The 132,390-nt window shown below is 37.8% G+C and overlaps 1 protein-coding gene across 5 annotated transcripts; it reads right to left on the minus strand.

Annotated features, from left to right (window-relative positions):
• Positions 1 to 39,926: 39,926 nt before the first annotated feature.
• Smarca1 (SWI/SNF related, matrix associated, actin dependent regulator of chromatin, subfamily a, member 1) lies at positions 39,927 to 113,638 on the minus strand. Of its 5 annotated transcripts, XM_052738787.1 has the most exons (26): positions 113,490 to 113,638; positions 113,075 to 113,333; positions 108,392 to 108,493; positions 105,558 to 105,724; positions 105,144 to 105,244; positions 104,935 to 105,035; positions 101,706 to 101,885; positions 98,176 to 98,331; positions 96,914 to 97,045; positions 95,918 to 95,986; positions 91,172 to 91,281; positions 90,320 to 90,546; positions 89,209 to 89,330; positions 86,633 to 86,668; positions 85,606 to 85,758; positions 82,071 to 82,203; positions 81,173 to 81,321; positions 78,847 to 78,966; positions 69,338 to 69,448; positions 68,935 to 69,048; positions 60,267 to 60,389; positions 57,860 to 57,992; positions 54,776 to 54,894; positions 54,451 to 54,663; positions 41,735 to 41,845; positions 39,927 to 40,667 (listed from the first exon to the last, which is right to left on the minus strand). In XM_052738787.1, exons 2-26 carry the CDS (start codon positions 113,246 to 113,248, stop codon positions 40,596 to 40,598), a joined length of 3,228 nt encoding a protein of 1,075 aa, XP_052594747.1. In that variant the 5' UTR covers positions 113,249 to 113,333; positions 113,490 to 113,638; the 3' UTR covers positions 39,927 to 40,595. The 5 variants fall into 5 exon arrangements, with proteins under 5 accessions (XP_052594747.1, XP_052594769.1, XP_052594752.1 ...); XM_052738809.1 differs by lacking the exon at positions 113,490 to 113,638 and having other exon boundaries at positions 41,704 to 41,845; positions 113,075 to 113,421; XM_052738792.1 differs by lacking the exon at positions 113,490 to 113,638 and having other exon boundaries at positions 108,407 to 108,493; positions 113,075 to 113,420.
• Between the last annotated feature and the right edge of the window lie 18,752 nt (positions 113,639 to 132,390).

Here is a 132,390-nt window from a genome sequence, read left to right on the forward strand (position 1 = left end):
CATGCTGCAGCTGAGGGCCATGTCGGGGTCCATGGTCCTACCACAGGTGAGGTCTATGTTGATGTCCATGGCCCATGATACCACCTAAGGCCATACAGATGTCCATGGTCCAGGGTCACACCTGAAGCCATGTTGATATCTGAGGGTCATGCTGTCACTGGGGCCATGCTGACCTGTGTGGACTGTGCTACCACCTGAGGCCATGGTGGACCCATGCTGTAATTGAGGGCCATGTCTGGGTCTGTGGTCTTACCACAGCCAGGGTCTGTGTTGGTGTCTGTTACCTAGGTTATCATAAAAAAGGCACGAAGATTCCAGTGGTATGGACTGCCACCTGAGCCCATATGATGTCCAGGCCCATGCTGCTGCTGAGGACCATATCTGGATCTATGGTCCTATAGCAGCAGGGGTCTGTTTTGATGTCTGTAGCCTGTGTTACCTCCAGAGGCCATGCAGAAGACCAAGGACTGGACCACAGTCTGGACTGCCACCTGAGGCCATGTGATGTCCAAGGGCCATGCTGAGCTGGTCCTACCCTCCACTGGTCTGGGGAGAGCTGGTCCAACCCTTCACTGGCTGCAGCCACTGGAGACCTGGCCCTAGTAGTGTGAGCATAGGAGAGCTGGCCCCAGCCCTCATGAGAGAGCTGGCCACACCCTTCATGGGAGAGCAGACTGGTGACATGGGTGCAGGAGAGTTGGTCCCAAAGGCGAAGGTGAAGGAGAGCTGGCCCGAACTCTGGTGGAATGGAGAGGTTTCCCCGTGTAGGCCTGGGCTTACCAACCCAGCTACTATCTAAGCCCACATCCAGAGCTTTGATTTGATCTACCCAAACATCTACTCAATCTATGTATGACCTGCTGGAGCATGTGAGGAAACCAGTCCTGTAGAACAATAGCTGCAAGATCTCCATGACTCAGGGAAACAGCAGGATATCAAAGAGGAGTTTTGGTGAGGATCCAGTATTGATGGTGTAGCAGAAGCTAGAGGTCTTGATCCAGACCACCAACTCATTGCAATAAACATTTACAAGTAAAGTTGTTTGGGAAAAGGGCTATACTGCATGACACATGGCAGCTCCCAAGGCCACTATAACTAATGAATAAGAGATGGAGGATTGAAGTGATTTTTTTGAGGGGGAGGCTACAAGGGTAGAGGGTGAACATGGAAGAACTGTGAAATGAGTGGGATTGGGGTGCATAAAAGAATCAATAAAAATTATTTTAAAAAAGACAAAGAAAGAAATAAAACATTCCTAGAATTTAATAAAAATGAAAATACAATATAACAATCCTATGGAAAACAATGAAGACTGAGGACATTCATAGCTCTAAGAGCCGACATTAAGAAAACAAACAGGTCTCACATAAATAACCTGAACCTTAAGGCATGGGGAAAAAATAAAAACAAACCAATCCCAAAAGCAGTAAGCAAGAAGAAATAGCAAAGATCAGGGCAGAAATTAAATAGAAATAAAAACAACAATAAAAATAACAAATGAAACAAACAAAATTGGTTCTTTGAAAGGATTTTTTAATTGACAAACCCAGGGCTGGAGAGATGTCTCAGTGGTTAAGAGCACTTTTTCATGCAGAGGACCCAGGTTTAATTCCCAGCACCAACATGGTGGCTCACAGCCATCCATTACTCTAGCTGCAAGGGATCCAATGCCCCTTTTAGACCTTAGCAGGCACCAGGCATAGACATACAGATAGACAAAACACTCATATACATAAAGTAAAATAAATAAATTTTTAAAAAATTAAATGAACATAAAAGTTACCAAATTACCAAAGGAAAGAAGATACAAAATAATAAAATTAGAGATGAAAGTAGAAATATTACCACAGACACTGAGGAAATTCAGAAAACCATAAAGAAATACTTTTAAAATATATATCTCACCAAACTAGAAAATCTAAAAGAAATGGAAGAAAATCCAGATGATTATGACTACCAAAATTTAAAGTAAGCTTGATTACATAATTTAAACCAAGCTATAGCAAGCAATGAGGTAGAAGCAATAACTAAAGATCTCCAAACTAAAAACAGTCCATGTCCAGGTGGATTCAGAACAAAATTCTACCAGACCTTCAAAAGAAAACTAACTTCTCTAGTTATTCAGTAAAATAGAAAAGAAAGGAATGCTTCCAAACTCCCTTTACAAGCCATTTATTTCACTGATACTGGCTTTGGTATATTGGAAGGCTACTGATTTTGATATGTTAATTTTGTAAACTGCCACTTTGCTGGAAGTGTTTAATCAGCTCTTGGAGTTTCCTGGTGAAATCTTTGGGAGGGGGAATTTCACGTATATAATCATATCAACTGCAACCAGATAAAGACGCAACCACAAAATGAGAAATGTAGACAAATCTTCCCGATAAACAAGGTCATAAAATTTCTCAATAAAATACTTGCAAGCTGAATTCAAGAATACATCAAAAAGATCATTTGCTGTGATCCAATTAGTTTCGTTCTAGAAATTTGGGGAAGATACACTATACATAAATCAGTAAATGCGATTCATCATATAAACAGAGTCAAGGAAAGAATCTTATGATTATCTCAATATACACAGAGAATGCCTTTGACCAAATCTAACATCCCTTCTTGATGAGAGTTACCTGGAGGCTAGGGGTTGAGGGAGCATGTCTCAACATAATAAAGGCTATCTATGACAAATCTGTAGGCAATAACAAGCCAAATGGTGGGAGGGGGGACTCAAAAGCAATCCAATTAAGATCAGGAAGTATATAAGCGTGTCCACCCTCTTCACTCTTATTCAACAAAATATTTGATGTCTTAGAAAGAGCAATAAGGCAACAAAAGGAGATAAATGAGATGTAAATAGGAAAATACGTCAAATTATCTTCATTTACAGTTGATATAATTATATAAGTGAGATACCCCACACACACTAAAAAAAAAGATTCCACCAGTAAACTCCAAGAGCTGATTAAACACTTCCAGCAAAGTGGCAGGTTACAAAATTAACATACCAAAATCAGTAGCCTTCCTATATACCAAATAACAAATATTGGTGAGGATATGGAGAAAGGGGAATCTTTATTCATGATTGGTGGGAGTACAGACTGCTGCAGCCATTATGGAAATCAATGTGGTGGGTCCTCAAAAAGCTCGAAATAGATCTACCACATGACTCATCTACACCACTCTTGAGCGTATACCTAAAGGATTCTATACCCTAAGACAGCAATACCTTCGTATTTGTGTTCATTGCTGTTCTATTCATACAATACAGGAAATGGAATCAGCCTAGATATACATTGGCTAATGTATAAAAAGGAGAATGTGGTACATATACACAATAGAATTTTTTCAAGTGTAAAGAAAATTTATGAGAATTTATAGTAAATAGAAAGCACTGGAAACATTCATCCTGAATGAGGTAACCCAAAACCCAGAAAGGCAAATGCCTCTTGTTCTTTATCATGCATGGGTGGATTTCTATATTTACCCAGGAGTACCTGTAAAAGTCAAGAAACTAGAAAGGGGCTAGTGTTTGAAGGAGGAATCTTATTGGAGGAGGACTAAAAGACGGGTGTTATGAAGGAAGAAAATGGAATAATGGAATGGGGTGTGACTTAAATGTGCAGGGAGAAGAGAGGGTAAGGTAGATGAGGGGCTAATGTTTAACTAACACTAAAGATTTTGGGGGGAAAACATATAGAAAGTTATTTTATAAGCTTACTAGAAATACAAATTTTTTAAAGTTTGAATAGAAATATCCTACAAAGCAGGATAATGCTCTTCTCACTAGCCATGGGCTATAAAAAGAAAAAAGAAAAATTTCTAGCACAGCATATGGGATATGTCCTTATTAGGTGTTGGTCGGAGGGTTCACAGAGACTTCTAAAACAATATAGGCTGTTACCATTGTTCTTGGTTGCCCATCAGAACTTGATGGTAAGTCCCTATTGCTGAAGATGCCAGACACTTTGGTCAAAAGACATGTAGAAATCAACCTGATAAGGCCCTGAAATATTTTTCTTCTGGCTAGCTTTCATAATGGTGGAAGGTGCTGTGCAGATTGCTCGAGAAGTACAGTGGTTTGAATAAGAATGACCCCCATGGACTCAGATATTTGGACCTGGTCCCAGTTGGTGGCACTCATTGAGGAGGTTATGGAACTTTGGGAGATGGAGCCTTGCTCAAGAAAGGACATCACTTAGAGTGGTGTTTGAGTATTTAGAGTCTCACCACACTTCTAGTTTGCTCTCTCTGCTTCATACTTGTGTTTGAAGATGTGAGCTCTCAGCTTCTTGTTGCTGTTACCATGTGTACCACTTGCTGCCATGCCTCCACCTTGCCATGATGAACTTTTATTCTTCTGGAACTGTAGGCCAAAATGAATTATTTCTTTCTTAAGTTGCCTTTGTCATGGCATTCTATTGAAATAATAAAAGCAAACAAACACAGAAGTTGGTACCAGAGAGTAGTGCTGTTGCTGTGAAGAACTTAGCCATGCTGTCTTTTGGAGGAATGGGGAAGACTTTGGAACTTTGGACTAGAACAGCAGTTGAATGCTATAAGCATTGCTTAAAGGGGAGTTCTAATAGGAACCTATAAGACAGTAGTGCTAAGAGACTACTAGCAATAGTGGAGAGGGTGCCTGAACTGGCTTACCCCAGTAATCAGATCGGTGACTACCCTAACTGTCATCATAGAGCCTTCATCCAGTAACTGATGGAAGCAGATGCAGAGATCCACAGGCAAAACCAGGCCGAGCTCCAGGAGGCCAGTCAAAGAGAGAGAAGAGGGATTCTATGAGCAAGGGCATCAAGATCATGATGGGGAAACATAGAGACACCCAAACCAAACTAGTGGGAACTCATGAAATTTAGATCAACAGCTGTGGAGAGCCTACATAGGACTGGACTAGGTCCTCTGCATAAGTGAGACAGTTGTATAGCTTGATCTGCTTAAGAGGCCCCCTGGCAGAAGGATCAGAATCCATCCCTGGTGCATGAGTAGGCTTTTTGGAGTCCACTACCTATGATGGGACACCTCACACAGCCATGAGGCAGGGGGAGGTAATGGGACTTGCCTCTACTAAATATACCAGGCTCTGCTGATTACCCATGGAAGGCCTTACCTTCTTTTTTTTTTTTTTTTTTTTTTTTTTTGGTTTTTCGAGACAGGGTTTCTCTGTGTAGCTTTGCGCCTTTCCTGGAACTCACTTGGTAGCCCAGGCTGGCCTCGAACTCACAGAGATCCGCCTGGCTCTGCCTCCCGAGTGCTGGGATTAAAGGCGTGCGCCACCACCGCCCGGCTGGCCTTACCTTCTTATAGGAAGGAATGGGGGTGGTTTCGGGGGGAGGATGGAGGGGCAGGAGGAGGGAAGAGGGGGATCTTTGATTGGTATGTAAAATGAATAAAAATTTTAAGAAAAAAAGAAAAAAGAAAGAAATTAAAGTCCCAGACACTAGTTATGTCACTATAGGATTTGGTGTTTGCACAGCTGGGTTTTGGTTCAGCTTTGGTCCAGTATTTTCTCACTGTGTTCCCATCCCTTTTTGGAATGGCACTGGAGGTTCTGTGCCATTCCATGTTGGAAGTAAGTTATTTGTTTTATTTTTATTTTAGGTGGTTGACAAGTAACTTGAGTCTCAAAAGAGACTTTGGACTCTGGATATCTAAACAGTGTTGAGATGATAAAACATTATGGGTACTTTTGAAGGTGAACTAAATGCACTCTGAATTATGATATAGTCAAAAGTCTATTGGGAGCCCGGAGCAGATCATGGTAGTTTGAATGAGAATGTCCCCTATAGGTTCAGGTATTTGAACACCTTTTCCCCAGTTGGTAGGACTCTGGAGAGCTTGTGGAACCCTCAGGAGGTGAAGCCTTGCTGAAGAAATGCATTACTAAGGGTAGACTTCAAGTGTTTATAGTCTCACCACACTTACAGGTTGCTCTCTCTGCTTCATGCTTGTGTTTGCAGATGTGAGCTCTTAGTTTCCTGCTGCTTCCTTCCATGCTTCTACTTTGCCATGATGAACTCTTATCCCTCTGGAACTGTAAGCCAAAATAAACTTTCTTTCTTGAAGTTGCCTTTGGCCGTGGTGTTTTATCACAGAATGTAACTAAAATAGGGATAAAAGCTATCAACTGTTTTATCCAGCTGTGAATCCTGTGAGCTACAATAATGACTAGCCTGGCAAGATATGTCCATTGGTGCATTAGTGGTATGGCTCTTATGGTGGTAACTAACTGGTTCCTGATGGACTTCAGGCCCTACTGCACAGTAGGTAACTCATGCTTGGAACTGTAAACCTGTCCAAAAATCCATGACTGGGGAGGTCATAGGCCCAAGGGGGAAGGAAGCCTAGTAAAATTATTTTGCATAGCATAAAATTATTTGCAGACATAGTTCAAAATCCCCTATAAATATTTGTCTTTATACTTTTATATTTTATATTTATAATGTTTACACATTAATACAGCTCTTACCCCAATCACAGAAGCTTCTTTTGCCGTGAATGGAGCTAATACAGAGACTTACAAATGGCACAAGTGCAGAGGAATGTGACTGTGGAGTTCTCAGCCCTAAACAGGCTGTCATATCACACACACACACACACACACACACACACACACACACACACCATGAATGTCAGAAGGTGGCTAGTTGGGAAGAGAGGGTTTCAACAGGAGGAAGGAGAGTGAAACAGGGTAATTATATGCGTAGCTAGATGAAACTATCAAAGAATAAAAATAAATTTATTTTAAAAAATGTGGGAATTGGGCTGATCTTGATCTTGCTTAAGTTCAACCAAAGTACTTTGACTTCCTTTTCCTTTCCATATTAAGCTTTAAAAACAATGTTTGCATTTACTATTTGAAAATTTTATACATGTATACGATATACTTGAGTCAGTGGATTGTTCACATCCATGTGTATATGGATAGAACTAATTGGATTCAGTGGGTTATTAGGCTATAAATGAACTTCTAAATGGTCTTATTAAATAAAAAACACAGAGCCAAATATAGAGGTGAAAGCCTTAGAGAAATCAGGGAAATAGGGAAAGCCACCAGCCAACCTTATCTCACCAACTCTGTAGCTTCCAAATGCGAGTTCCTTCCTGTCTACCCACGCACATATGCCTTATTGTTCTGCCATCTGATTTGCTCTCTGTCCAGCTACATCACTTCTTCTTCCTATACAGGGTCTCTCATTGGCCTGGAACTTGATGAGTAGGCTAGATTGTGCAGCTAGTGAACCCCAGAGGTCCATTTGTCTCTCCCTCCCTCACCATGCTTATTTTTTAAAATATTTTTATTAATTCTTTGAGAATTTTTTGCAATGTATTTTCATCATACTCATGCCCCGTTCCTTTCCTTAATCCCTCCCAGATCTACCCCTACCTTCCCATGCTCTCCCAATTTCATGGGGTTTTTTTTGTTTTTAACAACTACCGTGTCCATTTTGTGTTCCCCATATACTCATGGGTTCAATGACATCCATTAGAGCATAGTCAACCTATTCATGGCTATACCTTTAAAGAAAACTGACTTTCCCTCCCCCAAACCATCAATTGTTAATGTTCTTAAGTTAGGGTTAGGGGCTCATGAGTCCCTCCCATCTCCTTGCTAGAATGTTGACTGGCTTGATAGTGTGCAGGTCTTGTGTGAGCAATCAAAGTCACTGTGAGTTCATGAGTACAGGAGTACTATCATCATGGCTGTCCTCTCTATGAGTGTTCTGAAGATCAAACTCACATCCTTGTACATGTATGGACAAGCACTTTAACAACTGAGCTGTACTCCACTGCTAACCTCTTGTTACTTTATGACTATCCCCTACACGGCTCTGCCCATCGAAATCTTTCCAAGTCAACTGTGAGACACCATCATCTTTCAAAATTCATTCTGACCCTCTGCTCCTACGCCTAATTTTGGCAAATATCCATCACTCGTAACTTAATACTTCCTCTGAAGTGCATTGCTTTTAGTGCCCTACTAAAACTATAAACTCCCCTAAAGCAGCAGTCATGTATTGACTTACCTATCCCCCAGTTCCTGAAACAGGCTTTCTGCTCAGCAAAAAAGCATAATAAAGTCTACTTAGAATACAGAGTGCCTCTTTAGCTGTTAAGGCTGCAAAACCAAGACCTACAGTCCATTATTTGTGGCATGTGTTTTGCAAAGGAGTTTTTTTTCCTTCTGTGGCATTTGCTATGGTTAGTGGTGTAGAGCAGGAAGATGTCAATATTTTAGTTGCAGGACAGCACAAAAAAAAAAAAACAAGCAAATGCCACAGAAAGCAAAGTAACATTAGACACTATGCTCAGTAATCTGGGACCTTTGTTACAAACTCTCAAACCCCAGCATGGGTCTGGCCTTGAAAATGACCATTTCACACTGAGAAGCACTCATTTTTAAAGGAGGTCATGTTTGAGGTTACAGCTAGTGAACTGTATTGCTTTAATGGGGACAATATAAAAATCATACATTTTCTAAACAAGGGCTATGGGAATGACTTTGCCTTAGCTTGCGGTACATTCCCCCGGAAAGGAAAGCAGGTAAACATGGCTGAGAGTATCATTAAGCTGTAAAAATTGATGGAGCCAATTATCACTCTCCTGAAACTCAGCCACTAGAAGAAGAAAAGAGATGGCTTGGTGGTTTGGAAACAGAGATGGGAACTGATAGAGGACTATGGTAGCATCCAGGTCGTCCCTGATGGTCAGAGCAGTTCTCAGAGGAGAAAAGATCTTTCTAGAACAAATTCAGATGAAATCCGTCATATTTCATTAAGCATTTTTGTTTTGTTAAGCCTTTATATGCTGAGCCCTGTAAGAGATGAATTCAAATGAAATCTTCCTAGTTCTCCTTTCTGAGAAACTTATACTCCAGGTGGTGGAACCAAGACAAAGACAACAACAACAACAAAAAAGACAAAGACAAGTGAAATAACAAAAGAATCTTTGGAAGTGGAAATGATCTAGCACAAGCTAAAGTAAAATGTAAATTAACTTCAAGTGTGCAGGACATAAGTAAAGACTAGCTTTTGTTGAGTATATGTGTTCAGATGTGAAGGTGTCCACCGTGTCTGCTGGAGAGGTGGTGGTGCAATAATCGAGGAAATAGAGTTTTACCCTAAGGAAGGGTGTAAGCTAAGTTTCCTTGGGAAAATGGGCATTTGCTGAACTTTATGATAACAGACACAAAATTAAATGGGGCATGTGGTAAGAAGGGGAAAATCAGGCCAGTCCACTGAGTTTTTGTAAGCAAGCCTGGGGTGGAGTTGGGCACCAAGCACTCAGAAGTTGTCAGTAGGAAATTAGAGGGAAACTAGGTGAAAGAAAGCTTCAAAGTCCATAGTTATCATCATCCCTTCCAAGAAGACTGCTCCAGTTTAGAAGAGACAAGGATGCTTACTTGAAGCACTTCTATTCAGCACTGCAACTCTACCCAAGATAATTATGCAAGAAAAAATAAACAAACAAAAAGCATGCACATTGGGAACAGTGAAACCAATTTTCATTTGCAAAGGTTTCTTAAGATATGATATGAAGAGTGACAAAATTAAAGAAATAATTTGGACCTTCATCAAAATTTAAATATGTTGTAATTTAAAAGACATGCAAAAGGTAAAAAGGAAAATAACTTCGAATATAGAAAAACACTGAAGAATTCATTAAACACCCATTAGAACTAATTAAAGAAATCCACTGTTTGCAGAATAAAATATTCATATGCAAAACTAACCTGATTTTTGTACAATCAAAATAAAAAAGCCCCAAACATTGCATCTGCAATAGCATCAGAAAAAAAAACAAAATACTTATGACTTAATTTTAAAAGAAAGGTAATTTTTTACTCTAAAACAGCAAGCATTGTTGAAACAACCTAAAATTCTAAATAAGTGGAAAAAATATCTCATGTTCATGGTTTGGAAATCGTAGGGTTTTTAAGATGTTTTGCAAACTGATGCACAGATTCAACAAAATCCCTGTCAGAATCCCAGCAGACTGCTTTGGAGAAAACTGACAAAAATGATTCCAAAATTCACATGGAATTACAAGGTTCCTCAAATGGGGGGGGGGACTTTGATAAAGAAAAGTAAAGTAATGACTGGTAAAAGTACAGAGACAACTAGCCCAAACTAGTGGAAACACATGAACTGTGAACCAGTAGCTGAGGAGCCCCCATGGTACTGGACTAGGCCCTCTGGATAAGCGAGACAGTTGTTTAGCTTGAACTGTATAGGGGGCCCCCAAGGAAGTGAGATCAGGACCTGTCCCTAGTGCATGAGCCTGGCTTTTTGGAACCTAGGGCCTATGGTGAGACACTTTGTGCAGACTTGGTGTAGGGAGGAGGGGCTTGGACCTGCCTCAAGTGAATGTACTAGGCTCTGCTGACTCCCCCATGGGAGACCTTGCCTTGGAGGAGGTGGGAATGGGGGGTGGGGTTGGGGGGAAAGGTTGGGGGTGGAAGGAGGGAGGACATGGGAATCTGTGGATAGTATGTAAAATGAATAAAAAAACTCTTAATAAAAAATGTAAAATAAAAAAAACCAAAATAAAGAGAAGTAAAATATGTGACTCATGCTTTTTTATTTCAAGTTTTACTGAAAAGCAATGACAATTGGCATAGTAGGTGAGTCAGGAGCCCAAAGATAAAGCTATGTGCCTTCAACCAACTGATTTGCAACCAGAATGCCAATGCTATTTAATGGAGAAACATGTTCTTTTGAATAAATGGTGTGGGGGACATGCAAAAGAAAATCAGTTGAACCTTTGCCTCATACAACATAGAAATGCTAATTGAAAGTGGGTCAAACTCCCAAATTTAAGAGATGAAACTATAACATTCTTAAAAGAAAATATAAAGGCAAAATGATCAAAAACTTAGATTTGGGGGAAATTTTCACAAAAAAATTCTAAAAAAATTGGGCTTCATCAAAATTTAAAACTGTTTGCTATTCAAAGGACATGTAAGTCCAGGTATAGTGGCACACACCTATAACTGCAGCACTCAGGAGGCAGATACAGGTAGATCTCTGTAAGTCTGAGGCCAGCCTCATCTATATAAACAAGTTCTGTGCTAACCAGGGCTTGTCTTTTAAAAAAAAACAGCCATGAAAGTAGAATCAATATAATGAAAGAAAATACTTGCAAAGCATGAATCTGAAGAGAGCTGTGTCCAGATTGTGTAAAGAACAGCTCAATTTAAAAAAAGCAAGAAACTCAATTAAAAGCATGTTTGAATGACCTGGAAAGACATTTCTCCAAGATGGACAAATGACCAATTGCATGGAAAAAGAGGCTCCCCACCATTAGTTATTAGTGAAATGCAATCAAATCCATGATGCAATAATACTTTATACCAACTATGATGATTATAGTAAATAAAAATAAAGAATAACAAATACTGGAATGATGTAGAGAAACTGAAACCCCTCACTCATGTCTAGTAGTAATGTAAAATAGTAGTCCCTATGAAAAATTATAAAATTATATGAAAGTTCTTCAAATGATTAAATAAGAACCTACCACAACACCCAGAAATTTCATTCCTAGTCATGCATCAAAGAGAAATAAAAATATATGTCCATATGAAAGTTTTCAGATGAATGATCATAGTAGCAGTATCCATAATAGACATCCCTGATGTGGAAAATAGCTCAAATGTCCATCAACTAATGAGTTGGCAGACAAAGTGCAGTATTGTCTCTATAGTAAAATATTATTTAGCCACACAAATTAAAAGTACTGATACAGGCTATAACATTTATTAACCTTAAAAACAATTTTCTGAGTGAAAGAGCTGTCAGAATTGATCACATACTACATGATTATATTTGTATATAACGTCCATAGCAAGCATATTTGTAGAGCATAAACTGGATTGATAGTTGCTTAGGGCTGAAGCAGGGAGGAGGGAAATTGGGAGGGAGTACTAACTGTATGGGATTTCTATCAGGAAGAATAAAAATTCTGAAATTACATTATTGTACAATACTGCAAATATACTAAAACTCACAGACGAATCTTGTCATTTTAGCAGATGAATTATTATAAGTGTTAATTACTTTTCCACAAAGCTATCAATGTGAATTGAACTATGTCTCCTCCAAAATACGTTCATTCAGAAGTAGGGTATTTAAAGCTGTACTCATGTTAAGAAAATCATTAGTTTGATCCCTACTCCAAGATGACTGCGGCCCTTACAGGAAGTAGGCAATTTGAACAATGACACTCAAGAAGAGTGCCATTTGACAAGAGAGGAAGAAAAGGGAGTGCTGCAGTGAAAATCAAGGAACACTGGAGACCAAAGAGCACTCCTAGAATCTACAAAGATTTAAGAAAAGATTGTACCCATAGTCCACAGGGAAATGTAGTCATGCTAAGACCTTGATTTTAGACTTCTAACCTCCAAAAATCATAGGCAATCTCCATTGTTTTAAGACACACAGTGCATGGTATTCTGCTATAGTACTCTTAAGAGACAGATACCACATTTTCTGTTTGTGTGGTGCTGGGGATCAAAACCAAGGACTCATATATACTAGGCTAGTACCCCACCATACTCTTAGCCCTGAAACCACATCTTAAAAAAAAAGTTAAACAACACAAGTTTAAAGTTGTATGAACTGTCAGAAAGAACACTGAGCTAAGAGTTAAGATTCTGTCCCAGTATTTCTTGCTCATATAATCCCTCCTCTCTCTTGCTGACTGGACTCCTGGAGCTACACCTGGGCCTTGGCCGTGGATCTCTGCATCTGCTTCCATCAGTCACTGGATGAGAGTTCTATCTTTTCTCAGCCTTGGTGTAGGGAGGAGGGGACTGGACCTGCCTCAACTGAATCTACCAGGCTGAGCTGAATCCCCAGGGGAGAACTTGCCTTGGGAGAGGTGGGAATGGGGGGTGGATTGGGGGGGGGAAGGCTGGGGGGTGGGAGGAGGGAGGACAGGGGAATCCATGGCTGATATGTAAAATTAAATTAATTATAAAATAAAATAATAATTTTTAAAAAAGATTCTGTCCCAACTCTGCTCTAACTCAACTCAGGACATCAGTTCTCGGAGCCTAAATTTTCCCTTTTATATAATGCATGGATGACTGCATGATCACTTACGCTCCCTTGAAGATGGTATTCTCCATCATTAACTAGACTCATTTAAAATTCTGAAACTGTAGCATGGGACCCCAAAGTGAAATAGTTCATCAGTGAGCTCCTTCCTTCTACATATTCTTTTGCTGCTCTTGAATTCTCACTGAATTAAAGTTAGTCCATTTCTTCTTAGCCCTGTAATAGCAGGATGTCATTCCCTAAGCCTTATGGGGACTCTGAGTTAAGTGTCATTGTCCTTCCATTCTACTCTGTAAATGTGTTTTTATGAAACATATAGGACAGCAACAACTAAGCTTCATTTAACCAGGGAGTGGGGAGTTTGGGGTGGAGAAAGGGCATTGTCTCAGTTCTTGCTTTTACATTCAAAGATGCTTTGTGTAGTTTGTAAACTATTGATTTTGATATAAATAAAAGAAATCCCATGCTGATCTTCTTTGTTATTAAAAATGTACAGCATGCCGCTGCATGACACAGCAAGTGTCCACAAAGTCGGCCCTTCTATGTTTTGTAAGATCTGGTACATAACACTACTTTTTTCTTTATGTTTAATTTCTTTTAAATCTTCCTTTTATTCTCTTGCAATCTTCTGTTTGCAAGAAAAGTCACTTGACCCTATTGACACTGCACTGTAGCTCAGGAAATGGAGTATACATCAGTTCTGCAGATGTTGTATAAATGTCTTTTCTTTAACACAGCACCATGTGAAGTTTAAATTAACTTCCCAAATCACCACAAACCAGCTGAGTGTTTTTTTTCACTGACTGAATATTCAGGAAGCAGTTTTATATTTAGCTTCAAAGTAATGAACTCTTCTATCCTAAGTGCCAATCATTGGCTCTTTGGCAACTCATTATGCAGAATCCCAAAGATAAAACAGAACAAAACAAAATAGTCTTACAAAGAAATGACTATTAGATTGACAATAGAGGCTCAAATGAAATGCAATGATAGCTTCAAAGAGATGAGGAAAAAATACTGCTACCCTGAAGCTTGTTCCTGGCTAAACAATCATTAGAAATGAGAATAAACAAAAGGCAGTTTCTGATAAACAAGGCTCAAGAGCATTTTCCATTCACAGACCTTTGCTGAAAGACAATGAAAATATGTACTTCTGTAAGAAACAAGACATAATTTCAGGAGGAACATTTAGGGCACAAGAAACACTGGTAAACAGAGAAAATGAAGAACATGTTTTTGAATAGAAGAGACACCTCGTTTTAAAATAAACAGTGAGAACAGTCAGGAATAGCTTGGTGATAAAACTAATAGACTAGGAAATAATGTAGAAAAGGCGGCTATGATTTCCTTACATTGTTCAGAAAAACAGGTTTTGTGCCAGGCATGGTAGCACTTCCAACATTTGGGAGGCTGAGGCAGAACAGGCTGGTTGATCATGAGTTTAAGGCCAGGCTGCTCTCCGTAGCAAGACACTATTGTAAAAATATCTATTAGATTTTGTTATGTCACATTATTTCTATAATTTCCATGTTAGAAGGAACTACCCCCCAAAAAGACATGAAATGTCTGACTTCCAAATGAATAGACAGTAGAAACAAAAACAAAGGAAACCTGACCAATGACAAGAACCCTCACTGGCAAGTCCTCAAAAAGGCTCACAGGTACTATGTGGTCCAGCACTCCCAGGCCCAGCCACATACCCAAGAGAACTGAAAGTATGTGTCTACAAAAAAATTTACATGCAAGTGCTCAGAGTAGCACTAGTTACAGCAACCAGAAGGGACAAACAATTGAAGCACCAATTAATTGATGAACAGAAAATCAAACTGTGTTTTAGACATGTAGACATGTAGTGAAATAGAATTAGTCCATGCTACATGGGTGAGCCATGAAAACATGATACTAACTAAAGGAAACCAGACATAAAAGGCTACACATTTGGGATTGCCTTTTTAAAGCAAATTTCTTTAGTCTTTAACAAATGAGAAAATTGTATGCATAGAAAATGATTGTTTTAAAATAAATTATGATTTACTACCAGTGAACGTTTGATTTATATACCTCCTTTTTTAATTTCTGAGGATTCCATACGTGAGTACACTGTATTGGCCTCATTTCAACTCCCTCCCTTGCATGTCTATTTTTGTGAATAGGCAAATTCATCAAGACAGGAAAGAGATGAGTGGCTGCCAGAGGTTAGCAGAGGGGGAGAATAGGAAGTGATTGCTGATGTCTATAGGGATTTTTTATGAAATGAGCATGTCTTAATATTAGATTGCTGTGATGTTATCAGACTTGTGGGGGGTCACAACCTGTGCCCTAAGTCAGGTATAAGTATAATACCTGTCGTCAATAAGAGCAAAAGTAAAAGTGTAAAACAAAAGAAGAGATTGATTCAATGGGGCCACATTGGGAAAAGGAACAAAGCAGTCCAGCAAACCTTGCAAGTCCATCTTTGGGGTCCTAATATTAGATCAAAATTTAAACAGCTGGCAAAAGCTAGGGTCATATAAGCAGTTCCAATCACAATGCAGTCCCTCTCAACATTAATCCATCATTGTCTGTATTTCAGTTTCATCCTATGTTGTCAGAACTGTTGGAAATCTCTTTCCAGAAGACAAACTCCCCCTCTGGTTGGCATGAGAGTCCTGGGAAAATCACCCTTTCTTTGAGGCCCATTGTTCCAATAGTCTGGAAAACATAGTGTCTCTAGAGAATGTCTTGTTTCTGCCAGTCCGGCTACAGTGATGGCCCTATCATTCTGTGACTATAACAAAGCCACTGCCTTTCAAGTGTTAACAGTTCCAAATACTGCAGTATGTGAATTCGATAAAAATAAATGTTGCTTTTTAAAAAAGCAAAGCTAGAGGTGATGTAATACACAGTATACATAAGGCTCTGAGTTTAAATCCCAAGACCACAATTAATTAATTAAGGAGTCCAAATACATCAGTAATCACAATAAATAAAAACACAATAAATTTAGCAGTAAATGACCAAATTTTCAAAGATGTACAATCCATATTTTATATAATATAATCCAGGAGCTGATGAGATGACTTAGTAGGTAAAGGTGTTTGCTGCTTGATGGTACAAACCTCATGACCTGAGTTCAATTCCTGAGACCCTCATGAAGGTGGAAGGTGAGAACCAACTCCACAAAATTGACCTCTAACATCAATACACACATATACAGACACACACACACACACACACACACACACACACACACACACACACACACTTACCGAGGAACACCCCACACATAAACATATACAACTAGTAAAAAATTAAAAATCTGTTCTGGAAAATACATTAAAATTTAATTTCATCCACTCATTTGATAAGTCTCATTTATACCTCCATAATAAAAAATTTAAACAACAATGCCAAAGACAATAAAAATAGAACAATCTAATTTATGACCATTAGTGTAAAATCCTAAATCAATATACCATAATTTTTAAATATTATGGCCAAGTGTTATATATATGTCTATGGTTTAACATTAGAAAAGTCACATGACTCACAAAACAAATGTTAAGGGAAGAAAATACATCAAATCTCAGTAGGGATGGAACAGAAACATTTGACAAACTACAACACTCATTCACATGAAACTATGAAGAACACACTTCTTAGCCAACTCGGAATGAAAAGGAACCCTCTTCAGTTGACAAGAGACACCAAGAACCTGCTAGGAACATCATAGTTGATAGTGAAACAGTAGAATCACGGCCATTGGAATTGGAAAACCAGACAAGTTCATCACTATTTATAGCAAATATACTTCATCAGTAAGTGTGTGTGTGTGTGTGTGTGTGTGTGTGTGTGTGTGTGTGTGTGTGTGTGTGTAGAATAGGACACCCTTAAGAAAGAAAGAAAGAAAGAAAGAAAGAAAGAAAGAAAGAAAGAAAGAAAGAAAGAAAGAAAGAAAGAAAGAAAGAAAGAAACCTACCATTTCTTACAGTTTGTTTCTTAAATCCCTGCTGTGGGATGTTCTGTATGGCAAATGTGTTGCTAATTAGTCAATAAATTAAACACTGATTGGTCATTGGCTAGGCAGGAAGTGTAGGCGGGACAAGGAGGAGAATAAAGCTAGGAAGTGGAAGGCTGAGTCAGAGAGACACTGCCAGCCGCCATGATGAGAAACAGCATGTGAAGATGCCGGTAAGCCACGAGCCATGTGGCAAGGTATAGATTTATAGAAATGGATTAATTTAAGCTGTAAGAACAGTTAGCAAGAAGCCTGCCACGGCCATACAGTTTGTAACCAATATAAGTCTCTGTGTTTACTTGGTCGGGTCTGAGTGGCTGTGGGACTGGCAAGTGAGAGAGATTTGTCCTGACTGTGGGCCAGGCAGGAAAACTCTAGCTACAAATCCCCCAAAGACCAAGCTTGGAATCCAGTGGACAGTGCTGATGGCAGATTAAAATCTCTCTCTCTCTCTCTCTCTCTCTCTCTCTCTCTCTCTCTCTCTCTCTCTCTCTCTCTCCTTGTCCATCTCCACCTCTTTCCTGCTACTGAGCTGAGCAGTTTTACTCGGCATGCCCTTCTTGCCATGGTGTTCTACCCAAGCACAGGCCCAGAAACAATAGAGACTAGTAACCTGGGTCTGGAACCTCTGAGCCTATGAGCCAAATTAAATCTTTCCTCCTGCAGGTTCATTTTCTCACATACTCTCTCAGAGCAAAAAACTGCTTAGCACACCATTGGTACAACAAGTGGCACAAATAACCATTTTCAGCAACATGGCTGGATAGCAAATCAGCATACAAAATACAATGTTCCAATTATCACAAATTGTATTAATTTTGAAACAGTATAGGCTAGCATTTTTTTTTCTATAAATGATTAGACAGTTAAAAACCTTTAGGCTGTACATATCAAGGAGCAAAACTGAGAACTGAGGGTGTGGTGTGAAATTTCCATAACACAGGAGAAATGCCTGTCCTTCTCCACACTTTGTTCCAAGAGTATATGTATGGTCTCAGGCTTTGCACCCTCTCTTTGAGACATTCTTCAGAGGAAGCACTAGTGTCCAAGGGTTAAAGTGACTATGACCAACTGTCCTGGTTCATCTGGGGCTGCCTTTGTTTTGGTCCTAGGAATTGTCTATTTCCAGAAAATGGTCATGTCAATCACTCTATTAAAAGGGAAAGGCTAGATGGTCTTGGCAGAAGATGAGAGAACAGTTTGATTTTGAGCTTAGTCATACCCTGACCTCATCACACCCTTCTTTCCTTCCATAGAGCTGGCCATGCTAATTTGCAAAGTCTCTCCTTCCCAGACCATGAGTGCAATGGAAGAAGACTCTACTGCTTCACACACATACCAACCAATAGTAAAGCCTCCAAGTAGGCAGAGACTTTGGGATCTGTAAAGCAACAAAGAATGGATCCTAGAAGTGGGCAGGAGCACTGGAAACAGAAAAGAGAACAGTCAAAACGGTATGCCTTGGCTGATTCCCTACCACCTATATTATAAGCCTGCTTTGAGTGTTAGTGGATCAAAGTTAGGCCTGTACATAGTTCACTGACCTCTTCTAAAACAGATCAAGGCATCAGTAGAGTGCCCAGAATCAGAGCCACATACACATGGAAACTTGATATGTAACAAATACATTTTTGTTCTATTTACAATAGTAAGGAAAGGAAATCAGCCTAGATGTCTACCTACTAATGAAATGTGCTGAATATACACAATGGAATTTTATTTAGCCAGAAAGAAAAGTGAAATTATGAAATCGGCATGAAAATGGATGGAACTGGAAAATACTATATCAAAGTGGTTTAGGCACAAATGGGCAAATGCCACATGTTTTTTCTTATATGCAAATTCTGGCTTCGTGTGTGTGTGTGTGTGTGTGTGTGTGTGTGTGTGTGTGTGTGTGTGTGTGTGTGTTAGGGGCCAGGAAACTTGACAAAGAAGTATGCGAATGGAAGAAGAGGCTTTGGCAGAGCAGAAGGAAGAGGGGATGGTGGAACACATGTGATATTGAAGTAGAAGGAGAAATGATGGAAAGATTTAGTGGGGTAGTGATGGACTAGTGATGGAAAGGAGGAAGGGGTAGAGGAGGGTCAATCCAAACCAAGGATATATGAAAAGTTCAGAAGCAAATCTAATAATTGGTAAGCTAAACAAAAAATGAGTTTGAACAGAGATATAGCATGTAGGTAAATAAAGCTGCCTCCAGAAGCCATAGATGATTAAATAAAAATCCCGGTGCCAGGTGTGGGATACCTCCTTTTGAGCTGTTGTTCAGGGAAGTCAAGAGACTCTTAAAACAATGCAGGGTATTGCCACTGCTATTGGTTACTCACTAGAATTAGACAGTAAGACCCTATTACTGAAGACAGCCTGTGCTTTGGTCACAGGATGTAGAGAAATAAAGTTGGAACTGAGCTAGAAACTTCCTCCCTACTGGCTTAACTCCCATATTCCCAGAAGGTGGTATGTAGGCTGCTGGTGGAGAACTGTCATCAACAGTCTTACTCAGTTGTGATCCTGTGATACAGCAACTGGCCAGACAAGATGTGTACACTCATGCAATAATGGTAATAAGTCTGTCAATGGGATAATCAACCATATTCTTTTTCTTTTTCATTTTTTTTTTTTTTTGGTGTTTTCGAGACAGTGTTTCTCTGTGTAGTTTTGGTGCCTGTCCTGGATCTTGCTCTGTAGACCACACTGGCCTCAAACTCATAGAGATCTGCCTGGCTCTGCCTCCCAAGTGCTGGGATTAAAGGCATGCACTACCACCACCGCCTGGCCAAACCATATTCTGATTGGATTTGAAATCCACTCCACAGAGCAGGTTACAGCTAGTCATAAACCTAGTCAAAGCCTGCGGCTGGGAGAGTCATAGGCACTAGTGGGTAAGCTATTAATGTTGTTTTGCTAAACAGACATGGTGTGCCTGTCAAATAAACTTCTTAATATTTTTATTATGACCATAAATCAGTACAGCTGTTGTCTTTGGTCAGGCTTACTTTTGTAGTACATGGCAGTTACTCCAGAGATGCATAGCCAGTTAAAGTGCTGAGAATAACTGATTTCTGAAAGCTACGTTCTAAATAGGACATTTATATCATTCCCTACTAAGCTAGAGAAGACTGTGGAAGAGTATATGGAAATGAATGTAAGAGCTGAAGGAAGGACTAGAGTTGCTGTGGAACGCTTTCTTCCAGGCATGGCATGACTATTGCACAAGACCTGCATGAGATTGTACAACTCCGTCATGGAGGGGAATGGCATCACAAGGTCCCATTCCTCTCTCAGCATGTAAATGTTTTTAATCAACGGCTTCTCAGGGAGGGAAAGAATATCTACATAATATGAAGGTTTTTAAAGTAGTATAAGCTACAGAATGGAAGTGTTTTCAATTTCTATAACTAATAATGGATTAGTATCATTTATTACTTTATGTATACAAATAAAAACAAAATACTAAATAGCTTAAATGGAAAATAGGCATTATATGAATAAACAGTTTCCAGTAAAATATCCAAATAACTAATACAGGAAATATGAACAATATGTAAGGATGCTACATGAATCAAAGTAAGTTGGACTTCCAAAGACTTAACACACAAAAGTTTTCCATTCATAAAATTGAAAATCAACCAGCTTTCCAAGCAGTTCTCCTTTAGGTGACACTAGAATAAAGGCTAGAATGGTCCTGGGGCTCAATTATCTCTAAAATCAACCCCCATGCCAATGAGCTAAACAAAACAAGAAAAGCAAAGATAGTTACAGAAACAGAGAGTTATAAGGGAAGAAGAGAGAATGAATAAATGAATTAATAAATGTGAATCAGAGAGAATTTTCTCCCCCTCAGCCAAGAGGTGGCTTACATCATATATGCTTACAATTTAATCTGCCAAAACAAGTTGCATAGCCCTAGAAAGTAGAAAATATCATTTTCTGATATTCAGGAGAACTAGAATAGGATTTAACTGTAGAATTAATAATATGGACATTAATTAGTAGTTAGAATATGAACAGATGATTCCAAAATTTTCTATGCACAGAAATATCAGTAACCAGATTTCTACCCCATATGAGGAGGTTTATTCTCTGGGGAAATTAAATAGTCATAGAACAAAATGTCCAACTTTCTGGCCCTGTTCCCTGCCAAATTACCCTAAAGTAAAACACACAGTTGACAAGCTTTATGTAAGCACAGAGCTCCCAAACAGCTGCATTATTCTTATGGAAGATGACACTCAGGCATTATCAGGCATTTTAAAAAATGTAGTAATAGAAAAATATCAACAAAAAAAACACAAAATGGCTCCAAGAGAAACAGCAATAACTAAGTGTGGTGATATTGTGTTCCCCAATATATCGTGCACCCTAATAAACTTATCTGGGGTCAGAGAACAGAACAGCCACTAGATATAGAGGCCAGAAAATGGTGGCACACGCACCTTTAATCCTAGCGTTCCAAAGGCAGAGATCCGTCTGGATCTCTGTGAGTTCAAAGCCACACTGGAAACAGCCAGGCATGGTAACAAGAGCCTTTAATCCCAGGAAGTGATGGCAGGAAGCAGAAAGGTACTTAAGGCATGAGGACAAGGAACTAGAGCCTGGTTAAGCTTTATGCTTTCAAGAAGCAGTTCAGCTGGGAGCCATTCGGATGAGGACACAGAGGCTTCCAGTCTGAGGAATCAGCTAAGGAATTGGCAAGGTGAGGTGGCTGTGGCTTGTTCTGCTTCTCTGATCTTCCAGCATTGACCCCAGTACCTGGCTACAGGTTTGTTCTTATTAATAAGACCTTCTAACAATTTGTGCTAAAACTAAGGAAATAAGCTTTCCTAACAGTAAAAACAAAACAGAGTCCTCAGGAAGATTCAAGATATTGTAGAGCCAAGCACAAATATAGAACATCTATATTGTACCTAATCCTCAAGCCTCAGGGACCTTCAGCAGAAGAACGGGCAGAAAGATTGTAAGAGCCAAATGTTGGAAAGGACTGTAGTGAAGCATTATCTTCTGAACATGACATGACCAACCACTGCCCTCATAAACTCACAGCAGCTGTGGCTGACTACAGAAGACTTGCACAAAATCAAGACAGCCAACATCCTAACACAGAGTGAGAAGGGGCTCATGAGTCACTACCACTAACCAAGGAGCTATGGGCAGTTGATGGTTTCTGAGGGAGGCAGAGTAAGATTACCTTAAGGGGGTGTGTTGTGGAATATTAGTTGAAGATGTGTTACACTTGTTTATGCTGTGGAATATTTGTTTAGTGATGCAAAGGTGTGTTGCATTCTTTTATGTTGCATTTGTTTAACTCTGTGAAACTGTGTTACTGTACCTGTCTAAAACACCTCATTGGTCTAATAAAGAGCTGAATGGCCAAAAGCTAGGCAGGAGAGAGAAATAGGTGGGGCTAGCAGGCAGAGAGAATAAAGAAGAAAGAAAAGAAGAGAGAAGGGAGGAGCAAGAGAAAGAGGAGAGAGGACAACAGGGCCCAGGCACCCAGCTACACAGCAAGCCATGGAATAAGAAGTAAAGAAAAGTATATAGAAAGATAAAGGCCCAGAGGCAAAAGATAGATGGGATAATTTAAGAAAAGCTGGTTAGAAAGAAGCCAAGCTAAGGCCAGGCATGTATAAGAAAGAATAAGTATCTGTGTGATTTATTTGGGAGCTGGGTGGCACACCCCTCAAAGAGTAAAATTGTGAAAAAAAAATCCAGCAAAAACAGGCATGACTCCTGGTAAGTCAACCATGCTCCAGTGAGTGGCTCCACACCCAGAAACAGCACAAAACTGAACTAGGTGGATTATATCTAAAAGTGGGGGACACAAAGTTGGTAGGGGAAGGAGGGGATGAAAAGAGTTAAGGGAAGGAGTGGGCTAAATATGACTTTTAAAAAGTATTATATGAAATTCTCAATAAAAAATACAGCAGCCCTAAACCATGAACAAAATAAAGCAATGAGCCATTCAGAGGACAAGAAAGAGCTTGTACAAAAAAATTTAAAATGTTTTTCCCAACCAAAATTTGTGACAAAGTTAAGCTTAAAGTTGAAGAAATTCCCAAGAAAACAGGATGAAAAAACAAATAAATGGGAAATCCATGTAAAAATATCAGAAATACAGAGGACAAATGCTAAAAGCAAAAAGTATAGGCAAAGGAAAGAAATTACTAAAACAAATAAGAGAATTTTATGGAACTTCATGAATAATGGTTTCTTTATCAGAGGAAATCATTTAATGCCCAATACAATGAATCAAAAATACCCCCACAGCAAGCAGTACCACCCTGGATTTCAGAACATAAAAAACAAAAGGAAGTGCTAAAAGCTTCTGAAATGAAGAAAAATGATGACCTAGAAAAGCCCATGCATTGTACCAATAATACCATGTCTCATTGGGAACACTAACTGCTAAGAGACAATTGAGCCCTGCCTTGAAGTTCCGAAGGAAACAGACTTTCGGCCGAGAATTCCATAGTACAAACCTATCCATCAAAAATGACAAAGGAATCAAAATAGCTTCCCTTAGAAAGTTTCTATCTCACACATTATTTATCACAAAGTTACTTGAGGCACGACTCCAGCTAGATAGAACAGTAAGCTAAAGAAAAAGAAGTCACTGAGATCTAAGAACCAGTGGATCCATCCAAAGACTGTGGTGAAAAGAACTCGCGGGATGACTGATGTATATTAGGACTGCAGAGTAATAACGTCAGACTGAAGAGAGAGCAAAGAGAACTCTAGGAGAAAGACATCAATCAAAAACAACAGAAATCAAGAAACTGTACAGTACACTTTAAAAATGAAAGAACCTCGGGAGACAAATGGACAGACAATGCCCTACAATTAAATCATGCAATCAAAAACTTAGGTAATATAGTTTCAATAGAACCTACTGGAAAGAACTGCTTCGATGATGAAATCACCCAAGAAAGAGATAATCAAAATTAAAATCTCAGTGAGACTCTTTAGTGAAATTCACTTGTTTTCCCAAATTTTAAATTGTGTAAATATAAAAAGCTAAAACTGAAGCAGCAATCACCAAGCATGCATGGGTTTGTGCTAGATCCTCTGCAAATATGTTATGGTTGTTAGCTTGGTGTTTTTGTGGCACTCCTAACAGTGGGAGTGGTGGTGTCTCAGACTCTTTCGCCTGCCTCTGGGACTCTTTTCCTCCTACTGAATTGCCTCGTCCAGCCCTGATAGGAGGGTTTGTGCCTAGTTTTATTGTAACTTGTTATGCCATGCTCTGTTGATGTCCCTGGGAGGCCTGCTCTTCTCTGAAGGAAAACGGAGGAGTGGATATTGGGGAGAGGGGAGGTGGGAAGAACTGGGAGGAGTGGAGGGAGGGGAAATTGCATCAGGGATATATTGTGTGAGAGAATAATGTATATATAACTAAAACTAAGAACTGTGGAAATTGAGATTTACAAGGCCTGTATACAACAGGCAATCTCCCCTAAATGAAGCTAAGCAGTAAAACACAAAAAGTATTTGGGACTGCTGGAATGATTTTTTTTTTTAACCTTCTCCATCTTTGTTTCTTGTATGAACCATAGACATTAAGTAAAACTTCAACAGCCATAGAAACCTTGACAATGAAAGTCACACACTAATCATGGCAAACCAGAAAGCCACAAGCATCTGGATCTCTAACGAGTCATGGAGCCTTGAATATGAACTCTGGGTTTGCTTCGCATGAAAAACTAAATTCTTGGCTTGCTTTTGGCTTCGTATGGCATGGTCTTCAGCACAGCTCAGTGGCGATCTGGCGAGGCTCAAATGCACAATCACACAACCTGCCTCAGTTCCCCGAGTGGTGGGAATTGAAGGAGTGAATCACTAAGCCTGGTTCAAAACGAAATTCTTCCATGTTAAGTTTCTGTAGTTTTGCCTTTATTAACTGGCAAACACAACTATAAATGATTCCTACAACATTATATATCATTTTATAAATAAAATAATATTGAAAGAGAAGCCGGGCGGTGGTGGCGCACGCCTTTAATCCCAGCACTCGGGAGGCAGAGCCAGGTGGATCTCTGTGAGTTCGAGGCCAGCCTGGTCTCCAAAGCGAGTACCAGGAAAGGCGCAAAGCTACACAGAGAAACCCTGTCTCGAAAAACCAAAAAAAAAAAAAAAAAAAAAAAAAAAAAAGAGAAGTAGTAAATACATGGGATTTCCTCATCTTTCATAACAGGGTATCAATCAATATTATTCACAATTGAAAAAAAGGTTGTATTTGTTCTTGGTTTTGTTTGCTTACTTGCTTACTTTGTTTTGCTTTCTTTCATGGGGAGTATGCAACAGAGATGAGGGCGGTATGAGAGGACCAGGAGGTGGACAGAATTGGGGTACATGATGTGAAACCCCCAAAGACTCAATAAAGAAGTTTACAAAGAAAAAACTTTTTAAGAAAGAATATAAGAACACCAACTATTTGAGTATTTTCATCACTTTTTCCTCAACCTTAAAAGGATCTGTCTGAAATTGATATCCCTACTGGGAAATGAATGTATGTCTCCATTTTATATTATTTTACATATTACACTAAATCCTAGCAAAATTACATTTTTATTAAAATATGTATAGTGTGATCCAAATGTCATAAAAATGGTTCCTTTCACTTATCACCTGTCTACATATGCAATGATCTATATGGAATTCTGATAACCTTGTGTTTCGTACTCATAGAAAGATGGCAAGATTTAGGGGAGTTTAGCTCTCCACTTTTTTTTCCACTTTTTATTTTGAATTGCTAGAATTTTTATAATGAACATGTACCATTTTAGAAGAACAATAAGGTCATTTTTAAAATGAGATTAGAGCCAATGGTCTCCAAAGTTCTCAAAGCTCTATAACTATGATTTAATGTTCTATGAAGGAAACACAGATGCATAATTCAGAGGCAAGATGTTCAATAATCTTTTTGAATAAATGTCATCTCGCTGACTCATTTATCCTCTGTTGATCACCGATCTTTGTCTAAGCTCAGGCCTGTAAGAAAATCATAGGCGACCTCAAACAACATGAGAGAACAGTGTGTTCTCATCAACTGAAAGCACAGCTTTTAATATAAATGAAAATCTAAAAAACATTAGCTAGGATTATTTTTGCATTTTTCTTAGAGAAATGAAGAAATATTCATTTATGCATAATATCTTCTTAGTATTTAGAATTGTCATCTCTTTATTTAAAACAAGAGTCTAAATATATTATCTAAATGTTTCTAATTTCCCTAATCTCCCAGCTCTTTCGTAGCTCTGCCTTTGCACAAATTCCTGCATCTACATTTGGCCAAATGCCATTTATTCTGCAAAACTCAGAATCTTCCTCCTCCAACTACAAGCATATGGGAAACACCTCTGTTACAACAGTTCTCAAGATCACCACATGTAATCATCAATGAGTTGGAATCCAGCCTGCTATCTGCTGCCAAACTAAGCCAAGCTGTACTTACCTAAAGTCTTTATATTAAATTTGCAAGAAATATCTTATAGGTTTGTTGTTTGGATTAAAATCAGAGACAGGCTGGGCAACTGCCTCAGTGGGCAAGATCACAAGCATGAGGAAGTTCAAATCAAATCCTCAGCATCAACAGGAAAAAAAAGTGTGGTTGTGTGTACCTATAAATCCAGCAGTGTTGGTGGATACAAGAAGCTTGCTGAGGCTGGCTGGCTACCAGCCTTGCTCAGGTTCAGTGAGAGAGCCCATCTCAAACAACTAACTTGGAGAGTGACAGAATAAGACACCCAACATCCTCCTCTTGTTTCTGTACAAATGGGTGCACACACACACACACACACACACACACACACACACACACTCTCTCTCTCTCTCTCTCTCTCTCTCTCTCTCTCTCTCTCTCTCTCTCTCTCTCTCTCTCTCTCTCTCTCTCTCTCTGTCTCTCTCAAACACACACATGCCCATACACCACACAAGGGCAGAAGAAAAAAGAGAGGGAGAGGGGGAAGGGGAGGGAGAGAAAAACAGAAAGGAGGGGGGAGAATTTCTCTGAAGACTGTGATATCAAAACTATTCAATGTTCAGCATGCTCTCAGTTCCTGGCATGCAGTAAAACCTTAATGTCTGTGCAATGGATGCTGAATAAATATAACATGTAACAAAGCTTGCTCAACCCACAGCCTCAGGGCCACACCCATGACAGCTATGAATGCAGTCCAACACATTTGTAGATTAGGATGTCATAATGTCAAATTGTTGGATGCTCCCAACTGTTTCCTTATCCTATTAATATCAAAATGTAAATTGTTAGAAATTTTTCTTTCCCTTTATTTAGGTTGAAATGTGTGTGTGTGTGTGTGTGTGTGTGTGTTTATGTTTTCAATTCTTGTAGGGGAGAATAAAGAGAAATATTTACAGAGTAGTAGCTATGTATCAGAAACCTCACATATACTATCTCATTTTATGTTATTAATAACCCTACCCATCAAGTCTTAGTTGTGACAGCCAAAATAGTTAGTAACCAAGATACCATGGACACCCATCAGAGTAGACACTGTTCAAGTCAGAACAGAGCTCAACTATGAACAAATGTTCCACTCATACTGTAAGTACGAGCTAAATGTCAGCCTAAGCATATCATGCCCACATTACAGATAGACAAGCGAATGCTTAGAAGTAAGATAATGTATCAATCCCACAAACCAACAAAGTGAAAAAGTACAATTAAAGCCCAGAGTAGTTGCATTACCCAAAGCGGTACTGCATCTATATTTGATGCCTCTCTCTTGTTTCTGACACTTAACAGGAGTATGGGAAGTAGGAGTGTGTTTCTGGGCATCTGGTAGAGAATCTATTCACTGGTCTACTTCACCTCCAGGAACAGGAATCAGCAGAACTTATTACTGTAAATTAATTAATGAACCTAATTCCCCACATCACACACAAGTACATACGTTGCTTTATAGTCATGCTTTGTTATTTTGATATATCTGAGTTGTACATTTTGTCACTTTATGCACTGAAAGAGTCAGCAACAAAAGACAAGAATTAAGTAATGCTCTTTGCTCCCTTTTATTTTCTAAAGTCTGTGTTCTTTAAATGGGAGCTACAAAATGTAGCTCCTTTTAGTAAACATATTTCAACTTCTAGAAAATATACCCACCATGATGATGTTCTGCTGAAGTTGAGTGCAACAGTTTATGTCATATACTTTTCAGTGTTGGTTGATAAATTCTACATTGTTTCAAAGGATTGTGTGTCCAAGGAATCATTATATACCCATTTGGGGACATGATTATTTATTGAATCCTTCAATCAGCCATTTTGCATACCACTGTGGCCAGACATTGCACATCATACAGAATCCCTTCTAGGAATAAAAACTTTCAACAATATTTGGTTTACTCTGATGTTGTTTTTCCATTACAGCCCTGTAGAACATTCTAATAGATTTGTTTCTGCTGTGAAATCTGTTCTTCTCTGTAAAGAATAGAAGAATTTTTTTCCTCAGCTCAGTTTTGTTGAAATGTCATATTGATCCACAGATAGTCTCATCAATCCAATTTAGGGTCAAATTTTATTTTTCAGGCAAAAGATAATGAATCTTAGTAAAGATTATCAGTTTAAAACAATTTCAACACATGATTTCTCCTCTTGTACTTTTTTTCTTACAAAAGTAATGATGAATGCTTAATTCAAAATAGGAAATGCTAAAATTGTTTCAGAAAAAAATCAACCAAAGCATTAAATACATCGTTTACAACTATACCAAAATAACTATGCATAGAACATATTTTATGAATGAGTATTTTTCTTTGCAATGTAGTTTTGGATCTTCTTTCTATCTAAGTCATGGGAGTGGCATTCAGAATATTTAGTAATTGGTATGACACAGAAATCAGCAAATCAAAATGGAAGCTAACCTTAGCCCTAAGGCAGAAGCCTAGAACACAAACAAATCTGTAGTTGCTGGCTATTCATAAGTTATTCAGAGTTGCAGGAATGGATCAGATCACTTGGGACTTAGATCAGTTATTAAATAATTGTCATTATTATATTGTAATTGATGTTAAGTTCAATAGTACATTATATATTAATATTATTAAAACCATCAGTATGTTGGATTCCATCTGAAAAATTAACCCTGGCAGTCAATCTAGTACTCAAAATGTCCATTACTACTTTCAAAACACCAACCCCTTGGTCCAACTACTCTTCGCACCTACTGCCTAGTCAACTCTGTTATTTACCATATGAGTCTGGTCTGTACTAGCCACTATGAAACTCAGGATGGACTGACAATTAGAATCAAACCTTAAGTAGCTGGTTCAGAAAGATAACGTGATCAGCTGACCACATCCCCAGTCTTGGGAATTTGAGTTAGGAAATATGAAGAGACTGATGTCCATAGAGGTTAGTCCTTGCCTAGCAGGAAAAGTGCTGACAATAGTGGATGAAAAGAGCTGGAGATCTCCCCAAGTGGCAGCAGCAGTTAATTATAAAAGTAGCTGCAGATCCAACAATCAGCACACAGGGAAGAGTGGCAACCAGCTGCCAAGAGGAACAGGAACTCAAGGGACCTGTTTGGGGTTTACCAAATGAAGGCTTCAGAGAAATGCAAGTAGCAGACAACCTAGAGAATTTCTTCTGGATGCAACTTACCAACAATACAGCAAACACTTCTCCTCAGCCACCAAAGGCCTGATTCAAGGCAACATCCATTTGATTCTCAAAATGCAGTTCCTCAACAACATGAACACCACCTGGGAATTTGTCAGGAATGCAAATTCCCACTGATTTGGAAGTGCTGAGGGTGAACTTCAGCAGTCACCGTTTAAACAAGTCATCTAGGCGTTCTGAATAAAAATCCAAATTGAGAACCAAATCTATAAGCTGGCTTTGCCCAGGGTACCAAAATACCTAGAAGCAGACTGCTTCTGCCCTTTGAGCATCTCAGAGGCAACACCCCTGCAAGGCATACTCCCCAGTTTCTCAGAAATGCTGATGAAGAATTCACTTCTCTGCAATACAATAATGCTTATTGCCTCCAGCTGATAATTATCCAGCTCCAAGTAGCTACATGATGCAATGTGTACTCTAGGAAATGGCAGGCCCAGAAAACTGGAACTATGGAGACGTCCCCTAAATGATTATAGATACTGCACCTGACAGTTTTTAACACGTTCCTTTGGCATTGCTTCTAAATGAAACTGGCTTGTCTTTCTCCTGAAAGACAGGTTTTTGTGGCTAAGGTGCAACCACTGAATGGGGTTAGGCAAAGACAACATTGTTATTGCATTGAGGAGATTCTTAGTGAACTAATTGGCAAGAAACAGACTTGAGGGAGGTGTCAATAGTGGCCTGAAATTACACTATTTTCCTGCAGCCTGTTGCTTATAATGACATTTTATATTATATTGTTTCACCTTTTAGCCATACATTGTGGCCTCTGTCGCACATAGAGCCAAGTCCGCAGAGCCACTTACCTATAGTGACCTTACATAGGAGATAATCTCTACCTACATGATTCTCATACTCAGAATTTGAAAATTCTAGCAGTTAGAAATAAGGGCAAAGGTTTACAAAAATATACCGTGAGGTCAGAAGAAACATGGCAAATCATAATAAAATAGAAGCAAAATGTATTACTCAACATGAAATTCCAAGAAATAAAATTGTTAGGCTGTCCCTTAAGGCAAAGGTGAAGATGGGTAGTTCTTTGTCAGAAGGCATACTCATGAAATGTACTAGGGAAGGAAGATAGATGTTTTAAATATTCACTCCACTAACAATTGAGTCAAACTCTTTTGCCTGGCATGTTTCTACATAAAACCTACTATTCTCTATCCACAACTACCATTCTTGTTAGGATTGCTCTATTAGTTAATCTGATGTTTAACTCAGACATTACTACCTCCACAAAGCAATCCTGACCATCATCCCTAAGGTGGATTCAGTACCCATGATGGCTTGAATGAAAATGGCCCCATGGCCGGGCGGTGGTGGCGCACGCCTTTAATCCCAGCACTCGGGAGGCAGAGCCAGGTGGATCTCTGTGAGTTCGAGGCCAGCCTGGGCTACCAAGTGAGTCCCAGGAAAGGCGCAAAGCTACACAGAGAAACCCTGTCTCGAAAAAACCAAAAAAAAAAAAAAAAAGAAAATGGCCCCATAGGCTCATATATTTGAATACTTGGATCCCAGTTAGTGGAATTATTTGTGATAGAGTAGGGGGTATGGCATTGTTTGAGAAGGTTGATGTTGCAAAAGTCTAATACATCCCCAAATACCTCTCTCTCTTTACCTTGTGATTGTTGTCTCAACATGTAAGCACTCATCTACTACTTCAGGGCCATGCCTGCCTGACTGTTGCCATGTTCTCCTCCATGATGGTCATAGACTCTAACCCTCTAAAACTAGGGGCCCCAAATTAAACCAACCTGTGGGTCGTGACACCTTTGGGGGTCACATATCAGATATTCTGTGTATCAGATATTTACATTATGATTCATAACGGTAGCAAATGAACAGTTATGAAGTAGCAACAAAATAATTTTAGGGTGGGGGGGTCTCCAAAATATGAGGAACTGTATTAAAAGGTCATAGTATTAAGAAGGTTGAGAAAAACTGCCTTAAGCTAGTAGACATATATAGATAGAAAGACAAGGAGAGAAAGGCAATGACAGGGATATATATATATATATAATATATATTATATTATATATATATATATAAAATCATGTTACCTAGGATTACCTGTCTATATTCCTGATGTCTGAGACCCTTCTAATACCCACTCTCTTTATGTAGCCCAAGTAAGTTACTAAAATGTCTGCAGGGGGGACCATTTACTTTAAGCATCTGCTTTAAGTTTACAGAGACAACCAATGAGAAACACAAACAAATAGAAATATGAAACTGAGACAAACAGTTCCTCTCTGTGGCTTCAAAGCTTGGAAAGCATTCTGTGGGATAAGTGGTCGTAGCCACAACTTCTTTTAAGAGGCCTAATCTAAGGTCAAGTTGGAAATTAATGCATGAATGACAGATGTGTAAGTCATTTGAATGAGTGGCAAAAGCAGCAACGTTCATCAGGGTGGAGAGAGGTGCTTTGGCCAGGGCTTGCAGCACAGCAGAGCTTCTGATTATCAAATAACAGTAAGTAAAGGAATGGCAGTGGGGGAGTGGATCTGGAGCGAGGAGGAGAGGTGTGGGGGGAAGACTAGGATCGTGGGGGGAGGGAAACTGTGGTCAGGATGTAATGTATGAGAAAAGAATAAAAGGAAAAAATCTTCAAAAAGGAAAAGAAAGGAAAGGCAGCAGTGATCCAGTCCTTGCCGCAGCCCCTTTGTCGGACAGACACAGGACTGGATCTATGAGGTGGCATACTCCACAAGATTAGTGTCTCGGAAGAGCTGACTTTGCTACAGCACCTGTGCTCAATGGTGGCCTCTGTAAGAATCTCACTTGGGGGCCAGGGAGATGAGAGGGACATTTGGCCCTGAACACATCGGTTTAGTTATAACGGGCGACAATGAAGCAGCAGCAATAGCAACAATGAAATGGCAATCAAGGGATTGCAGACCGTAACAATTTGGGTGGCAGACATGGCGAGGTATGAAAGCTTGTTTTGAAGCAAACACCTTGGATACCAGAGTTGGAAGTCTCATGCTTCAAAAAGGATTACCTGGGTGCTGGCCTGGTGACAGTAGTAATAGAGTAGTAGGGCCATCTCTGGACCTCAGGGTCTGCTCAGACAAAACAGGAGAGCCTAGTTTGACTCTGCCATTATGAGTGCAGGGGCATTCTTGTTCTGCATTTTGCGTTTTCCTCCACTCAGAATACAGCCCACTTGAGTTGTAATAATTCAACTTTATTTGGAGCTTCATGTAATACCCCATTCCAGCTGATAAGTATTTCTTTGGATGCATAAGCAGGGATTTGACAACTTAAGCAACTGAACACGTGAGATACTGTGTTTAACCCAAACTGCCCACCTAACCCAATTGCAAGTTAAATAGTGTTGTTTTGAGGCTCTAGGTTTTAGGGTGGTTTGCTACGCAGCAAAATCGGATACAGAGTCTAAAGTAAAACCAAAGCAAACACAGCTGTTGTCAAAGCCCCGGGTTAACAATTCTGAATACAACTCAGAATGTTTGCTTTCAGCATAGCAAGGCCAAACCCCTTCCTCCTGCAACACAATCCCAGGTTCCAGTCCCATGAGCCAGACCCGGTGCAGCTCGTCATTTCATAGCACTTACCTAGCACTGGGTGGTGGGGGGGGGGGTTACCACAGGGGAAAAGGTATGCCATGCAAATTATGTGTGTATAGTTTAGAGTGCTTTTTAAAAATACTACAAAACAATCTATTTTAAAGCCCAGGCATATTCAAAGGGCAGCAGATGTGTTCATTGTAGCTTATCAAAGGAACTTGTCAAAGGATAACCAGGCTACAATCCACAGCCCCAGAGAAGCTAGGTAACAAGGAGGACCCTAAGAGGGATGCAAGGAGGGCCCCAGGAAGGGGAAACAGATGAGATCTCTTGGGTAAACTGGGGGTGGGGGGTAAAGGGGATGGGATGGGGAACGGAAACATGAGGGATCGGGATGGTCGAGTTGGGGGAGGGATGGAGAGAGACAGCAATGAAACAGATATCTTCATAGAGGGAGACATTATGGGGTTATGGAGAAACTTGGTGCCAGGGAAACTCCCAGAAATCCACAAGGATGACCCCAGATTAGACTCCTAGCAATAGTGGAGAGGGTGCCTGAACTGGCCTTCTCCTGTAATCAGATTGGTGACTATCCTAATTGTCATCATAGAGCCGTCATCCAGTAACTGATGGAAGCAGATGCAGAGATCCACAGCCAAGCACTAGGCAAAGCTCCTGGAGTCCAGTTGAAGAGAGGGAGGGGGAATTACATGAGCAACGGGGGTCAAGATCATGATGGGGGAACCCACAGAGACAGCTGATCTGAGCTCGTGGGAGCTCACAGACTCTAGACCAACAGTTAGGGAGCCTGCATGGGACCAACCTAGGCCCTCTGCATGTGGGCGACAGTTGTGTAGCTTGGTCTGTTTGTGGAGCATAGCAGTGGTACCAGGATCTGTCCCTGGCACATGAGCTGGCTTTTTGGAACCCATTCTCCATGGTGGGATGCCTTGCTCAGCCTTGATGCAGCGGGGAGGAGCTTGGTGCTGCCTCAACTTGATATGCCATGCTTTGTTGACTCCAATGGGAGGCCTTACCCTTTCTGAAGAGTGGATGGGGGTAGGGGTAGAAAGGAGGTGGAGGAGGGAACTGGAGGAGAGGAGGGAGAGGAAACTGTGGTTGGTATGTACAATAAATTTTAAAAATTAATTAAAAAAAGCAAAAAAATAAATAAATAAAAGGAGCTTGTTTTCTACTTGTGTGGCGACCAGAAGTCATTACCATCTCTCATAAGACTCCAAACCATTGTTCTCAAGGACTCAAGTTCAATGAGTCTTACCAACACACACACACACACACACACACACACACACACACACACACACACACACACACCAGTAGGTAGTAAGAAATCTCATGCAGAGAATAGCGTTCTCATCACAAGTTATGAAGTTTGGGGCTGTGGGTGTAACTCAGTGGTAGAGCACTTGCTGAGCATGTGCAAAGCCCTGGACTAAATCCTAAGTGTTGGGCTTATGTATCATAGCACCTCTTGTCATACTTTCTGTTACTCAATGTTCTAGTCACATGTGAACACATAATCAACCATAAGCTGTAGGAACTGACTCCATTATAGAATCTGAGCAGTCTAAGCATGGTGACCACATTGATTCCAAAGGCAGAAGTTTAAAGATCCTCTCTGATACATTCTCTAGCTACCCTCTAAGCAGCAGAAGAGTACTGAAATGATTGGCAATATCTTTGGGCACTGAAGAACAATTTGTAGTGTATAGAACCTTGAGAATATAAGCAACCCTATATAGATAGGACGGCTCTTTTCTGGGATGGTAGCTGGGACTACTTTTCTTCCTGGAACAGCAAATCCTGAAAGTTGATTTTTGGTTTAAAAGAAATACTCAATCACTCATCCTGTTTCAGTTTTGAGTTCCAGGTTGCCTCTCTCCTAAGCCTCCTTATGATAAAGACTAGATCAGTAGAATGCTGAACTACGATTTGGGGCTAATGTCCCACTTAGTAAAATATATGTGCTTCTTATGTCACCCTTTGGGCACATGCATCCCATGTGGAATACAAATGGATGGTAGGACTAACGCAGGACTCGAATATTCCCTGGCTGGTTATCACCATGATTTATCCCTTAACAACATCTGGAACTCATCTCCATCCATACCACAGACTTGATCTAAGAAGATAAGAGTAACTATTTTCCCTGGCACTGAATTTGGAAAATAAGGTTATACAGAATAGACAGCCATCATACGTGAATCACCGGTGCTGAAATTCTAGGATGTAATCTCCTGTGTGTAGCTGACAGGTGCTAGTTTTTGTGAAAACATGCAGTTTAGAAATTAAGATTGGTTTGGCCATGACTTCAACCTGCAAAAGCAATAAGGTTCCATATAAAGAAACTATCTCTCATATAAATAAAATAACAGTGTCTCTCACACATTGGTGTATTAGATCATAAGGTTCATGTACTCAGGCAGCTAACTAGATGGCAAATTCAGGTTGTTCTTCTTGCTCTCCTATAAACTATGCTCAGAGATAAGGAAAAACTGACAGTGTGATAAAATCCTGGGGTGTCATGGACTTTTACAGTCTTCTGAATCCTTTCCCCAGAATATGTTCTCATGTTGGCTTCCATTTGGACATTGGACAACCCTTAATCTTCATATTTCTGAAGAGAAGACCAAGAAACAACCTCTAGTGAACTGCAAAGACTATCCAGTTGACAACAGATTCCTTATAATTGCTTCTTGACCAAGAACCTTGGCCAAGTGTCTAATGGCTATGGATTTCAGAGTCTAAGTGAAACCACTGAAGGGAGGTAGAGTGAGTTCAGTACCAAAATGGACTAAGCTCTGCATTTACTACATGGAAAAGGGAAATTGTTCATGGATTGAGATGAGGAAGAAACTTAATGGAAGAATAAACAAGACCAGAGCAAGAAAGACAGTAAATAATGGCTGGGACCCAGAATGCTTTTGCTTTGAGAATTGGGTAGGCCTAGACACACTTAAAGACCCTTGATTAGCAAGCAGTAACTGCAGGATATATTAAATGAGCAAAAATGTCTGTCCAGGGGATGTTTCAGTTTTGGAAGTGATAAGAGACAAACCAGAAAAGAATTAGGAAATGGAGAAAAAGAAGAAAGCTTGAGATCTTAGAAACCAAAAAAGACATATGAAAAGAGTAGGGGATATACTCACAAAGATACACTCAGATATCAAACTTAATTGTAATTAATGGATGCCATTTACTCGATTGTAAACAATACAGCTAACACATGCCAGGAAGCAGCAGGTGGAATGCCATGGAAATCTTAGTAAAAGAAATACTAATGGTCATATTCTGGCAATGCTGATTGCTAATACCAAACTAAATGGCTAGCACAAAACAAACAGAAATAACTAAGGTGCCAAAGTCACTGATAGTGATTAGTAACATACCAAACAGTCCAATAAAGATTGACTTTATGCAAAGACCTGTTCTGTCTTAGATAAAGCAAACAAGTTTTGTCTCCACTATTGAAGGAGATACATTAATTCAAAACTGTATTTATGATGTGAGTTGAACAGTTAGATGTCCAGTGTTTAGTATAGCATACTATAGCTGTACAGAAACCCTCAAAGTAGGCCACATTATTCACTAGTCTAGCATATTATTGAATTATAATATCTATATGACAGGGGAAAATCAAAGGTGCAAAAGGCAGGTCTTGAAGGAAATATGGAAAGCAAGGTTTAAAACCAATTTTAAAATTTTGGTTGGTTCTGACTATAATAGCCTAAATAATTTTTTCCCAACAGAAAAGCAAATGATTGATCCACCAGATCAATAGATGAAAAAGGTCAGGTGTCACAATACTTCTGTGCTGTTTATACACCATACCACAATAAGAAAGGCCAAGACCTGGTCCAATTACCTTAATGAACCACTAGCCTGGACACCAGCTTTGGCTTTACCAAACCATTGGGTATCTTGTAACCTATACCTAGTAATTTTAAATATTATAGCTATTGGTAATATGAGAAATTTTGTTAATGGAGATAAATTAGCACCCAATATGATGTACCAGTCCCAATCCAGTCATACCACCTACTGACTTTTCTCAGAGTACAGTGCTTATAAGAACAAATTTGTGATTCAGTATCTGGTCATTACTTTCCTTACTCTTACACATCTTCTACCTTTTCATGAATTTACTAAGACCAAAGAAGATCAATGCATGTAAGATGTCTTATTGTGAATTTTCTCAGAAGTGAAGCCTAAGACAGCAATTCTAATACAAGAAAACGTGTTTAAGAATCAATCCCAGAGCCAGTTGTTCTGGCACACCTGGTGGGTAATCCTAGCAGAAGGGATGCTGAAAGAGTAGGGACATAAGTTGGAGGAAAGCCTGAGCTACACAACTAAACCCAGTAAAAGAAGAAGGAATATGAACAAGCAAAAGAAAAAGTTGACCTGAGAAAACATACACTGAGGAGTAGCAAGGTAGTAAGTGATACAAGAAAATAGAAATCTGGTGGCAAGTTGAGGGTTTTTGGAGCTGGTAAAAACACATGGATAGAAAGCAATGTGGATATAAGCACCAGTCACAGGCCTGGACACCAGGCAGGGAATCTTAACTACTGCTAAGAGGAGAAACAATTAGGCCACAATTACAAACCTTTGACAAAACTTGGGGAAATGCCATTTTATTTTGATAATAGTGCATAATTCCACCAATTGAATAGAAGCTTTTCAAACCAAAACATTTATCATAGCAAGCAATGTAGCCACAAATATTCTACTCAATAAACTGTCTTACACAGAGGGTCTCAAAGGATAAATTTTGTGAACATTTTTCATAGAAAAATTATATAATCAGACTGTGCACCAAAGGGATACAAATAGTGACAATGAGAGGGTGATGACATAGCACCATCATTTAAATATAAGGAAATTAAGGCCCAAGATTAAGATGGATACTTTATGAGGGATTCTGTAGAATCCTTGCTGTTATTGGGAGGCCAAATCACCCCTTACCTTCAACACATATTGAATACAGGTTGAGTGAAGGAGACTCCTCAGAGTCCCAGTTTCTTTACCCCATTTCCCTTTTGCACACTTTCCAAACAGAGGATCAGGTTGGGCCAGATTTCAGTGCCATCAATTAGAATGATGTTGCTAGAGAGCAGAGTGCAGAGTCATTATGCTCTTACAAAATTCCATACAAATAAGCGGCATTCTGATCCTCTTCCTCTGGCCTTCAAGCAGCTGATGTGATAAACTGTCTATCCTTTTTTCTCTCTGCAACATGGCAGCCAGCTCTAGGGATATGATCCCATAATTCTAGATTTCTTGTTTGAAAAGTTATTTCTTTCCTGGAATTTTTAAATCTTCTATGCCAGTTTAATTTCTCTGTAAAAATTTGGCAACCAAAAAGAGTCTCACAGTCAGACTTAGGGCATCTTGTACCCTCAAAATGACTTCACTTACACTGTGCCATCATCCCATGATCACTGTATAGGTGGTCTTCTTAGAAGACTAGATTCGGTAATGCAACTGCCTATCTTTACATACAAAAGACATGTTTCACCATCTATAGTGTGGGGTTTCCAACTCTTACATAAAACCATTTCACAAGTTTCTAAGGATGACATCTCAAGATTTCATTTACAGTCTTCGAGAGCTGGATGGTACAACTCTTTGGTCCAAAAAAGAACCTTAAGAGTCATGCTATGCATCAAGGAAAGATACTCATGAAAAGCTTGAAGAACTTACCTGCAAATTCTCTCCCTTATAGCAGACACATACAGCTCAGCCATTAACCACTTCCAGTTAACAGAGAAAGGATAAGAAGTAAAGACTTGAATTTCCAACTGTGCATGCTCCCACCCTTCATCTTCACTCTTCACACTCCCCCCCCCAAAAAAAAAAACATGTGTTTCTCTAGTGAAAAAACTTGAGGGCATCAATAAATTTCTTCCAGGTATCGTTTTTCTCCAGGTCCGGTGACTGATGGGAGCTTTTCAACTCACTTGAGTAGAAAATCCCAAAATCTGAGTTGAAGCTTACTAGCTCTAGATTGAAATTTGGGGGTCATAACCCAAGTTAGTGAAGGCAGTAATGTAGGACGTTCCATTTGTTCCTCTACATTTGTTTATTCTCTTGGAAATACACAGGGCCATGTGGCTAGTTGGGGACAATGTAATCTAAGTAGGTGTGATATGTGTCACTTCTGGGCTAGAGCAGTAAGGAACCTGTATGAAATTCTCCATTCTCTTATCCTTTTCCTACAGTGACAGATGAAAATACTGCAGGCCCTAGACGATTAAATTATAAAACAGCAGAACTTCAGTCAGTGTAGACCCTTGAGTGACTGTGTGGAACAGAGTCCCTCCCATACTATTTTTCTGACCTAGATGGGATTTGTAGTGTGAGCAAGAAACAAATTGTTGGTGTTCAAAACTCCTGACGCTCTGAGGTTGCTACCTGAGCATAACTGCATTCCTAATGAAAAGAGCTTGTCTTCTTCTGCAATGCACAACACTCATTTCATCATCTTATAATTTCATTTTAAGTAAATCTATGTGTTACACCTAGAGTCCTCTGTGTTGGCTCTATGGAACAGAAGATCATGCACAAATCAGCAAGCAAAGTTTCAGCTTTCAACCAAAATACATAGTAGTGAGGAGTACAATTCAGTAAATACAATTGCTTTCTACTGCACAAAAAAACAGGAAATAATTACATTTCTTATAGGCATTTCTTTATTATATTTTCCCACTTGCATATTTAGAGAATAATTTAAATGTAACGCATACTGACAGCAAGCACAGTATCAAATATTAGGCTTTTTTAATATCTTTCTTTTCTCACCCTTTATTTCTTTAGGAAAAAAATATTGAGATGACCTCAAAGAAACAATTATTATGCTAATCATAGTATGCAGTAACACATACAAGCCAGACTCAATAGAAAAGAAAGCAACAAAGAAGTGAAAAGGTCTTTCTCCTCAGATCATTTTAATTCGTTTTTCCACAGCCATATAAATTTAAAGTCGGAAACAACAATAATACAGCTATAGAATCTAGGTTCTCTTTCAAAGCAGCGGCATATAAAACATAGAAAAGCTAAAACCTCAGCACAAGCTTTAAAAGAACAAGGACTGAGAAGAATTTGATGAAGACATGAAATGCACAAAATACAGTACACAAAATACTAGAAAGCATAAAATAGAAAGCTACACATTTTAGGTAGAAAGTATTGTAAAATATATAAAATATGCAAGAAATCAAAACCAAAGAGATTTTTTTTTTCCTTAGAGTACCATGAATACACTGGAACTGGTAATTAGCATTTGAAGATGGGAACAAGAAAATAGCAGTTTCCCATTTAAAACTTTATTTCTAGGCTTTAGGATTTCACCTTCTTGACATCCTTCTTTCCAGAGCTCTCAGTAGCTGACTCTGCTTTTCTTTTCTGTGACTAAAATGGAAACAGATTTAATGTTCTGCTCCAATATGCACACTTTTAAATGGCCCAACAATGTTAAATCTAGGATGTAAATGCATTAAAGAAATTTTAACATGAATATTCACTTCAGTGTTACACTCACGGTTAATGTTCTACATAGCCCAACAAACTATGTAACCCAATGTAAAATAACTTTTAAAGGTGTTTCTTTTTATGAAAAGACATAAAATATCCATCAAAAATAGTCATCAAGTATCTACTTACACATGGCTTATAAATGTACTCTTATCTTAAAGAACTACTTAATATTTAAATTTCTGGGGAAATTTTTATGTATGAGTGTTATTTTATAACCTTAAGATAGATGTTAACACACCATATTTCACATCTTTCTATGATGCACATTTTTTCCCCTTTTAGCATCTCTGACATCAGGATGTATCTTAAAACTGATAACAGATGATACTTGGCATCATATCTCTCAGTAGCCCAAAAATGCTGTGTCTCACAACAGAAAGCATCTTAGATTTGATAAAATATGGTGGTCTACTTAGCACACTCAAACAGAACATTTAGAATCATAGATATACACAGACAGGATTAAAATCACATTTTTATCCAGCAGTTAACTTATTGTCAAAAAAAAAGCTTTCTTGTCTGATCAGGGTTCCCATTTACACACACAGTTCCACAAAGATCAAACGACTTATTTGATCAACTCAGAACTCCAGGTTTCAATCTCCACACCATCCCATCCCAACTCTAACCTTCCCTACTCTCACAGCGACCTCACAGTCTCCGTTCATAGGATCTCGCTTGCATTATGTTTCTGCTTAGATTTGTGAGGGATTTCTTAAATATGGAGTCCTGTAGCATGGGAGTTTCTAACCACAAGTTCTTCAAACAAAAAGGAAATATGTTTGTGGTGTGATTTTTCTTTTGTCTAAAACCAATTAGCAGTTCATAAAACCCAGCTTGGTAACGGGTATCATTATGGCATTAAACATAGTATAAACGTTTGTAAAGATGTAAAAAAAGGGAAATCTACCTAAAAGTTAGGAAAATGCTGAAAATTTTACCATTGGAGTTTTAGTTGCCCGTTTCTTCTTTTCTGCTCTCTCTCTTTCCTCAATTTCCATATTTTCTTTTTCAATCAATGAAATTAAAGTGTTACAGCGTCTCTGGAATTCCTAAACAAAAGAATAAAGAACTTAATTTTTAAAAAATTATTCGATCCTTTAAGATAAGATACTTCTTTAAAAGCAGTGTCTTAGAACAATGGCTTCAAGTATCAGTAATCAGCAGTTTATTGAAGAAGAAAAGCATGCAGAGGGAGGGTGGAAGTTAGGCCCAGCAACTCGCCACTCTTAACTGGATAGAACAGGTTTGGTTCTGTCTGTAGAATTAATTAAGCTTCCCTACCTAGAATAGGTCTTAATTTTAGATAGACATACAACCTGCAAACTGAATTTCAAATACTTTTCCTACTGTACTAGAGAAAAGAAGGTAATAACCAAATATTTGGAAAAGTTTGTAAAATTTTGAGCTTCTTGGGGAGAAAAATATTTTCATATAGTGCGTAATAACCTATCATATTATGTGATATGCAAAATGTCTTTTGATGGTGATTATTTATATATGATAACAGGTATCAATAAAAACAAGGAATTGATACACAGAAAAAAAAAAAAAAAAAATCCCAAGGGCTTCATTCTCTTCATTATTAACAGACAGTATTACAACTGCAAAGATCCAATTGGTTTTGTAACTTGATTTGGATAATTGTAATTAGCATGGGCTAGGCTGTGGTCACTGGTGACATCTCAGAGAAGTAGGTGCTTGGAACTGCTATCCTGAGCATCATTGTGTGGTTTGTAGTTATGCCTTCAAGTGCTCCATGTAGAGATGTGATATTTGTCTCTCTGTGAAAGTGATCTGTGTTTTAATGCAGTATTAACGTTTTCATACGTATGCTTTCACTCCAAACACTGGGCTCCTCATTAGACAGCAATGCAGTTATTAAAGACACTTCTTTCCAAAGCCAATATTATGTCTAAGCTAATGCTCCCTTTTAGATGAACCAAAAGTCCCTTTCTTGTTCCCAAGTTCCATGTGATGTTCAATATGTGATGTTATTTTTGCATTGTTCTGAAAAATTTTAATTATAAGTGTTTTTGAGATAAAAAAAAAAAAAAAAAAAAAAGATACTTCTTTAACTGTATATAATTTCTGTAGAAGAAAGTTTCCAAAATTTGTATTTTTTTCCTCCATCCCCTCACCAAACCAGTATTCTTTAGAACACCATTTGTTCTAGGGTACAGGGTATTAACAGGAGGAGGGGCTACCATGGAATACTACTCAACAATAAAAGGGAAGGAACTAATGATATACAAAACATCATAGAGTGCGGAGAATTATTCTGAGTGAAAAATCCAATCATAAAGTTTATGCCTAGTGTGCTTCCGCTTATATAATATGTTTTTGAGCCATAGTGATAGACTGGAATTCACTGTGTAATCAGGCTGGCTTTAAATTTGCAGCAATCTTCCTGTCTCAGCCTCCTTAGTTCTAGGATATCGGGCATGTGCCACCCTGCCTGGCTATGGAACACCCTTAAAAGGACAGAACTAGAGATGTGGAGAACAGGTCAATGGTTGCCAAATGCTACAGAGACTAGCAGAATGGGTGTGGCTAGAGACAGTGTAAGTGACTCTTGTGAAAACAGTGGTTCCACAAATCCTCAAATGGTAATGCTACATCAGCCCCCCCACACACACACACAATGCCTGTACAGATGATATCACAACAAGCTCTATGGATTATACTAATATGAATTTTCATATTGCAATGGTACACTATAGCTACTCAAGTTGTTACCATTGAGGAAAACTGTGTGAAGGGTGAATTTCATCTCCCTGTACATTACCTTATAACTTCCTGTTACTCTATAAATGCTTCAGAATAAATGTTAATGTAAATCAAATAAACAAAGAATAAATGAATATTCTATGGCTGAGATAGGTTTTGGAAACATGGAATGTCATAAAAGTTAAAACAGATTTTTTTCTTTTTCTTTTTGAGATATGTTTTATAATATATTTTTATAGTATAATTCCATCATTTCCCTCTCCCTTTTCCTCCCTCTAAATCCTTCCATATACCCCTCCTTGCTCTCTTTCAATTCGTGACCTCTTTTTCACTGTTATTACATGCATACATGTAAATGCATACATACTCTTAATTATAACCTGCTCTGTGTTTTCAAGGCTGACCTCTGGCACTGGAAAGCCAACTGTTGTGCTCTTCCCTGGGGAAGAGCACCTCTCCCACTGTGGCTTTTCTTGGATGCCTGTAGTTCTTTGTGTAGGATTGAGGCCTTGTTGGCTTTTCCCTGTCCACTTTGTCATGTCCATTGTTGTTTTCCTTGTTCAGCTCATGGCTGTAACTTCTGACATTCCTAGGAGACACAATCTCACAGAAAGCTCCCTGACCCTCTGGCTCTTACAATCTCACTGCTCCCTCTTTTGCAATGTTCCCTGAGTCTTAGGTGTGAGAGTATTTTGTAGATGTAGCCACTGAGACTGGACTCCCCAACTCTGCATTTTGGTTGGTTGCAGCTTGCTAAAACAGATTTCTTTATTATAAGGCTTTATGGAACCTTCCAGCTCCTGATGCTCACCATGAGCCACTAGGCAGGGATATAAGATGCAGCTGTTCCCAAAGCTTCTTAGCCAACAGAAATCTCTCACCACACATCTTATGGGATTTAAGTTCTGGGAATCAGGGCTGGACTTGCTAATTCAGAGTAAACACTATCTGAAAAGATTTTTGCATTAACCTTGCCACTACTATATTTTACTGCCAGCAAATCAATGCATTCAAACTATAAACAGATTTTATGAACGTATGGTGAGCATTAAACATATAATTCATTAATATGGAAACTCATTTATTATTAACCCTTTACACTTTGCTGTATTTAAAGGTAAATAATGGATTAATGCCAAAGGATAAATAATGTTTAAATATATGATTCATTTTCTGTATAAGAAGAAATGCCTGACAAAACATGAAACAGTTAAATAATCAAATCAAAATATATCTTTCTGGCAATTAAAAACAAACTCAAGAAAAAGAAAAATGATCAAAGTATGAGAATAGAAAACTCAGCATACTTTCAAAAAATTTTAAGGATTTATTTTTATTTTATGTCTATGAGTGTTTACTTGCATGTATGTTTGTATACCACATGTGTGCCTGACATACAGAGGCCAGAAGAGAACGCCAACTTTCTTGGAACTGGAATTATAGACAGTTATGAACCACCCTACCATGTGGGTTCTGAGAACTGAATCTAACTCCCCTGGAAGAACAGCCAGTGCTCTTATCCACTGCTTCAACTCTCCATTCCTGGTACAAGAATTATTTTTTTTTAAGTTTCAAGAGCTGATCATGTAGTTCAATGGTAAAGCACTTGTCCAAACTGTCTACAACATGTATGCATGCATACATACATACAAAGACAATTTGTTCTCTGAAACCAAGGCTTAAAGAACTGGGAGAAAAACAATGCCATTTCTACCATTCTCATAGTGCCCATGCTTTATGCTTATATAGGTGCAGCATGTATACTTATTGCAGTAAGATGTAAATAAGAACTTTCATTCATTGATGTTGAATGGCAATGTTACTTATTATAAACTAAGCTTTCTCCTCAAAATCCATCTACTAAAGTCCTAACTCTCATATTTAGGGGATCCAAGACGTTCAATGACATCTTCTGACTATATTTAGAGAGGGGTGATTTATGGCAATAATTAAAGTTGAATGAGTCCAAAGAGGGTAGGGTACTAATTCTCCCATCACCTCATCATGTGCAAAAGGTTGCCATCTATCCAACAGACTACACTTGTTGGCACCTTAATCTTGGATTCCAGTCTCCAGAACAAGACAACAAAAAAGAAGTGTTGTCTATCCTATCAAGTCTGTGGTATTATGTTACAGCATTGAGCAGCAAACTAATGCACTACCTTTCAAGAAAATGAATTGGAAATAGCAAAGAAATACTTTTTTTTAAATTTCATATCCTCTGTCTTAACAATCCCATTTTTAGACACTTACTATAATAAAGAGATACATAAAATATTTCAAGAAAGTATTTAGAACACTGAAAGCAGGGAAATCCTAGAAACTTAATTTTGGGTACTTGGTAATAAAAGGTATAGACACTAGAAGTAGCTGAAGGAATGCTAACTAGTAGTTACTACCAGCTAGCTTTGAAAGTAGGATCAGTGGTGGTTTTTTTCTTTAAAAAATGGGGTCTGTTTATTCCACAGAGGATGCATTTGTACCAAAGTTTGAAAGAGCTTTTGCCACAGCAACTCATGTAGCTAAACTAGTACCTTATATTTTCTTCTTTATACATATCTGTATTTCCAAATTTTCAAAATAAGCATTTATGTCTTGAGAAATTTATAAAGTCGTAAGAAATGGCAAGCATTTTTTTTAAACACAGTTTTATCTTTCTAAGTAAGACCTAGAAAACTGACACACAACACAGGAGATGTTGAATTGGATATATTATCAACTATCCAAACATTTTCTACTCTCTAATTCAAGCCACCAAAGAAACAGAAAATAAAAGAGAGCCTAGCCAGAAAGATACTGCACATTAACAAATTAGTGTTTTCCAATTTAAAAAAACCTTATGTAGCACCAGTTTCTTGGTGATGTCCATAATTACCAAAGGTTAAATAAACTGATAACAATAACACTGTAATTTTCATTACTTACCAAAGTAATGGTGATATGTTTAATATGCAGACCAAATATTCTTCATAGTTTTATTCAATAATGCATACACATACAAATTAAACAGCATGTTATTCAATTTATCTATTATAGAAAGGGCTAAGTTGACCCTGATGAGATCTGATCCTTGGTTTCTAGGGAGACTACATAGATTCTTTCTATAAAGCTGATTCTTGAATCATTAAGCTGTACCCTCTGGCTATTATTATTCTCAATAAGTAATAGCTGCCTGTGACTGCAGATATCCTTAGATGCATAGTCCTGGTTCATGCGAATGATTCAGGGACAAATACTAATACTTTCAGACAGTCTTATATATAAGGAGATAGAATATCATAAAATGATTCAAAATAAACTACAATAATAAACTCTCACCTTCTCTCCTTTGAACCTATCACTCACTATTCCAAACACAGAAAAACAATTCTACAGAAAGGCATCAAACAAAGGACAAACACTTTTGTTCTCTTAAATTTCTCTGTTTCTTGTCTTCCAATGTAGCTTCCTATTTTTCTGAGGTGAAGGGAATGGTTCATGGAGTGTCAAACAACTTCTATAATTCTTTAGTCTAATTACCTCTTTCACCAATTCCCCACTCTTGATTTAGGAATGAATTTAGAAAAGGAAAAAATAACACAGGGGAATCAGAAAAAGAGATGCCAAAGCAATTAAGGGCTACAGAAGACAATAAAAAATGACAAATTGAGAAACTGTTCTGCTGTATTGAAAGCTGTGGGAAATGTTTTAAGTATTCTGTTTTCACACGTGTGGGAAATTCAAAGGGGCAAACAAACTTATCCATGACAGGACTTCTCAGAGCTGTTAGATTGGAAGTCTTGGTGGCAAGATTCAATGTCAGCATGCTCCAAATTTATTTCAGCACAAAACATTTTTCTGGTTCTGAAATACTGTTTAATAGAAGCCAACTTGGCAAATCATACACGAGGTAACAGCAACGGCTAAGGCTAAGTTATAAACAGTTCAGCAAAAAAACTTAAAGGTTTTCATGTAATTTAACTGACAATTTTTGAGCAGGACACAATTAAATGTGCATTTTGTGCTCAGAAACTCCTTTATACAGATTGTCACTTCATAAAAATCTTAGACTCAAAATTAGAAAGGGGTTAACATTAAACATTTTTAGGTTGATCATGAATCCCCAGTACTAGATCCTTGCTAATGAGTCATGCAGCCTGACCATCTATGTGGTTTCCTCCAAGGGCAGAGTACTTGTTACCTTCTAAGCCTAGCTATTCCAACTCTGAACAACTTGAACACCTTTCCTTGTACAACACTGCTATTTGTTACCTTATGGTATCTAACAACTGGTTCCCTACCTAACTTGTATAGTCAAAGAGAACAAGCTAATCTCCTCCCCCACCTAACAATCCTATGTTTCAAGGCAGCCTCCATGCCTCAACCAGAATCATCTGCTGAACCACAAACCCTTCGTTTTTAGAGTAAATATCCTCTCTTTTACCCATCCTTCATGTAAAATGTTTCTTGGAAGACTGCGTTAACAAATAAATCTACTTGTGATGGTTAATGTTGACTGTCAACTTGATTGAGTTGAGAACTACACAGATTAGTAAAGCAGAGCCCTCGGTCTGCCTGTGAGGGGGTTTCCAGAGAGGATTAAACAGGAAAACCTAGCCTGAATGTGCACACAACTATTCCATAGGCTGGGGGTCCAGATGGAATGACAGTGGGAAACGGAGAAAGTCCACTAATTATCTCTGCTTCCTGGCCATAATAAAGGAAGATACTCTGCTCCACCACACACACATACACCTTCCTACCTTGATGGGATGAAACCTCTGAAACCCTGCTCATCAATGTATCTTTCCTGCCTTGTTTTTTTAACGTATTTGTCATCACAATGAAAAGTATAACCAAGAAAACTGGTACCACAAAAATGTAGTAATGCTATGACTACCAGATGTTGTGGCTTAGATGCCTTTGGAAACAGCTTTTTGAAAGAATTTGGAAAAGTTGGAAGATGGGTAGAAAAGAATGCTGTAAGGAGAAATTAATGAATGATTCCTGTGGGAGCCCCAAAGACCAGAATGCCAGTAGGTAAAAAGAAAATAAAGACTGTGATTATTGGAGTTTCAAGTGAGAATGAGGATTCTACTAAAACTTGGACTAGAGGTCATGTGTTATACCTTGGCAAAGACCTTAATACACTTTGTTCTTTCCCTAAAACTTCCAGTAAAGGTTAATTCATGGACTAATTTATCTATGAAGAAAGTTCCAAGGCAGCGTAACATTTAGCCAATACAATGTGGCTATTGCTGCCTGTATTTTGCAAAACTTTACATTGAGAATTGTGAACAAAAAGGAGAAGAACAGTATCCTGGTGGGTTTTTTGTCAACTTGACACAAATTGTAGTTATCTGGGAAGAGGAACCCTGGTTAAGGAAATGCCGTTATCAAATTGCCTGTAGGCAAGTCTGTAGGACATTAACGATTGATATGAAAGGCCCAGCACACCATAGGTGATGCCTTGGGAAGGTGGTCCTGGGTCATATAATAAAGCAGGGTGAGCAACCCATGAAGAACAAGCCAGTACACAGTGTTACTCCATGGTCTGTGCTTCAGTTCCTGCCTCTAGGTTCATGCTTTGAGTTTCTGCCTTGGCATCCCTCAATGGACTGTGAATCAGGATATGTAAGCCAAAGACATAAACCTTTTCCTCCCCAAGTTGCATTTGGTCATGGCATCGTATCACAACAATAGAAACTTAACTAGATAGAATAGGTGGCAAATACTTTCAATTTTGCAAATGCTACAGTCTCTGTCACACTATTAATCTCTTCCATTGTAGCGTGTAATTAGTCACTGAACATATGTAACTGAGCATGAACCTAGGTTCAAATAAAACCCTAGTTACAAATACTAACCCTGGAATTTTATACTATCATTTTCACATGTCAAAATACTGGTCTTTGAATTTCTTTATAAAATGTAAAAAATAATTCTTAGCCCATATGCCATATGAAACAAGAATGGGATACAGTTTGACTGTTAGGGTTGAAAGTCAAAAATGAATGAATGAGTAAGAGACAAAAAAGGAAAATAAAGGAAACAGCTACACTCCACATGTGTGTCTTTGAATTTGTAAATGAAATTCTGTAAGGTCAGAATTTTGTTCTAGAATTTTCAGTATCACAAAATGGGTACATTTTTTCCTTTGTTCTTTTACAAATTCCCTATATATTATCCCCTCAAAACCTATTTATTTGAAATCAATATCTTCATCTGCAAAGCCTGCACTGTATCCCAGATTTGGAATCACTTTTGAACCTCTATAACACTAACAAAAAAAACAACAGCAGGTTATACTAGACTCTCATAGCCCAATGATATCGGCAGCTGAATGGAAATTCATGTTCAAATAAAAGTAGTCCACATTTCCCAAACAAGTTTTGAATGTTATGATGCTTTTACATAAGTATTGTCACTTAAAACTTATTTCATAAAATATTATGTTACCTTTTCACATAATGATGAGCTAGTATAAATACCCAAAATGGATCCCTATTAGGGTACAACTGTATTTCTAATTGTTCCAAGAGTTTAGGATTACAAATGAAACACTGTAGCTACATGTGTAACACACATGGCATTTACAACTGATACACAAACTTACCAATAAATAAAAGCTGCAAGAATTACAATCAAATGTCTAGAAGAAAGGATCAGAAATAAACTGTAGCATATTGGTGCAGTTTCTCAGATTCCATTCAAACCTTGTCCAATTGTAGGGGTTGGAATGAACTGAAGTCCAAACATTCTGTGTTGATTTCCTGACCTATTGCCTCCTCTGGGTAAGATCCTATGCTGATCTCCTTGAATATAACCAACTTCACTTCAAGGTTAAAACTGTGGTAGAAAAACTGACTCCAGGACAGACAGTGGCACATGAGTCAAAGGAAGCAAAATAAGATGGGAAACAAGATAGAAATTAGAGAGTTTTTACTACAACTGCTAAGTGAGATATATATCTATCTATTTCCACCAGAGCAGTATTTAAAATACATAAATCTGATCATACCATTGCCCTGCTACGATCTGTCTTTGAACCCCTACTTCCTACACTCTAATGACCTCAATGCAGTGGTTTCTTTCATCACTCAGCTGCCAGTTACATCCTCTTCTACCACTTCCCCATGCACATATCACTACTTTGGGAATATACTGGGCTTATTTATCCTTTCTGCATAATCCTGCTTCCACGACTGGAAATGTGCCTTCTCTGTGAAAGCTATTTCTTTGATTCCTTTACCATATAGCAAAGTTAACCACTACCTCCTCTATTATAGGATGTTTTCAAAATTAAGGCAGAGAGGGAACATTTTAGTCTTTCAAGCACAGGGAAGAAACAGGTTCCTATGAGCTAAAATGTACTTGACTTTATTGACTTACAAAGAGTTAGGTTTAATTGTGGTTTTTTTCAAACAAAATTTGTCTTTGCCATTTTTCTCTGCCCCCACGTCTTCCCCAAATGCTCTTCTTTTCTTCTGCCCTGCTACTCCTAGAAGCTTTCTTTCCTTTTTCAGGTCACATAAAATGCCATTCTCGAGAAGAACCAGTCAGAACATTTTACTGGTTATCAATGTTGCCAATGTATTATTAATCTTTCTTATATTTAATTAAGAGTGTAATGTCCTCAACTATGTTAGCTGTCAACATGCAGTTAAGTACTAACCTAAAATATAAAGTCATAAGCAACAAAGCATCATTGTGGTTATAAAACAACCAGGAAAATTTCTATTTCCCTCTTATTCCTCTAAAGTATCTAAAAAGAAACATCTTTTCCGACTAGATTGAATATTTATAAAATACTCTGTGTGGAACCAGTAACCTAATTATCATTTACTAGCCACTGTGATAACCATATAAAGTGGGAAGCAAGTTCATAAAAAGCTATAGCAATATTTTCTAAGAAGCAGTTTTTTCTCCTACAGTTCTAATGAGAAATGTCATTTTATTACTTTTAAATAAGGCACAATTTCATTAATAATAAAGTTGTGATTTGAAAACAAACTAATAACATGAAAATTTTATCACCCAGTATTCAACAGTATGTGATTCTCTGAGATGCTATCGCCAAAACTCATTTAAACTACTACAAAAGACAGGGTAATTGTAATGACTAACTACTAATACTCAGTTTCAACTGTAATGTTCTTGGCCACAGGCAAAGCAACTCACAGCTTCCTGAGGTGGCTAAAGAGAAAAACAATGCTCTTCAGCAATTGACATGTAAGAATTTTTTCACTAAAATTAAGAACCAAAGCCATCCTATAGAGGAAACGATAAGCATTTGATCAATGAATGTTTATTTCTGAGAATTAAATTTTACTTTTTCTTTTTTAAATACTTAAAAGGAAACTAAGAAGAATCAAGGCATTACTGATCGGAGGCTAGGTACTTTCCCCATGTGTATTGTCCAATGAACTGACTAATGTGTTACTGCCTTTGGAACTCTCAGATTCTCCTCAAATTGCTATGTCATATCAGTCACTAATAAATGAACAGAGATGGCAAGAAACTTAATGAGCTAATGTTCATAAGGGGACAAGTCAGCATCATATAAGAGATATTACATTTAATGTAGTATAGTATCATTTCTTCTCGTAGTCATTTCATAAAGAGCCTTTTACTTGGGATAGTTTGGGAATGACCAAACACTAGGCCCTATTCTAAGATCCCCCAGCTCCAGGACAAAAGTGGTAAGGCAATTCATGTGCTCTGAATTCTGAGCTTAAAACCCCGAGTTCAGCATATGCTTCCTACTTGTTTATGAAGTTCAATAGAGGCTGATTACTTACTTAAAGACCATACAATTTCTCCAAGAAAAATTCACAATCTTTTTAGCACAGAGAGATGGAACTGAATCTTATTTTCTCTTTTGTACAGCCAGCAGTTTTAAATGGAGAAGAGCCTCGAAATCTTCAACCTTTAGCTGAAGCCTTTCAAAGTGAGGCATATATGAAAGTGGAGATTCATTCCTTTAAGCACTTTGTGGGTGTTACTTAAGTCAGATGTCATGAATTCAGTACTTTGAGATTTGTGCATAAAATATAACCATTAGGGTTCTTACATTTTTTTTCTAAGAAAGATTTCACACTATTTGTTGATGAGTCTGGGAAAGAAGAATCTTTTAGTAAGCCAAGTTCAATCATTAGAAAGATTTTAATTTAAACACAGCTACAGTCACAAAATGAATCAAATTGCATCCTCTATTTCAAAGATAGGATTTTTCAATGAAACCAATGATTTTTTATTACAGAAATCACAGCTGGTTCTCTCGAGAGGGTAGTTTCTCTCCCTAGACTATGAAAATGATTCACTAAAAAGGAAGTTATTTTAGAAACAAAGGGAGGAAGATGATCTATAAATATTAATAATCCATTTCTATAGCTCCATAGTTATTGATATTAACATAATCTTAAAAGATTACATAAATATCTACATATTTTAATATATAACTCACATTCTAATTCAAGAAATATAAGTAAAATTTATCCACTAGCTAGAAGGGAAATCAAACTTTAGCATAATAGAAAACTTTACCTAAAAAATACCCTTAAATTAACATATTGAAGTATAAAATAAATGACTATGTTTTTAAAAGATTCTGCAAAAATTAGATATTTTACTTTCTAAATGCTAATAAAAGGATGTATCCAATTTTAATATACAAAATATGGTTCCAAATTGTGATTACGTATATAATTAATATGTGCCTTTTGGCAAACATGCTCTGAAGATTTAAATATCTAGGGAAAGAATGAGCATGGAGGTAAATGTTTCGAAAAAATAAATAAGAAGATGGAGGAAAAATAAGAATTTTTACAAGGGAGTTCAGAGACATCTAGTGGTTGTTAATATAGTGGAGTTTTTTCCCTTCATAACTGAGTAAGAAAGCTATAGAGTTCTGCAATCATCTTATTGCAAACAGCTTAAGTCTTTTCTTGCACTTTAAATCCCTTTCATCCTACTGCCTTAGTTTAATAACTGAAGAAACTAGACCCAACATCAAGCTCTCAACCTTTTAAAAATTAGTAAAATATCACTGAAATATCACAGAATTCAATAAATGTTTCATCACATAAAAGGGCACATATGTTCCAAAATGTGATTTCCAGGAAAATGCAGTTAAGCATTTTTCTTTTACAAACTATTGATGCTGCGCTAAATTCTATCTTTATATGCATAAAAACCCAAGTGCCTAGAAATCTAAATGCATGGCTTTGAAAGGAGTTATCTATTAAATGTGGTCACAGATACCCTTAGCAAGATGGCAAACCAACTCACTGCCAAAGTCTGATGACAGTCAAAATGAAATCTCATTTCCAAAAGAGAATTTAAAAAAGCAAGCCTACATTGCTCTTCAACAATATACTTCAATGATCTGGAGAAACCCGTCAAACAACTGTTCTGTCCCTGTGTCTAATTGTGGAACAATCTTTCTGTACACTGTGAAGAAGCATCACTCTGATTGGTTAAATGAAAAGCTAAACAGCCAATAGCTAGGCAGGATTTCCTGGCAGAGAGGACACTGGGAAGAAGAAGGGTGGAGATGCAAGGAGACATGGAGGAAGCAGGAAAGCAAGATGGACAGTATATAGATGAGGTAAATGAGCCTCAGGGCAGCACATAGATTAATAGAAATGGGTTAATTTAAGTTTAAAAAAAGCTAGGTAGAAACAAGCCTAAGCTAAGGCTGAGCATTCATATTTAATAATAAGTCTCCATGTCATGATTTGGGAGCTAGCTGGCAGGACATTCTCAAAATTCACTTGGTTAGTTACAAAGGGAATATGTACCACAAAGTGGTAAGCCCTGGGAATCATAGCAGAAACCAAGTGATGAAACTTAGCATCACAAGTAGTGTTAACAATTGGAAGAGCTAAGTGAAGGAGGAGACTAGAAATGTGACTTTTTCAAAATAAGCAACAAAAGGAATACATACCATGGCAGTTCTAGACTTGATAAACCAGTCAAATCTAAACTGGGGAGCATTCCGTACACACTGTCTTAATTCTTCATACACGTTTTCTCTGTCAAAGCCCATTTTGTGTAACATACAGATCAAGAATCTGTCTTCTTCCTCAGTATAGTTCTTTCCTTTACTGGTTCCATACTGAATACGCAACTGATGAAATGGAGCCTTGTATCTTGCAATCTGTAAGTTTCAACAAAATGGCACTTTTTAACTGAATGTGCAATAACAAGTCAAAACTAATCACTACAGCAAATAAAATGATCTGCTAATAAACTGAAATAGAATATAGTACTTTGGCATCCAATGCTTTCTTAATACTGATCCTTCGCTGAATTCTTGCTTCTCCACGTTCAATTTGAGCCATAATTTTCTCAATGTCCTGTAATTCATTGCAGCGTTCCCAAAACACAGCTGAAAAGGAAAGTTATTACTTGAAATTACTATCATTTAAGCAAATGAATACAAGGAATTATAGAATAAAGAATTAACAGACAGATATGGTGTCATCTGTTTGTATATAATATGATCAATTGTTAAATGCTCTTAAGTTATCATTTTACCCAAATGTGATACAAAAGAAACCAAATGCATAAAGTGAAATAGTAGCAGGAAGCATATAAATGTAAATATAGCTTTCTAGTAAGCAAAAATGAAAATAAACCCATTACCAGATCATTCACCTTTTTCCTATGAAGTGGCGATTTCTATAGAAACTGTTGGTTATGTCTGCAATCATTCACTAATCTTATACTTCCAGTCACCTACAGTTTCTTTAAAGATGAGGGATTTTTAACTGGATACATACAGAAGAATATTTAAATTACTGAGCTACCCCATCAAATTTTACAGATGAGCCAAATAATCTGATGCATTAATAAGTCACATCTTATGACTTCAGTAAAAAGCCTTCCAATGACATTATCTACCTTCTTGAATTCTTCATTTCTATAGCATAGCAAGAAAGGTATGTTAGCATTTTATGGTTTGTATAAGTACTTATGTTCATTTATGAATTTTCCCACTTATTACACACACACACACACAGAGAGAACTTCTTATGTTAACATACAGTATACTCCTGAACATCCAATTGTGTATAATTCTTCTCCAACTAGTCGAATAAGCCCACTCAAATCTCCCCACCCTCTGACATGGCCTCCAATCTGATGAACAACAGTTAAATAGTCCTATAATCTCCCCGTAAAGGCTAATAGTATATGTAGAGCCAGGGTAGAGCACTTGCCTGGACTTTAAGGCCCTGGGCTTGCTCCACAGAACTTCAGAAAAGAAGAAAGAAAATTCTTCAGAAAAGCTCACTGTACGTGTCTTTGACACTTATTTCATGGTACTTGGTTTAGTGACAAACTTAAGGGAAATCTGACAAAAAGTCTTTTTGTCATTGTCATTTTTGTTTTCACGGTGTGGGAAATCAGACCTAGGACCTTCAGTTCTACCAATGACGTAAAACCCCAGCTCAGCATATTTTTTTCTTTCTTTCTTCTTACATTTTCTCTTTCTTCCTCTATTTCCTCCCTTCTTTATTTCAGTGCAGTGAGTGGAACCTAGGGCCCTAGCCATGCTTACCTTAGTCTTTATATTTTTGAAACATGCTCTCACTACACCCAGGCTGGCCTCAAACACGCCATCCAGACTAGGCTGCCCTCAAACTCCTGATTCTCCTACCTCAGACTCTGAATGCTGGGATTGCAGGCATGAATCATCATGCCTGGCTACCTGATGTCTTCGGAAACACTGTTACGACTTGCAGCTTGCCCCACACCGATGTTACGTCCTTCGGTGTGCATGTCCTTTACATTGTTTCCATTCAACTTTCATGAAATTAGATCTCTCCCATATATTGCCCCCCAAATGCCCTAGAGCTATGTTTAACACTAAGACAAATAGTAGTGTCATGCTAATGTTCAAAGGAAAAGAAACTCATAAATCCAATGTTATATGAAATAATATCCAGACACAATTAACTTCAAAATTCCCTTTTAGATTTCCAGAAGGAAAAACAAAGTAGGTGTTCTTTAATTACAAATAATTTTCTTCAAGCACTAGCTAGTACTCTAGATAAATTAAAAGCTACCCCTAGTAATGATTAAACTTGGATTTATTTATGAGTTTTGTAATTTTTTTCCTAGTAAACACAGAATTTCAGAAGTTATTTCAAATAACTGGGGGGGAGGTAGCAAAAAAATCATACAACTACTTTTTAACATTGCTTCCTTGTGGAAAACGCTCTCAATTCTAAATACTTGCTATTCAGACTAAATTTGAAAGTTCAGCCTATTTGAAATTTAAGCACACACAGAAAAACAGATAGATTAAGCAATTTTAATACTATTTCTTTTCAGAAGCCTGAGTTTAGATATGCACTGACACAGGAATTAATATTAACTCCACATGCTTCTGTGCCGCCATTCTGATTCCAATTGAGGCTAAAGACACAGCTGAGTAGGAGAGGGAAATGATTCAAGGACCACTGAACAGATTTAGCCAAGAAATCTTTTTAGATCTATTCTAAATTGCCTTAAGTTAATAGGGCCCGCCACTACCTGATTGAATTCCTTGAGGGCAGTTGAGTCTCTAAATGGGCCTGATAAGAACTCTCTACTTCAAGGATGACCTACAATGACTATGTCAAACCACTAAACCAGAAGCCTCGGGACTAGACCTTAAAAAGACCAAACCCAAGAAGTGAGAGAATAAAAAACCCATGCAGAGTTTTTCACTTTTGTTTATGCAGAGCTTTACCCGGCTTCCTTAGTTGTCTCCCAGAGACAGCAGTGTACAAATGCTGTACAAAAATGTACAAATATCTTTACTTATATCTCATTCACAAAAGTATTAACATCTCTGTACAAAGACACAACTAAGTTAATGACAAAGAAACAGGGGCTAGACAGATGGTTCAGTGGTTAAGAGCACTTGCTGCTCTTCCAGAGGACCCAGTTTGGGTTCCCAGCAACCACATCAGGCAGCTCACAGCCACCTATAACTCCAGCTCCAGGGCATGTGATGTATTCTTCTGTCCTCCATAGGCACCTGCACATACATAGCATACATCCACATGGACCTACATACACACACGCACATACATACACACAATTAAAAATGAATAAATCAGCCGGGCGGTGGTGGCGCACGCCTTTAATCCCAGCACTCGGGAGGCAGAGCCAGGCGGATCTCTGTGAGTTCGAGGCCAGCCTGGTCTCCAAAGCGAGTTCCAGGAAAGGTGCAAAGCTACACAGAGAAACCCTGTCTCGAAAAACCAAAAAAAAAAAAAAAAAAAAAAAAAAATGAATAAATCTTTTTTCAAAGAAATGCATACATTGAAAATAAAGCATCATGTTTGAAATGACATACAAACCTGAATACTCCATGACCTCCTCAGGGGATTTGCCCTCTACCTCTCGAGCTATATTATCAATGTCATCTCTCCCATACTTCTCATTGGCTTTAATAAACTGGTTAAAATCTCGTTTAGTCCAGTTTGTGAAGCCCTATGGATAAAAAGTTAAGCATCATCAGTAGATGTTAAATTAATAAATTCAGTTATTATCCTACTTATAACTGTACAAGGCTATAGTAGAAGCAGTTTAAAACACTTAACATGTGCCCCTTTATAAAGTTCATTTCTTTAATGTAGAATCAAAAGCTGAGTTTGAGTTGTTAGAGAAATAACTGCTTTTCTATTTTAAAAGAAATGAGCTTTTCAAGTACTTTAAGTTGATTTATAATCTAAGACATTGCATAGTCTTAATTCCATATTTTTCAGATGCCTATAACATTAAAATACCATTATAATATAAATTCTAATGTAAATGCTTAAGTTCTGATATCTCAGTGTCTCAATGACTTTCTTCCACAGATCTGTTCTCATGTAAATTAAGAGAGAGCGATGTGGATGTATTGAATTGAAAGAACACTGAAAGAAAATCCAGAAAGAATGCAGTAAAACTTTTGTAGTTTTCTAGATAATTCCAAACTACAGAGAATAAGTAGTTTCTGTTCAAAATTGTATTCATAAGAGCTTGCAAGATGGAACAACAGTTGCAAATGCTTACCATGCAAGCCTGGTACCCTGAGGTCCACCCCTGTATCCCACTGTGGAAGCAGAGAACTGAGTCTCAAAAGTTGTCCTATGACCTCTACATACATGCCTCAACATGCATGTGCCTCTCCCAATAATAATAAAGTGACTTTTTAAAGATTATATTATTAAGTATAATAAATATAATCTTTATAAATAAATAAAATTTCTGTAAACAGAACATTACTCAGGCATCTGACCTTTTTACCAAAATGTAAAATAACCACTGCTTTAAGTCATTTCACAGTTGTTATTCCATCAATGGTAATGTAGCTCAGTTGGCAGAGAGCTTGCCTAGCATGGGTAAAGCCCTGAGTTCAATTCCCGACTGCACATAAACCAGACATGGTAGCATATGCCTGTAATTCCAACACTCAGAAGATGAAGGCAGGAGAATCAGAAGTTCAAGGTCATCTTCTCACCTACAGAGTGAATTCAAGGCCATCATGGAAAACATAAAACACTAAAAAAATTAAGCATTAAATTTGTAGCATCAGAAAAAGATGGCTTAAATTCAACTCTTAGTGACAAAATACTTGATTATGCTTCTAATTATAAACTCAATTATCTCGATCGAGATTACATATTCACATTATACTGTATATTCAGAATATATTATAAGCAGTGTAGTATTCAAAGGGCATAACTTTATTTTTGTGCTCAGGAAATAAGTTTTGAAATTAAAATAAAAGCAAACATGAATATTTAAATGTTTTATTCTGTGGTACTTCTTAAAACTCTGCCAACTGCAATTATACTTTCAAGCTAAACTTGGTGACTTCCAGGCATTTGTTCAAGAACTTATGAAAGTATTTCATTCAGCAAAATTATATGCTATTAAAAGGAAAAGGCCTGTATCAACATATAAGTATGAAACTCTTATTTGACTTTTATTAACACATGCTCCTGGGACACAGTGTGATATTGTAAAACACATTCTCCAATTGGTGCATCCATCACCTCAAGCAGGACTCCTTCCTTTGGTCGGGAAACATCCCAAACTCTCAGTTAACAATTCCACTGGAGAAGTAACTGCCTCTTCCTGTGCCAGGCACACTCTTCCAGAAAGTGTTGACGAAAGAAACGTAGCTGGCTAAGGCAGTGTCATAACTTCACAACTGGCTTATTTTGCCAAAACGCATTTCAGAAGTGTGATACAAAATTTATGAAAGCAACAATAACTTGAAAGCTTTAAGTTAGAAACCTTCCCTATTTAATGTTAGCTTTTAATTACACAATGATCACATTAAAATGCTTCAGGCATTTCTCATTGTATTCAAGTTCTTTCCTGAAAACTCTAATTTCTTTCAAAAGGAATTTTTCATAAACAAAAAAAATTGGTTTCAGGGGTCAAATCAATCAAATTAATTTTCAGGTATATGTTGGAAATTATTATTTATCAAAATTCAAATCTGGACTCACTGGCCTTAATATAATTGGTTAAAAATGTATCTTCATTTTAATAATTGACACTTTTATTTTCCATGTATATGTTGCCCCAATGTTTCCAAAAGAGCATGTTCTACAAAGGGAATTTTCTAAAAAATAAAGATATGTGGTCAAAACGTGTGTTTATGGGTATGTTGAGTCAGGACAACTGGATCTATACACTAAAAGGCAGGTATTACTTGCACTTTTTTCTATTTGTTGCCCAGAAGTAGTTCATTCACTTAAAATAGTTTACTTGTGTAAGAAGTTTATCCTTCTCTTCAGTCTCTTGTGGAGTAAGAGGTTCAGCTCCGTCAATCTTTTTTTGCTCTTCTCTTTGAGCTACAGCTGGATTAGGGATCTCAGGATTCCTTGGAACCTAAGATCAAGAGAGAAATGGTGAATAAACTGATGAGAAAATAATGATCAAGAAGAGTGTACATATAAATATCAATTGGGAGAGTCATTTCAATAGTAAACAGTGGAACCTCAGAAGCAGATGACACACGGTCCTCTCTACATTTTTACCAGTATGGTATTACCCTAGTAAAAAGCATTTTTATACTGCACGGTATAATATTTTAAGATTACAGTCCATTGGTAAATGAATGCCACATTGTATTCTAAGTCTCACTATGCTATAGAACAAAATAAATCTTTATAATATGATATTAAGTAGAATAAGCACACAGTCTGGCATTTAAAGAGTCTGAAGCCTCCTGGGAGTATACAGCAGAGTGGGCAACACTGCACCTAAAGACGCTATCTGATGTCTGGTCATCTTAAGGTGTGAAAACAATAGAGTGCTTGCATTCCCTGCCGTAGGTTTATAAAGGCGGACTATTTAGTATAAAATGGGTAATCTAGAGGGAGTGGCAAGGAAAAGATACAAAGCAGCATAGAATTTAAGAAGTGTGTGTAAAGGGAGTGTATGGCAGAGCACACAAACAGCTGTGATGGAATCTCCATTCACGGGAGAAAACTTGTGCACTGGCAGTGACCAGCAGAGATAACAATGATTCTCTTTAAAGTACAGAACTGTAAAACCACTGACAGCTGAGAAGAAAACATGAACTGGAACCACTGAGGACAGAAGCTCAGAACTCTGAGGAAGCCAGCGGTCATGTGCATCTCAAAACGGTAGCTCAGAAGGCCTCAGTGCATCACAGTGTTGCACATAGTCCACTGTGGTTCAGCAGCATTAGACAGCATTCTTTGTATGAAAGGACAAATCTGGTTTCCAGCCTTGGAGTCCTCTGTCATCCACTACAAGCATCTGGAGCCACGACACAGCTCAGTGATTCCAGAGAGCAGGTATAGAACATGTTTAGTACATTTTACAGCATTCCATTAAACATGAAAATGAAAGGCTTGGCAGCAAATCTTCCACTGTTTGGAATGCATGCATGATATAAATGACTCATTCCCTAGAAATGTCAAATAGACATACTACAATAAAATTCTAACATTTATTAGAGGGTATTTTTCTCATTGTTATACATATTTTATAGCATTTAAAGCTGTATCATAGCTGGGCACGGTGGTGCACACCTTTAATCCCATATCTCTGTGAGTTCAAGGTCAGTCTGGTTTACAAAGAGAGTTCTAGGACAGCCAGGCCTGTTACACATAGGAACCCTTTCTCTTCTCAGAAAAAGAAAAAACCTGTATCATTATAACTTAAAGGTGAACATTTTAAAAGTGTTGTATCCAATAGTTCTTCAGATAAAAATTTATCAAATATATATTTAAAAAGAAATATTGTATATTAAAAAGCAGATTAATTTGTATCCATCAGTATCAGATAACCAAATCAGAATGTATTAAGTGTCTATTATATTATTAATACTAAAATAAGTATGGACTGGGTTACTAGACACAGTCCTTGCACACAAGAAATTCCCAAACCAATTCTGTGATTGTGACCTTTATCTTAAGCATCCTGGTTTCACCAGAGTGATGACACACAACTATGATCTTATTATTTAGGCCAAAGTAGGAAGATTGCAAGTTTGAGGCCAACTTGGTCTACCTTGTGAGTTCAAGGAGAGTTGGGTTACATGACAAGAGTTATCTCATAAACAGAAAGGAAGGACTGTGGTAGCACACTTCCTCTTATCTTAGCCAGCTGGGGGTGCTGAAGCTGGAGAATGGCTCACAAGTAAGACAGACAGACAGATCAGAGACAGAGACAGGGAGACAGTGGCAGGGAAAGGGGGAGTAAAAGAGAGGGAGGCAGTGGCAGGGAGGGAAGAGAAAAGAAGAGTAGGAAGAGGAAGAAAACGGGGGGAGGAAATGAAATGAAAAGACTGGACAATGATCAAAACCTGAAAGTTCTGAGGACATGGGAGGCAATGGCTATCTAAAATGGAGCAGTGTAAGCAAAGGCATGAAGGCAGAAATGCACTGGGATACACAGGTGTTACATTAGGCACGGGGTATGCTAAGTGGTAGGACACTTACCTAGTATGTGTGAAAGTTTGGGTTCTATCACGAGCACTGCGGGGGGGGGGGGGGGGGGGGGGGGGGGAAATGTTAGGACTAATATTGAGAAAAGGACCAAAAAACAAAATCAGGTAGACAGATTCAGAGAGCCCCAAACTCCAAAGGAGACTTTTGATCAAGGAAATAAAGTATCAAAATGCAGTATTTTCACTGTAATTCTTCCATTAGATAGAGTAAAGTAAAGAAGCTACCAGAGGCAGAGAACTTTCTGAGCCATTATAACTTGGAAATGAAGTATGGTGACAAAGCAATAGAAAAAGTATAAACTGAAAATGAAAGGTAGAGGCCGATGAGATGGTAGTCTCCTTCCAAATTGGCTGAGCAGATAAAGGCACTTGCCTGGGTTCAATCCCTGTAACTCAAATGGGGAAGGAAAGAAATGACTCCCACAAGATTCCACACAGTAGTGTTCTCTCATCCTCTCTCTCTCTCTTCTCTCTCATCCTCTCTCTCTCTCTCTCTCTCTCTCTCTCTCTCTCTCTCTCTCTCTCTCTCTCTCTCTCTCTCTCAATAAATAAATAAATGAATGAAAAAAGAGCTAGATTCCATGAGGTAGTAAAAAAAAACTTTTATTGCTTAGGAGTTCAGCAAGATTTCATAGAAATATGGCTTGCAAAATTAAACGTGGCAGCACAAAAAAAAAATGAGAGCTGTCGCCTGAAATCAGCTCCCCATAGTTTAACAGGCAGCCCATAATGACACATTACCAAAGCTCACAAAGTGTATGGAACTTTGTCCATTTGTCAAATGTTTATATTTGTCCCTACAGGAATCTTTTTTGGAGATAGATATTGGAATGTCCTAAAGCTTCCTTCAGCTTCAAATGTGGCAAAATTCTTTCACTCACGCTCTTAGATCAACTGCAACTTCCAGGTAACCTGGACTTTTTTATTCTGCAGTTAAAATTTCAGCTGTCACCCTCGCCTGCTGATAAGACTCTGGTGAACAAGAAAGTATATTAAATATCAACTCTTTTCATTTTAGAGAGTAAGAAAACCTCTGAAGATGTCTCATTCACAGCAAGGTCAAAGCTTAGGAAGAAATGACACTGCCAGCCACAAAGGGATTACAGTAAAGCAAACAGAAGCTTCTCCCAGCCCCAAGTGAAATAAAGTCTTTTAACTACAAATCCTACTAGCTAAACTACTACCGTGGCCTTGGTGTACTGAATATGTTAGGAGGGACAAATAGAAAATAAAAACGCTAATAGCTAATAATACGTAGGTGCTCACAAACGTGTGTTACCAACTGTTTCAGAACTAGCGAGCCCATACCAGGTGTGGTAGTGCACACCTTTAATCCCAGGACGAAAGAGGCAAAGGCAGACAGAGCTGTCTGGGTTTGAGACTAGTCTGATTTACACAGAGAGTTCCAGGCCAGCTAGCATTGCAAAGTGCGACCCTGTGTCAAAACAGAAACATAAATTAGCGAACCCCTCACTAGCTCTCTCCTCCATTACTGAAGGCTGGGAGACTCAAAATAGAGAAATCGTCTCCATTAGCTACAGTGTGCCCAGCTATGGACAATGCCTATTTCCTCTTAGCCCACAGTCTAACCTGCAGTTATGTACCATGTGTGGCCAAGGGGAGCTATGAATACAGCCCAACCCCAAACCATAAACTTATTTAAAACACAGATTATATGTTATTTATTACAACTCAATTGTATGGGTCTTGAGAGTGAACTTTTAGATGACAGAGTCATGTTGCAGTGTCAAAACATTAGACACCTTTGAATGATTATTAATTTAAACAGAAAAAGAGGAAGGAGTTCCATTTTTTGAGAACCTGTGTGTAGAAAACATCAGACAATCCACTACATCAGCTTTTTTCATGTAAAAATAAACTATTGCTCCACTCATCTTGTAGCTTTAATGGGCTTTTTAGATGCATAAGGTAGAAATGAATTTTATATACATTGATTTTGTTTGTGTTCATGGGAGGGTGAGTATATGCCATGACATGTGTGTGGGTATCAGGGACAACTTGAGAAAGTCAGTTCTCTCCTTCCACCATGTGAGTTCCAGAGATTAAACTCAGGTCATTGGGCTTGGCAGCAAGTGCCTTTAGCAGCTGAGCCATCTGTCCAACCCAATATCCTAGGTATTTCTTGAAAAGGCATGCCATATAACATTATCTTTGAAATCCTACAGATGATTAACATGCCATGTGATCTATCTGTACTCTGAATTCAAACATAAGACCCTTCCAATCAGATAATCCACCTTAGCTCAGACCCATAGTTCTTAGGAAAGAATGGAAGAAACAAAGTTTAGAAAGAGTCAGCCTCCAGAATGCAGTGTTTGTTTGCTAAATCCTCAGCTAGGAATTCCTAAGGAGACTCACAGCAAATCTTTAGATAGCGCGGTGGCAACCCAAGGTGGGGCTGAAGAGAACACAATGCTAGAAAGAGAGCGGCAGGGAAATGGCTCTTCTGCCATCACCAACACCATGCCCACCACAGCTGTATGCCCACCACAGCTGTATGCCCACCATAGCTGTATGCTCCCCACAGCTGTAGTCCGTGTTGTCACCACCATCTCTTGTTTTCATATTTCAACAGTTTCTGGGAGGTTTTACTAATAAATGTCCCCAGTTTCACATCCAGGGAAATAATTTGAAAATATAAATCAAGTGTCAATGAGATGGCTTAGCATGTAAAGGTGCTTGCCACAGAAGTCTGATAACGTAAGTTCAGTTCTTGGATCCCACATGGTGAAAGGAGAGAACCAACTCCAGAAAGCACAAGCATGCACAAGAACACATGCACACAAATTTAAATCATTCTGCAAAATGTAAATCTGATCATCCTTTACCACTTATAAGTCCTACAAGTCTGAGAAAAGTAAACTATACCTCAGTTCTTCACTTGTAAAATAAAGATGCAGTTCCTATAATGAGGATGCCAAGCTAATATTTATACAGAATATGGAACATCATGAAACACAAGGAAAGCTTAGATCAATATCATTTTGTCACCCACCCACATCCTTGCTTTAAAGGCATCTGAGTGGGTTCCTTTACTCCGAAGCCAAATTTCTGCCTCTTTATGACTGATACACATCTCTACCTGATCACACTCCATCTCTGGGAAAGTGCCTCCTCTTTCCTACCTCAAGGATCTGCTTTACACAGAAAATATAGTGGCTCAATCAAAATATGCAGGCTCAATCCTATCATCTTTTAGATCTCAGCTTAAGTGACACTTCTTCAGGGAGCATGCCGTCATCTTCCAGACTACTTTGTATGCCAATTATACTTCCTGGCAGCACCCTTTGGGAGCGCAAATAATACCTCTGCATTGTGGTATCTGTTTAATGTATGTCTCTGGCGTTATAATCTAAATTTTTAGAGTCTTGTCATTTTCTTTATTACAATTATTATTAGTTACTATTATTATTATTATTATTATTACTATTACTGCTACTACTACCATTACAATGATTTTACCCACTTGAGTACATAGATGAGCTTAAGCCACTAGGGTAGAGGCTGTGAACTAATTATGTTTTTAATGGATAGTGGCGGTCTTGATAATATCATGCTAATGAGTGAATTGTGTCTATCAGAATCAGATGGAATTTAGTACTCTTATCCTTTCAGTAACTATTTCCTTAGTTAAATAATAATGATCTTCAGGAAGATAGGGAGTAAGTCCTTTAGACTTATGGATTCCCATGATTTTATTATCTACCCCAACAGGTACTGTGTGACACCATGTGAGCCTCTAAAGATCATTCTGAGTCGAAGGAGTCAGGCCCTTCTCCATCAGTTTGCAAATGTGCTGCTTCACATGGGCAGATGTCAACTTCATTCAGTAAAGGCACCGTAGCAAAGGAACAGTTAACAAAAACGGGCTTTTTTCAGGAGCATGTGTGTGTCCCATCATGGAAGCAGTCCAGCAGCCAAGCGTGTTTATCATTTTCTCCCAAGTGCCTATCACAGCACCTAACACAAAGCAGTGCTCAGTGAACAGGTATTAAATGGAGTCCTTCCCCCTTACACCCTTCCTCTTTCTCTAACACTTTCTGGGAGGTGAGGGAGATAAAATAGTAAAGTGCAAGAATGCGAACTCCATAGCGTCTTTCCTCTTCCTACTCACTCATTTCCTCTCTTCTTACACCTCCTCCCTCTTCCTTTCTCTTACCCCTTGCAGCTGTCCATTCATTACCCTGTCTTATAAGGTTTCTTTCCTCCTCCATGTTCTTCCAGCTGGCCACCACCCAAACAATCATTCTGAGGCCTCACTCCTCACCACAAACTGCCTGTAATGAAAGGCACTGTTTACATTCTAACTGAATTTGTGGCCCGAATGGAGTGGGCACTGGAATTCTCACAGGAAACAAAATCACACTATCTCCAAAGAAGGAAAATAAACAGTTCTATCATCTGAGATGATTTTTTTTATTGCTGCTACTTGACTACCACTTGGCCCACCTCCCAAATGACATGTCACACCACTAATAAACACAGTCCTTATTTAGGACTGCAGAAACAAAAGGGGTTATATCACATGCAGAAATAGCCGAGAATGTCTGCATAGAAAGAACACAGTATTTAAAGTCTAATAAGTAGGTTTGAGAGAGCAGGGCAACCTCATTATCTATGTGACCTTGCACAAAGTAACTGAACCTTTCTGAACTCCAGTTCCCTTACCAATTACAAGCAGACAATCAAACCTATATAATGAGGTTGTTAGGATCAAATGAAATATATGGTAAAGCATTGTATAAATTATAAAATGTTCTACACTACTATTTCGTTTAGTACTCAAGATCTAGTATTTCAATTAATTCTCCTTTCAAGTCTTACTGATAACAGTTGATAAAAGAAGCTGAAAATAATGTTCTATGACCAAGAATGAGTATAAACCTCAATGAAGTGCTATATGTCTGTTTACCCCACAAAATTAACTATTTAATAACTAACAGCTTGAATTTTGTATTTTGTTTCTACATTGTGTTCACTTTCTTATGTATAATCTGAGCAGTCAAACATGGTTACTTTATTCTGCCACACTTTCTTAAAAATGATTCTTTCTGGTCTTGATAGTTTAATTATGCCGAAATCTAACCATATTTATCTAGCAATATTTTAACTAGCCCATGTACATTCTGAAATACAAATTAATTATCACAAATACATAGAATTTCTCTAGGTACATTCTAGCTACTAATCAATATAATTGATCAAAGTTCCAACTCTAATAAAGCTGCGACAAAATAAATTTTGAAATGTAACTTCCAATTCATAAAACAGAAAATTTCATAAGATTGCAATTCTGCTGAAACTTTTCTAATTTACTTTATGTTAGTGATTCTTTTTTTTTTTTTAAGACAGGGTTTCTCTGTGTAGTTTTGGTGCCTGTCCTGGATCTTGCCCTGTAGACCAGGCTGGCCTCGAACTCACAGAGATCTGCCTGCCTCTGCCTCCCGAGTGCTGGGATTAAAGGTGTGTACCATCACCGCCTGGCTATGTTAGTGATTCTTATACCTTTTGTCAACCATCTCCATTGACTAGGAAGTCAATTTCCACATACAGAAATAACTTTGCATTCTTAATCTCTTAATATAGATAAGTGTAGTATTACAGCCACCAAATTTTAATTACTAAAATTTGTATCTACATATGCAAAAAAGAATTTTGAATTCCAAAGATCATTTTATTTTAAAATTATATGATTAATTATCATGTGTATTGTTATCTTTAACATCTAAGTGACCATTAACTACCAACAAGGCCTTTACTAACCTGTGAGCAATAAACACAAAAATACTGTTTCTTAGTTGTACTAAGGAAAATTATTTAAAAATCATATCATATGTCAAAATTCATTTCTAACTCATAGTTATTTTTTCTACATGTTCTTTGACAATCCAAACACTAAATCTGTTGAACTAACATTATTACAGATGTTACTGTTTTGAAATATTGGAAACCAATTGTTTCATTGATGACACTATTTAGTGACTCAATAGTTTCATAATTACTACTAGTTTAAAACATTATTATATGCTCTTATATTCTTTAATATTAAATAGAGGACAACCTATTTTAACTAGTGCTTACTGTAATGTTATATTTTAGAAACTATGATTTAGCAATAGTATAAGAAAATTGGAATAACAAACCATGTTATAAGAGAATTCTACAACAGCACATAAAATATTATTGAGACTAGAAGAGATGATTCAGTAGTTGAGAGAACTTCATGCTATTCTAGAGGACCCAGGTTCAATCCCTAACACAAACATGTTGGCTCACAACCACCTGTAACTTTAGTTCCAGGGGATCTAACACCCTCCTCTAGCCTCCGAGGACACCAGGCACTCACATGGAGCACAGACATACATGCAGGAAAAACACCCATAACAAATAAAACAGTTTTAAAAGATTATATCACACTAATTTGAAAATTACCTTATAACCTATAGTCTTCCGATAATAAAGAATTTCCTTTTCCAGGAGCTCAAATAAGCGTGGTGGAAAAAACTGAAAATCCTGAACATTTGGCTGTTTTGGAGGCCGAGGAGCCTATGAGGAAAAAATATGTTACATACATACATACATACATACATACATACATACATACATACTTGTTTTCATGAAGCACAAAGCTGATACAAGTAACTCTACTGATTTCTACATATGGAAAAATAAATACAACAGAAACCATTCATGTGGCTGGCCCATAGCAAGTGCTTACTGTATTGTTATATTTTAGGAACTATGACTTGGCATTACATAAGAAAATCTGAATCACAAACTATGTTATAAGAGAATTCTACAACAGCATGTAAAAACTGACCCTGTACAGTTTTACCTTTGGGATTTTTGGCTCACTGACACGCAAAGCCTCTCTAAAGTAGGCATCCACTGCATAGTTGGCCTTGCGTTCTCGTTTAGGAGGTTCAATCCATTCCACCACACCAAGCTACACACAAGAAAGAACAAGAGGTTTAATTACTCTGAACTATTTTCTCAGTACCGCATGCAATAAGGTAGTAATTAGAAGCAATTAAAACTTGCTTCACTAATCCTACTTCTACCTACAAAGTTCTGTAACATTGCTATAAATCAAGTTTAGGAGCAAAGATTTTTTTCACATTTTTGAAAATAATTTTAAAATTAGTTCTTCCTCAATTGAGAATAATTTGCACTAACTGTTTAGAATCTGATGGCAAATTGAGTAAATAAGGAGGAATTGTCATAACAGGAAGAGAAGTGTTGATTCTGGTAACTTTATACATATACTAGGTCAGAGGAGTAAATGATAAGCAGCAGCGTGACAGCACACCTCCTTCAAATCAAAGGGAACTTTCTAGAAAGGTAAGCTGTAGCGGAGTGGGCAAAAGTCACTGGAATCAGAAAGATTCAGATTTGAATCTGAATCCTATCATTTCACTGGTCATACATCTTTGAGGATTATTTCTGCTTTCTGTAAAATGAGAACAATTAATACTTACCTTGAAGATTAAATACAACCACAAAGGATCTGGGAATCTGGCTCAGTAGTACCCTGTATGTTTAAGTTGTGCAAAGTCCTGGGTTGGAGCCACAACATCAAACACAGTGATTTATATCTGAAAGCATTAGCTAACTAGCCAACAGTTAAATGTTAAGGTATTAACACACATGGAAATTAATATTACCATTGACTTGTCGCATTGCAAAACTTACCCCATTATGAGCTAGGAAATGCATTTTAATAGTCAACAAGCAAAATTGACAACATAAAGTTCTGGAGTCCAAGGAAATTTTTTCATATTTCTCTGTTTTTCTCCATTTTGTGGTGTTTCTCCATTTCACTAGTGACTTTAAATGAGCCATGGGGGCTCTTATCTTAAGGTTGGTTTCAATATTTCATCATAGGCAAAGAGTGGATGTCAAGGATGCATGTGTAGCTCAGTGATAGAATAAATGTTTAACATGCACAAGGCCCTTGGTTCAACTCCCAAAACCACTTAAGAAAAACATGGATAATAAACTAAGATAATGAGGATGGTTAGAGATCTACAAGTACTCACAATGTCTAGAGAAATAAATCCCGAAGTTAAGGCTCATCTAAGTCAAAGTCTACACAATAACAAAGAATAGTTTTTTGTTGATTCATAAGATTCAAACCAATGTGCAATGAAACAATTGTTTTACAAGAAACAATACCATTATGCAATATAATTTAACAGGGCTGGGGGTGTAGCTCAGTGGTAGACTGTTTGCCTAGATACACAAGGGCAAGATGGCAAACAGTGAAAGCAACTACCCTGAGAGAGTTAGGATTCCCAGCACTTCAGAATTCAAACACAAGCTATCATCTGTTGTAGATGCTGTAAATGAGATTTCTTTTTTAATCACATTGATTTATTTATTTGTGTGTGCATATGTGTGTATGTGTGCATGCATGCTCATGCCATGTCGCACCTGCGAAGATCAGAGAACAACTTTTAGGAGTCGGTTCTCTCCACCATACGGATTCCAAGGATTGAACTCAGGTTGTCAGGCTTGGTGGCAAGCACCTTTCACTGAGTCATCTTGCTCACCCTATAAAGTGAGATTTCTTAATTACAAGAAAGGTTAGAGTAAATGACCTTCAATGTCTTCTAATTCTAAGAAGTTATAAGAAATTAAAATGGGATACTTAAATAAAATAAATATCCACATCTAGGACTAGAGATGTATATCAGTGGTAGAGAACGTGCCTGGTATGTAAGAAGCCCAGGGTTCAATACCAAACAAAGAAAGGAAAGAACAGTGGGAGAGAGGGGAGGAAGGGAAGGAATACAGTAAAGAGGGAGATGAATTGTGTTTCTTATATCAAATGAGTTAGTGTGTGAGGTAACAGTAATAGGGGGGAAAGATTCTATAAATAGCTCAGGAGGTGGCACCAGAAGATTCCGCAGAGGACGCTGGCTAGCTAGGCTAGCCCAATCAGTGAACTCTGGGTTCAAGTGAGAAACCCTGCCTCAATACATAAGGCAGACATCAGATATCAACCTCTGGCCTCCATACACATGTGAACATACATGTGCACCCACATTAGTGTGAACATACATACACACATATACACACTCACAAAAACGATTTTTAAAATAACATGTAATTTAATGTTTCTAAATTGAAGTAAAAATGTATACTTGAAACTAGCTTTTTAAAGGTAATGTATTTGGCCATCCAATCTGCATATGTTTGAAAATCTAGATGTTGAAATTTGAAGTAAGTGTTAAAGGCCAATTCTTGAACTTTCAAAAACAGAATTAATTATACTGAATTGGCTTGTTTTAGACAAAAGCATATTAATACTAACTTATTCAAGTTAATTTATCAAGGATTAATGTCAGCTACCATGATTAAATTTACTAGGCATGCTAGTAAATAATGTAACTGATTTAACATATCATATGTGAAAATCTACCTTAACATATAATTTCTAAGATTTATGAACAATATACTTTCAGATTTTCAATTCTCTTTAGAAACAATATGAGTGTAATTTATGACCCTATGTAGTAAACATGAATACACAGAAATAAAATATAATCTCAACTGAGAATACTAAAAAATTCTGATTTTAGATATTACTGTTAATAGTAGACATTCAATTATATGAATTATCATAATCATTCAAATATTTATCTGTAAATTATCATTTCTGCTAGAAATCAGAGCATAGGAAAGCCGTACACATAAAAGTATTTAACTAGCACTAATCTTACTCTGTGAATGGGGCTAGAGATGTAGTTTAGTAGTATAGGATGTGCTGAGCATAAGGGAGTCCCAGCACTGAAAAAAAGAAGTTCCAATGATATTTAGGTTCTATTAATATTTTTTCCACTTTATAAAACACCCTTAGTACCAATAATCCATAGGAATAATTGGAGAGTAAATAAAATTCGTATCATATAATTAGATCTAAAAAGCATATTAGGCAAGCAATTTCTACCCTGTGCAGAAAGGCCATCACCTCCATCTAAGCAGGATAAAACACAAAGCGTCTGAGTTAAGATTGCAAATAAAACAGACAAATATAAGTCAAGGAACAAAACCCATCAGAGGCAAATAACGGCAAGAAAGCATTGTCGGTATAGTGGGTACGATGTGATTTAAAATGGTTCAGCTCTCATAAGTAAAACCAAGTTTTAAAAAAAGAGTTTTACTCTAATAAGACATCATTTCTATCAGATCAAAAATATGTTTTATGGAACAATTTGAGCAATAATAATAATAAAACTATATTGTAAGTCAAAAATAAACAGACATGAGTCTACAGTGATATAAATAAATAAGGACAGAAATAATTGACAGAGAAGGGGCAGCTTTTTCTTACAGAAATTCCCAAGTAGGAATTATAGATGGAATGAGGAAATTGCCCTCAGGCACACATCATAACAATAACTCCCCCAACAGATACTAAGATCATCACATACAAGTTTGAAAACATCCTTCCCAAGATAGTTATCAATTACAAAAGTCAAAATACTAAATTCATAGGAGAGAAACATGGCAGATGCCATCCCCATCCACTAAATGAAAAAGGTTAATATCACCCATAAAAAGATTGGTTAAGATCATTGATGCTCTGATACTCTGTACAGGACACAACATCCCTTCTGGGATATTCTTGACAAAAATGCATAATCTCAGTAAAATCATGAAAAACTGTCTAAAAAAACACAAAGCAAGAGACAAGTTACAAATAACTGATGAATGCTTTCCCAAAGTATCCATGTCATGAAAGAAAACAAAACCTAGAGAATTCACACAGACTAGAAGAGACTAAGAACATGCACAGCAAAAAAAGTAATGTGGGCTAAGAGAATGAAAAATAAACTACAGATGGGGAGAAAATATTAGCAAAAGACAAAATTGATTAAAGGACCATTATCAAAAATAAAGTAAGTACCCAAATAGTGACAGTACAAAAACAAACAAAACAATTCAGTTGAAAAAATAAAATGGACAAAAGACTTAAAAAAAAGACGAAGAGATGGTGGTTAAGTATATGGAAAATATGTTCAATATGTCATCAAGAAATTTCAGATTAAAATAAGGAAAAATCCCTCTATACCTGTTAGAATAGAGAAGGGAATAACAGAGTACAAGTGATGGGAAGAAAGAAGTGGGAAAAATGGAGGGGTCTCTAATTATGGAGGGGGAGGGGGAGGATAAAATAACAGTAAGGATGTCTACCAAAAAAATACCTATAATACATGGTACATCTCTATATAAATATACATAGATAATTAAATAGATTCCCATCTCAGATGGCAATGTTCCACCAAAGAGGCATAGGCTATCTAATAAAATCCCCAACATCAGGCATGAGAATCCCTCTTCTGAGTTGCTGCTCAGAGGGGCCCAAAAGATTCCCAAAACATTGCAGGGTATTGTTATTAACCTTGGTTGCTCCCCAGAAGTGAAAGGCAAGCCCCTATTGCTGAAGATACCATGCTCTTTCAGACACAAGGCCCAAAGATTCTTGAGTTGCAACTGACCGGAATGTCTCTTCCCAGAGGACTAACTTTCATGGTACCAGAAGGTGCCATGCAAACTTCCAAAGGAGGGAAGCCATCAACATTCCTACTCAGCTATGACACTTATGAACTACAATGATGACCAGCACAGCACAATAACCCTAAGGGTACAGTAGTGGTACGCATACCTTGGCAGCAACTAACATCTCTTTAATTGGACATAAGACACACTCAAAAAGAGAAAAATCATGCCTGGTATTAGAAACTCAGCCAACTACCCAGAGCTAGTGAAGTCATTGATCTTTGCAGAGACCCTACAAACACCACTTTACTAAACCAGCATAGGTCTTAACTGCATTCTGAATATTTATCCTTCTACCAACAGACAAAAGTGAGGGCATCTGTCAAGAGCCATGCAGCCTAGTCTTGGTTCAGCATATGACTACCCATCAAATGGATTTCCTTGGGGCAAGGCACCCACGGAAATGGATTCTCACTTGGCAAGACCATGGAACAGCATAGGAATTTGCAAATTTGTGCAGATTTCAGGCTCTTTTCTCTCTCATTATATTGTTGATTCTTTGGGCAGTTTTTTGTTTTACTTTGTCAGTCACACATGCAACAGCTGTAATTTTCCCTGGAAATTCTGTTCTTTCTCAAATGCTTACCCCTAAGAATCAGCAGGCTATTGCTTCTTAAATCTCTTATCAGTAGTTACTAACTACAACTCCTAATCCTGGGAACTTTACTGACTCAGTAGAGACCGTTAGGTACATATAAGAAAACACATGGAACATTAACTGTGTCTCAAAGTTCTGGAAAGGAGTGTAAGTCATGCATACACAGAATGGGGAAAGAGCCTCAGGAATATACATAGTGCCAACTGTTGAGAGTAAGTTCCCTGGACACCAAGCAAATAGAATCAGTGGTAGGATCTGATATGCTCCAAGAAGAAAAAAATACAATGCAAACCCAAACCAAGGCTGGACCACAGCAGCTATCACCCTGCATCGAGGAAATTTCTCAACAGACATCGACCATCACAGAAAATCACAACCAATCAAATTGAAGAGTTGTGGGGCCTAGTCCCAACTGATACATGTACAGTATAACTCCTGCACCTAAGGCTCAGGGATCATTTCAGAAGAGAGAAAGAAAATATTCTAAGAGCAGAGGAGTAAAAAGTGTGTTGTGAGATTGTGTCTCCTAGAAATGTCAGAGAAGCTACATCCATGAAGATTCACTAACATGACTGCCTAAATACAAGCTGAACAATGATAACACCAGTAAGCATGCTATATAGGCAGGGGGAAAGCTCATGTGGCCTCAACCCTACACAAAGAACTACAAGCAATTAAGGAACGCCGACAGCAGGAGAAACAGTCTTGCCCAGGGACATGGATTGATTACCCAATACCAAATGGTCAGTCCTGAAAACATGCATACAAGTTACTTTATATAGACTGAGTAGGTTGTACTTATATATTTAATAAATTAATTTTAAAGAGAGCAAGGTGGAGTATATTGGGGGTAGGAAGGGGAGGGAAATGACATAAGTATATTATCTCAAAATTTTTTAAAATTAAAATTGCAAATTAAAATAATAAGAAGCCACTATACACCTATTAGAAAAGTGAAAATCCAATATTTCAACACCACCAAGTACTGGTAAAGATGTGGACTGAGTTTTCATTCACTGCTGGGAGAATGTTAAATGGCATAGCCACTTTGGAAGAAAATCTGTCAGTTTCCTATAGATCTAAATATACTTTTATCATAGGACTCAACAGGCATATTCCCTGGTAGTCCCAAAGAAATTAAAAAAAAAAACTTTGTTTTAAAACATTCTACAAACAGATGTATACAGTAGATTTATCCATAACCACAAACACTTGGAAACAACCAAGACAGTCTTTAGTGGGTGAATAGATAAACAGCAGTGCATTCAGAATGTGGACTATCTCTCAGTGCTAAAAAACGAAATGAGCTATTGACCCATGAAGAAAGACAGAGGAAACTGAAACACATATTACTAAATCAAGGACGCCAATCTAAAAAGACTTCATTTAATGGTACGACATTCTGAAAAATGCAAGAACTATGAAAAAATAATAAAAAGATGAATCCTTGCAAGGTGCCGAGAAGAAAACAGCAGAGAAAATACTTTATATTATAATGGTAGATGTTTATGCATTTATTAAAAACCATAGAATGTGCCACCCTAAGAAAGAGAACCCTGTTGCAAATGATGGGTTTGAGGTGACAACGATGTGTTAATGTACATTCATGATTGTAACCCATGTACCACTTTGGCTCAGGATGCAGATTGTAGAGGAGGGGTGTATGTCAGACAAGGGGTATTTGTTCTTTCCATTTGATTTTGTTGAGAACCTAAAATTCCTCTTAAAAGTAAAGTCTAGTTTGTTTTTTGGCTTGGTTTGGTTTAGTTTGAAATTTTTGAGACAGAGTCTGTCTATTATGTAGCCTTGGCTGTCCTGGAACTCACTATGTAGAACAGGCTGGCCTCACAGAGATCCATCTGCCTCTGTGAGAGATCCAACTGTCTCTGCCTCTCCCTCTGCCTCTGCCTCTGCCTGTGCTTCTCCCTCTCCCTCTCCCTCTCCCTCTCCCTCTGCCTCTGCCTCTCCCTCTCCCTCTCCCCCTCTCCCTCCCTCTCCCCCTCCCCTTTCTCTCCCCCTCCCTCCCCCTTCCTCTCCCTCTGCTTCTCCCTCTCCCTCTCCCTCAGTCTCTCCCTCTCCTTCTCCCTCTGCTTCTCCCTCTCCCTCTCCCTCTGCCTCTCCCTCTCCCTCCCTCTCCGCCTCTGCTTCTCCCTCCCCCTCTCCCTCTCCCTCTGCCTCTGCCTCTCCCTCTCCCTCTGCCTTTCCCTCTCCCTCTGCCTCTGCATATATTATTAGCATTAAACTCTGTACTATTTTTGCTGTTGTTCTATTCATCTAAAGTCATTTCAAAATAAAAATTAAAAATTACTGCCTAAATTCCAATTTAAGCATACATAACATAAGGCCTTCACTTTTTCAACACTAATATCTATGCACTATATCACTAGGTATTCCTCTTCAAGAGACTACATATAATAAAGCCCTTGGGGCAATTAACTGCTAATATGACATTATTCCTTAAATTTAGTTAATATTAACTGTGATCATTAGTCTCAATTTTTATCTGGATGAGATCTAGAATCACTTGGGGACAGACTTGGAGATGTAGTATGTTGGTAAGAAGATCAACCTTTGGGGGTGCAGTATGTTGGTGAGAAGGCCCGTTGTGGGTGGTATCATTCCCTGGGATGGGATCCTGGACTGCATAAAAAGGAGGAAGGGAAGCAATGAGAAGGTTCAGCCCATAAAATCACATGCCTCCAAACCTGACAATCTAAGTCCAGTACCAGGGAACCACATGGTAAAAAGAGAGAACCGACTCCCACAAGTTATCCTCTGACCTACACACATACACACATAATTCTTTTTTAAAAAAATATTTAAAGGAAAAGGCTTGCTGACAAAAGCATTTAGCATTTTCTTCTTCCTGACTGTGAATGCAATATGATCAATGGCTTCAAGCTCCTACTACCTTGATCCACCTGCCCTGATGTACTTATTGTACCTTGCACTGTAAGCCAAAATAAACAACTATCCCTTATTTAAGTTTCTTTTTTTAGACATTCTATTATTTAAATTAGGGGTCTGTGCTGTGGGATGTTCTGTATGGCAAATGTGTTGCTAATTAGTCAATAAATAAAACACTGATTGGCCATTGGCTAGGCAGGAAGTGTAGGCGGGACAAGGAGGAGAATAAAGCTGGGAAGTGGAAGGCTGAGAGAGAGAGACACTGCCAGCCGCCACGATGAGAAACAGCATGTGAAGATGCCGGTAAGCCACAAGCCATGTGGCAAGGTATAGATGAATGGAAATGGATTAATTTAAGCTGTAAGAACAGTTAGCAAGAAGCCTGCCACGGCCATACAGTTTGTAACCAGTATAAGTCTCTGTGTTTACTTGGTCGGGTCTGAGCGGCTGTGGGACTGGCAGGTGAGAGAGATTTATCCTGACTGTGGGCCAGGCAGGAAAACTCAAGCTACAGGTCTGTGTGTGTGTATACCTACACATAAACAAGTATACAGATGACAGAGGTGACAGATGCCTAGAGCTGGAGTTATAAGAGATTGTGAGCCACTGGACACAGGTGCTGGGACTCAAACCCAGGTCCTCTGAAAGAAAAGTACATGCTCTTAACTGGTGAGCTGTTTCTCCAGACCCTCTTAAGTTGCTTTTGTTGGTGTATTTTATAAAAGCAACAGGAAAAACAACTAAGACACTTGCTGCCAGGTATTGTTCTAATTACTTTAAAACATTAACCCATTTCCTTATGAAAAGCAGTCTGTATACTTACTACATTCTCCCTTTGGTACATGAACAAGCTGAGTACCCAAAGTCATTTACCTAACAATAGAGATCAGATTTCAGGTTGAGTTTCAGGACTCAACCACATTCCTGTACCCATGTTCACTTACAAAGTAGTAGTACAGCTTGAGCATATCAATCTAAAAATAATCTGAAATCCAAAATGCTCCAAAATTCCAAATTGTAAGACAAGTTTTGTAGTATTTCTAATTTCAAATTGGCAGATCAGTAATGTCTCTGCAAATATTCAAAAACCTAAAAAATTCCAAAACATGAAACACTTCTGATCCAATCTTTGGGGAAAAAGTATTCACCTGCATTGACAACAGCAAAATAAATTAAAGATTGTCCTTGCACTGCATAAATCCTGCGTTATTCTATAGATTTTACAAGGAAAAAATGAAAATTCGACCACTTAATGACTACAAGTATAAAGTTACCTTCTGTTTTTCTCTATAATCTTCTCCTTCAAACTTGTACAAACTTTGTTCAAGATCCATTCTAAAATTTCTTAGAGATGATTCTCCCATTTTCTGCATGCGTTCATTCATCTCTGCAGTCTAAAATTGAATATATTGAAATGAGAAAATTATCAATGAATCAACTTGCAAAAAATGTGAATTTTCTATTTTTCTGGAAGCCAGGTTTACCATGAAGTATCTACTCCGCTAAGTTACAAGGGAAGAATACAGTATTAGGGACTAGAGTCCTTCTTGCTCTTGTAGAGGACTAGAGTTCAATTCCCAGCACCCACAGCCATCCATAACTCCAGTTTAAGTTTACTAGACACCCTCTTCTGTCCTCCAGGGACACATGCAGGAAAACACCCATACACATGAAATAATTTTAAAGAATTCAATATTGAGAGAGGAGAGGAGAGAGAAAATACTTTTCTTGAGATGGTGACAGAGTACTTACATACAACATGCAAGGCCCTACATTCTATCTCCAGTCACACACAGACATACACACACATACACACACACACACACACACACACACACACACACACACACACACACACACACACATGTCCTGAAATTTAAACTTGTCTCGGGTATTTAGAAAAAAATTAAATGTTTTATTACCAAATATTTTCACTTGGGGCTTCTTTAAAGGACATTTATCACTGAAGGTGTAGCCATATCATAATTTCTATTGTATAATATTAATGAGAGAAATAGCTAATACTATCATAAAGCCAAAGTTAAACTAAAACACTTTTTGTATATTGATATAAAACATAGTAACATAAGATTGTTCTATAACCTTTAAAACAAAAGCATTTTGAGAATCAAATTGCTTTTGAGAATCAAATAAAAAATTCAGTAGTTTTTTTATTTCCCAAAGGTTCATGAGCTGCAAATTTGGTCCCCATTGTAATGGTATCAAATTGGTGGAATGTCAAGAGATGTTGATTATGTCTTTAAGAGAGATTACGAGTTTCCCTCAGGAGTAACTTAGGTCTCATAGGCTTGCTCTCTAGCTCTTGTGAGACTGGATGGACTAATTGCCATGACAGTGGGTTGTTATAAAATCTTGAAAGCTGCTTCTGAAGTTCTCTTGCTTCCTCTCTCTTGTACACACATATTCCCACCATACACTGCTATCCTCCATAAGGCCCTCACTAGAAGCCAAAGCTAGTAGCACCAAGCTCTTGGACTTACAAAAATCTCTTTTCCCTGTCTCAGGTATTTTGTTGTAGAAAGATCAAAAGAACTGAGACAATCCTGAACATGTTTAAAAAGGACCAAAGATAGGCAATCCACAAAATCTATACAATGATTAAGTCAAAAGGCAAGCAAACTAGTTTTTTTTTACCACATAAATTAAGGGGAAAATACACATACAGAGGGTGGGTAAATGGACAACATACCCATCAATTGCAATGTACAGATTTTACATGCACTTTTTAAAAAAGGGAAAATATTTCTTTAAGTACAACTACCTAGCTATGAAACACTTAGAAGTTTGAGTAGTTACTGGATATTAAATATCTTGTGTGATTAAAAATACTAAGGTAGTTTCAGGTGAGACAAAGCTGTGATGGTTATGTTTTTTTTTCTTTTTTTCTTTTTTTTTTTTTTTTTTTTTGGTTTTTCGAGACAGGGTTTCTCTGTGTAGCTTTGTGCCTGTCCTGGAACTCACTTGGTAGCCCAGGCTGGCCTCGAACTCACAGAGATCCGCCTGGCTCTGCCTCCCAAGTGCTGGGATTAAAGGTGTGCGCCACCACCGCCTGGCCGGTTATGTTTTTTTATTTTTAGTGTAAATGGTGATAAGCACATGGAAACTCATTATACCATTCTATCTACCTTCTCTTAAGTTTGAAACTATAATTTGTGAGGAAAGGGGCACATTAGACACAAAATTGTAATACTGTAAAACTACTTAGGGTGATTTGACAAAGAATGATTTAATGTTTCACACAATGTTTATAAAACACTTTCAGTTAGTGTACTGTATCTTAATACAATGCAAAAAAAACCACAAAATGCAGTCCTTCCATATGTAATTACATACAAAATGTGGAGTGTTCAAGTACAGTATTTTCAAGAAGATATAAATTGCTTAATTTTAAATGATGTGCCCAGTGTTGCTGAGCTAAGAAAAGTAAAAGCCTACCCTATGCCTGCAAACATAATTCTACAAGTTCTTAGGAAGAACTTAAGTTATCTTAAACATGCAGTTCAACACAAATACATGTATGTGGAAATGTGTGGATTGTAAATAAGCCATCTTGAAAATACAATGCTATTTTGAACTAACCTTCTTTTCCCCTCTTTCCAGAATAGTTGTAATATCTTCATCTGTCAGCTCACTTTCTTTACAGGCAAAAACATGGGTGGCTCCATGGCGTATCATCTGTAACATTTCCTCTTTTGCCAGTTTGTTAGATTGTTGGTCAATGAGTCTTCCTAATAACAGTTAAAAGGAAATACATTCAATTCTATTTCAAAGAAAGTATAGTATAATGGTTCTGATCAGACACTATTGAATTAAATCACAAATCATACATAGAGTAGCTTTATGAAAAACATTGGTGGGTTTAATGTTATTTATTTAATAAATGACTGCCAGTTTTTCTACCACAATTTTAGGTCACTATTTCAGTTAAAAATCCAAGTCAGAAATACTTTTTTGTGTTCTAATTTAATTTTTCAGATAACTTCTCCTTATGGAAATGTTTCTCTGGTGTATATTTGTTGAAATTTTTCAGAAGCCAATATTTTTCTGCTAAATAGTATAAGGCACTGCAAACGTCATATCATTGGCATTCAACTGACCTAGTGAGTTTATTTCATATACTAAAGGCATAGGCTTAAATAAGAAAGATTGCAAACATCTTTTCAAAGATCAGTTACATACAAGTAACATTATACAGACTGAGCAGGTCATATGTAGGAATACACACACACACATATATGCATGTAATAACAATCAATTTAAAAGAGGTTATTAATTCAAAAGAGTAGGATGGGTATATATATATATATATATATATATGGGAGGATTCGGAGGGAGAAAGGGGAAGAAAGAAATGATGGAATTATGTTATAAGCTAAAAATTAAAAGGGAGAAAAGATTATTGAAAAGTGATCTCCTTTGAAGGAAACTGAATGTGTTTTGCCCCTCTCCAATTAATGAAGTTTCCACATAGAAATACCTTGCTGTATAACAATTGAATCAAGTCTTAGTTTTATCTCAGCTCTCTCTACAATCCGTTCTTCCACTGTGTTGTCAGTAATGAGACGGAAGACTCGTACTGGCTTCTTCTGACCAATTCGATGTGCCCGATCCTAGCAGAAAGAGTCCAACTGTAAGATGCCGGAGACTGTAGACAAGACTTAGACATATAGCTACAATGCTATAAATACCCGAAAATAACATTCAGACTTCAATATCTCTATACCTGTCACTTGTGAAAGGTGGATGGTGGATGTTAAAAATGTCCAAAGACTTCTGGGAACAAAGAAATCTCAAAGTGTGCTGTGCTACTACTGGGAAACTTCCAGAATTTCATAAGGCAAATCCCATTTAAGATGAGGACAAATAAAGCTACTAAGTAACTTTAACATCTCTAGGACAAGCAAGGAGTTTTTGAAGTAAGGAACAAAGTAGTTAGCAAGGGCTGCTATATTGACAAAAGTCTGCTTTATCTCATCATGCATCAAGCAGTTCTTTCTGCTTACCAAGGCAATTCTAGGATGCATAGTAAAGGCTCATAAATATTAATGAGATATTCATAATTTTACTACACTAGAATTGCTCCAATGGTTTATAATTAGCAAAGGTGGCAGGTGGCAAATTCTGGTAAAATGTAAGCATGTGAGGAGAGTGTATTTAAAATGCAGAAACTAACAGAGCAAATGGGAACAGCGAGACGGTAGTGAGGAACAAAGAAACAAGGTTGAAAACAGTCCTTGACGTAAATATAAAAACTCTACAACTCAATAACCAATTTTTAAATAAAGCACATTCAAAGAGAATTTAATGCTCTACAAATATCTAAAAATTTAAACTCCCAACAGTAATCCCTGAATGACCAGACTGTGATATTTTGTATAATATTAGAGGGACCAGCCTTAATATTATACATCCCAGGGGCTCAGGAGAGAGAACTACTAACGGCGAGGACTATTTTCAGGAAATAGAATCTCAGCACACCAAGCTCTATAGTCCACTTGCTTTAATTCCTCTGGCATAACATCCTTTATACCCAGCTTCAGTTCTGTTCTCATGTCTAGCTCCTTTCTTGGCTGATTTCTCTCTATATTTATCTACTGCTTCCTCTAAGTTCTACCTTAATTCTCTTGTCTTAACTCTGCCTCATCTAGGTCCTTTTCATCTTGTTCTTACCCAGCTAGTACTTCCCCATCTGACTCTTCCTCATCTTCCATCTCATTCCGCTGGTACTCTCCTCTAGCCCTTCAATCTAATTCTTTCCCATCTCAGTTTGTTCCTCTCAAGTTCTTACCGTCTAGTTCTTCCACTCTCTTTTCTCTTCTCCGTCCCTCCGTGCCCTGGAAGTCCTGGTTTATAAAGCCAGGCTTCCAGGGTCAAACTGAGGGGTGATAAGAATCACATAGGGAGGGAATAACCGTTAATTATCATTTGCAACCCCAAAGGAAGTGACCAATGGGGAAATGAGTTAACTAAAGGCTAAATTCGGGTAATATCTAAGAAGAGGGACTCTTATGTGCTCAACTATAATCTTAAACGTGATTAGTAGAAAATGTTAAGAATCTGTAAGTTGCTAGGTCAATGGGAGAAAATAAAACTGTCTTCTTTTTTCCTGTGGCTCCTATCTGTCCAAGCTAACTGCCATTTTTCTGCAGGGTGGGGGAAAGTGTGCTCAGTCACTAGGCAACCTGTGTACAGCTAGATGCCTCTGGTGATAGTTAAAGGGAGATCTGGAACCAGAGGTAAGGTTTGGGAAAGGAGGAAGTAAGGCTTAATTGGCACATCCGCCAGGCCTTCTCAAATAGGTAGCCTGGATGCTTAAGTCTGTTCTTAGAAAGTACGGAGGTGTCTCTGATAAGGTACTTTCCTCCATCTGGGGATGGACCTGGCCGGATGCTGCTAATGATGATAATTACAGGGAGCCTTGAACTGGGGTTCTGGCTGAGCATTGCTGTCAGCGCACAAGGTTATCTAAATAGTCCTAGAAGTGGTTAGGTAAGGAGTTAGCGGTCTATAAAGTTAGTAAGGCTGTAAGAAAGGGGGGTCCGAGCTGAATTGTGTAAAGCTATTACTTAACGTCCACCTGACCTAGGTGGTGTCTCCTTGTGGAATTTACCTTAAATCAGGAGACTTGCATGTGGACTGTTATTACTGCTAGTCCTTGAAAGTGGCCAAGGGAGATATCTGATTCCAGAGAAAGCCTTTCCTGAGGCAGTTCTCCAAATACCTGGAATGTGTATGTCCAGAGAGTGATCAATCCACACTGTTAGCCCTTCTTGGGGAAAAGTCAATTGGGAAAACTATGAAGGCACACATGACTTTCATAACAGAGTACAGCTGATATATAACAAGCCAAGTAACACCAAAAACTCCTTGGGATTTGGCTTCCTCTGGAGGAATTCCCTGATTCCTCCAGGTAGTGACTTTGCCATAACCAGCTGAGTTCTTATAATATATTCCTGCGGCCCGCAGCAGTGATAAATGGTAAGAGAAACAGTTTCGGGGGGGGGGGGGGGGGGGGGTGCGCGTGCGCATATGCGCACGCGCAAAATTATTTGCAGGTTTGGAAATATGCTCGGTGAGTAAAGTGTTTACTGCTCAAGCATAAGGACCTAAGTTTGGATCTCTAGCACCCACAGAGAAGCCAGGCATGGTGCTGCGCTCTGGCAGCTCTACAACTGGGAGGCTGAAACAAGTGGATTCCAGCAGAGGGGGCGGGCTCCCTGACCAAGCTGTCAATCCAAAGTGGCAAGCTGCAGGCTCAGTAAGAGAACCTGTCTCAAAAATAAGAAGAAGCAATTGAGGAAGAAATCCTCATGTCAGTCTCTGGCTTTCAAATACGCCCTCTCAGGAACACACATACACACAAATGAACACACACACACACACACACACACACACACACACACACACACACACACAATTTTCAGATGATGTCCTCAAACAGCGCATTTTCCTGACATTTTTACCTTCTCTTCCCAATTATTGTATCACAAAAGTTACAGTCTGACCTTTTCTAATTTCAGTACTAAAGATTTTTTAACAGGGTGAAACCATGCAGCCCCAGCTGGCCTGGAACTCATTATGTAGATCAGGTTCACCTCAAACTCAGATTCCTCCGCCTCTGTTTCCTGAGGGCTGAGATTAAAGGCACATGCCACCACACCTGGCCTAATTTTAATATGTACTTGTTACACAAAATAATGAGATTGACTGTTAATCCTTCTTATTAAAACAAACTCAGGAAGTATCCTCAATATTCAAGAATAGGAAAAAGCTGACATTTCTATTCTATGATGAAAGCAAATATATATATATATAAGTTTTACACTTATATTTGAAGTATATATGTTAGTTTTCATTTCTTTTCTTTTTGTAATTAACTCAGCAACTTTAATTCTAACTTCTACAAAATCATTCCAAAATTGTTACCCTTTAATCATTCATTAACTTTGTGCTATATGAACAATAGTATTCTGAGCTTCAATAATTTCCTGGTATTGTTAAACATTACTAACCATAGCTTGTAGATCAACCTGTGGATTCCAGTCTGAATCATATAGGATAACCACATCAGCACTTGCCAAGTTAATTCCAAGACCTCCAGCCCTTGTACTCAGCATAAAGATGAATTTGCTGCTATTAGGAGCATTGAAGGCTTCTATTGCTCCCTTTTTTAATTAACAAAGGAATATAAAAAGAGAAAAACTGGATTATATTACAAATCTTAAGAAATAGAGAAGTTAACATGCTTACAGAAAATATTTTTATACTTTATATATAATATTCTCCATAGCATAATACTTTATAATATTCTTCAAAGCTATATACTGCACTTGTGTAAGTAGCTGGAGAAAAGATGTTTTTATAAATGAAGTTTGTAAATGTTAACCAATAGAGACAAATATAGAGCAATCATACAAACAAGTTTAACTAAACAAATAATAATTCATTTGCATTCTTTGAAAACAATAGTAAAACTGTTCTAATTGATTAGGAGCTGAAATACATCTTCGAGTAAAATGACAGAAACATCAATATCATTCTGAGGACAGATAAATAAGATGTGACAAGGATTAATCAAGAGAGAGAAAAGTTGAGAAGTGCAAATGAGAGTAAGATGATCAATAACACTATAATGATAGGGAAAATCAGAATGACATGTCCAGGGATATTTAGTAAAGAAACTTAAAAATTAATATATTGTTAATATCCTCTATACAAAGATCTGATAGAAATTAATTAGGAAAATGCTGACTCCAGTAGAAAAAGGAACCTGAAAAGTGAACAACTTCAACTCAGAATAAATGCATATATATACAAATATATATATATATATAAAAAACAAGAATAATGTTCATTTCTCACTAGTAATCAAATAGATGCAAACAAATAATATAATGACATTTTTAATGATAAAAAAAATGATAATACTCAATGTTGATGAGGGAGCAGAGGGATATTGCTTCTGGGGGTGTAAATTGGAACAATCTTTCTGGAAAGCAATTTGGCAACATGCACCAAGAGCCTTAATAATGTTCATACCCTTTGACCCAGTAATTCCACATCCAGGAACTTATCCTAAGGAAATAATCAGAGATGTGCACAAGATTTATGTATAAGGACCTTCACTGTGGCATTATTTACAACAGTGAAAAAACTGGAAACAACCTAAATCATCACCAATAAGGGGACATATTACATAGAGTACATCGTTAAGGTTAAATATTTTCCTAAAACTATTTATAATGATATTCTTACTGACAAAGCACAATATAATCTTGATTAAAAGTACCAGGATAGTGAATTTTATATAGAGCATATATATAGTATGGTATCAATTTCTTACATATTATTTCTCATAAAAATTTCCCAGAGAAAATTGACTTTGCAAATCTCCCTCAGTACTCATATATTACTTATATAGTCACAAAATGCACATATATTTTTAATGCAATAGACAAATATAATCTAAGTCCTAGATAGACAAGGTGACCAGCATTACCACAATCAGTAGAGCATGAAACCGTGTAGTATTAATAAGGTTGGTGACAGGCACCCTGGTGTAGAGGAAATAGCAAAAAGCTTGGGAGTGAAGCACAACTTAGCCATGTGTATACATCTGAGACACGAGCCTTTAACTTCTCTGAGACTCAATTTCATGTGACAAAAATCCTATCAGTACCCTACCCAGACTACTGGGAGAATCATTTGGAACCTCAAGGTGCTTGGCTTATAATAGCTGCTTATAAATGTTAACCCCTTTCCCTACAAAAGTGAGGCCAGTTAAGTCAGAGGATGACTAGAGGCCTAGATAGCTTAATTTATCCTTAGGGAAAGGGTGAATCCAGAACTATTAATGGTGGGGGTGGGGGGAATCTCTACTGCTGGTACACAGAGTAAAGAATAAAATGTATTAGGAAAGACTTGAAATTATTATATGAATGAAAACATAAACAGGACATCTCCCAGGGAAAAGAAAGAATGGCTCTGACTTCTCTGTATTTAAATTTGATGCACGTAATTCAAAATCTTTGAATGGAGAACAATTTGGAGAGAAGAGGAGGAGGAAAATGAGGAGGAGGAAGAGGAGGAGGAGGAAAATGAGGAGGAGGAAGAGGAGGAGGAGGAAGGAAAAAAGGAAGTTGTTGTTGTTCCACATCACTAGGTAATGAACAGGGAGGTAGGTCAGAAGTGACAACTGGCATTTTGAGGTCAGATAATACCTACTAAATTCTGCCTTGGTATCCTCTTCATTCTAGCAAGAAGAGTCAATTACCTTGAACTGTACTAGAGGTGCTATGCTTAATGAAGGAAGAGGTTCTCAGGACTAAGTCAACAAAAGTTTCAAGTAACTGTCTTAGAGGACTTAAAACTATAAAGTGGGAAATAATTGAAGCATTTAAACATTCTTTTATGTGTAAAGGTTATCACAACTGTTTCCTTTCAACAGGTAGCAGAAAACCCTTAATACAGAGGTCTGTGTGCTGTTGGCAACACTATACTGTGTGATACCCGGGCTTCAATAAGGGCTGCATGAGAGGCAAAGGAAGCAGCTGTGGAAAGAGAGGGACATGGGCTGAGATTCCTACAGCCTGAGAAGGTGCCCTGAACAGATACAAAGACTGTGTGCAATTTCATGGCTCGCAATATATAGTGCACTGTGTATTTTTAAACTGTTTGTACCTACTATATCCCCTAGTCTTCACAGTGTCATCAGGAATAAGCATTTAGTATTCATTTTATTTTTATGATATTAAAGATATTGAGGCTCACAGATTTAAATGATCTGTATACACAAGAAAGTGATGGTGTTAGTGCTAAAAGTCAGGTCTTCAAACCAAGTTCTGTATATTTTCCACTGTATCATAAAATCTTGTTCTTTGGGCCAGAACATGAGTATTGACTTAAAAAAGAAACCAAAGACAGAGACCTTAAGGATTGCAGAAAAGAGAAAAAGAATTAGCAAAGCCATCAACAAAGTAATGTAATGAGTTTTAAATGCCTAATGGATAATAATAATAATAATAATAATAATAATAATAATAATAATAAAGACTTACAAGTATTTCCAAGTCTGAAGAAGACATTGGGTGATAGGTAGGTGTGCTTACTCATGCTTACAAACCAACATTTTAGTGTCCTAAAATGCCAAACTCATAAGTACCTACACCAATTTTATCATACTTCATTTTTACAAAAGCCCACCAAAGCCAAGACTGTTTCTTAACTCAATATTAAAGTTAGTTAATCATAAATTAGCAAAATGTCCACCATTAAACTCCATAAATGGCAAGGGTCTACAGTGGGGGACAAGAAAAGAAAATAACACATAGTTAGAAGTCAGAAGGTAAGTTGACAAACAGTAATCAATGGGGCAGTGGCTAAAAGAGATGAAGATGGAATCAGACAGTGTTCTTAGAAAAGAATATCTTTGAAGAGCTTGGGATGATTTGGAAAAATTGGTGGAATGGAAGATAAATATGGAAGAAAGATCATGATGTCAGAGAGAAATTCAGTACCACCTAGAAGTAGACCAGACCAAAGCTTAAAACAACTTGCTAACGTATTATGCAACTAAACTCTGATTTTCAAAGTCTTGCTTCATTTCTTGTCCTCACCTCTCTCTCTTCATGTGGGGTTTGTCCATCCAGTCGACAATACTCATAACCACGCCACATACAGTAATCCTCCAGAATGTCCAGCAGCCGAGTCATCTGGCTAAAAATGAGAACTCTTGACCCTAAAATGTTTCATCAGAAAACTGAGTTACAGGACTTGTGTAAAGTGTCAAATGCCATAATGAAACACATTATCTTTGTGCAAATAATATATGCTACCTTGAAAGTCAAAATAAAAATAAAGCATCATAAACAATCTAAATCATATGACACATGAACAAGAAGCACACCAAAAAAAAGAATGTTACACATTATTGTGTATTTGTTGAACTGCAAGGTTTTCATTCAGTCTTCAAAAATTTTCCACACACACTACCGTGACTAAGATTCTTGCCTTGTCTTTATCCCAAGGATCTACAATGGTCCATATAATCTCTCACTGGACTACTACCGCAACTGTCTTCCATCTTGTCTCCTGGTTTTACTCTCTCATTTCCAGTAAATTTCCCACAAAATGCTTCCAACATTATCTTCCTGACATACAATTCTGCTCATGTTACTTCCTGCCACTAAGTCCTCTGTAACTCCTCTACATCCAAAATAGAAGTCTAAACAACTTTTGAAGCATGGTTTTAAAGACCTTGCATAATTTGGTACCATCTATCCTCATCAACTTCACCAAATGCCATTCTACCTCATATACCATAAACTCCTCTGCTGTGTTGCCTTCTTTCACACCTGTTGCATTGCCCTACAAAAGCACTCCCCTCCCATTACCAATGGCTCACACCTACCTACATTGCCCAGTCTTCATTTCAAACATCACCACTGTGAAGACATTCCCAATCCCCAGTTTCTCAACAGCACAATGAAGTACACTTAGAACAATGAGTTGCAGCTCCTCTTCCTCACTACACTGTGAGTCTCTTCCAAGCAAGGCCATTATCATATTCATCTTTGCATTCCTAGCCTGTGGGACCGTTCCTGACAAACAGGAAGTACTCAAGAATGTCTACTAACCAAGTAGATGAATGAATACAAAACATTTTATTCACACACAAACTATTATTGTTAATTTATCCCATGCTAATAAAAAAAATCCCTCACTCACCTTGTTCTTTAATTCTTGCCAATAGCTTATCCAGAGCTACCATTTTACCACTATTGCTGACAATGTGTTCATCTGTCGTATAAGGTGGACCAGGCTCTGCACCATCAAATAGATAAGGGTGATTACAACACTTTCGGAGCTGCATCAGAATATTCAAGAGTCGCATCTTGTCCATCTTGCCAGAAGAGTTTAAAACATCAATATCTTTCATCAGAATTTTTGTATACCTAAAATGTTAAACCATAATTAATCAATTTTAAGAACACTTAATGCCATAAATAAATGTTCTACTAGCATTGCCGTTAAATTCCTATTAAATAGGAATAAAGTACATAAAAGCAGATTTGGTGTGAGGGCCGGAGGTATTGTTCAATGGTAAAATGCATGCCTAATATGCACAGTGCCCTGGGTTCAATCCCAAAAGATAAAAAAGTTTTGGATTTGAAAGAAAATATGATCTGAAAAAAACAAGAAATTAAAGATTTGAATGTTTTGTTTTGTATGTTACTTACTTATATATTGCTTATGGACATATGTCCCTATACTACATCCATTATTAGAAATTGTCATCAACTATTAATGGCTCCAGTAACTACATCTGACAATTATCCACTAACTACAATATTTGCTGAAAGTTTACAGCAGACTTGTTTGAGCTATATTCATGTTGAAGCTAAAAGCAATCTCAACTTAAGTTTTAAATAAAACACAACAGTTTTCTAATAGAATATTTGATCAGCATAACTTACCATTTCAGTATAAAATGTAATTATCATGTTGAACAATCAACAAATGTGATTTTTAATAAATTCTTATATATAAATCAATGCTAATGGATATAAAATATCTCACCATTCTCGTTGCATTTTACTCAGTCCCAAGTAAATCTTTATTTCCTTTTTGGGAGGCAGACTCTTCTCTACATCAGTTTTTATACGACGTAACAAAAATGGCTTTAAAACCTAAAAAGCAATGTTTATTATAAAAGCACATAAAGCATTCACAATTTCAAATTGTGTATTTCACTAATACTAATCAACTGTTAAAACTTTCATCCTAATACATAATCTAACAAACAACAACAATAACAAAAACCAACAGTAGCCTAATTACTCAGTAGATAACCACCAAAAAATGACTCCTTAGAAAATAGGAATGATACACCTTTAATCCCAGCACTGGGGAGGCACAGGCAGGTGGGATCTCTGTGAGTTCAAGGCCAGCCTGGTCTACAGAGCAGGTTCCAGGACAGCCAAGGCTACACAAAGAAACCCTGTCTTGGAAGAAAAAAACATCAAAATGGAGGTTGGGGTTGCTCAAAAAAAAAAAAGGAGTAAATGTTCAGCATTCACAAGACTCTGGGCTCAGTTCCCAGACCCTCTAAAAATGAGGGAGGAAACTTAAACGTTCATTAGTTGACAGGAAAAATTAAGCTAAAAATTAAGACAAGACCATTGTCTATTGAATAATCAATGAAGAAGTCTTGCTTTAAATACTGCTTTTAATACAAGACTTTTTAACATAGGGAAAATAGAAAATGAGAGTTTCAGTTTCCCTCAAAATAAAATTAAAATTCAAGTCATTTAAAGTAATTAAATGAATGAGAAGAAAAGATTTCAATGTTTTTTTAAGACACGAATGAATACAAATAAAAGGTAATTAGTGTATACCAGAAACACAGATTTTTGTCGCAAGAAAATAATGGTGTTGCAATTCATGGAGTACCTACCAGCAACGTGCCAAAGACTGCACCATTAACTTTATAGGTCGTAGTTAAATCCTTATAGGAAATCATTGAAGGGAATATGATTATTTCTTTTCTCGATTTTTTCAGATTTATTTATCTTATTTAATATGCATGTTTTGTCTTTATGTATATATGTGCAACATGTGTGTGCCTGGTGCCCATGGAGGCCAGAAGAGGGCATCATATAACCCTGGAAATGGAGTTATGGACGGTTGTGAGCAACCATGTAGGGAACTGAACCCAAGTCCTCTCTACACGAGAACAAGCGCTCTTAACTGCTTAGCCATCTCTCCAGTGCTAAATATGATTATTTCCTTTTTTGTTGGGGTTTTGGGGGTTTTTGTTTATTTGTTTGTTTTAGTTTTTGTTTTGGCTTTGGGGTTTTTCAAGACAGGGTTCCTCTGTCATGGAACTGACTCTGTAGACCAGGCTGGCCTCTAACTCGGAGATCCTCCTGCTTCTGCTTCCCGGGTGCTGAGATTAAGGCGTGCGCCATCACCACCTGGCTGAATATGATCATTTCTATTTCACTAAGTTCACCAAACTCACTATGCTAACAAGTAGAAGCAGAATTAAACACTCGACTTTAATTTTTTTCAAGTTTATTTCTTCTTTTATCTACAAAATATTTCAGCATGTATATTTTAATGTATTTTGCACTGAAAATAATAATAACTATTTCCAAGGCTGCTATAGAAATTTGTGGTAGTTCATGTAAAGAGATTATTTGTGGTTGACATGCAATAAGCTGTAGCCATTATTATTAGATATCTATATATAAGACTGTTGGTTTCTGATTTGAGCATCTTAAGTTATCTAAAAGTTTATTAAGCATTTAAGCTGTCTGTAAGATTTTGAGGCAAAAAAAAAAACCCAGAATGAAGTAAAAAGTTAAATGTCAATAGTCTCCTGTTGTCCCATTGAAAACAGAGTCCAAGATCCCTAGAAGATTCTCAAAATAGCAAGTTATATAGAATCATATACATATATATATAATATGATGTCTCATACATGTATATCTATGATAATTTTAATTTATAAATACAGCACAGAAATATGGAAAAAATAATAATAATAAAATAGAACAAATATAATACAGCAATATAAGTCACATGACTATGTTCTCTTTCAATAGCAGAAAGTATTTTGTACTAAGGATAATAATACTCACTTCCAAGATTGGTACAGAAACTAGTGGGAGTTCATGCATAGAGATTAATCATTGTTTTCATTTCTATGGTTTTCTATATTTTTGGACTATGATTGACTATGGATAACTGAAATGTAGAAAGCAAAATGGTAGCTAAAGGAGAGGTACTATATAGATTTTACAAGATAGTTGGGAGAAGTGAACTTGACACTTAGAGGCTGAGGTAGGGGAAACCATGGGAGTGGATCTCCAGAGAAAACAAGTAGTTTCCAATACTGATTATTAGCGCTAATTACTACCTGTATATCCTGAATTTAGCAACTGAAAATCCATTGAAAACTATGTAAAATAGGTTTCACTCATATGGAATGGAGAGACATCAATGATCAATGGCTTTATCAGCAAATAGGTTAGGCAGTGAAGATGTAGAGGTAAACTACTCTTTCAAGAAAGTTGGCTGTCAAGAAAAGAAAATCATAGTTAAGAACCCAAAGTTGAGGGAGCATTGATGGATGGATGGATGGATGGATGGATGGATGGATGGATGGATGGATGGGGCAAAAAGTGTTTGTGTACACAGATAAACACTGAAGAAGCCAGGAAGCTAAAATCATAGGCATCCTTTAAAGGAAAGAGATGTTTAACCTATCCTCCTCCTCCTAGAATGCTGGGAATGCATGCAGTTTGCAATCTGGTAATCCTTTGCTGTCTGATGAGTCAGGCTCTGCCCATATCTTCTAGAATTATGGTTTACTTATCTCAGACCCTTAAAACCTTGAGCATTACTTCTAGGCCATAAAATTCATCCTTGTGGGAGATGTCATTTATACTTTACAACAGCCTAAGTGATTTCTGTTATCTCAGGGCCAGACCAAATCCTGACTCCCACAGGGATTATGTTTACATCAGTCATTCTCCCTAGACCCTTTTCTTGAGCACTGTTTCTGAGTCAAAAGAATCCATCTTACAGGCAAAGCCATATGTACGTTGTAAAGAGCTTCAATGCAAATGTGTCTTAAGCTTTGTTGTACTCATGGAGCTGAGTTAATTGTTATCAAAATTTTTTTCCAAAATTGTGTTATGCTTAAATATGGTAAAAGTAAACAAGCTGATGTCAGACTCTAAGAATTCTTGACCTAGCACCAGTTACCTAAATCGGGCTGAACTGAGTTTCATTCTTCCCTCATCTGGATCATTTTCCCTGACAGCTGGAAATCCTGCAGGGACCTCCCACAGATGGATAGATGATTGATTGATTGATTGATTGATTGATTGATTGATTGATAGGTGATCTCTCTCTCTCACTGTGTGTGTGTGTGTGTGTGTGTGTGTGTGTGTGTGTGCGCGCGCGTGCGCGTGCATTAGGTCAGATAGGTATGGGTTTGGAAAATCAGAGCCCTTGCACAATGGGCTATAACCCTTTTATTATCTTTTATAACTCAAAAACATCTTCTCAAGAACCTCAAGGTAGCTACCTAAGCATGTTTATGTATTGAGGGAAAGGAGACAATACAGAGGGAGAAGTAGAAAATTTAACCAGTTATAAGAATAAAACTATGGGGTAAAGTCCATAAGGAAATAAGAAATGATGATATTCAGAGTTCACATGGAAGAATTTGCCATTGAGCAGAGAAAAGATAATGCTTCACTCAGGCAGCTGGTTAATCAAAATGTACATAGCTTTGGAAGACAGACCTACATGAATGAATTCCTACCTAAAGACTTCCATTTTGCCATTCAGAAAAGAATAGTGCTACCTACTGAGAGAGGTGGAGGGCAAGAGATACCTGAGCTAGAAGTCTCAAGGTTGGAGAGATCTGAATCAGCTGTTAGAAGAAAGGAGAAAGAAGGCTGGATAAGGTCATATTGAAGGAGTCAGTACCGTGAATTTCCAGCTTATCCTAGGTAACATGAAATCATAGTAGTTCCTACCTGTAGAGTTGTAGAGTGGTCTTTGTCAGTACTGAGAAGTCCCAGTACAACAAAAACACTCACTATGCTCATACAGGGCAACAGCAAAACTGAAATGCAGGAGACAGAGAGCATTACTTTATTACAGTTGGGAGTTGTCAGGACAGGTGTAGCAGAGGAGTAAGGGTGCAAAAAGGCCTGACAGTACTAACAAAAATGTGATCTGAGTGATAGAAAATGGTTTTTCAGATTGATACACTGGAGAAGTAGGGATCTGGGGACAGGAGGTCTCTGTCATACTACAGAAGAAATGGGATGAGTAATATATGGATCTAAGTGTTTATCAACGAATTGAAAATGTTGACCAAATAAATATGGGGAATCTGTAGATAAACAGTTAACAGAGAAGACAGTGTGTGGAAGATGGAACCAGAGAGGGCTCAGGACTCTATAGCAGAGGTTTATACATACAGTGGAGCAGCAGCGGTGACTCAGAAGGGTCACTGGGAAGCAAGAAGAATACTGATGCCATCTGGAGGATTTGAGGATGAGAGAGTAAAGAGGGCCCACAAGGAAGGACCACAGGATCATGGAGACCAAAAGAAAAAGTTGTTCTGGAGAGGCCTAAGAGAGCTTTGCTGACCACAGGGCTCTTAAAAGGGCTGCAAGGAAGACACAAGGGGACTGAAGCGAGCAGGAAGCCCACAAGCTCAGAGTCTGTGAATGTTTATTTTCTGCTCAATTATATTCCATTAAATGTATTATTGATTTTTTGACTACTATTACTTACTGCATGGAGTCTTTCCACAAGTTTTTGATCACCAAGGCAATTTTTAGTGTCAAACCAAGAATCAAAGTCCTGTGGAAGGGTGAAAATTCTACAATAAGTACATGCATTTTTTAAGATAAACTCAGTACTCTATATATTTGTATACAACCAACGTAGAAATAATCCACTTTAAAAGTACTTTCAAAACATGTCATTGTGATAGCTGTATGTTTTACTTTTATCATCGGTGGGAATACTGCAACTGGTGACAAAATTTTAATGACAATATAAAGGATCACTATCACCTTCGAAAATGTATAGTGGTCTTCACTATATCACACAACATTGCATCTAGTCAAGAAGAATAGGATATAAAAATTAAGCCTTAAAATCCTTGAATAAGTCTTTTAAATTTAATGAAAAGGTTGAACATACTACTCTAGATTCAGTCTATCTTATAAGTGTGGTAACAACGCGATACAGGCAAAATGACAGAATAATTAGAAAGAATAGAAATACACTATTTCCCAAAATATGCTCACTCTAAAATTTTGGGGCTTTCTTATTCTTTCTTGAGAAAACTAAAACACACAAATGAAGAATCACAAATGAAAAAAGTGTAAATTTTAGCCTATTTTCTACACTTTGAAAACAGATGCCTCAGGCCAGCAAGATGGCTCACAGGGTCAGCATAACAACATGAATTTGATCTGAGAACACACATAAAGGTACAAAGAGAGAAGTGACTTGATCAAGTTATCTTCTCATATCCATACATATACACATTATGCACACACAACAATAATAATAAAGAAGGGAGAAGGAGGGAGGGAGGGGCAAAGGAGGGAGGGAGAGAGGGAGGAGGTGAGCATAAATGATTCTGAACATTAGGAAAATATATTAAGATGTATGATTTGGAGCTGGGATTGGAGACCAGTAGTAAAGTATCAGCTAAGCACCCTGGGTACAACCCTGAGCACCACTACACCTCACACAAATACTCTGTTTTAAACTTACGTCTGCAGAATTAAAGACATCCGGTAATAGAAAGTTAAGTAAAGCCCAGAGTTCATGCAGGTTATTCTGCAAAGGTGTCCCAGTTAGAAGTAAGCGATTAGTGGACTTGAACTCACGAACAATCTCTGAAAGCTAAAAAAAGAATATATGTATATACATATCATAGTTACATAAGCATTGTTCTGGTTCTTAGTATGTTCAGCATTCAGTTATATACTTCACTAAACACGTCTGTGATACACTAAGCCTTGAAAATTAACTTCCTATGGAAAAATATCCTAGTTCAGGTGGCATTGCACACTAATATCCTAGACATTTTCACATGTGAAAGAATACAAATCATATTTATATCTGAAATCCCTCCCCCATCATGAAACATTTTAGTTTCTCCAATGGGGTCTCAGAAAATCACACTTCTTTCATGGAATCCAAGCTACCACTTTATATAACAAAATCTCCCCACCAACCATATTCATCTACACGCATAGTTAAGCTCCAGCTCGACCTGGCCACAATTATTCAGCACCAGAATTGAGCTCATTTTCACTGGTACTATGTATTAACGTTTCAAGTTTAAGACCACAAAACAATGACAAAAACATAAAATCAGTAATTTTAGAAAATTCCTATTTTGATAATGCTCTTAATGAAGCAATTATGCTTTAACATGAGTCCTCTTATCAAGTATTAGTTCCAACGTGAAATTAGTATGCTCCACCTGGTGGTTTTGCTCCAGTTCTGTCCCTGTTTCTCCCAAAGTAGCCCAGTGATCCAAAGATAGGTTCATCATTATAAGTGAGGTTTTTCCTACTGTTGATGAAGTTGAATGGCAACAAATAATTGATACTTTTCAATGTTAACACCAGACTCTAATTCCCATAAGTCAGATAATTCCAGGAAATTCTTTTTTCTAATCCATAGGAATACACATAATTTCTCAATAAAAAAAATAAGTCAATGCAAATGATATTTGTACACCAAATAGTCTCAGCAATATTAAAATAATGTAGCATGGCCGAGTTAGGCTGCAACAGGAGAGATTGCAAATAATTACCTAATTTGCATTAAAATCGATGCTCAACTTTTATTGGTCCTTTACTCAATAATTTAGCCTTTATGGGCACTTTAAAAATGATTATCATTCACATTCTGTGAATAAAACCACAATCTTCTAGTGCTTTGTTTTTATTTTAAACACAGAAAAGTGAACAAACGAGCCTACAAAGTAAATGAAAACTTGAATAAAGATATTAAGAACTTACTTTAGATTTTTCATTTTTTATTCTGTGAGCTTCATCAATGACTAAGTATCTCCAATGAAACTTTTTAAACACAGATTTTTCTTTAATTACCATCTCATAAGAAGTCACACAGACATCCCACTCTCCTGGCATCATTTCATCACGAATAAAAGCAGCCTAATAGAAAATAAAGTGTTCTACATTACATTATGTTGACAAGGTGATCATCAAAGTAAACTGTCTGGAGAATATTAAGAGTTGTATGGGACATCACAGAGCACATTTTATCTTGCTCAGTTGAGAGATAGAAAAATCAGGGCCCAAAATAACTTTGTGGTCAATAATTTGGCTATGCTGAGAACATATTTATCAACAAAAGAAAAGCAAAAGCTCACACGTTATATGAACCAGATCACTTTATATCACGAGAGGTCCAAAAGGACATGGATGAAATAACTGAACACCTTAGTGTTACAAAGATTCAAGCACTACTAACATAATCTAATTTACTGAACAAAAGTACTTAACATATAGTAACAGTTCCCAACTTTGGCAACATCTTATAAATTCTATCATTTCCAGTAGAAAAGAATTGTGTAATTTAGTAAGGAGTCCCAGAAGCTCCTTAATATTTTTTGTGAAGTCCCAAATGTTATTATAAGGCTACAGATATGGTTTCATAAAGGGACTCTTCTCTACGTAAGCAGTAAAAAACAGTGACACTACAACAATTTTTAAATATTCACAGGCAGTGACCAACATGATAGCCAGCTTGACTGAGAGCATCTTTAACTAGTACAAACTTCATTCCAGATGTTATAGGCCAAAGTAAAATGACCAAGTGTTAAATGAAGCAGAAAAAAAAAATCTAAAACGATTTGGTACTGTAACTTCAGAGTTACAGTGCCTAAATCAAAATCAATGGGTTATGGCAAAGTCTCTATTTTTTAATTCATAAATATGCACCAAACATATTTTTGATTCATTCAACAATATTTACAGCCAGGCGGTGGTGGCGCATGCCTTTAATCCCAGCACTCGGGAGGCAGAGGCAGGTGGATCTCTGTGAGTTCAAGGCCAGCCTGGGCTACCAAGTGAGTTCCAGGAAAGGCGCAAAGTTACACAGAGAAACCCTGCCTCGAAAAACAAAACAAAAAAAAATATTTACAAGTGTTCAGTATGTATTAACAGGTTTCCTAGACTAACACAGAGGACAGAAAAATAGCTTTGTAGCCACCTCAGTCATATGCTGAGAAGCTGTCACATTTTAAAAGGCAATTAAAATATTAGAACATTGGTGGGGGCAGGCTGGATACCAGATCCCATTGATTTCTACTAACACCTTATCCTTGTTTCATTGACTGAAAGATTCCATTTCATGGTTTCTCAAGAGTTCCATTGAATTGGGATTTATTTTTATTTAGCTTAACTGGCGTTTAGAACTTATGAAATTATTGAGCAGATTAAGAGTTAGATATTTTGATAAAATCCTGAAAGCCACATGACCCAAAAGCTCTCCTTTTGCTAGTATTAAAATAATGCACATTGAAACTCATTCATAACTTCACAATCAGTAGTGATGTTGGAATTAGGACCATATCTGTTTCCATGTCCACTAGATATGGATTCCTCTGTGATAGACAAAGAAAAGGCAATAGACTTCAAGATGACTTTATATCAGTCAGGATCAAGAGCATCTCTCTTTGTACAGACAGGATCAAGGATATCTCTAACAACTTCACAATTCAAATGCCTTTACAGAAATTAAATTTTTCATTATTAAATATTGGCCTCCTAAGTTATTTACAGAAAGCCACAAAAATAGGAGGGTCAACACATGTATCCCATATGATTCCAAGGTTCGAATGGGTCTACAAATGATCATCTGGAATTTTAGATACATCAACATCAATCTCTAAGAACTGAATTTAGCACATTAATTACTTATGTGATTGATAACTCCTGGTTTTGAAAATTTTAATGATGAACCATAATAAACTGCATTTAACTTGTGACCCAACATATGGATAGATGTTTGAGTGTGTGTATCCAAGAAGCAACTTAAACAATTTATTAAAGCAACACTTTTGTTTGCCGTGGTATGAAACTCTGCTTGCTTGCTCTGCTATTCCCTCCTGGTGTTTTAAAACTTGTTGACACTATCAACTAAGATGAAACCACAACCTATTCATGGATGATGACTCACAATCTGTAAAATACTGACTTTATAGACTGGCTAATAGACTAAGAGATTGTTCAAGTTAGCACAATCCCAGCCTCCCAAGAGGCAGAGAAGTTATAATTAAAGTACCCCCCATCTCTTTAAAACTCCCAGTGGTATTTCATGAAACATTTAGATTCTATGTATCATATTAAAAGCCATTGATTTATATTTTTATATACTGGGCATGGTGGCTCACAGTTTTAATCTCAGTACTCTGGAGGCTGAGGTAGGTGGAGGTGAATTTGAGGCCAGCCTGGTCTACATAGTGAATTCCAGGCCAGCCAGGCCTCAATAGTGAGAGCCTATCTAAAAAAAATAATACAATTTTACTATTGCACTGTGAAAATCCAAGCCTGTATGTTGCTCTTTTACTTATAATCTTCAAGAAATAATTTTAATAAAGTATCAATATCTTAGAAATGCAATTTTGTAAGCAATAGTACTATATTAAGTAATAGCAATAATCAGAAAAGAGTTCTAAGTGACCAATTTGCTATGGAGAAATAGTAGACTTAGGGAGGAATCAACCTTGTGATTCTAAATTTATGAACTCAGTATTTCAATATTTAAATTATTTATAAGTTAAATTTAAATAAATTGAAGTAAGTTTTCTTCAAGCAAAATGATAATGATAAAATTACATAATTCATTATGGTACTGTTCCACTGAGAGTGTCTCTTGACAATCCATCTAATCTAAATATGTAAAATAGTATAAACTTTTCTTTTAAACTGTGTTCTCTGGGGGCAAAATAAAGACAAAGTTCAGTAATATGCTTTCTAAGCAAATTATTCTTTTTGTGTTTTTTGCATAATTTATTACTTTTTGATTGATTCTACAGTCCTAAAATAATTATAGCTTACTAACTGGACAAATAGCTAATTTAAATAACCTCTCCCCTCCCCTGCCAAAATCCAAATGTCTGGTATTATCTGAGAATATATACAGACGTGTTACAAAGTCTTGATTAAAGAGAGAATGGTAAGGTTCTCTGCAGCCACAGAAGATTTCTGTGTGTGGATGAGTGTGTGAATGCACCAAGCAAGCCAAAACTTCAGCAAGATTTAATTCATTCCAATTCCTGCCTCCAAAACAGCACAAATGATGGGGCTGCTAATAGTACCTACTATCTAAAAATAAACACGGTTCACAAATGTGGAAACTAAATAAGTTAATACGTGCACAATACAACAGAACCTAGCTCAAAGTCAGTACAACCAGAGTGTTATTTAGTAGCTGACTTAAGTGTCTTTAACAGACACATTATGCAACTGCTGTCTAGAAATGGTCTTCTTGACAGCCTTTTGAAAGCTGTTTCTCAACTTACTCTTACATCTTTGTCTCCAACAAAACAAATAACACGGAGAGATGGAACCCATCGTTTAAATTCATTCATCCAGTTGTGTAACGTAGACTTTGGAACTAAAACCATGTGGGGTCCAGGAATGTTTCTGTAGTGCTTCAGGTAACCAAGCAAAGCAATGGTTTGTAAAGTCTTCCCAAGACCCTGCATCATCGTCACAAGGGGAAAGACACACAAATACACTTTGTTAATGAAATCATTTCTTAGACACAACACTCAAAAAATAGTTGCCAACTACCTCGCATTGGGAATTAGGTTTCCACCAACGAAAAGTAAGAAGGGACTTTTTTTTTTAAGAAGAAAGACAGAAAACCATTTCAATTCAGTATTTGTCATGAGTGGGAAGGAAAAGAACCAACAATCTGTAGTCAAATTATTGTGCAATAAATTACCTTTCCATTTGGGATATGTTGACTCTATTTAGGAGCAAGTAAACTGATTATGTAATCTCTTCTAGTAGGTGCAAAACTAGGGATTTTGAGGTGTATGATTCACAAAAAAAGACTTCTTTCTAGAACCTGCTGAGATAGTGACCTTCCTTTCCTATTGTCCCCAAAATAACTCCAGCCCAGGTATTAAATATTCAGACTGTGCATCTCAAGAGGCTCACAGCTGTCTACTTACACCTCACACCCTTAATGACCTTAGGAATCAAAAAGGAACAGAGCACTGCAGTGAGAAAAGACCTTAGAGATCACCTAGCACAGTGTGCTTTTTAAAGTTATATATCAAACACCCGTGAACCTGCCATCTAGCCCATGGGAAAGGTAACTATGCAGTATGCTGTCCAGCCTTTTAAAGTCAGCTTTTTAAAACAAGAGTTGGGGTGTGGCTCAGTGGGGAGCCCCTGCTTAGTATGAAGTCCTGGGTTTGATCCCAGCCTCATGAGTAAAAGTAAACACTAAATAATTAAGCAGCTTGATGCCTTTATCTCTAAGCAAAGCACAGAACTTCACTCTGTAAATCTAAGCTAAATGTCACTTTTATGGGCTATATCTTATCTGGCAAGTCACTTAAGATGGATTGTTATGGACAATATCCACCAAAACCTTAAAATGTTTAAGAAAATAATGCCACTTCCAGGAGCCCTATAAGAACAATCTGAGAGGAATAGAAAAAACTAAGAACAAGATTGTCACAGAGGCTCTATTTCTACTGCACAGCTAACAATCCAAAGGGCAGCAGCAGCAAGAGAAGAGTAGGCAGAAACAATGGTACCTCCTGAAGACTATTAGACAGTAAAAACTTACTTTGACAAAATGTTTTAATGATATGAAAAATACATATGAATGTGAAGAAGTCAGAATGCCAAATTATACATACAATATGATCTCAACTATACATCTAGAAAAAAACAGTTTAAAAAGAAACATGCCAAAATGTCAACTGTAGTTATTTCTCAATGGCAGAATTACTATTACTTGATTACTTAATTTTTAAAAATATTTTTTATTTTCTAAATTGCGTATATTCTCAAAAATGTCTTCCTCTCTTTCGTTAATTAAAACAAGTTGGACATGAGGGTATACACTTGTAATCTCAGCTACTAGGGAGATGGAAGCAGGAGAATCACAAGTTCAAAACTTGATCCACATAATGGGACTTTATCTCAAAACAAAACATATAAAAGGGATTGGTGTGTAACATGGTGATAGACTGCTTGCCTAGTACACACAAGGCCCTAGGTCTAAGTTCCAGTACTGGAAAGGAAAAGGAAAAAGAAATTTAAAAAGACAATAAAATATAAGACAAAATTAAAACAAATCTGGCATCAGCAGAATCTTGAAGGATCTTTACATCATTTGTCTTAGACAGATTGTAGCCAAGAAATTCTTAGGCTGAACCATCCTGGTCCTTCTGGTGAGAGACAAACCAAGGCCCTCTCCTTCTGAACTGAATATGGCCCTCAATAGAATAATGTAAATGTAAGGAGCTACTGACCCTTCCTTAAAAAAAATTATGCTCTGCCACACAACTAATAGCTGCTCAGCCAATGATGAGTGCCTATGGAATTGACTAAATGTCATAAAATGCATTTTGTCACTTGGCCTTCTGGGGAATAATGATTGAAAACATGGCTCCTGAGTCTTATAAATACTATATTATTGGGTTACATAGGTCTATAACTCTCTCTGTCATCTCTTTAATTTTATTCATTTTATCTTAAAATACAAATCTGAGCCTTCATATAATCCCCTCATCTACTCAATTAGCATCTTGTATGATCTTACTTTTTCTTCAGTTATTTTACATGCATGAACCATGATTCATTAGCTTATCAAAAGACTGCCACTTGACACTCTACTCTTATGGAGACTCTACAATGAAGCTGAACATCGTGGCTATGCCTATAATCCCAACACTCAGAAGGCTAAGCCAAAAGAATTGAAACCCATTAGTCTGTGGCCATATAATAGTGGCCTATCATAGTGAGTTACAGGACAACATTCATTCATGTATGAATTCCTTCATTCGTTCATTTACTTATTGCTTCATTTATATATCCTACCTCGTTCCCAAGAAGATGCCAGGTTGCCTAATATAAAACATGGAACATAAATTAATGGCAAAACAGAAATGAAAAGTTATCGAGGAAAATTATACTAGAAGGTAAAGCATAAGAAAAGAAAAAGAAATAAACCACTAAGGGCAGACCTTAAAGGGTGAAGAGATGCTCCTTTTGACATTGCACTTTTCTCTGGGCTTCCTAGAAGCCAAAGTGCAAGCAAAAGCAAAAGCAAAAAGAGGTGTTGTACCACATCAGGAAATCTCCGTTGATCTTTGTGCTGTGCAAAGGGCTATATTCTAGAGGTTATTTGAACAGTTGTAGACTACAAACATTCTTTTGCAGGCTGGAGACATAGTTCAGAGGTTAAGTGCACTTGTTGCTCCGACAGAGGACCTGGGTTTCATTCCTGGCCCTCATGTGGTGGCTCACAACCATCCATAACTCCAGCTCCAGGGGATTTTAAGCCTCTTCTCACCTCCCCGGGCACTGCAAACACATGGTGCACATACAGGCAGGCATACTTCACACACATAAAGGAAAATAAATAACTCTAAAAGGTAAATCATTTTGCCACTAAATGTAGTTTCTAGACATAGGGTTTGAGCGAACTCTGGCACAGGTGGTTCAAATTTCCATTAAAAACTTGTAGTAACTCAGAACATACTTTAAATACCAGCACCTTACCATTTCATCAGCTAAAATACCATTGACTCCATTTTCATACAGAGAGATCAACCAGTTTAGTCCTCGAATCTGATAATCTCTCAGGGGTCCTCCTTTCACATCTGAAAAAAGAAATGAAGAACCTCTCATACTTCCGCTAGTATACTCAAGGAAATTTGTTGTTCTCAAACTGAACTGTAAAAGCACCATGACGGTGATAAAGTACTCACAGGAAGGTGAGACCTCAAATCGAACACACACATTAGATGTTTTCCGACTCTCTGACAGCAGTTCTTCATCTTCTTCTTGTTCTGTGCGCCTGTGGCGATAGCTAAAGTGAAAAGAAAAGAAAAAAAACAAAACCTTTCACATTCAACGTCAATGCCGAGGCACCAACTAAGTTAGGTTTGTTAACATCTTTTCTGAAAAAGGAATGTGTTATCTACTGTCTGGCACAGAATGTGCAAGAAGCAGTCTGCATTTTTAACTAATTAAGTTCTGGTAAGGAAAAAGCAAATATTGTTGTCTCCAAGACATATTTATATTGCCAACAATCGTATTTATAAAACAGTCATACTGAGCAAATGGAATGAGACAGGGGAGGCAGAAAGGGAGGGGAAGCAAGCCGAGAGAAGGATGCATACTCTCCAGCAGAAATCAAGCTCTGCTTGTCATCTTTCTTTACTCGAGGACGTCCCAGTTTCATGGTGAGAGGAGATGTTGGAGACTTCTGTGCTGAAGGTTGAATAAAATGTGCAAAAAGTTCTGTCTGCTTCAGTAAAAACTCAAATCTCTTTGCTCGGTCTGCTTTCTAATTTACAAAAGGAGGAAAAAGAAAGAGATCCTTTTTATACTCCTGCAAGGTTATTTAGCAAACATTCCACTTAATTTATGCAATATCCTCAGTGCTTTTAACATACTAATCTACCAAATTCCCTTCAGAAATCCATGAGGTAGCCACTAGTGTCATATCCATTTTACAATTGATAAAATGGAGGCACAGAATGGGCAAGGAACATTCCCAAGCTTCCACAGCTTGTAAGTAACTAAATTTCAAAATGCTGCTTCCAATAGTTTGAACAGAAGAGAAATGACCTGAAAGATTTATTAAATGCTCCCCAAATAATTATACTCTTGGGATTGGAGGTGTAATGCAGTTGTAGAGCATGTGCCAAGACCCAGAGTTTAATTCCCAGTGCCCAATATGACAAAAAAGGATCAAAAATCAAAATTGGAGAATATTATTCATTCATCTTTCTAAAATATTATTCTCTTTTCCTTAACAATAGAAAATTAAATATCAGTTATTATGTCCTAAACATAGAAACACATATAAATTGGGACCAGGTGTGGCATACACATTTAATTCCAGCACTCAGAAGGCAGAGACAGGAGGATTTATATGAGATCAAAGTCATACTGGTCCACATAGTAAGCTTCAGTACAACCAGGATTACACAGAGAGACTTTTTCTCAAAAAATAAATAAATAAAAGAAACACATATAAGTTGTGATACAAATATACTATAAACTTAACTTCGAGGATTACGAAGCTGCACCTAGAAATAACTGAAATCTAAGAATACAAATATCAGCTGTTCTCAAAAATATTTTCAATGTCATGGTACAATAATGCAATGAACATTGCTTTGAATTATGGTGATCTGGAAAATTATATTTTATGCTATTATTATGTAAGGTTTCTACCCAAAGGAATAGAACTCAGAGAAAAAATACAGGCACACACATATATGATGCAGTTAATCTATATTAAGTACCGAATGTTGATCTGTAGTCTAAAATTTCAATAAGCTCTAAAGCATTATATACAACTTGTACCATCAAAATAAATGGGTTATCTTATTTTATTTATTATCATTTTTTAGATGCCTGTTTGTCTTCTAATAAGAGAGAGGTATGGGTTTGGATGGGAGGCGAGTTGGGGATAATCTAAGAAATAAGGGGAAGGGAAAACTTATTCAGAATATAGTAAAAAAAAAAACTATTTTCAATAAAAAATTAGGAAAAACTTAAAAAATAAACATGTTCACTACAAAACCTTAAAAGATCAAAAGACTTATACCTCATCATTAGGTAAAGGAAGAAATGAAGTTAATTGTTTTTTGAGTCGCTTTCTGACCATTCAGCAGAGAATAATTGATTAATGGTGAAAAATTAATAACAACACTAGAAACTTACAGGAACATTCATTAGCACAGATACAAGACTTAGAAAAAAATACATTCAGATGACGAGCTGGAAGGAGGCCAAAGGTTTTCCACTTCATGTTATCCTCTCTGGAATGTTGTTTTTAGAACTGTTAAAACATTAACTGTCTCCTTAGATGTGGTCTTAAACATCAAGGCACAGACTCTTGTAAAATAGCTATCAGCAACTAAAACATGTATTTCCTCTCTCCTTATATTTAAAACTGCAAAAATAGTCCTTCAGGGGGAAAAAAATCAGTTCCAACTACCTGTCCAGTTCTCAGTGACTGAAAATTAAACAAATCATAAAGCAATATATGGTGCTCAACTAAGATTACACTACTTAAGTATGTAATACTTTCATGCATTGGGCAAAGAAACCTGAATATGCCTCCAAAGATTATATTACCATACTATATATTTCCTTAATGTTAGCATTCATTTATATACAAATTAAGAAGGTTAAATACTGATCTGGCATCATGACTGCATTTAGTTCAAGGTACAAAGCCATAAAGATACCGCCACTGATACCTTCATCACTGAGTACACAAAATATTTTTGCCTTACATCATCTTAGTATTGGTTAAAGAACACTGAGCAAAAGTGAGACATAGCTTCTCATCTCAACTATTCCACATAGTTTCCATGATCCTTAATTTTCTCCTTTGAAAATGACATTAATTTATGCAATAAAAAGTAATTGTTGGCTCAGTGGTTAAAGTGCTTGTCACAACAGTATAACATCCTGAGTTCAGATCCCTAGCGCCACATAAAATGTCGGGTACAACAGCACACACCTTATACTCCCAGCATTGACAGGAAGGAGGGGTGGATCTCTAGAGCTCACTGGCCATTCAGCTTCACCAAATTTGTGAGCTCTTTGTTAAGCCAGTAGGGAAAAAAAATCAAGTAAGATGGAAAGTGATTAAGGAAGAAACCCACCCAAACCCTTCCTCAGGTTAAGAAAGCCAGAATTTAAAAAAAAATAATAATGAGGTAGGCAGTGATTGAGGAAGATAACTGGCATCCACTTCTGGCCTACACACACACACACACACACACACACACACACACACACACACACACACGTACATACATACATACACATACATACACACACACACACACACACACTTGTGACAATTGAATGTATTAAATTACATTTGTACTCTGAAATCTGACTATGTGTCATAAATAGTCAAATCTATAACCTGACCTGTCTACAAACAAACAAACAAACAAGAGAATCACAATGTTTACTACCTTACCAAGGGTATATTTACCATTTTCTCTTCATATTCTGGGTCCATTTCCTTTTCAGATTTGGAAGCTTTAGCAGCAAGTTTGAGTTGAAATGGAGAAGTGATTTTCTAGAATTTCAAAGGAAATAAATATCAGCCAACTGCAAAGCAAGGTTTTTAAGCTGGTCAATGTTCTCCCTTAAAGAAAGCCAAAGTAATTAAATAACTTGATAAATAAATCACTGAGGGACATGCACGGAGCAATGATGAGAGCATGCTATAAAGCAGGGCTTATGATTAATCCAATTCTGTGCACCTGAGGTCCAATAAAAAAAAACCTGAAATATCAGAGAGATGGCATTAATTAGAATAAAAACCAAAAATAAAACACTAAGCCCTTTTGTCTATTTTTAATTAAAGCAGAAGAAATGTGCAACCATAAAATAGCAGACTTAGAAATCCTGAACAGGCCAATGCTCAACCACAACCCAAAGAATTCAAGAAATGTAAATAATAACCCTCCCAAACACTTCTTTATGTACTGGAAACCAGCCAGACTTTCAGAAGAAAAGACTCTGGCTTCTGTTCCTGAAACGACACTTTTGAAATTTGTTTTCCTAGACTAATTAAAGCATGTACATTTTTATGCAGTGTGACATGATCTCATACACTTAAAATAATCCAATAGTACAGCTTCAAACTGGTCACTTTATTTCCTCTGGAAAGAAAACTATTCTATTCATGTTACAAAAATATTTTATACAAGTGATTCGTCAGAGCTATTCTCTATTAACTGTTGATGTTTTTAAAGCTGTAATTTAGTGAACACTAGCATCAATTAGTAACGGGAAGTCTAAAATAACTTGCCAATACATGGTTAACGTCTTACATAAAAACAAGCCTATTGATTTAAATATCAGAACATACATAGAGTAAATATCCTTCTCTGGGAGAAATCAAGAGATAAAATAACAAAACAAGAATCTATTCACTAAGATCAATACCAAGAATATTTGGATTTGAACACAGACTTTGCAGAAATTAAAGCACAAATCTTTTCTGTGAAAACAAAAGAAATGAGGTCACTTTTATCACAGCTTTTGTCAACCTGTCTCTGAAATCTTCCATAATAATTCAGCACCAGAATAGGACCTTAAACAAGAAAACAAAATGCCTCTGATAATTAATGACTGTCTTCCAACATTTGCCAAAAGTTTTATTTTGAGGAAATTCAAACAAAGAATATGGAACTTGACCTTGGTCAGAGTCCTATTGTGGAGCACTGATCGCATAACAACTATGTTGATTTACAGCATCTCAGGTATAGTGATCTGATCAACTGTGTGAGATGTCTTGAATGTAATTCTGGATGGATTGGAATAGAAGCTGAGAAAAACACTTTGAAGAACATACTTTCAACATGTCACATATGCTGGGAGTCATGGCTCACACTTTCAACCCAGCATTCAGGAGGCAGAGGCAGACAGAACTCTGAATTTGAGGCCAGCCTGGTCTACAGAATGAGTTCTAGGAAAGTCAGGGATACACAGAGAAACCCTGTTTCAGAAAAAATAAGTCACATATACTACAAGTCTCATTTTCAAAGCAACAAAATCTTAGATATCAAAACATACATAAAATACATGAATAAATAAATCTTTAAAAAATCACACTTTCATCTTAAAAGGTTAATGAGGTGGAGTTTTCAAGTTTTAAAACACTAACAATTACCTCATCAAATATATATATATATATATGATAAATATATATGGAAATAAACTTCACTATCAGAAGATTAGATCTCAGAAAAAAAATATTCATTACTTCTGTGCTTAAAAATCTAATCACACACTACTTGAATCCCTCATCCTGAGCAGTACTATTAAAAGATATGGGTAATCACTTCATTGACACTACTATCCACAACAAATTTTTTAATTTTTTCAAGAACCATAAGGCAAAAAAAAAAAAATACGCCTGTGTAGGCTAACTGTCACAATCAGTTCACTAATAGCTCTATCCAATTCTATCTCATTTGATAGTCCAGCTCTGCACACCCAAGGGAATGAAAGCATTACCAAATGGCATAGTAACGACTACTAAAACAAGGTGTTATCATGACACCAGGAAGAGATGGCAGAACTCCATAACTGACATCCTGTTCTCTGTATTAGCATCCTTTATCCTTGGGCTGAGCATCACTGATATTTTTAATTTTACAGAGGCTTTAAATGATCCTATGCCTTTGTTATATCTATGTCCTGTAAGATAGATACATTCTTTCTGATGAAAGTAGATGAGCTCTTTTAAAAGTGAAAGTAAATACCCTGCTATTGAGGAGACAAGAATTATTAGAAGCAGAAATAATGAGAAGCTATTATTACTTTTAAAAAAAAGTCTGAGAAATGGTTATTTAGAGAGGAAACAACCTGCTTAATGTAAACAGGCTTTGTATCACTGTCAAAGTATACTAACCAATGACTACAAGGGAAGAATAAGTGTGTACTTCTTACAGATTCAAGGTAGTTCAAAAATGTGTGTGTGTGTGTGTGTGTGTGTGTGTGTGTGTGTGTGTGTGTGTTTCTATACATTTGTTTGGATATATGCACATAGGAGTGTGAAGATTCCATGCATCAAGTGTAGGGGACAAAAGAGAGCATCAGGGTCCTCCTCTATTGCTTTCTGCATAGTCCTCTGAGGCAGTGTCTCTCCCTCGACCATGGGTTGCCATTTTCCCACTAGACTCAGAGTCACCAAGCCCCAGCAATCCTCCTAGTTCTGCCATGCTCAAAAATGAGGCTGTCAGGTGTGTGCAGGCCTAGTGTGTTACCTGGTTGGTGGAACCCAAATTCTAGTTCTCATGATTGTGTGTCAAGGGCTCTTAACCTTGTCTCCCATCCCATCCCAAACTAAGCTTTTAAGGACAACTGAAAATTTAAAAAAAAAAAAAAAAAAAAGATTGACCAAAATAGGAAATGTTGGAAACCCAGGAAGCAGGAAGTGCAGCTTCTATCCTGAGTGGACAAATGAGGTTCCAAGTATATAGAGTTCCTGAACATACAGCAATACACTTCCTGTTTGTTAAATGTATTTTTTATTGATCCCCAGTCTTTTCACAATGGAAATCCAAAAACTTATACAATTTCAAAATTCAACATTGACTACCTTGCCAAAGAAGAAGGAGAAGAATTATTTAGCACTTACATTTGCCCAGTCCAGGGAATAAAAGGCACTAGATACATTGCTGAATTTCTCAACCAATTAATGCTGATACTTGATATTTGGCCCAGCTTTAATCATCAATGTTGTCTTACCGATCCAAGTATTAAACACATCTTACATCCAGTGTCTTCCATGGTTTTCACGTAGCACTACAGTTGTCTTCTGTTTAGTCAACTTTGGAACAGTTAACTGTGACTTAAGTAACTGCTGGATTTAGCACCACTCTTCTAATACAAAGCAAAGGGTGTGAATTTCCTCCCAAAGCTGTCCATTTAGTCATATAGCATTGTATAATGATTCATACAAACCCACTTGAGATCTCTAAGGCGTAATTGCAATTACCCACCATTTTTAAAATCATCATGTGTGTCATAAACGGAAAAAATCCACCTATAAACAATCCGTTCTGCAATTTCGTTAGACATTAAAACTTCTTACGCTCCATCCTATCCTTTAATATCAATTTTCAAAGCATTGTATAGTTTTACTTGCATATTAATGTGAATTAATACCTACTTCCTGGATTTGTCTGTAATGGGTGTGACAGTGATTCCTTCTTATGTATCAGGAGTAGTTCATCCTACAGACTATGACTTTACAACATTGACAAAAAATTGCCTGTGTCAAGGAGTGAATGGTGCCCCAGTAGGCAAGGGAAGTGAAAGGCTAGAAGACCAGAGACCAGATGTGGGAGGGGGCGAGGGGGTGGGGATCATCTGGGTGGCCTGGAGTGAAACACTATACCATCGGGGCAGGGCAGGAGAGGGTGAGGGTGCAAAGATTGGACATTTTCCTAAGACAGCAAGCATGGTTCCTCAGTGTGAGGATTATAAGGTAAACCGCGGAGAGGTTTTTTTCTTGACATGACAACCCCTCCTCACCATGAGGCGGGGATCAAAGGAACAAGGAAGATTTTTTTTTTCTGTAATCCCAAAGACAGACACTGCCAATCAAAGCAAGCATTATCTTCCAACCATTCTTCCTCTTCCCCGTCTTGCTCCCCCTATCACCAGCACCTTGAAATTTAAATTACAAAAATAAGCCCCAGTCAAACCCCCTTCAGCGGTGGTGGGACTGAAGGGCCCAGATTTCCCAGGCAGAGGCCCACGGGAAGAGGGGGGTAGGAGAATAAGCAAGGAAAGGGAGAGGCCGAGGCTTTTTCCTGCACGGCCCCATCCCCCATACCGTTCCCCCAGTTCCGGGAAGGTGGGGGGGCCCGGGGCTAGAAGAGACTTGGGGCTCCCGATCGGACACCCCGCCACCCTACCGCGCCCTCGCCCTGCCCCGCCCCCGCCCAGCAGGCGGCCGGCAGGAAAGGGGGAGGGGAGGGAATGCTAGCTGGTTCTGCCGCCCCGCTGCCCCCATTCCTGCAGTGATCGCGGGTACCTGTCGGCGCCAAAAGGTCAGGATTTGGGCCCCTATGAGGGGCCAGGCACAGGATGTGACCAGCACACACAGAGCGCGCGCACACACCCCTTTCCTATTTACCTCCTTCTTCTTCTCGCCCTTCTCAGTGGCCGTGGTGGCTTCCGTGGCGGCGGCAGCCGCTCCCTCCTCCTTAAAGGTGGACGGCCCGGGCTGCTCATCCTCTATGACCACGATTGTGGCTCTGGTATCCGAGGCTGCCACGGTGGCTGCCTCTGTGGCCGTGTCCGGCTCCATGGCGTTGGAGCGGGAAAGATGAGGGGGGACGAGGAAGGGGAGAAGGGAGGCTTCTGGGCGGCAACAGTGGCTGCACTGGAAAGAGCTAGATAGAGCAGGGGTAGGGAATACTAGCTTCCAACCCCTTCGCTCGCCCCCCACCTTCTTTAAATAACCCTCAACCCTGCCTGCCCCACTTCCGTCCACCCACCCTACGTCATGGCCTCCCCCCTATCACCCTCCCCCCTCCGCCCCCCCTCACCAATCGCGAGACTCCCCCTCCCCATCCAGAGCCCGGGCTGGTCCCACACGACCAACTGTTGCCTGAATGTGGGGTGAACTCAGGGGTGGAGGACGAAACACACACAGCTCATGGCTCCTTAAAAATTCTACTTCTCCATATGCCCCCAACAGAGAGCTGAGTTCCCCCTCACAGATGTGTGCAGAAGAAATTCTCTTTCCCTCAAATCTGCTCTACCTATTCTGCACCTCTGTGCCTCGGGGTGTTCTTGCCTTCTTGCACAAAGAACTCCTCTGCTTATGAGCGCACTATATAAGGTCTTTCTCAGTATACAGTTTTTCTCCCTCTGGGGATTGCCCTTTTGCAGGCTTCTGGAGGAATTAGATTGACAGTATACACTCACCTTCAGAAACGCTGCTGAAAAAGAACTTGACTCACTTGATGACAAATATTCCCTTAGAAGGCAAAACCTGACTCAGATTTTAGGAATACGTGCTCTGCTTTCCACTCTGGTTTTCTCAGATGGCCAATACTCAGGAGCCCTTCTTTTGACTGCACCACTGAATTTTAAAATTCAAAGGAGACAATGCCAAAGTCTTCCAGAAAACCTAGGGCAAGTTGTGATAGGTTATCTAATATTGGTCATTGAATTAAACAATTATGATTTTTTTTTGCTTATGATCTGTCCATATCCTTGTTATTAATCAATGATCGCTGAATGAATTTTGTGAAAGGGTCAAGTGTGTATACACACAACTATTAATTATTGCTTCTATGTCCCCTCATTATTTATCAACAATGGAAAGATTGATAGCCTACCCTTTAAAGTTCAGGCATTAGAGATGACAGACAACAAGACATGTAAGAAACAGTATACCAAACAATCACAAAGCATACTGTTTCCAAAATGAAGCAACTGTTTTCCAAATTAATTGTCACATGGTTAACTTCCATCAGCATACCTTCCTAAACAACCCATCTAAAATAAAGTGTGGTTTGTGTAAATAGTGTCATAGCAGTCAGGTGACCCCAAATAATACTATTACTGGTTACCCACACCCTAGTGTGAATGGATGTGGATGTAAGATCCTGTCCCTAAACTAGGTCTTGTTTCTCTGTCTCTCGCACTGTGTGTGTGTTTCTCTCTGTCTTTGTCTCTGTCTCTCTGTCTCTCTGTCTCTCTGTCTCTCTCTCTCTCTCTTTCTCTCTCTCTGTGTGTGTGTGTGTGTGTGTGTGTGTGTGTGTGTGTGTGTGTTTCTCTGTGCCTCTTTCTCTCTTTCCCTCTTACCCTTCCTTTCTCCCACCTATCTCTTTTGAGGGAGGGTCTTGCTCTGTAGCTCAAGCTGACCTTTACTTTGCAGCAATTCTCCTGCCTCAACCTCTCAATCCCTAGGATTACAGGCATAAGCAACCATGCTCCATTCCATGGTCTAATTTTAAACACAGGAAAAGAGGCAGAGAAGAAGCTAGTGACTGAATGGGTGTGCCAAAGAAAGGGAAGAAGAATCTAATGATAGCATCTTCTCATTTACCTTCATTATGTGCGGATCATTCCACCCAAGTCTACTGTTCATGTTTCTTGCTGAAGTACAGATATGCACTACCCAATGGACATGGTGTGTCTCAGTATAAAAACAGCTGATATTCCTGAAGCATCAGATTTCATTAAAGGAGAAGAGAATTAATGGACTAACTGACCACTAAAATATGAATTTTCTATTAAAATATACAGATACATTAAGGAATATGAATTCTTACCCCCTTCCCCACTGCCGGTACAATCTCCTCAATCAATCAATAAGGTCCCTTGGTGGACAAATTACAGAAGACCTGAAAGGGGGAAGTAAGATATATATACATACTTGCCAAACAGAGGAAGTAGAGGATTTTTCTCTTTTTTCTCTCTCTCTCTTCATTCAAACTGCAACTGAGAAAAAAAATAGAATCCCCCTTTTTTGCTGCCTGCATCTTGTAGTAACAGTTGAAAGGCCCAAGAAATATTTGCTGTCTTTTGCTGTGTCCCTGCTTTTAAGGTACCATATTGCTTATTACTACCATCCAATGTTCTGGTATACCATGCATTAAAGGCACTTTCATCGGGACATTTTTTTCTGTCTAAATATGCATTCCACATTCCAAGGGAACAACTTGGGAATTGATTTGGGGTTGAGAGATAGAACGTATTTGTACTTTGGCAATTTCTCACATATGTATAAGGTGATCCTTCCTTTTAAAGACTGTGTGGCTGAAAGTGCATTCAAGTATACAAATTTGGCTGGAAAGGTCGATGCTTAGTAAATAGACTTTGCCACAGGATTCGTGTAAATATTGGCCTTTGGCTTATGGCAACAGCTGGTGTTTACAGAGCGTGTACCCTCCTATTTGTGAATCTGCCTAGAATTCATGACCTGTAGACTTTGTTCAAGTCCCCTCACTTATGATTCTCTGCTCTATCAGCTTCGACTCCACCCTAATGTGAATGTGTCTTCTGAAATGGTCTTTAATTGCACTACTCCATTGGGGTTGGAAAACAAGGCAAATGTTTATAAAAATGGAAGCCATGTGAATGTAGGACTCTCAAAATGAATCTCACCTCCTGTGCTAAATGTCTATTTTGGCAGATTTGAACGTTGTAGAAGGTGTGCAGTTGTTGCTTCAACAGAGTGACACTTGTCCAGTAACTACCAGAATGCATGGTCACACATGTTATATATATATAATGAATTTGAGTCATGTTCACCTCCATTCTCCTGTCTTATATCCCTCCTCCTACCGGAACCCTTCCTCTCAGCAAGTCACGTTTACCTTTCCCTTTTGTATGTGACCCACTGAGTTGAATTAGAAATTTTACCCACGCATACGTAGGAGGTTATTTAGTGGAGCAAGGGTGACTTGCCAGTGGCTTACCTAACTAAAGAAAATGACACTCCTATCCCAAACAACTTTTAATAGCCAAAAGAAGGGACTTGGTGAACCCATCTTCCATCCATGACAAAAGCTTAATGGGCTCAGTCTGGTGCAGGTCTTGTGCATGTAGCCATAGCCTCAGTGCAATGGCTATGACATGTCCTGAAGACATCTTTCTGCTGCACATCTCCCCATCCTTTGGCTCTTTTATCCTTTTTTTCCTCTTCTCCAATGTTCTCTGAGCCTTGGTATGCTACATTTTTACTATCTGATACTGCTTATGCTCCTAGTAATTTCATCAAATAAAAATCAGCACATCTGTTTTACAGATGAGATAATGGAAATGTAAGGAGGTTAAATAATTCATCTAAGATTCCATAGCTAGTAAGTGTCATAAGCCAGATTCAAATTCCAAACTCATTCAACATCTCATTTTTTCCCATTTCATCTTTATCAAGTTCCCTGTTCTTCATGGGGCTTCCTCCTTGATAATGTAAATTATATTGAGGGCTGGAGAGATGGCTCAGCAGTTAAGAGCACTAGCTGTTCTTCCAGAGGACCTGTGTTCAATTCCCAGCACCCACATGGCAGCTCACAGCTTCTGTAACTCCAGTTGCAGGGGACCCAACACTCTCATGCAGGCAAAACACCACTGCACATAAATTTTTTTTAAAAAAAAAGATTTATGTACATTATATTGAGAAAATGACTGAAAAATATTTCTGTCACCTATCTCCCTAGTGTTTCGTCTAAATTACCCAAACAGTAATGATTCTTAGGACAGTTACTGCTGAGAGGGGAAACCCTAAGGGAAACAACTTAGATATTCAAGACGGGATTGGAAAACAATTGTAAAGCACATTCATAAATGGAATACTAAACAAACATTAAGAATGACTGTGTGGGGCTTAGGGAAATGGTTCAGCGCTTAAGAGCACTGGCTGCTGCTCAGAGGACCCACTTCAACACCCAGAATCCACATGGTGACTCACAACCATCTGTAATTACAGTTCTAAGGGATCCGATGCCCCCTTCTGATCTCCATGGGCACTGCATTCATATGGTGCACAAACTTATATGCAGGCAAAGCACTCATAAATATAAAATATAAATAAATAAATAAATAAATAGATAGATAGATAATAGATAGACAGATAGATGAATGAATAAATAAATAAATAACTTTTTTAAAAGAATGATTATAAGTAAATAGGTATTTTTTGACACAAAAATATGCCCTTAATATTCAGTTGAATATAAAGGAAAGTCAAGAATAGAAAGTTCTTATTTTAGAGAAAAAAAAGCAAAGAAAGAATTTATGTAAATAGTGAAAAGTCCTGCTCCAAATGTTAGCAGTAGTAGCAGCAATTGGTAGGATTATGGGAGACAGTTTTTTTCTATTATATTTAGGGTTTTTTAATTTTCTATTTTATCAGTTTTCCTTGATGAAGTTGCTTCTTTAGTTATAAAGGAATAAAGAAAATGATAAAGGATGAAAATCAGAACATTCCTCAAAGCTAGAAGTATGAGCTAGTAGAATGAGTCAAAAAACTGGAAAGGAAAACAAGAGTGTGGTAGCATACCCCAATAATCACATTGGAGGGTAAGGTTAAAAGTTGTAGAGATTAGGGCCAACCTGGGTTACATAATGAAAACAACAACATTTTATCCTAAAGAAACCATGGTTGGTAAAGTAGCAGAAGCAATAGAAATTATTTTACTGGTTACGGTAATGTGAACTAGATGAGGAACTACTTTTAACTATAACCATTTTAAGCTGTATGTGTATAAAGATTTTTCTACTTTTAGAAATTATCATGTAAAACATAGGCCAAGAAAAAGCTATATCAAGTTCTTCAGGTGCTTTCTAATCCTGAATTGAATCCATCCATAATACCCTAAAACACGAAACATGATAAATTATACAAATTGGGGTTATTAAATGCATAATATCATGCGTGATTAAAATTATTTCTGGCAGAATAGTAATTGGCTTTGACCCTGTAGTCCAAAAGCTTGGAGTTCAAACTCTGCCCTCAGATTCGCATCTGTAAAACAGATAGGATAATATGTAAATTAAAGTGGTTAATAAAGCTGCAACATGAAAATGGATGAAAAAATATTTTTTAAAAATTTAATGAAAAACGTTTTCCATGATATCGGTGTGTAAAATGCAGTCAGTGAATGCTAATTAACCAAAGGACAAAACTCAAGGTAACACTTCAAGCTTCAGACTGAGCCAAGGATATAAAAAAAAAAACCCCTGGCTGGAAGTCAGCCCTAAACAGTTGCCAAGTTAATTGAGTCTATTATCATTTTAAGGGTCAGCAATTTAGTGCAATTGCACTTTTCCAAAGGCAAGTTCCAAAGAAAGGCAGTAAATTAGGCAAAAGAGAATCAAGACACTTCCCAACTTAGACTGACACCTACCTGAAAGCAGGAAACATCTGATAAAGAATATACTTTGTGTATGACAGTACAATTTACATATCAAATACTATAATGAAATGATTCATGTTTTGAAAATGGCATAGGAGTGTTCAGTCCAAGAACTAACTGAACCACTACATTCGGTCCTTCGCCCTCTACACATACCTTTGGACTTCTAGGTTGGCTCCTCCTATTTCTCCCATTTCCCTTCTTCTATCTTATCCTAGGTGTCCAGTTTTATCAGATGTCACATGCATAACAAACAATACATGGTTCAATTACTCAGGCATATTCTCTAGTTTCTACTACTTATAACACATTGAAATACAGTTTGAGTTCAATTTACATCTTTACCTTGGATGAATGCTCTCATTGGTTGACGTGTTGCTATCTGTAATGACAAGTTACCACAACCGTTTGTCTCAAATTTCATGGTACCTTTTAATGTTGGCCATTCATTTTCTAAACATGTGGGACACTGTGAATATCTTCAAACATCTACCAGTATGATTCTTGCTTGTTTGAAGATCACTTCAGATCTAGTACCATTTCCCATAAATACAGTATGCTATAGATTTCTCTGTGACATCATGTCCCTGCACAGAGTCGTTTGAGTAATTATCCAGGCCATGCCATTTGTCCCAGGGAATATTCACATTCATATCCTCAAATGACAATGACTACACAGATGATGGATTCATTCTCTTTATTACTGAAAAAAAAAACATATAAAACTTGGGAATCACAGCTTCTGGGACACAGAATCCAAACTCAGAGCCTAGGAGCAGCAAAGAGAAAGAACCATGCATATAACATTTTCAAGGCTCCTTTACACTATGTATCAGTTACTTTTTCTGTTGTTGAGATAAAATATGACGACCAAGGTAACTTTTAGAAGGAAGAGTTTTAATTTGGCTTATAATTCTAGAGTGATAAGAGTCCATCATGGTGGGGAGGCATGGCAGCAAGTGTCAGACTCAGTAGCTGGAAAGGGAAGCTAAGAGCTCATATCTTTAAACCCAAGCACAAAGCAAAGAAAGTAAATTGGAAATACTATGAGAATGAAAATATCAAAGCCTCCCCCCTCCCCACAGTGACACACTTTCTCCAGAAAGGCCATGCCTCCCAAACCATCCCAAGCAGTACCACCAACTGGGAATTAAATGTTCAAATACCTGAGCCTATGTGGGACATTTCTCATTCAAACCACCACATTCCACCCCTAGGCTCCTATAGACTTATGGCTATATCATAACGCAAAATGTACTCAGACTAACTTTAAAAGTGGCCATAGCCTTTCTCAGTCTAAACACTGTTTAAAGGTCCAAAATCTCTTCTGAGACTAAAAGCAATCTCTTAATTGTAACACCCTGTAAAATCCCCAAAAGCACATTATATACTTCCAATATGTCTTAGTAACTGTTTATTGCTGTGAAGAGACACCATAACCATGGCAACTCTTACAAAGGAAAACATTTAATTGGGGTGGCTTACAGTTCAGAGGTTTAGTCCATTGTCATTGTTGTGGGAAACATAGTGGCATGCAGGCAGACATGGTACTAGAGAAGTAACTGAGAGTTCTACATCTGGATCAGTAGATAACAGAAAGAGAAAGAGAGAGAAAGACACTGGGCCTGGGTTGAGCATTTGAAACCTCAAGCCCACCCCCAGTGACACACTTCCTCTAACGAGGCTACACCTACTCCAACAAGGCCATACCTCCTAATAGTGCCACTCCCTAGTGACCAAGCATTCAAATATATGAGCCTATGGGGGCCATTTCTATTCAAACCACACACAACATATGATGATACAGAATATATATCACTGTTCCAAAAGAGAAGATTGGGAATATAGTGAAGAAATTCTGGACCAAAACAATACAAGAACCTATCAGGGCAAACAGCAAATCCTGTAGCCTCATATCCATTGTCAAAAGGACTTAGATGACTCCAGCCCTCATATATCTCACTCTCTCTCTTGAGATGACTTCACTCTCTGCATATAGCTATCATTGGCAGATATCCCATAGCTTCGACATTTCTGTAATCTTGGGATCTCTACTGCAACCTAGGCTTCACTTTAACAGCTTCACCCAATAGTCTCCTGCAGTCTCAGAGCCTTAATACAGGGACTACCCTGCTACACACAGTCTGGCCTCAGTGGCCCTTTGAAAACCAAGAAAGAAGAATCCATGAGCCCACTACTCTTGCATCCTCCATCCCTCTAAAGTTAGCATCAGATAAACACTGCCAAGTTTGGCTGCCATCTTAGAATGGACTGTGGCCTTTTTGAATCACATTAGCAATAGCCTCTTTATTCAGTTGCTTTCTAGGAGCAAAAACTCTTTAGGCAGTTTTTTACAAAGTGGGAGCTTAGCTGGGTGAGGAGTTACTCTGAGGGCACCCATCTCTTTGTTCCAGTATAGAGCAGGAAGCTGCTTCTTAACAGTGCTAATCCTAACAATTACAGCCTCTCTTCAATCACATGCCTTGAGTGGAATATTAAGTTTCTTAGTGTTGTTTTTCTCTCTACATATATATTTCGTATTTTCCTCTGCCCTGCTTGCTCGTTTTCATTGTATACCTACATAAGCGTTATCAGTAACAACCAGGCCACAGATTTAACATTAGGTTGCCTTGAAATTTTCTCTACCAACAAAATTAGTGTTACTTTTTAATATAGCCTCAGAAACGTTCTTAGAGCAGGAAGGCAACCAGATTCTTTGCCAAAATACTACAGGAATGGTCTCTAGCTCTGATTCGACATTCAGCCATTCTTCTAGGCAAAAGTTCCATTTACTCCCACATTCCTCCAACAATCAACACGGTTGGATTCTTCTCCGCAGCAGCCCACTCTCTGGTGCCAATGTTTGTATTTGTTACTTTCTTTGTTGCTGTGATAAAATACCATGGACAATGGAACTTGTTAGAAGGAAGACTTTATTTTGACATATGGTTCCACAGGAGTTAAGATTCCATTATGGTAGGGAGGCACGGCAGCAAGAGGCAGGAAAGGCAACCAGAACAGGAAGCTGAGAGTTCACATCTCCCACAATAAGCATAAAACAGAGAGAACAAAATGGAAGTAAGACCGGGGTATATAATCTCAAAGCCCACCCTACCCCTCATGACATGCTTCCTCCAGAAAGACTACACCACCTAAAGCTCCCCCAAACAGCACCAGCAACTGGGAAGCAAGTGTTCAAACACCAGAGCTTATGGGAGACATTTCTCATTCAAACTACTGCACAGTACATATAGAACAATATACCAAATACCATAATGGCTCGTTAAGAAAATGGATAAGGTCCTTGTCCAAGAATAGACTAGTGGTTCTCATGCTTGCAAATCAGCATCACCTGAAAGAATTTTTTAAAAATTAAAAAAACAAACAGATAAATAGTCAAGTGTGGCAGCACACAACTGTAATCCCAGCACTCGAGAGGAGGAAGATTGCGAGTTGAAAGTTCCGGGACAACCTGGTCTACACAGCAAGATCCTGTCTTAAACAAACAAAGAAAGAACAAATAATCAAATCAAGAGTGGCCTTTGGCCTTTGAGCCGGGTTTGCAGACCCTGCCTGAACAATATCCATTTAGGATTTAAGGAAGGCAAAGCAAGTACAACTGGAAAAACAAAGACATAACAAAGCAAAAGTCATGTAAGGTATTTAACCTCTACAGTCACTGGGAGAAGGCAAACTAAAACCATAATATAGACCTGCTATACATCAACTAGAATGGCTGAAATCCTTCAAGACTAACAATGGAGAAAGTCGAAAAGGATGAAGAGCAGGGCAGCAGCTACTTTAGAAACCAGTCTAGCATTACATTATGTTACTAGAGTTGAAGACATATATTGTGGTAGAGACAGATTTGTCACCTAGATTCTCCTTCAAGGAAGTGCATTCTGTTCAGATTTGGAAAACAAAGTAAAGGGATAGCCTTCAATTAATAGATTCCTGAGTCTGTCCCAGCTGCAGAGAGATTATTAGGCCAAGGTCTTGCACATCTAAGGTGAAAAAGTAAGGAAGGGATGAAAAGGATCATTTCAGCCACACAGAAAACATACCAGTGGGCTTTACTTGTTCCAAAGATTGGTTCAAGTTTCATTCTTATATTGCTTTTCATCTTGCCTTCCCAAACCACCTTCTTCTTCTTCTTCTTCTTCTTCTTCTTCTTCTTCTTCTTCTTCTTCTTCTTCTTCTTCTTCTTCTTCTTCTTCTTCTTCTTCTTCTTCTTCTCCTTCTCCTCCTCCTCCTCCTCCTCCTCCTCCTCCTCCTCCTTCTCCTTCTCCTTTCTTTCTTTCACATGTATTGATCTCTAATGAAAATGTTGCACATAATACACCATCTATGCATCTTTGTTTCTTATTGACCACTAAATCCACTAGGATAATATACCCTAGAAAAAAATCATTTAGCATATCTATGTGCATCATAAAAAATAACTGTGCAAGAATATTCTTAACAGCATTGGCTTGAAAAAGACAGCTACAAGACACCATTTAATGTCTTTCATCAGATAGAATGAATTGTGATATAATCACTATACAATACAATATCCTGTACATCAATGAAAATGTACAACATCTATATATACATCTACCTTCATGACATAATATTAGATGAATTAACAAAATTATGAAGTGTATACTGTATAATCCAGAACAGGCAAATATATTCATATGAATACTGTATCACATATTCATATGTTATAAAGTAAAAATAAAAACAAGGAAAAGATTATCACAAAAGTCAAGACAGTGGTTTATGTAAAGAGGTGATATGAAAATTTTGTTATTCTGGGCATCAAATCTGCAGCCCTGAATATGCTAAGGAAGCCTGTTACCACTAAGCTACTCTCATAACCCAATCTTCAGATTTTTTTTAACATACAGTATGGCACAAACTTTGACAAATGAAAATAAACAGAAATTTCTGTACTTCAGAGAATTCTGTCTCAGCAACTGGCCCAGATTTAATCTTGGGTTGGGGGGAATGATAAGAGAGAGATGCTTACTCTAGAGGTATTGTCCCAAGTGCTAACTGTAGCTAAAGTTTTCCTGCCTGGCCCACAGTCAGAACAAATCTCTCTCACCTACCAGTCCCACAGCCGCTCAGACCCGACCAAGTAAACACAGACACTTATATTGGTTACAAACTGTATGGCCGTGGCAGGCTTCTTGCTAACTGTTCTTACAGCTTAAATTAATCCATTTCCATTAATCTATACCTTGCCACATGGCTCGTGGCTTACCGGCATCTTCACATGCTGTTTGTCATCATGGCGGCTGGCAGTGTCTCTCTGACTCAGCCTTCCACTTCCCAGCTTTATTCTCCTCCTTGTCCCGCCTATACTTCCTGCCTAGCCAATGGCCAATCAGTGTTTTATTGACCAATCAGCAACACATTTGCCATAGAGAACATCCCACAGCACTTCCCCTATTTTTTTTTCAAAAAGGAAGGTTTTAACCTTAACAAAGTAAAATTACATATAATTTGGGAATTTGGGCGTAGCTTCTCTTACTACTTCCTGCTGGAGGGGGGTGCTGTATCTTATGGGAACACAAAGAAAATTTTAGGATTATGGAATAGTCCATGAGGGTGTATCGTCTGAGCCAGTTGCCTTCAAACCATTCTGGATGTTGGATCATCTGGGCCATGGTGTCATCGGAGACCTTTCAGGGGGTCTTGGCTGGTCAAACCTGATGTATCTTAATCTGGAACAAATCCATAGCCTCTGGCTTTCTGTGGGAACAAAAGCAGAGTCTCCTTTCCAAAGCAACATATCCTTATATCCAACTTTTGAAGTCAAGGTACCTTTAAAATATACATTTTGGCATAATTCAACAGCTTTTACAATCAAATGTTTTTCTGCAGTTAAAAATCCCAAAGACAACACAATCCAGATTCTCTGTGTAATATTCATCTTTACATGGCTTATTTTATATATTAATTTTACTGTCTCTTTAAAGACTTTATTTTTTAAAACTATGTATTTGTTTCTATAACTGTATATATCACCTTTTTTGTCTCTTTCAAGCCTACATATATTTTTCACACATTGTAAACTATTACATCTGAATCTGTCTTATTGTGAATCTATTGCTTTAAACTGTGTTCGATTTCTTGTTTCTACCAGGTAGAATTTACATGGGCATTTACTTTATAATTATTGTTAGGTATGCTTGTCTATTTTATGAAAATTAAAGGAAGGAAAAAGCAGACACGCCATAGAAATCCTACAAGCATTTACTTTTTAAAGTGTGACTATAAAGTGCTGAGAAAACGGTGAGTAGAGATAAGAATGAATAGAAGCCATCATGTGCTCCTTCGTTCTGCGACAATATGATACAAAACAGACCTTGAAGAGTTCCAAGAAGTTCTATAAAAGGTACAAAGAGGCTCTGTTGATCAGAAGAGGGAGCATTCCTTTCCAGCTGAGCAGTAATGGGAGAAGAGCTTCAAAGAGGAAGGCCCTAAGGTAAGCATTGAAGAATTGAGGGTTCCATGGGGTAAAATAACAGAAGAGATGGAGGATAGATAAAGCTAAATTAATACTGACATTGAAGTAAGGAGTATGTGCTCAAGAAATGAGACAGCATTTTGCCATTTGTTTTGATGTTTAACCTCCAAAGGAAAATTCTAAGTCATTCATCTTTTTCTGTAAGGAACGTTTAACAGATCCCTATGAAAATACTGTATGTGTTATAGAGGCCAGTGGAAGTGCTACTGTGTGGGGTACTTAGTCCTGAGTATACTTCCATAGCAAGAGAGACTAAATTCTGGACTTCACACTGCCTGTATCTGGACATTATTTCTTCCTGGAGGCACCATTCTTCCTGAGAGCAATGATTAGGTTATCTATATAAAACTCAGTCGATTCATTATTTGGGGACTCTTTCAGTCATTTCCTACTTAGACTCAATCAAATTTAGGATTTGTCTTCTCCTTCCTTCAGGACAATCATATTGATTTTGAACTCCAGAGTTTATAAAAAAAATAAGACTGAAATATCAGTTGGAGGGGAGGGGATGAGCCCATTTCTTGGGTTCTAGCTGTAGTTTTCACAGGTCTTCCCAGAGGTGTACAGTTATCCCCACATACTGCCATCCATTGAGGGAGCCATCTTTCTACTAGGCCTCTAAGGGCAGGGCCTCTACTGCTCCCCAACAGTTTCTTCTCATCATTCCCACAAGACCTAATTTCTCTTCTCTTCCCACTCATGTTCTTACCACTTTCTTGGCTTTTGTTTCTTGGAGTGGAAGAGATAGAAGTGAGGGATGTAACATGTATTTATCAGCAGGAACTCTTCCCAAATCTGTTTCTTAAACCCTGGACTGAGACTTAAAATGAAAACCAAGAATACATTGTTCTCTCCCTCCATGACACCTACATTGGATGTGAGACCAGTCTCATACCACACTGTCTGCATCAGTAAGGGTCATGAGGGTGAGGGTAGGTGCACTCAGGCAATCTTCATAGATCATCTTACTGTATACATCACAGTGTTGATTAAATATTACTTGACCTTGCAGCATTCACAAACAGAAATTGCTTTCAAAATATAATGTTTTGTGATAACAAAACAGAAGGTAGGACTGACCTGGGAAAAGAAGAGACTCAGCTAGTGATGACATAAGGGAGGGTAGCGAGGGAAGAGAGTAACTAAGAGCAAAGTATAATAATGACACATAGACATGGAAATGCCATGCTGAAACCCATTACTTTGCATACTAACATTAAAAACTAATAATAAAACATCTGATGTTTATAACTCATAACTAATGCCCCTCAGTGGTCACCTTGCCTGGTATATGATCTTATACACTTTAGTTTTGTGGGTACTTACCCAGTCATTGGATTAAATTCCTGGCTTAAGTATCTAATGTACTATTACTAAAGGATAAAAAATATAATAATAATAATAATAATAATAATAATAATAATAATAATAGATGAATAAAATGTCTCCCTCCTAAAAAAAATCTGCCTGGAATTATTTAATTCTGTGGTTTAAAAAAATACCAACTTGTTCACTTTGATAATTTTTTTTGTTTGTACATGAAATTAGAGATCTTAACTTTACAAAAGTGGATGATTTTATTACCAATAAATGAGGTACCAATTTGGAATGTAGTCATAACTCTGTTTTTCCTTAGGCTTTTCAAAGTACTCAAGAAAATTTTATATGCAATCTAAGAATTTTGATCAGCTTATGGATTTGATGAGTATCATCTTGACAAATTGCAGAAGGCTTTATTGATTTTATGTTCTGTATTTCAACATCACCATCTCTCATATTCTTTGGAACGATATTGAGTATTTTAAAATCATTTTTATAATTTAACCTTCTAAAAGGACAAAACCAAGATGGAAAGCTAGCAGTGTTCAAGTGGATAAACAAAGACTGGCACCATCATCCTATCTTGTTGAGTCAAACTACTGCACATGTTCAATTCCATAGGCATGATGGCTACAACATAAAGTCTGTAAAGAGGAACCTTAAGCAATAACCCTGAAAAGACATATTCAGGGACTGTGGATGAAGCTCAGTGGTACAACACTGACCTAGCATGTGCAAGATCCAAGGTTCTTCCATACATAACTGAAGAAAAATACATTCAGAGCCAGGGGTGGTGATGTACATTTGTAATCCTAGCAAGTGTTGTTATTGTGAGTTTGAGGGAGGAGGGTTATGATTTTGAGACCAGCCTGCTCTATATAGTGAGTTTGAAGACAGCCTGATCTGTAGAATGAGAGATCCTGTCTCAAAAACAAAACAAAAGTCAGGGCCAAGGAGGTGGCTTAAAGTGTAAAGACATCTACTGTCAAGCTTGACAACCTAAATTCAATTCCTGGGACCCACATGCTGGAAGGAAAGAACGGCCTTCCTGTAAATTGTCCTCTGCTCGCCACTCATCTCTCTCTCTCTCTCTCTCTCTCTCTCTCTCTCTCTCTCTCTCTCTCTCTCTCTCTCTCTCTCTCACACACACACACACACACACACACACACACACACACACACAAATACAATTTAAAAAATAAAAAAAAAATGTAACCAACCAACAAACAAAAATGCAACATAAACAGATCCTTGGATTCTAGAAAGACAAGTTGATTCCATATTGTTTCAGTTGGACCTCTCTAGCTTCGGAGAGGAGGAGGCAAGTGGGTCTGGATAACGCCTGGCTTTGGGATTCATTATGTGGGAAAGAAAGGCCAAAGACAAGAACTGTGTATGCAGAAAATGGAGAACTTAGCCAGGAAAGGAGGAAATACCAAATAGGAGGTGAGGCTTAGTGAGAAAGGAGAGTCTGGAGGGCATTATGTACCAAAGAAAGCTAGTTGTTTCTGCTTGCTGGGCCTCTCATCATTTCTCTAGAGTATATGTGACCCCAGGTAATAAACCTTTCTCGGTGCAAATTCTACCCAGAAGGAAAATATATGTAAACAAAATCCAAATGCCTAACTAGAAATACATCACAGAAATGTAAAACAGAAATATGTAAATAAGAATGAGCTCTTCGTGCAGCGCTGTATGGAAAGCAATACCAGTAGTTGGACTTCTTCTGTGTGTGAAAAGCCAGGCTTTTCAACTAGTGGTAATTTAAAAATCAATGAATCATTTATGCCTCGGTTCTGCCTGCCTTCCAGCCTCTGGCTGCTGACTCACCTACGTGCAATCTTTCCTCCTGGTCTCATCTGTGTCAGGCAGGCCTGTTTCTGCCTTCATAGACCCTAAGTACTCTCGCTTGTGGAAGCTCTAGCCAGCATCAAATTAAACATATTAAAATGCATCCCCTCCTACATTAAACATTTATATTTTACTATAAATTTTTGAAAGGACTTTTGCAATTTTGCTTTTGAAATTGTCTGTGCATAACTAATTTAATTTATGATGGCTGTGATTTCTCCATAATAATTAAGCAGACTTGGGAAGCAGGGAAATCCAACCTAAAAACAAGTTTCAGATATCATGGCCTTCAGGGCTAGGAGCACAGATTGGACACTCTGGGGGAGAGATTAAACTAGCACACGGAAGCCCAAACAGAGCAAGAACAAAATATAATGAGTTTTGGATAAAAATAACAATTGATGTACTTGATAGAACATACTATATTGTTATATTGTAACTACTCGATTATAAATTATTTTATTTTTTGTTTACTGTTTTCATTTCGTATTTTATAGCCTTAAGATTTCAATTTTCTTTTTTCAGTATGAGGGACGAAATCCTGGGTGTCTCACATGCTAGCCAAGAGCTCTGCCCAAGATCTCAAGTTTTCATTTTGTCTCTGAAAATCCCGTGCATTCTAATTGACACTGTGTGATAGATCAAAGATACACACTGAGAAGTCAGTCACACTGGGATGCTGGTGAGATTTGTGTTTCCTTAAAACTAAAAAGACATTTGCTTGAACTTTGTTCCATGACCATTTAACTCTTTATGGGACTCTCACACCTTCCTAGGCAAGCACTCCACCGCTAAGCTCTATCCCCAGCCTTTGAATGCCTTTTCTATGCAGCTATCATTACCTTTATGGAAGACTTAGCTTTTAGAGTCCTTACATCAACATCTATGCAATCCCTTAATGTTTTATCCAACAAAGAGTTACCTCAAAATCCACTATCTGCTAGGCACTGTTTTAAGGTTCAGAGGAGTCTATAAACTGGGAAGAAAGAGAATCTTGCCTTTTCTCCGAAGTGGATTCCTCCACCTCCAGCTTGGACCCTTGTCCTTCCCAAATACTGAGGGAATGTGCATACGATCTTGCAGCCTACTTAATCTACCACGTGCTGCCTCCTTCCCATTGGCTTTAAAGTGCCTTTGGGCACTGTCAAAAGCCTGTTTTACACTTCTAGTTACATTAATTTCTTTTCTCCTTTTTATTTTTAAAGTTCTTCAATTTGTGGTCTCTTGTCTCCACTTTCTCAAGACAGAGCTCCCTCCTTGCATTCTCTGTAATCTTGTTTCTATCCTCACCTCTAATTGAAACCACACATTTGGTGTTCACTAGTGAACTCCTTGCAACATTCAAAGAAAGTCTCATGGCCTTCATTTTCCTTGGCTTAATTTTAGCACCTGACATTGCTCACCCTCTCCTACAGATTGTTCCCTTTTCATTTTCATTGATTGCAAATGATTGCCAATACAGGAAAACGTGAACAATAGAACAAATATACACACCCACCACCCAGTTTTAACTAATCTTGCAGCAGCAACTTTCATTTTGTGCTTTAAGAAATAAATATTAAAAACTGAGTATGAGAGCATATTCCTGTGATCCCAGTACTTGAGAGGAGGCAAGATCATCACAAGTTCAAGGACAGCCTAGTTTACATAGTATGTTCCAAACCAACCAGAGCTACACATGCCCTGTCTTAAAAAAAAAGAAGATGAAGAAGAAGAAAGAAAGAAAGAAAGAAAGAAAGAAAGGAAGGAAGGAAGGAAGGAAGGAAGGAAGGAAGGAAGGAAGAAGATAATAACATTCACACTTGCCCCATGATCCTCTTCAGAGCTCTTCCTCCCTTATAATTTTGTGATCATGCCCCTTTGTGACTTATACATTATGCTTTTGCTATGTAGTGTGTCTATGTACTCACACACAGCAATTTTCAGGCTTTGCATAAATATTATATGACACATTTTTGTGCTTAGCTTCATAGTTCTGAAATTTAATTCTGTTACTACTTAAAGCTCAAATTCATTCATTTTAATTTCAAATAGTAGTATTACCTTCACGAAAACAATAATTTAGCCATTCACCTTCCAATAGGCATTTGATTTGCTTCCATCTGTTACAAAGAATGGAAAATAAATTATTCATTTATTTCCTTGTTCAGAAAGTTTAGTTTTGCCAGTGTCTGTACCTAGAAATGAATTTCTGGGTTTGAGGGTGTGTCTTAGGGTTTCTTCTGTTGCTGTGAAGAGACACCATGACCATGGCAACTCTTATAAGGAAAACATTTAATTGAGGGGGCTGGCTTACAGTTTTAGAGGTTTAGTCCATTACCATCATGGCGAGGAACATGGTGGCAGGCAGGCAGACATGGTGCTGGAGAAATAGCTGAGAGTTCTGCATCTTGCAGACCACAGGAAGTCAACTGAGACACTGGGTGTTATTCTGCACTTGGGAAACCTCAAAACCCACCCCCACAGTGACACGCTTCCTCCAACAAGGCCATACCCACTCCAACAAAGCTACACCTCCTTAATAGTGTCACTCTCTATTTAATTAGGGGGACCAATTACAATCAAACTACCACAGGGTGTGTTCTCGTTTTTATTAGATATTGTCAATTGTTCTTTCCCAACTTAGAATTCTAGTATAAATTCTATCCAAGTTCTCTGTGTTCTACATCCTCAAAGACAGTTGGTGCTGCATCCGAGGGAATGCAGTAAAGAAACTGCCAACAGGACAGCTTCATGAGGGAGAAGGTTTTTATTGTGAGGAAAACAAAGAAAATATCCAGAGGCATCTGGAAGAGTCCAGCGCAGAGAGAAAAGAAAGCAGACTGGACATGGCCAGGGCTAAGGAAGCAGGAGAGCAGGAAAGAGAGCAGGAGAGTGTGGGAGAGAGCAGAGAATAGAGAGAAGCAAGAGACCATGGGGTGGACAAACCGTGCAGATTATAAGGTAGATGGAGGGAGGGATTCATTTGGGAGATGGAAAACGTTTCACAAGTTCCTAAGGAATGCTGGCTTTTATCTAACCACCAGAAATCCTTCTGTAGTCCAGCTTGAGATTATTCCTAGATGTATGGTCAGCCTGAGACTGAACAGATGCTACCCAACTTTTCAGTGTTTTGTCAAACAAATGATTGTGAAGTATTATTTCATGGTTTTATATTTTAGTTTCCCTGAATAGTAATAGTTGTGCATCCTTTTATATTTTATCAGTTACTAAAGTAAACTTGACAATTAATTAGTTATTCATATATCTTGTCATTTTCTACTAGATGGTGTGTGTGTGTGTGCATGCATGCATGTGTGCGTGTGTGCATATGTATGTGTATGTGTGTGTGTGTGTGCGCGCGCGCGTGTATTGTTAGGTATTAAACCCAGAGCCTGGCACATGGTAAACAAGCATTTTACCACTAAGACGAGTTCCATCTCCTTGTTTTCCTTGGGAAAAGCTCTCATTATATAACTCATAATCCACCTGCTTCAGCTGCTGAGTACTGAATATCAGGCATAGATCATCATGCCTCACTCTATTGTCTTAAAGTATATGCATTGTGAAAAATAGTGTAACTAAAGGTGTCATTCTCATTCTATTTTAAGATAATAATTTTGGTGCTGGGGGTTGCAGTGACTTGTGCATGCTAAATACATGTTCTACCACTGACCCATAGCCCCCTCACCCCTACTCTCCCACTTTCTTCTGAAAGTTGCAAAGTTTTGCTTTTCACCGTTTGATTTTTAATCTACCTGTCTTAGTTTGTTCTCTGTTGCGGTGATAAAACACTGACCAAAACCAATTTGAGGAGGGAAGGGGCTTATTTCATCTTACAGGTTAGAATCCACCATCAACAGAAGCTAGAGCAGGAACCGAAGCAGGAATCATAGAGGAATACTG

This window comes from Peromyscus californicus, unplaced genomic scaffold (genome assembly GCF_007827085.1).
Source record: "Peromyscus californicus insignis strain IS unplaced genomic scaffold, ASM782708v3 Scaffold_10__1_contigs__length_136768540, whole genome shotgun sequence".
NCBI classification, from domain to species: Eukaryota; Metazoa; Chordata; class Mammalia; order Rodentia; family Cricetidae; genus Peromyscus; species Peromyscus californicus.

Excerpts from the sequence above, each read along its gene's own strand:
- Smarca1 (XM_052738787.1), bottom strand. The coding sequence starts at position 113,248 with ATGGAGCCGGACACGGCCACAGAGGCAGCCACCGTGGCAGCCTCGGAT. Across the intron at positions 105,245-105,557 it reads AGCTTGATTTCTGCTGGAGA|CTATCGCCACAGGCGCACAG; the intron begins GTATGCATCCTT and ends TTTTCACTTTAG. Across the intron at positions 97,046-98,175 it reads TAAAAAATGAAAAATCTAAA|CTTTCAGAGATTGTTCGTGA; the intron begins GTAAGTTCTTAA and ends TTCTTTTTTTAG.